This window comes from Rhipicephalus microplus, chromosome 3 (assembly GCF_043290135.1).
Source record: "Rhipicephalus microplus isolate Deutch F79 chromosome 3, USDA_Rmic, whole genome shotgun sequence".
NCBI lineage: Eukaryota > Metazoa > Arthropoda > Arachnida > Ixodida > Ixodidae > Rhipicephalus > Rhipicephalus microplus.
The window spans coordinates 113159032-113303210 of NC_134702.1; the positions used below are offsets into that span (position 1 = coordinate 113159032).

At 44.9% G+C, this 144179-nt stretch overlaps 2 protein-coding genes across 8 annotated transcripts; both read left to right on the forward strand.

Moving 5' to 3' along the window:
* The first annotated feature begins 2231 nt into the window (after positions 1–2231).
* LOC142803880 (uncharacterized) lies at positions 2232–59703 on the forward strand. Of its 3 annotated transcripts, XM_075890144.1 has the most exons (6): positions 2232–2487; positions 5753–6073; positions 14443–24219; positions 42701–43537; positions 54094–54231; positions 58295–58814. In XM_075890144.1, the coding sequence occupies exons 3-6, from the start codon at positions 23992–23994 to the stop codon at positions 58565–58567; spliced, it is 1476 nt and encodes a 491-aa protein (XP_075746259.1). In that variant the 5' UTR covers positions 2232–2487; positions 5753–6073; positions 14443–23991; the 3' UTR covers positions 58568–58814. The 3 variants fall into 3 exon arrangements, 2 of the variants coding, with proteins under 2 accessions (XP_075746259.1, XP_075746260.1); XM_075890145.1 differs by lacking the exon at positions 54094–54231 and having other exon boundaries at positions 58295–59703; XR_012894346.1 differs by lacking the exons at positions 14443–24219; positions 42701–43537; positions 54094–54231; positions 58295–58814 and adding an exon at positions 9966–10474 and having other exon boundaries at positions 2235–2487.
* A 1427-nt stretch (positions 59704–61130) lies between these two features.
* Positions 61131–85772, forward strand: LOC142803881 (neprilysin-1-like). Of its 5 annotated transcripts, none has more exons than XM_075890148.1 (6): positions 61131–61573; positions 63628–63726; positions 64263–64541; positions 74314–74511; positions 76620–76852; positions 81630–85772. In XM_075890148.1, exons 2-5 carry the CDS (start codon positions 63693–63695, stop codon positions 76664–76666), a joined length of 558 nt encoding a protein of 185 aa, XP_075746263.1. In that variant the 5' UTR covers positions 61131–61573; positions 63628–63692; the 3' UTR covers positions 76667–76852; positions 81630–85772. The 5 variants fall into 5 exon arrangements, with proteins under 5 accessions (XP_075746263.1, XP_075746265.1, XP_075746264.1 ...); XM_075890147.1 differs by lacking the exon at positions 61131–61573 and having other exon boundaries at positions 62907–63726; positions 81630–81776; positions 84331–85772; XM_075890149.1 differs by lacking the exon at positions 61131–61573 and having other exon boundaries at positions 62901–63726; positions 64383–64541.
* Positions 85773–144179: the final 58407 nt, after the last annotated feature.

Genomic DNA, 144179 nt, shown 5'->3' on the forward strand with positions numbered 1-144179 from the left:
CTTGCTTCACCCACCTTTGTTGCTCCCTTGAGACAGTATACATGGGCACAGCTCAGACAGCTTGCGTGGCGCAAACGATTATTAGTAATCAGCGCACCACGTCTGTTTGCAATATATTTTTTTATGTTCTGTGCAACCTGGTGCACGTACTGCTCGGCTTAAGGTCACACTGTTCTTCAATTTCGCTCGGCCCCAGTACCGTGGTGTTCAGTCTTAAGCCTCTCAATGAGTGACTCGGTTATGTCGATGAGAAGCGTGCGAAAAAACCTAGCAACTGACAACCGATCCATTTGGTTTTGAAACGACTTATTCATGATCAGTCATAACAATTTTAAGATTTCAGAATGAACCACTCGTAGCCGTACACTCTAAAAACTTTACACCCTAAAAGGTGTAAAACGGGTGTACGCATTAAAAGCGCCCAGATGAACACCCTTTTTACGTCCCATTTTGAAAATTTGAGGTGTTCGCAATTAAAACACCCTCAAAACACCCAATTTACACCTTTACACTTTGGGTTTAATGAGCAAGGCTACAAATAATTGATTCATGTGTGGGGTTTACCGACCCAAACCACCAGACGATTATGAGAGACGCTGTAGTGGAGGGCAGCGGAAATTTCGACCACCTGGGGTTATTTAACGTGCACCCGAATCTGAGCAAACGTGCCTACAAGGCTACAAATGCGCGACATTTCCGGGCCGTTTTGCGTATACTGTTAGTATACGTTAACCATCTTCTTACCAGCAAGGCTCCCACTACTAGCTGCTTGGAAGTCTAGTAATGAATCGAAGCAGAAAGTAATGTGACCGAAACGCAGTTTTCATCGATAAAGCACGCAAACTACTATAAGATTGAAGATACAATGGAAGCGACGCTTGTTCGATAAGTAAGGGCCAATTCTCCTGTACCTGTTTCTTTCATCTGTGTCATTTGCGTGATTAGTCAACACCCACAAAGTACACTGGTTTACCTGAACAAGCTAATGTTGCGCACATTGGTGTAGCCATGCATAGAACATTCCCCCCTCCCCCATAAGATCGAAGCTTTTAAAGCTGGCGATAAAACAACCGCCACCTGCAAAAAAAAACAGCATAGTTGTTTACCCATAACCACCACGTCAGCAGGCCATCAGGTCCATTAAAAACGAAAATTGACTTCATGTATTTTTAGCAGGCACGTTTTATTTATTTACTGTAGCGAATGTTCATCTTCATGTGTCCTTAAGAGTGCGTCATGAAAATTAGGAAGAGGACACCGACCATAGAGAAAAATGCAGAATAAGGACATTTCGGTGACCTTGACGCAGTCTTGCTCACAATGACGGGAGCGTTGTGGACTAAATTGCGAACAAAGCTCGCCTCAGGGGAGCCAAAACGCACTCTCTAGTTGTCTCTCTCTGTCCCTCTGTTTTTTTCATCCCCTTCTTTCACTTTATGTAAATTCCCCAGCAGACGTGCTTCGGTCAAAGCCTTGACTTTGTAGGTAGTGAGAAAACGGCATTGATGAAATATTCTCAGCCGTGGTCTTATTCCAAGGACTGCAAGCTAAGTACAAATGTATTGCCGCAACGTGAAGACAGAAATAGTATTTACAGGTTGTGAAAGTAGCAGCAAGTCAGTATTTTTATTTACTGCGTGCCCGAGCGTTCCTCTTCTTTCTTGTTATTGCTTGCTGCATAGCAGCGTGCAGATGCGCGTATGCGCTGTCGTCTTCGTCTTCCCAGCAGTACGCACGTGGCAATATGTTCTCATCGAATAGTGTGGCGGCCGATGCATGCATTGTTGCAATGTATTTACCGAAATGAAAGTGCTGATAAAATACCGCCTGCGTGCCCTTGAATGTGCAGTCCCTAAAGACCCATAGAGCTAAGCAAAAAGCATCAGCTTTGCTTTTTTACCAAAATTTACTACATTAGGTAGGTGAAGGTGCGCTAAACATTGCTCCTGAATATTACAAATGCGCGTTCTGACTAGCAGCTCGTGCTGGCCGCACTGCACCGTCACAAAGTTCACTGCATTTCAGATGCACTGTTAAAGAACGAGTATAACGCAACACATCGCTGCCGCAAAAAAAAAAAAAGCAGCGCCCGCGTTATCATCAGAGGACCGGAGCTAGCGTTACACCACATCTAGCCGGTCTGAGAGCGCAACAAGGCGCCATCAAGTCTCGTCGCCTAGACAACCTTGGCTGCCCACCTTCCTCCGTGGCTGCCCGGTATTGCTGCGCGCCGGGGGCACAGCGCGGGAAAGGGGTCGACATAGTCTTACATGTCACTGCGTGCGCTGGCGATAAACTCTCCCATGTGTGTGCGTGTGGTGCGCGTGGCTTCTCGATCGGTAGAGTTTATTAGTCGGTGTTTAGTTTGAAATGTGCCTGCGCTCTGTGCTCCACCAGTGTGTTCTGTCAGTGCTGATTATTGCGAAGGTGCACCATCCTGAAGACTGGACCTGTGGATTCATATGGTGGAGCACTCGAAGTGAAATAGTGAGTACGCTCTCACGTTGTTCCGTTCAGCGCTTCGTTAACTGCGTGAGCACGAGAATAACGCCTTCAAACTATTTTGTTTTCAACCAGTTGATGACAAATCAGCATTTGTTTACTTAGCGAGAATATTTGTCCGAACAGTTTCACGGGGATGAAGGCGAAGTGTGAATGTGGGCAAGTTTTCTTTTGTTTATTGGTTCAGATTGTTTGGAGTACACAGCAGAGTGAGCGTGCGCCGCTGAGGTTCAGCGAAGAAATGGAACAGATTTTTGCGGTGTGCTTTGTTGGCAGCCGTTTTTAACGGGGCCCGCTCGTGCTGCACATCAATTTTAGTTTACTAATTAATACATGTGTGGGGACGGCGCCTGTTAGCTCTAAGCATCAACCCTATGTAAGACGCATACGCTTGGGCATGTCAGTAGTTCATTTACTTTCTTTTTTTTTCTTATTGCACAAAAAGACCGAGAACGGAAAACAAGGGCGCGGTGTTCATGTCGTTCTTTTCCGTTCTTTTTCGTTTTGTGCGGTAACATTACCGTGATAACTTGGGTCGATGCATCGGGTGACAACACAGCATATTGTTGCGCGTTAGGTGCGCCTCGCGAAGCTTGCCTACTTGCTAATACATTCAATTTCGTTAAATTTGTCTTCACCGGTATTTTCGTTTGTTCACCCGCAACGTAGCGTGACATTGCCAACAGCCGTGCCTATGTAGCGGATCGAGCACTGAAGCTGGACTTTTGTTTGAACCGACCTTTAGTCTGTGTGTGTGGTCGAATTGCCTACTCGAACAGCGCAAACGGTTGTTTGAACTTTACTGCTAACGTTCGAGCACATTTTATTCAGCTTGTTTCCATCATGTGTAACTTTCAAGATATTCTTGTTATTCAGAGTTTTATTGCCATCGCCTCGCTTTGACGATTAACTTCGCTAAGTACTTCAGATGTTAAAGGTATTTTCGCTATGTGAAGCGTATTATTAGTTTTTGTTGCACAAAAACACTTTAATGTTATACATACTGCATGGTACCTAAGCATGTGTTTTAGCCAAAATGTAAGACTGGGCAGCATATCTATCTGGGAACACAACACGCACAGCCACTGAACAGCCTACGCTGCATCGGGAAGGAGTTATGCTTTCTCAGCCTGACAGCATGATTGAAACAAAGGGCCTTCATTTAGCAGTATGCAATGGTCATTGAGTGAAGAAAACAGGGTCACTTTATTCGACATTTTCCAGTCAATTTTGCGGCTATGGCAAATGTGTTTCAAAAAAAATCGTGGTGATTTAATGCACTGACAACAGTGAACTGCTTGAATATTTTGGAGAGAAAAAAGTTTTTTGTCACGTGATTGCCTTTCAAACTTTGTAGACTGTTGTTTGAGTGTTGTTTGTGAAAAAAAAATATTTTACAAGTTCCGCACCTTTTTTATACCAAGTTTTGTACACGTTAAGTAAAAGGGCTTATGTAAGGTGTTTGAAACTCAGCCATAATAATACAAATTTTCGGTCACATACGTCTGCAAGAATTAGCCAAAGTGTGTTCAGTTTGCATTTTCTCATTGCTATACTGCACTTTGTATGAATATATGAGCTGTGACTACTTACTTCACAGAAAAGATATTTTGATGAAAAATTATTTTTAGACATCTTAAGCTGCTAACCTCTACGAGAAAAGATCACTCATTTCACAAAATTGTCATTTTTGTCCGCATTGAGACACAATTTGCACCATGTGGTGGTTCAATTAAAAATCGCCTTTTACCTAAACTGAAAGCAAATAAACAGTTCTTTGTATGTGACAAGTTTCATCATTGCACTTTCTATTTCAAGGAATAAAATATTCTTTTTTAATTTTCCCATCAACGGCAATGGGGAACTTCGAGGCGTGGGCTGCCAGATGACCAAATGGCGAATGGGGAACTTGGAACTTCAAAAATCAATTAGGGGCAAAGCTATTTAGGCCATGGGTCGTTCCCTCCTCTGTAGTCGTACTAGTATTATGTAGCCGTTTGATGAGTTGCACAATAGATATCGTTAGTGGTTTTCACAGCATATACATAAACAAAATGATGATTCGTGGAGCGAATCGTTCGTCTGTACATTTGTGCTTTTGTCCGTTCGTCCGTGCATCCATCCGACTGGGCTTCCGTGTGTAGGTCTGTCTCTGAGTCCGTCCGTCTTTCTGTTCGTCCATACTGGCGTCAGACTGTCTGTCCATTCATTTGTGCGTCCGGACGGACGAACGCTACGCCCCACTTATCATCATTCACTCCGCGGATATGCTGTGATCTTTTTCTCAAAACATAAATTGCTATGAGAAAATTTGGCACATGAAAAGAACTGTTTATTTGCTCCGATTTAGGCACAAAGTCTATTTTAATTCAACCATCACATGGTGCAAATTGCGTCTCATTATAGACAAAACAATTATGTTGTGATTTTTTATCGTAAAGTGTGACAGCTTGAGAGGTCTAAAATATTTTTTCCTCCAAATATACCTCATGTGGATTAAGTATTCACTCCTCAGATATCCATTCAAAATGCAGTATTGATATAGAAAAATGCAGATATAACACATTTCGGCTACATTATTTCAGGCGTATTTGGTCAAAAATGGTAATATTACTGAGCTTCAAACACGTTACGCAAGCCCTTCGCTTAACTTGTAGACCAAATTTGGCATGTAAGAAGAGATACTTATGAAAGAATTTTTTTCACAAACATTCAGACGAGATTCCGGGAAGTTCAAGAGGCAGCCACGTCTCCAATAAGTTATTTGTCTGTGAAATATTCTAGCAGTTACCCTTTTTAACGCAGTGAAATCTGCGCGATTTCTTTTAATACATTCGCGGTGGTGACCAAAATGGCTGGGGCGTCTGATGTGGAATGACCCAATAGGCAATTCTTCTATTATATTATCGTGTCAAGGTGAGCCAGTTCGAGAACACTAGTATCATTTGTATTTTAATACGTAACTGTACATTACTTAATTTTACAAGTTACCTGCACTGAATACATTCTCAATGCGCATACCGTCATGTATGTTAAGTGGCATTGTGCTTTTGTGCAATACAGATAAAATATGTATGTGTTGTTATGCGTCGTACTGTATTCCTATTATAAACTAATCGAATGAGTACCATGGTAGATCTGCAGAAATACACATGCAGCTGTGTTGATTCATGTGTATGATGCATGTGTAGGTGGGCTCTGCGACTGCACCTCAACGCAGCCATCTAACCCGCTAATCGTTGCGATGCAGACGATCTTCCGTATGATCACCAGCCAGCTACTGCTGACCTCGGTGTGCATCTTTGCCGGTGCGTCACCGGGGTGCGCACTGCCATGCTTCGCAGCGGCGTCAGGATGCTACCACCTGTCGCTCGTCAACAGTCGACCCGGGATGACCGTGCCGCCAGGGGAGCAGTGGCTACCGGAGGTCAAAGTATTGTAGACGGCCACATCATCATCGACGTCAACAGCTCCGCTGCATATAAAAGCGCACCCGCCGCCGGCACCGCCCCGTGGGCTCTGTGACTGCACCTCAACACAGCCATCTAACCCGCTAATCCTTGTAATGCAAGTTAGTAAATCCTACGCGCTGTTTGCAAAAAAAATAAACTAGAAATTATGTCTTGGTGCATTTGCCGAGCCCACGGTGCTGTCTCACCATTGCCGCCGAATGTGTTTCCGTTATTCATTCCTTGTTGATGTCAGGAGATGTGGAAACTAACCCTTGCCCTGGCGGAAACGATGCCGTGTTGCCAGAACTTCAGAAAATAGCCGCAGGCCAATCCAAAGTAATTACCGAAGTACAGAGCCTCAAATCTCAGCTAAACACTACTGATAGAACATTAACGGGTCTATGCAAACGGATGACCGACCTAGAAGCACACTACCAGGCCCTTATTCCTATCCGAAACGACATCGAAAAGATGCGGGCAGACACAAGCAGCATGTCTCGCAAGATCGAGGATTTAGAAGACCGCCTAGACGACGCGGAAAATTGATCACGTCGAAATAACCTCATCTTTTATGGCATCTCCGACCCTACTGATAGCGAGACATGGAACGATTCCAAAAAAATAATTATCGATTTCTGCCATAATAATCTAGGAATAACCGTAGGACCTCGTCACTTCAAAAGAGCTCATCGCCTTGGTCGTCATTCGTTCGGTAGAAATCGTCCCAAAATCGTAAAATTCGCATGTTACAAAACAAAGCAATCGATCCTATCAAATGGCCGGAAATTATGAAATACTAACTTCAGCATTGGAGAGGACTTTTCGCTCTCCGTTCGACACGCGCGAAAACAATTATTAGCGTTTGCCAAGGCTAAATCTGCTAAGTTCTCCTTGCGGTATAAAACCCTGCACATCAGTCCGAAACGGTATATTTTTGATAAATTGTCTAGCACAGTAAAAAAAATCACATAGCAGTCGTCCTGTCACCATGTACCTACAAACCGACAACGCCCGGCACTTGCCAAACCACTCTCATTTTCCGTGATATTTGCTAACATGTGCAGTTTACTTCCGAAGCGCGAACTCTTATCGAACATTGTTCTGTCATCCAGAAGCAATATACTGGTACTAACTTAAACTTGGCTCAACGATAACGTTTCGGACGCCGAAATTCTGACTGACTTACCCAAATTCCGCGTGTATCGTAGCGACCGAAAGTGTACTCGAGGGGGTGGTGTTCTGGTCGCAATTCACCAAGGTATATTATGTTCCGTTGTACACGTCACATCCGACATTGAATCATTATGGCTCATTTGTCACGATCCTTCCCTAACAGTACTTCTTGGCGTTTATTATAGGCCACCGCATACCAATCCACACTTCTGTAGGCAACTAAACAATAGCCTAAGGCAACTTGTTGCCACTTACCCCAACGCTGGCATCTTTCTCTTTGGTGACTTCAATTACCCGAACATCGAATGGCATAACCTGGGCATTTTCTCAATAATATGTCATGCAGAGGCTAAAAACTTCATTGCCGTATCTTTAAATTTTAACCTGAGTCGGTTAGTCTCGGAACCAACACGCGTTACGCAAGAAACAGCAAACATCCTAGACCTAATACTAACTAACAGTCCTGAGAACCTTTCATCTATCAGTTATCTCCCAGAAATCAGCGACCATAAAATCATACATGCCCTATTTTCATTCAGTTCTGCTCCAATGTGCACATCCACAAAAACAATATCCCTTTACGACCGGGGAAACTACGATGCAATAACTGCAATAACACCTTTTTTCTGAGCACAAATCAGTGTTTCCCACTCGCACAGTACATGAAAACTGGTCAATATTCAAAAATATATTAAGTGTGCTCACTAATATGTTCATTCCGAGGGTTACCTTTCATACTAATCACAATAAGCCATGGTTTTCTGTACGTTTGAAACGGCTGGTAAATAAAAAAAAAACGGCTCTTCCGTTCGGCCAAACGCCGTAACACGCGGAGTGACTGGGATAAATACTGTGAAGTTGAAAAATCATATCTAGTTGAGATCCGGAACGCCAAGCATGCATTTTATCACGATGACTTACCAAAGCTACTAACCAGCAACCCCACGAAATTTCGGCAACTTTTAGATCCAAAGCAGACTCCCGACATCACACTGACTAACGACGCGCATGAACCAGTGACAGACCATGAATGTGGGGAAATATTTAACACCGCATTCGCATCTGTCTTTACTCAAGAACTTGACGCACCTTCACAGTCACCATCAGTTAACATCGAAGCATTCATGCCAACTATCTCGTTTTTCGAAGAAGGCATTACGTCCGTAATCGATAACATGAAGCTTTCATCATCAGCCGGTATGGACTCAATTAATTCTAAGCTACTGAAGAATGGTAAATCAATTTGTGCCGCCTATTTATCTTTGATTTTTTCAGTCACTCGCCTCGGGAATCATTCCAGATGACTGGAAAACGGGGAAGGTCGTTCCAGTGTACAAACCAGGTAACAGAGACTCACCCTTGAACTACCGCCCCATTTCGTTAACTAGTGTATCATGTAAAATCATGGAACACGTCACTTACGATCAAATAGCAAGTTTCTTGGACTCATGTAATTTTTTTCATCGATCACAACACGGATTTCGTAAAGGTCACTCCTGCGATACCCAATTAGCGCTCTTTCTTCACGACTTGCACACTAACCTAGACCGTAACATGCAGACTGATGTAATTTTTCTAGACTATGCGAAAGCGTTCAGTAAAGTTACTCACCGCCGCCTTTTGCTAAAACTTTCACACCTGCACCTAGACCCTAACATTCTTCGTTGGATTGAACAGTTTCTCACTAACCGTTCTCAGTCAGTCTTTGTTAATGGCCACCTATCTAACTCTCTCCCAGTCACATCAGGCGTTCCCCAAGGATCTGTCCTTGGTCCCCTTCTTTTCCTAATATATATTAACGACTTGCCCGACCATGTCTGCTGCAGCATTCTCATGTTCGCGGACGACTGTGCCATTTATCACACTATGAGTAACCAGCATGATCACTTGTATCTACAAACCAATCTTAACAATGTGCTTAATTGGTGTAACACATGGTTAATGACCCTTAATCCTTCTAAATGTAAACTTGTGTCCTTTTCTCGTTGCCACAGCCCATATCGCTTCCAGTATTCTATCGTTAACACCGCAATTGAATCAGCACCATCTTATAAATATCTTGGAATAACCTTGTCTTATGAATTTTTGAAAGCGAAATCTGGACTGCCACCCCTTTCTTTGCTTTATCGCAAATTATTTCATTCTTCCCTCAATCAGCCACACTATATAGTAGCCGCAGCACGCATATCTCATCGAACCAGTCATCCATTTGAGGTTTCCCACCCATCATCGCGCACCACTGCTTTTTCTGCCTCGTTCTTTCTTCGAGCAGCCACGGACTGGAACGGCCTCCCCCGGGACATCGCCAACACCGCCTCATCATCTGCCTTTCAAGACCGTATTATTGATCATCTTCAATGATAAAACAACCCTTACTGCTTATTGTTAACCTAAATAAAACCCCACCTCTTATGTAATGCCCGTCCTAGAAAGGGGGGCCTTTAAAGTAATAAACTGAACTGAACTGAACTGAGCATACTTAAGCATAGAACTTGACATTCACTTAGATTGGTCGTTGCATGCATCTAATGGAACATTATCAACTTGGAGCAGCACCTTTTTATTTGCCTGCGTGAGCAAGCTGAAAGGGTAAAGTAAGGTTCATATACGGCACGAAAGGTATAATGATTCTGCCACCGCGCACTTTTTATGGCGTTTATTGCTCAGCATACCTTTTCTAGCATTTCTCACTGTAGTGGAGCCCGATGCCACTGAATATGCTTGCTATGCACTCAATTTATATTTACACATAAGAAAGCAGTTAGTTATGCATGGTGCACACTGTATGTTGCACTCTTTGTGAAATTTCAGTCATTCTTCCTTGTGTACTTATTTTAGGCTTCCGGGATTGAATTTCCTCTACAGAAAGAACAGCTTCGCCCCACTTCTCTCGAAGGCACCAGTCATCTTAGCAGCTGAAGATGATTGTGCAAGCAGCAGTGACGAGTGGTTTTGCATTTAGAAGTGTACCTACAGTGACATTACATTATAACAACCTCAATTACACTACCTTGTCGAATGTTCTCTTTTTTTAATGTCGAAATTTTTACTGCGAGATGTAATACGTAGTAAATGTGTTTCTAGAAACTCGCTCACTCTGTCTACGCGTTTTTTTTTCTATTGTATAGGTGTCAATCAAACGTCATACGCCTCAGTCGTTTGCCCGACTAGCGCAAATATTTTTGAAAGTTGTGGACATTTATTGTATTCAAAACAATGAATTTTTAGTATAGAGAGAAAGAAACTTGGTCACGTGACTTGTTTCAAAATTTTTCAGAATGCCATCAGAGTCCTTCTTTTCAGAGTTGCAGTTTTTCTATAATAAAGACAGATGTTAACATAAGGGCTTAATTGTTTTTTGCTTCGGCGTTATGTTCGGTTGAACCTTACGCTACAGGTTGCTGCTTGCACTACTGTGGTGTGGTGCGTGCGTGCGCGCGCGCGTGTGTGTGTGTGTGTGTGTGCCTTCCACGTCTTGGTCGTTTACGGCCCAGTCTACGTACACATACATACACTGGTCTCGTGCAGCTCATTCAAGACCATGGCACCTTATTTTGTCAGCCGCAGAGAAGGTTCATATATGCTTCTCTCTGAGAACAATGGAGGCTTGGGCCAGTTGGTGATGCATATTTGATGGAATGAAGTGCTATGAACGGCTCTCCTCAACACACAAGTCTAAGCGTCACCTCCTGTGTCTCTGCTTTTGTTGCCTGTTAATTGCGCTTCATTTGATCAAGTATGCTCATCCATATAACTGCCAGCGTTTCAAGAAGGTTTTCAGTGTACACCCCTCTCGCATGGGTATGCTTCATTCAACACCCATAGTTTAGGGGTGTTCACAAACACCTATTAAAGTTGTGTGTAACGTTTCTTTACACCCTACGGTTCAGGGTGTTTCTAAACGCATAATTGTTTAGGGTGTTCCTAGACACCCTTAAAGGGTGTTGCGCAAGGGACAAAAGAAATACACTCTTATGGGTGTAAAACTTTTTAGAGTGTATGTAAGCAAACTTTCTTTCCTAACTATACAAAAAGTCTGGACAAGGAAAGGCCTGAAACCAAAACCGTGCAGGTAAAATTTCACTGGGTAGAAATGACACAAGATGAATGAAGTTCACTGAACAGGGGCTGTTGCTAGAACACATTTCGATCATCTCCATAAATCAGTAGCTAGCTAGGAATTTCTTTCAAGAGAAAGGGTATGAAATACACGTGATGCGTTTCTTGTGGCTGTTTGCATGCGTGTTGACATACATAATGAAAACTGAAAATTTTTTGTGAGGTGCCAACTTTAACCCCGTTCCTAAACCAACTGGTGCTACAAGTGCACTTCTCTTGACAGGTTCGAGATTGTATTGCCCGCAGCGACATCACCTGTTGATAAGGTTTTCCATACTACCGAATCAACTAAGTGTAGATTCGAAATTTTCGGCTAATATCCATCGCAGGATACTGGCGAAGAAGTAGGTCTCAACTTTCCCCTTATCATAATTCTTGTTTAGACAGTATCTTTTAGTGAGGAGTAATTCAATTTGAACTGCACAGATTGAGCGAGCTGTTGATACTGTGAAGTAGATTATGACATGTGGTAGGAAGCAACTTCCTAAACATATTTGATATACTGAAATCTGAGAATTACTGAGGCAAACACACTTTGCCGAAAAATAAGGTGATGCACCGCAATCTTTGTCTGTGGGATTGTGAGGCCATCATCATATACACGATCATAAAAATTAAAAAGTTCTATTGCCATTCCTCTACAGCTGAGTCTCTTAAAACTATTATGACCACCTAGCAATTGCGGATTAAAAATGAATGAAATGGCGGACTCATTATTTCAACGGCATTGCATAGGCCAATACTTTCGTTTTTTTTTATTGAACGGTATAACTGGGATAGTATAGAGAAAGTTTTTCTCCGTACAGACGCCATAAAATCGGAAACACCCGTGGACATTCAAAATTATACATTCAGAATTTTTGAGGAATAGCGAGTGTTGGTCTGGCATTATCACACCAGAGTAGTTTTTGTTCAGTCAAGTGAAATACCTAAAACACCATTTTTGTCATTTTGCCGTCACAGGTTCCGAAAAAAAGACTCCTTATTTTCTCATTCCCTAAGCTAGGGCTGAGTGTCGCAACTGACAATATGCTTAGATTTGGTGCTTCGGCTCTCGGCTTCAGCCACGGGGGACTTCTGATTCTGTTTGCAGTTTTCTTCACGGAACAAAACGTGCGCAGCTTTCAGTTCCTACATGTATGATTAATAATAAAGGATGATTTGGCAAAGCGCGAAAATTCGGTGCATTAGCACTAGTTTGTAGCGCTACATTTATTATTTTCTGCATGCAAGTCGCAAAGATGCGAAAACCACATTTCATGTCAAAGCCGCCGCATCCACCTTCCGAGAGAGTGACAAAAAAAACGGGGGGAGGGGGGGCACAGCCTTTGACGTCGTGCAGAGTGGAGCCTAATGCTGCCACGTGGGCAACAGGTTGCAGACTTCTGGCGCACACACTTAGGAAATGTGCCCCCTAGGAGAAAAATGATAATTGGTAATCGAAAACGAAACTTTTTGTACGAGTAATTGCTTCCAATTGCTATAATACTAATACCTATTATCTGTATTATCAAACAAGCTAGTTGTCACACTCTTCCGAACACTCTTCACACTCTCGAAAGCATTCTACAAGATTACCTATCCTTGGATGAAAACGGGTGTGCAATCTGATTGATGACGACCACAATTTCCAAAGGCATTCATACACGTACGTATCTTGCAAACAGTCGAACTCGGAATATGTCTAGAGTTTAAACTCAACAAACTTGGCAAATGTAGAGAGTTATCCGTACCTTGAGGTTATTTTTCTATTGCTCTAAATTGGTCGGATCACATCACACGCGTAGTATCTGACTTATCAAAAAAGCTTGGTTACATCCGAGGAACTTTATGCCTATCACCTCCTACAGTTCATAAAATTGATTGATGATTGATTTGTGGGGTTAAACGTTCCAAAAAGACCATATGTGTGTGAGAGACGCCGTAGTGTAGGGCTTCGGAAATTTTGACCACCTGGCGTTCTTTAACGTGCACCGAAATATAAGCACATGGCGCTGCAGTATTTTCGCCTCTGACGAAAATGCAAGCCGCCGCCGCAGCGATTCTATACTGCGACTTGCGGGTCAGCAACCAGGTATCTTAGCCACTAAACCACCACGATGGGGCAGTTCATAAAATTGTGTACGTAACCTTCGTTCTTCTTAAGTTCGAATACACCTCCTATATTTGGAGTCCTCACAAAACCTTCCAGAATAATGTGTTGTAACTTGTTCAAAATAGGGCTGCCTGGTTTACTACGTACAATTACCATCACTAATCCGGCATCGCTTTTATTAAGGAGTCTTTAGACTTGCAGAGTCTAGCTGACAGGTATCAACTTTGTCAACATAAACTATATTGCATGAGCTTATTTCGTAAGTATTTATTATTTTTCTCACTTCCATAGCTCTCTCTTACTTGCTCTATTCCGCTACTCTCGCCAAAGATTTAGTTGCAGAAGCCTCCAGCGCCCTTTCAGTAGGACCGTTGCATTCAATAAGTCATTTCTTCCTGTCACCATCAAGGAATGGAATAACCTACTGGAAGCCATAGTCTCACAGCGTGGTTTGTGCGCAGACAAACAGCTACTAACAGCTCACCTGAACTTGAAAGCCTATAACTCTACCACGGCATATGCGTATAAGTGCATTTTATACGGGTCTGTTCTCACAAAGTGCAAAAGTATTGCTCCTGTATTTCTACAGTATTGTTCATTTTACTAGTTTTTTGCATTCAGTAAAACGTTTTCACCCTTTATGCAATACCTCGATAGGCCCTTAGGGTATAATTATTGATGGTAATAATGATGGACATTACCAATTATGTAATACACTGACACTTGCTTTGCTGAATTTTATTCCATAGGTTGGAATGTCGAAGCTTCCAATAAATTCGGTTCGGTTCACGTGGGACTTTTTCGGCTCAAGGTCTTCTTTTTTAGTTAACGATGAATGCTTTTCTTCAATTTTCGAGGCTGTGCATATTTCGAGGCTGTCCATATGTAAATCATGAAAGGGAATAAATATTGTATATGTGACGATTTTCGCTGCGATGAAATGAACACAAGGCATCATTAATGTCGTTCGGAGGCATTGCTCTGAGATTTGAAAGGAAACTTCTGCCTAAGCCCTATTGCTCATGAACAATAACAAAACAAAGTGTACTAAGAAAATTTTGTTGCTTTCATTTTTGAAATACAATATTCATTATTTTGCAGACACTGGAGACATTCGAATTGTGTGCGCTTTAGCGGCCGCCTTACGCGTACGCAGGGCTGGGGCATCAAGGCGGGTCGCAGGCCGGTAAGTGATCTCAAGTCTAAGACAGTGATAAGCTGCACTGCAAAATATCCGTGCACTGTCGTCGACTTGCCTTACCTCAATTCGAACAGTATTCTGTTTGCATTGTTTTTGTTTGAATAGCTTCTCTGTGCATGGCAATTATCAGTGAAAATGTTTTGCAACGGGATAAACTCTGCAGACTGGGTATGATGCAGCATGACTGGCAAGGTACAATCATTAGCGAAAACACAAAACGCTGTTTTCGCCAAAAAATATTAGTGGTATCCATAGTAATTTCCTTGCGTGAATAAATCAATATCAGTTTTTTAATTAGTACTATGTTAATACATTCAGACAATCCGAGTGGTAAGCAATCAGAAAGGTTAATAATTTCCTGACTGTAAAAATGCCACCTATTATACTATGCACGATGGCATATGGTAGTCTGAGAAAAAAAAAAGAAGGCTGTGGCCGGGTGACAATCCCCCATAGTGGGCATGCGCCACGATCGATAGATGAACAAGAACAAGAACAAGCAGTGATTTTCGCCGTTCCACTCTACTTTTCTCTTTAACGACAAGACAAGGCGACTTAAAAAAGCAAGAAGGCAAGCAAATAGCCGACGGGAGTACAAGCGACGTTGTTTCCACGATACTACAATCAACAGATTTTTCAGCTATGAGAACTACAGACCAGGTAAAGGTTTTATGCGATTATGTTGTTTGAAATGACGCCGCGATCGACTGGCAGATGCTCACGAATACGTCATCGCCGTTTAAAATCGAGCCGCCCGGAGCTTAAGAGCACTTCCGCCAGGATCAAGGACTGTTGTACTCAGTATTACCGCGATAGCGTCAGAGAGCTCGTGTCGCAGAAATTCCGCCATTGGCATCGGCACCGTTGGTTGTGAGTGAAGAATCGTCCGTGGGTAAAAGTCGAGAAAGAAGCAAATAATATGAAGAATAACATTTTTGGTCTCATTGCTGATTGAACCTTGGCCATTGGCGTGGCAAGCAATTGTCGTACCACAAAGCCACGATGTTACTTGAAGCGGTTTCGAGAATAACGCTACTCAAATGCCATGTAGTGAAAGGAGTCGCCTTAGCTTATTTTGTTCGGTAGGTGTCTCAATGAAAACGAGCCCATTCGGCGATTTGTTGGCGTATTTAGAAGACCATCAAACTACGTCAAAAAAGGCCGGGATAGTGCAGCCATCGCCACTAAAAACACAAACGAACTTTCAAACAGCTCTAAAAAAAGGACGACTTTGTCGATCTAGCGGAAAACATAGTATGCCTTTCCAGAGACGTTGATCAAGCAAACAGCAAACGCTAAATAATGTGTTGTTATCTCTGAGGAATTATGAGACTCTTCATGCTCTGATGAGGCGAGTGCGTGGCGTATATCTTGGAGGCCATGCGACTCTTGCTTCAGATCGAAAACCTGTATGTACCATTCGCGCGCACGCACGTAAGTGTGTGTCTGTGTTCGATCTGTGAGACGTGAAAAACGTGTCTCGACTACAGCAGACCGCCGTTCTAGCAGAGGGAAGTGCCTACACTGCAGTCATTGCATTACAATAGATACGTCGTGCTAGCGCTCACGCGTTGATGATTGCTTGATTAATGGGTGGTGTTTAACGTCCCAAAACCGCCATATGATTATGAGAGACGCCGTAGTGGAGGGCTCCGGAAATTTTGACTACCAGGGTTTCTTGAACGTGCTGCCAAACCGGAGCACAAGGGCCTACAGCATTTTTGCCTCTGTCGAAAATGCAGCCTCCGCAGACAGGATTTGATCCCGCGACCTGCGGGTCAGCAGCCGACAACCTTAGCCACTACACCACCACGCCGGCGGCACGTGCGCATTTGTGTGTGTGTGTGTGTGTGTGTGTGTGTTTGTGTGTGTGTGTGTGTGTGTTTGTGTGTGTGTGGCACACTAAGGGCAAGATTTCGCTACCATGTTCAACTCTTAAATGCGAAGCTTGAAAGTCCCCGAATTTTATTTCTGTCTAGCAAGGGGAAAATTCGTGCTAGTTGGTGATTCACGCTTAACGACAGCTCAACTACCAAAATAAGAATTCAAAGAATAATGGCGAATGACTCACTGTCGAAATCTTCCTACGTAGCTGTGACGTAACGAGCAGTGACACTGGTTGCGTGTCCACTTGTTACTGGCGACCATAATGGGAAACGAGGCGGCCAATGTTGATACTAGTCTGTGACCTAATGCTTTCGTCATGCAGGCTTTGCGTCTGCTTGCGCTGTCGTGGCTACGTAATAGGAGCAGAACTCCAGTTATTGCATTTCATCAGTATATGTTGCCACATTTTTGAAAATATTCTTATATTTTAACTTGAACTGATGGCTTTGTGTTTGTCTTAAAAAGGTCTGTATCAAAACACAATCCATTCATTGTAGGTAAGAAGAGTGCACGTAATGTCAATTTATTTTTGGACATATGTTCAACACGCCCAAAATATACCCATCACGTGAATCATGACATCTATAGATTTTCACACACAAAGTGAAAAACAGTTGACAGCGATGCAGTTGAGATTCATTTTGTGCAATTGAGTATAAAATTTCTTCTGTCGTCAATATAAGTACAGTGTAGCCAAAAAATCTGAGCATGTGTAATCTGAGCCATGGTTAGTTCTCACTTGTTCAAGTTCATTTCATAGATTAATTTTTTCAAAAGGAGCATCGCAAGTGTTATTGAAAGATATTGGATCATTGAAATGTTATGACTTTTGCACCAAAAAAAAACACAAAGCTTTACCAGCGTAACAAAACAGCCGTTTGGGCAGGTTAGTGACGGTTAATTGTGACTGCAAGAAGTGGGGAAGAGTAAGTAACGGGGACTGGAGAAGAACAATGCAGGCGCACACTCGGAGTTGGAACTTTTTTTGAAGAGGCAACACACATTTTTACCTGGGTCATGATGTTAACGAAGGCAACAGCTGGTATGTCCAAGATCAAACTGTTTATTAGACTAAATGGGGGAGGGTGGATAGCGGTAATTAGAAAATCCCATTGCAGCATAACACTATGGCACGGACAGTGGTGAACAGAGCATTGTCCGGCGATCAACTACCAAACAGTGAAGCTCATCAGCAATTATACAAGTACCGTCGAAGATTCCAGCGTTAAGTGTAGTGGCCGCGTAAGTGCCAAAATATTCCATAATGTCCGCGGCGGGTGCGTAATCTCAATAAAATGATTACGACAGTCCTGCAGCTTCTCGAACACTTCAGACACCGATTCCACTTCACATTTGTTACAGTTTTGTATGCGCATTACACTACCGCTGCATAGAAATTAATGTTTGTATGCGAAGATTACGTAGGGAAGGATGGCGTCACACGCTTTGTGTTGGTCGTCGACGTACGTGGCCAGCCAATCAGCGATAGTCTTGCTTAGCCGCTGGGGGAGGCCACTGATCTCGGTGTAGTACGCTACCGTACGACGGCGGCTTCTCTGGCTGTATTCAAAGATAGTTTGAGTTAGGTCAGTAATGAACGTCATACCTCTGTCGATTATGAGCACCTATGGTGCACGAAGGCGCCGGACAATGTTTTCAACATAGAACTTTATACCTCGGCAGCACTACTTTTGAGCAGTGCCTTTGCCTTGGCGAAGCGGGTGGGGTACAGATTAGCAAGGACAATCAATGTGATTCCGGAAGTCGACGTCCGGAACGACCCCGCTTAGTCCATGCCTATTATTAGGAACGTATGGTGAGGTGGTTCGATGGTTGCACGTGCAGCTGGTTTAGTTGGTGGTGCCTTCCGTCGCTGAGACTCTCGGCACCTTTTTACCTAGAGGGGGATGTTGGCAGTAAGGCAGGGCCGGTAGCCCCTTTCCTGTATCGCAAACTTGCGTGAAAATTGAAGGTGCCCAGCCGTCGAGTCAACAACCAGAGCGTCCAAAATTTCTGGACGCAACGCCGAGGGTACTAACATGAGGTAGTTGGCCCGATGTTGTGAGAAGTTTTTCTTGAGGAGGTTGCTGTTCCCCAAGAAAAACGTTGCGAGTCCCCTGGTTGATTATCTTACAACAACCGCAGCTTTGCCCTCGAGGTATTACATAAGGCCACTGATTTGAGGGTCCACTCGCTGTCGTTCGGCGAAGTCATTGACGTTTCAGGTTCCCAAGAAGTAGTCATTGCCCTCGTTATTCTGTGGTTGTGGGTCAACAGGAGTGTGAGACAGGCAGTCGGCATCAGAGTGGTTTTGTCCGGATTTGAAAGCGATGGTAACGTCGAATTGCTGAAGTCTTCACATTGCGTCGCGCAGGACGCCCTGAAGAGTCCTTCAAATTAGCTACCCATGACAAGGCGTGATGATCGCTCACAACTTTGAAGGGACTTTCATTTACGTAGGAGCGAAGATTCTTCGTAGCCGAGATGATCGCAAGACACTCTGCTTCTGCTGTAGAATAGTTGCCATCTGCCTTCGATAGCAACCGGCTAGGAAAACTGATAACGCCTTCTTCTCCGTTAGTCTTCTGCACAAGAACTGCGTCATGACCTACGTTGCATGCGTCAGTAGGGAGTTTTAGGATACCGTTTGCAAGCACTGCGGACATTGCGGGCGTAGTGGGCGCCATATGAGTTTAAGAATAGCGTTTGCCCTGCCGCGAACCGCAACCCATGATCACAGGGACACCGTAGCCTCGAAACTGCACTTGCGGGCTACATGCGGGCTGCCATCACCGCCCGTAGCTTCGAAATCAGCGCTTGCGGCCCACATGCGGGCCATGATCACCGCACGCAATTTCAGTTTTTTTGCATGCGGTCCCCGAACGTGAACGCCGACTCGCGTTACGACGCATGCGCAGTGGCAGTGACCGCACCACAAGGGCTCGCGGTGCGCTGTTCTAAAACTCCATAGTGCGTATTTCCGTATCGGCGTATTCGTCAAAATGTACAAGTATGGGAGTGATATGCAGGTGTTGTTTCCGTTTATGAATAATTCCACTTGCGCCATTCCCCATACGAATTCCCCGTCGGTCTTCGCGAGCTGCGTTAGTCGCTCGGCGGTCTCATGAAAATGCTTGGTAAAGCGGCTGTATAACCACACACGCTGAGAAATCGGTGCATGGCTTTTTGTCAATGAAAGGTGGCAACCCTGCAATGGCGGCTGCTTTTCGCGGGTACGAGCGCACTCACGTCCTGTAAAACAGGAGCTTGTAGGCAAAACGGCATTCCTCTGGTTTCAGGTGAGTTCGAAGCGCCTGATTACTTGATGTACATAACCAAAGTGCTGGAGGTGTTCGTTGAAGCCCGAGAAAAACACGACGTCGTCCAAGTGAACCGGTAATATCTTTCACTTGAAGCCAGCCAGGACTGTATCGATGACTCATTGGAAAGTCGCAGGTGCCGAGCAAAGACCAAAGTGCATGACCTTGAAGGCCACCCCGTGATATGAAAGCAGTCTTTTTTCTGTCGCTCTCATTGACTTCGATTTGCCAATAGTCGATCTTGACGTCCACCGAAGACAAGTACATCGCATTGTGGAGTCAATCTACGGCATTCTATGTTTTTCTTCGTCATTTTCTTCAGGTGGTGGTAATCGATGCACAAGTCAAGAGTTCGTTCCTTCCTTTTTCACTAGCACCACCAGTGAAGCCCATGCACTATCTGATGGCTAAATGGTATCATCGTGTGGGTTTTCGTCCGAAGGTTTTTTCAAGAACACAAGATCACGCGTCGAAACTCTGTGCGGACTCAGACGGAGTTGATTAGCACTTCCTTCTGTTAGGATTCATTGTTTTGCAACAGGGGTCTGACGAAGTCTTGGCGATGTCGAAAAGCAGTTTCTTTTTTACTTCAGAAAAAGGTCTTTAGGCTGTTGTTTATGCATCGAAAGGCTCGGATTAACGTCGAAAGCTGATTGAAGAGCTTCAGTCGTGAGAATAAATTCGGCTGAATTGGTCAGAGCGAAAACGCATCTGGCTCGCAGTATTTCTTCTTCGTGAGCATCATGCATGCGTTTCCTCCTCTCAGCTCAACTATTCCTCTGGCACCACAAATTTCGTGGTTAATAAACAGGTGATGAAGTTTTTTATTTCAAATATAAAGTTTTTAAATAAATAAATAAAGTTTTTTCATTCCATAAACAGCTGTTAGTCTCGTCGAGCGACGTTTGCATGTCTGTGCATTTTTGAGTGCCAATGAAAATGCGGACGCTGGAGCGAGAAGCAATGGCGGCAGTGCTTTTTTTCTGTGGATAGCAAGACTGACTCAGACCTTGGGTCTATTTACGCGTTTAACTATATGTGTCGGTTCACAGTGGTAAATGTGGTAACAAATAAACATAGCAGCTCCTACGCAGAAGCGACCACCCGCTTCGATAAGAACTTGCTCCTGCTAAATAGCCACAGCGCAGACAGCAACAAAGAGTGGTAAAATAAGCCAATGATTTGTTTCATTTTACGCTGCGGATGAACGTGAGGTACATTTTGTCGTTATAAGTGAGATTTGCTACTTGCGTAGTCATATCTGATAAGCCTAATGCACCGAGGCCAGGGCTAGGACTGTGTCGGCAGACTATGAACGCACCCTCACACAGCGTCCGTGCGCATCGGATGCTTCTTCGGTGAAATAAAAAAAATATAAAAAAGCACTTCAGTGAGAGGCGGGAAGGAACGCTTCGACAGAGAAGCAGTCTTACGAGTGCCTCGACTACCTTGGGAAGAAAACGGGTACCATCCGTGTTTCCTGCCAACTGTCCCCACTCAATGATTGGAGCGTTTCGAACACAGTCACAGAGCGTGTGTGTCCACAGATTTTTGTACGAGCTACCAATGCTATTGTTAACCCACCAAACTTCCTGATGGCATCGCCTCTGAATAAAACTGTTTTTCATCGAGTGGCCATGGGCATAGTGTTTCTTAATATACACTAGAAGGAACTCTGGCACTAGTGTCTGTGGGAGCTGCAACACACGGCGCTTAAGCGAGCATTAGAATAATAGGTAGCACACACATTTGTCTAATTTTGTACTTCTGGCCTGCTTCTGGCTCCGCGTGTGTTCGTGTGGCTCGGAGCTGTTTTTTTACGAAAACATAAATTAGCAAATTTTCACCGTTTGCGCTTCACAACCTTATTCTTTAAGGCTTACCATTTCGAATAAAGTCACCAAGTTTAAAATGGTTCGTTCTTTCTTTCAAAACAAAACCGTAACCAACAATAAACGAAGCCGCAAGGACGATTCGCCGCCCGCAAGTACGAAGACTAAGCAAATGTGTGTACTACCCATAATTCCCATGGCCGCTGAACGATCGCAGCGCCAGAGTGCCCTTTAGTTAAGTTTAGGAAACTTTATGGCCATGGCGATGGCCTATTAGACACTTTTAGTTACTTTTTAAAGTTAATAAACAACGAATATTACACGCAATGGGCGTCGAAGAACAATTCAGAGAACGGACGCCGTGAAGACAGTGAGCAGACGACATGGCGGGGATGAATACATGTCGAGGGGCTAATCACCTTTCCTATTGGCTAGGGGCCCTGTAACCTTCATATTACTGAAGGAAGCTTCAGAGACAGAGTACAGAGTAAACTATACCACCAACAGACGCTTCCACTCGAATGCTTCTTCGTTAACAGCTGCACGTGCTCCTTACGTTCTCAATTCGGACTCAGAATAGAGCATTCTGAGTGACAGAGAGACGAGCCGTCCAAAGTGTTTGCTTTCAACTTGTGCACAACTGCAACAGCACAGCTATAGTTAGCGCAATTTGTTTGTCACGGGGTGAATGAGTGAGTGAATGAAGATTGATTGGATCTAGAAAAACGCTACCGAACTCCCGCCGTCTGGCATGATTATCGCTGCAAGTGAACAGACGGCGCCGATAGGGCTATCCATTCTGCCCGATCGCGGCCACAATTTGGTCATCAAAGATGGCACTTCGCATGAGTGTGTCCAACTAAGGAACGCCGAATTTGGGTTGTGTGACGTGATTTATTTAAACGTATACACAGCGTTAGTCAAGAGACATTACGTGTAGAACATCAAAGAGCGTGGGACATCAAGCACCTTGAATCTGGACAAGCGCGAGCTTGTCTCTCCTTCTGTTATTGGCACTGAGGTTTTGTTCCTTCCTCGTGTGTCTTGTATACGTCCTCCTTTCACCGTGGTAGAAGTTAGCTTGCAAGAGTCAGAAAAGGTTTATCTGCGTCCTGACGAGCTTGGAACGAGGCAGCAGGTGGCTGCTTCTCTACTGTAAAGGAATTCAAACTCATGCGTGCTAGCAGCACCTTTGTGTCCTGGCGAGGGGAACTCGTCCGATGCGTAAGTAGTGCGGTAGGTGAAGCCATGCGCAGCCTCATAGGCCGATTCGTAGAAGTTCACAGTCACCACCTCGATCAACGTGACACGAGGAGTTAACCAGAAAAGGCCAGGAAACCAAAAGCAACTAAGATGTATTAACATATCCGCGTGTATTTCAAGACGATTCCGTAGTGACTGTTTGTTTTCTGGTTCATCCTGCGGCGGCCGCATTTCCGATGGAGGTGGAAATGTTGTAGGCCCGTGTGCTCAGATTTGGGTGCACGTTAAAGAATCCCAGGTGGTCGAAATTTCCGGATTCCTCCACTACGGCGTCTCTCATAATCATATGGTAGTTTTGGGACGTTAAACCACTCATATCAATCAATACATCAATCAATCACACAATCAATCAATTTCTGGTTCATACCATCACCAAAAAGGCGTCAATTTTCTAATCTTCTACGCGTTCGCGCTGTACATGAATGTGAATGCCAAAAATAAATGAGAAAAGGTTTTTAATGCGTACCAATCTCAATTCAATATTAAAATCAGCGAAAAAAAAACTTGAGTTGCTTTCTGAATCCCGCTGCAGGTAGTGCGCTGTCGTCGTTTCGACGGGAGCGACAACAGGAGGCATGGCTGGGAAGGTCGCGCGATTCTAGTGGCTTGACGTCACTGTTGCCAATAGTGACGTCGATCCAGCAACAATGCAAAGGACGCTGTTGCGTCTGCTTCTTTTTTTTTCCTCCTCAGCGAGGACCATTGCAATAGAGTTGAAACAACGAATAATTTTGCCCGTGATTTTTATCCCTTGTTTGTTATTTGTGTTGGCTCTTTCTAAGAAACAAATGAGCTCCTCGAACACTCCGCTTCTTCAAGTGGAATAGTGACACGCTGCAGTGACTGGTTTCTTACTGTACTGGCCCGTGAGCTGCTGTTTCTTTAGTGTTTTTTTTTTCTAGATGTGGGAAATGTGCCGAAATATGAAGACCTGAAGTGATGTTGCACCGCCGGTCTTTGCTTGAATTACAACACAGAAGGCCAACATTACTATGTATCGTAACTCAAGATTTTACGCAGGAAATCAGAGTATGGCTGCTGCCTTTCCAGTGATTATAAATGTGGACATTGATCTTGATGAGCTTTTGTTTCAGAAAAAAAAATTAGGAGGCGTGCTAGCCGTCACAGTTGTTCATCGCAGTTTGAAATGCACTTTCTTACCCAGGTCTTTCTCAGCCAACCATGGTACGAACTGCCCTTCGAAAAGTCAACTGAGAACATTGTGCAGAATACTGCACAGGGGAGCAACGAGAACATCACAAGCTTGTTTGCCGTATTCTTCTGCCTGATCTCTGCGGTTCTTGGAATCCTGACCTTCGTGGCTCTCATAATATATTATGTATTAATTGATTCGGCATCCTGGACAACCCTTCAGGTAAGAGCCGTTTTTACGTTTAATGTTCCAGAGGAACATTAAATGCATAGCACTGATATACAATACATGCGAAGCGAAGCAGCGAAATGATTAATACTCAGCTTTTTATAGCAAGCCTTATTGGCTTTGATAGCATAGTCACGTCTGCACATGAAAAAACGTGGTTGTTCTGGACGGCTTGTTGGTGACCCATTTTCCTGGCACTGTCTGCAGCGTGAGTAAACATTACGCTTGAGCTATTCCTCACGCTCATTTTGCAGTACTCATGGAGTGTCTCACTTAAAAAAAAAAGTTTATGATATGTGGTGACGAACGCTCTTTAGGTGTCGGAGCAATAGTTATACAAATTATAAAAAATTTAGCCACTATTCATATTAGCAATGAGCTAATCATGTGTGTCATGATGAGGAGTGCGCGTTAATTTCAGTACGTTTCATTTTTTACCATCGTTTCTTGTTTAGGCACACCGGGAACTTTGCAGTTTACACCGTTATATAGCTTAATGTTGATTAAAATTAAGAAACTTCGCCTTCGCACATACTCAGTTCTCGGCCACGCGAAAGAGGACAGAGGCGGAAACAACTATATAGTAACCGACTAAAACCCACTTTGCTAAAGAGCAGGGCATGAATGTGATACACGCGTACCAATGCACAACACCAGCAGTTACCCTCTCTACAGATATGATTTCCTACAACTGTATTTAAAGGTCTCTTGCGAGCGAGACACGGTACAGTAAACGGGAATTTTACAGTTAGACCAGGCGGTGTAGCTATGTCTTGTGTTCCCGAACCTCACCTTCATGCCCACTCACATGCCGGAAGATCTCAACGCTGAACAGGAAAGACATTCTTCCACGACGGTTCAAGCCTTCGCCAGAGGTGCTCGCTGTGTGTTCGAAAGAAGCTGCTGTAAGTTAGGTAGTGGTTATAATAACGTGCTCCGATCAACAGTTTTATGGTTCTCTACATCCCATTTTCTGTCTGTTTTCCGTAGTTTGGTATCATATAAATTTGACTGCTAAAACTAGCCATGTCCTTTGGCACTTGCAACTATCACTAACTTAGGTTGGCTTGGCAATACAGTGTAACGGGCAAACGCATGATTCTCAGTGGAGCCATCACATGGGGCCAGCTCTCGGCTACATTATTAGCTCTGATGAGATTGAGAGCATTGTGCAGTAGCACACCATGGCATCGTACACTCGTATTATTTTTAATACAGAAATGTCTAATATAGAGTAATATACTGTATTATGTCGCTTATGTAGCTCAATGGTCTACCCAATTATTATTCTTGTGTTTAAAAAATCGATTATTGTCGAAACGGTATTTGGAGCTCCGAACGCGCCTTGTGGCTACCGGCGGACTTAGTGCACAAATGTATGTAGGTTCTGAGAATACACAGCCATCAGTCAAAGTTCCGAGACTTTGTTGAAAAGACGGACGACGAAACAAGAGAGAACGTTGCCTAATGCTCATGAACGCATGAAAATCATGAATGCGTTTATGCAACTTTTACCAGAAAACAAAAGCCGTGGGAACTGCGTTGCAGTAAAGTAGAACTCATCCCGAGCAGCCTTTGGGTCGAATTGCGAAAACTAAGAGTCGTCCTTCTGATAATGATTTGCTAATTGGATTTGCAATTTCATCGCTTGCATGTGCAGCACTGAAAACCTGGACCTTTTAAAACTCACAGACCTTGAGGGGGTACAGTGCAAGAGCAGAGAAACTGTGTTACTCTCCCCAGAGTTCTTTTACTCCGTGGTGGAGTAGGTCAGAGTTGGCCGCGGAAGATACTCTTTCGTTGAATGCAGAGTAAAAGATACTGCGAACGCTCTGCTACTCAAGTGAAGTTGGCAATCTATGCAACTCTCGTGCCGATGAGGCGTGTATTAGAGGTGGCACTCCATCCTTGCTGCGGAGTACAATAGAGCGCTTGCATGTTACCACTAACGCCGCAAAGCAACATAGCTGTGTTCTAATTATACGCCTCGGCGTAGAGCCTCAGGTGTAAGTTTAATACGTCAAGTAATAGAATAGCTTTCAGTGATAACTAAAGCATGCTTGTGTAATCATGAACGCTCAGTTCATGATCACACAACCATGCTACCACTAACAATACCTTTGAAGCAAGAAACAGCGGCAACATCTTAAGCGTCGCCAAAAGTTAGTTTACCACCCAAACAAATTGCTACGTGGGTAAGGTAAGTCTCAGCACATATCGTAAAAAGAAGTTTTAAAAAAATTACGCAGCGGGGTTAGAACTTGCCGCCTACGCATGACGAAGCGGGTACTCTACCACTACGCCGCGTTGTGTCATGCTCACTGCTGTGTAAAAAAGAAAGGTAGATCCCACGTAGAGTGGGAATCGATGATATGCGAAGCACGAATGAGAAATGTTGGTATATCACTTCAAATTCAGCTTAAAGTTAAGAGGTGGAGGTAATTGATCCCGTACATGAATTCCGTGTCATGATTATCATGTTTATAGGTGTCGTTTACCTCCATCATCTATTCACGTCACGTGATACCAAATTTACTATATGTGAACCTAGCGAAACGGCGACGAGCATGCTATGAGAGCGGTGTGTTGTCATGTTCTTATATAACATCCGTGTCAGGATTATCATGATTGCACCAGTATTATATTTCGTCACCCGTTGACGTCACGTAACACAAAATTTGTTATATGTGGAGCTAGCGAAACAGCCGCGAGCGCGTAATGAAGGGCCCAATATACTCTAATGTAGCATTGATGCGCGCGCAAGCTGGGCACTGTGACGTTACGTTAGGAAAACGCGAGCACTCCATAGTCTGACGCCAGGCGCGACCAGCGTCCTTCGGCGCTGCCTCACGGCAACCGGCGCGAAATTTGACATGCTTTATTTCGCGCTGATGTGTTACCCTAACAGCACTGCGTCTCCTTCTTTTCGTGATGGAGGGATGCCGGACGCGCTAGAACGCGCATGCGTCAAAGCAACGCAACGCGGCACGCGCCTGCGAGCATATATGGCAGGACCGGCGCCTGGCGTGGCAACGCCGGCGAGATGTGACGAAATGAACACCCGCGAGCACACGCACCACGTCACGTCGAAATGTATTGGCGCTTTAACTGGGGCATGTAGTCTTGTTCTCACATGATACGCATCTCTTGATTATTATGTTTGCACCAGTCAGATACCTTCGCCATTAATTGGCGTCACGTAATACCAAATTTGGTATATGTGAAGCTAGCGAAACGGTCGCAAGGGCATCATAAGTGTGTAATGTAGTCATGTTGTTACATGACACGCATGTCGTGATTATAATGTTTGGATGTGTCGTTTAGCTATATCATCCGTTGGCATCACGCAATACCGAGTTTGGTACAGGTGAAACTAGCAAAATAGCCGCGAGCGCATCATGAGCGTAGAATGTAGTCATGTTGTTATATGACACGCATCTCGTGTTCATCATGTTTACACCAGTCCCATACATTCGTCATCAATTCACATCCCGTAATACCATGTTTAGTATATGTGGCGCTAGCGAAACGGCCGCGAGCGCATCATAAGCGTGGCACGTAGTCATGTTGGTACATGATACGCATGTCATGATTTTTGAGGTTGGGGTCTGTCACTTTGGTTCGCCATGCAATCATGCCATACCATACCAGTTTCTCAACAAGTCATGTGAACGAAACAGCCGCAAGAGCTGCAGGACCTTGAAACGTAAATCATGACTTTCATGGGATGCATGTCATGATTTTCATGTTATGACTTCTCAAATTTGTTTTTCATACAGTCATTCTTTGCCATACCAAGTTTGGTATCGATACCATTATCGAAACGTCCAGGAGAGCTAAAAGTTGTAGGCGGATAGATAGATAGATAGATAGATAGATAGATAGATAGATAGATAGATAGATAGAATCAAAGTCGCCGAAGTTCGCTAAGAAATGCTTTGCACCTAAAACTACAGTGAACTAGATTATGATCTAGTGGCGCGACCGGCTTGGCTACGGTGTCAGCTTTCACGCGGATGCCGCCAGGTGGAACCGCTGCTACTTTTCATGTGAAATATACGTGACGACTAAAGGTAACAAGAATGCAGCAGTCATGAAAAATAGGACACTGTGGAATTACAATAGGTATGATGTTGTGAGAGGAATATGGAAAGGGGTCATGGTTCCTGGGCTGACGTTCGGTAATGCGGTCTTGTGTATGAGATCAGAAGTTCAAGCAAGATTAGAAATTAAGCAACGTGGATTAGGTAGACTTGCTTTAGGAGCTCACGGGAATACACCAAATCAGGGAGTACAAGGTGATATGGGATGGACATCATTTGAGGGCAGGGAAGCTAGCAGCAAGATAAAATTTGAGAAGCGATTGAGAGAAAGGGGGGAAGAGCGTTGGGCTAGGAAGGTTTTCAGCTACTTGTACATGAAGAATGTCGATAGAAAATGGAGGAAGCGAACCAGGAAGTTGACTGTTAAATACTTAGAAAACAGCAGGTGGCCAAACCAAAAAGAACTATCGGTTAAGAAGAAAGTGAAGGAAACGGAGACTGACATGTTGAGAATGGGCATGATTAAGAAGTCCGCACTAGAGATCTATCGAACTTTTAAGCAGGAAATTGCCAAGGAAAGGATGTATGATAATACTCGGGGTAGTTCTCTACTGTTTGAGGCCAGGACGGCAGTATTGCAAACGAAGACATATCGGGCCAAATACGAAGGGGTAGACAAGGTTTGCAGTGCGGGTGGAGAGGAAGAAGAAACTGCCGAACACTTGATAGTGTTCTGTAAAGGGTTTCACCCTATAGTTCAGGATGATGGCGCGCAGTTTTTCAAAGCACTGGGGTTTAGGGAGAGGGGGGGGGCAAAATAGACATTAAGCAGGTAGAATTAACTAGAAGGAGGTTATCTGATTGGTGGCTAATGTCAAGGCATGAGTGAAAATTAAACAGTTCACTACAAAGTACGAATCCTTAACCTCACTATTCAAAGGTAAAAAAGTAATAAATCTAGTGTTTGGTTCATTAGGTATTACGCCTTGGTGGCGCTAGCCACCGCCCGATCTAAAGGGTACAGCCATATTCATCCATTCATCCATGCCTGCTTCGGCTGCGTTGTCGGGCCGTTGCGGACTCCTGCAGAGCTGCGGATGTGGTTATTCCTAACGCGCGTTTGTTTGTGGTGCATGCAAATGCAAAAATACGAGCTTAGTTACTTCGTGGACAACCTGGCAAAAGCGTTTGCATGGCATCAAGAACCAGTGAGGAGTTTCCTCGGGGAATACGCACTTGACTGCCATTTATAACGTGCACATATTCGCGCAGGGTGTATCTTGGCTCAAAATGTAGTTCAGACGCCGCTGAAGTTTCGGTCAAAGGCCTGTCAGCCCTCTGGAGGTTGCGCTCCCACTTTCAGCGGAGATCGTCATCCCTGGAAGCTACAAAAAGCAACGCCTTCGGAGTGCCCCGGTAACCAATTCGGCAACCGGGAGCAAAGCAATGAGAATCCGTTCTCTGCTTCGACATGTCGCGAGCTACATGTTTGTTGGTGCGGGATATCTCTTTAAGTACAGACCGGTATACTGGTGAAAGTACGTAGCAGATTGTCCCACACGTGCAGTAGAGTAGCTTCTTAGAACTGTAAAGGCTCGTTCACACCGAAGGCGGGGCGGCCAAAGCGGCGAGGCGGCAACGCGAAAAGCGCGAAAAACCTCCACTCCAAGCGGCGAAAGCGGGAGAAAAACCAGGCGGCAAGGCCGATCGCTCTCGGAGCAATTTTTGCCGCCTGCCGAGGCTTGCCGCTTTGCCGACGCCAATCAGAACGCCACGCAGCGGAGGTGTGGCGGTGGCGCGGGTGTACGTTTCGGAGAAGCGCTGACACGTCATAGCAACACGTGCGCAAAATCGCGATTTGCCCGCCTCTATTCCACCGCGGCCACACGAATGAGGCATGCGGTCTGAACAGGTTCACGCTTCCGCCGCTTCGGAAATCCCGCTTCGCCGCTTTGCCGTGCCGCCTTTGGTGTGAATGAGCCTTTAAGTGCAATAATCCGGCTTGCAAGAGATGCTCATCGACTTCGCTCGCTTTGGCGTCTCACGTCCCACAAGGGCACGGTACTTGTACCGAGAAAACACTTGTTGAGAAGCGCGCACACGGACCGGAAAAATAAAAAGTGCGTCTTGTGTGCGCAAGGTTTGCCTTCTGCACGTCGCTGACCCTCTAGTCTACATTACTCGGGCTAAAAAATATTTAGAACATCTGCGACTGACAAGAAGGCGGCAGAATTAAGCTTCCCGTTTATGGTATTGGCGTGTACGCGTCCATCAAAACGTGCGCATAAGAAAATAGTGACACAAAATAACATGGTAATAGATGTAACTCAATACACTAAACGAATGAAAATTAATATATTTACTTTTTTATGTTTTGTTGGGCTGAAACTATCCCTTAGGATAGCCCGTACCTATGCCTTCCGTGCGCCTTCGTCATTCAGAATTACAATACATACAGTCACGACCTAGATTCACGGTTTCCATAGAAATGTGGACACAACACTTCCTTGGCACCGGAGCTGCTCGCAATCTGGTAACTCACCAACGAACCCGAGCACAACCACAAGCACCGCACATCACAACTCTTAAGAGCCCGACAGCACACAGAAATATGCAACATTCGTCGTTTCTCATTGAAGCACAATATTGCTGCAAGGACTGCAACGCCAAAGCGAACGCACTGCCAAATGCCGGCGTCGGTTGCGATGTGTGCCACCACAGCGCACAACACAACCAGCGTCGTCTGCCCGTTGATATATGTGGTTCCAGGCCTTGACGAAGTTTCTTCAGGTGGCGGTGGCTCAATTCGCGAAACTCACACACATACTCACACACACGCACTGATGAAAAGCACGCGCACACGCACATGACATGAAAAGGCGCAGTGGCGCCGCGAGAAATCCTAGCGGCCGTCGGTGTCATTCTGGACGGCCGAGAGAGCAGCCACGGCCTGCTGGTTGCGCCGTCGAAAATATCATATTTTACTTCGCTATACAAAAAACTAAATTACATGCGTGTGAAAGTGTGGCATCGTGTTACTTTATGAACGCACACCGAACGAAAAGTCTGTGTTTTCACGTGTAGGGGACCGAAGTTCAAGTTTGCAAAGCAATGACAGTGCCGCGCCTGGCTCTGGCGGCGAGATCCGGAACACTTGTGGAGACACGTGGGAGAGGTCGCAGGCGACTGAGTGTGTTTCGCCGAAACGGGAGCGCGTCCAACACGCGCTCCCGCGCAACGCGTTCTGCAGTCGGTGCGGCGAACTTAGGTGCCATGCCGTCAGCTTTGAGCGCTAAAACGAAACGCTCGCTGTGTGAAGTTGCCTTTCCGCGGTGGAAAAGGGGCCCCACGGAAGCGCTGGCGAGGCCCGAAGTATTGTGTCGTTGGCTGCCACAGCAATGCAGAAAACAAGGAACGCTCTCCACGTGTAAAGCTGTATCAGTTTTCCATCTAGACAAGTCTGGCGAACACAGTCGCGTTCGCGAAAGATAGAGCAAGCTTGACAGGAGAGCGGGAAAAAAAGGGTGAGCACTTCAACTTGACTCGCTGTGGCTAAACTTAGCTTGCTGCTTCGTGGTGACGTCAGCGGGTCACGTGCGGCATGGAGGACATGACTCTGAAAATTCTCGGACATTTTATTGCCATGACCGTATAACTTTATATTTTAGGGGCGAAGCTCTTTATAGCGGCACCCGTTCGTCTCTCGTAGCCATTGTAGACTGTAACAAGTATAACATTTTGACCTTCATGGTGGTGCCAGTGAGAGATTTCTTCTGTGCGTTGTTGAAAAATAAAAAAATAGTGCTCAATGTACATGCCAAACGCTGCTAAGGGGAATGAGAGACAGGAGAATTCGGCTTTTAGCAAACGCGCACGCAGCGAATTTTTTATTGTTCAACAATGCCCAGAAGACACGAAAGGGTTGCTACGTTATAATCGCTGGGCGTAACCTCCTATGTTTTAGAAAGGTTTAGCGAGCGTTGGGCCGCAGTGCCATGAATACAGTGAACTAGTATATAACATGAACCCGATGTGGTTAAAGGTGGGAAGTAGACACGAAGCGCAAGACGTAAGAAAGTGTGCATGTGCCTCCTCTCGTTCAGTGCTTGGAATGTCCGCTGGATGGCGGTGCTTCTATTTGAGGAATATAAGATGAAAAAATGCGAGATGGTGTTACTTGGAGTGTTGAATAGGTGGACGAACGGACACACAGACAGATGCATGGACGGACGCACGGATGGCTGCAGGGACGGATGGACAGACGCAGGAGCGGATGCATGGACGAAAGCAGGGACGGAGGCACAGATGAACATGCGGACGCACGAACAGACGCACGCACGGACGGGCGGATGGACGCACGGGCGGCCACATAGATGCACGCATGTATGGACGAAAGCAAGAACGAAAGGACGGATGGATGCTTCGCCCCACTATCCATCATTCACTCCGTGGATATGCTGCCATTTTTTTCTAACCTAGCGTTGCCGTGCCCAGCGTGCTCGCGCGTCAATGCTGCATTGAAATATACTGGGTCCTTCATGATGCGTTCACGGTTGTTTTGCTAGCTCCACATATAACAAATTTGGTGTTACGTGACGTCAATGGATGACGAAATATTAGACTGGTGAAAACATGATAATTATGACACGCGTATCATGTAAGAACATGACAACATACCACGCTAATAGCATTCTCGCGGCTGTTTCGCTAGCTCCACGTATACTAATATTGGTATCATGTGACGTGATAAATGACGAAGCTAAACGACACATTCAAACATGATAATCATGACATGAAAGTTATGCACGGCATCATTTACCTCCACCTCGTAACATGATGCTGATTTTAAAGTGACCTATCAACCGGTCTTATTCGTGCTTCGCATATCATCGATTCCCAATGTACGTGGGATGGCATTTTTTTCAGATGCTGACGCTCGTCCCACGCATGTGCGGTGCGCATGTGCTCTGCTCGCCGTCTTTTCATTGTGCGTGCTGCAGATAAGGGCCCATCAGTTTGACACTCCCCCCACCCCCCAAGAACGGACACTACACTGAGTGTTTATGGGCAATAATGAACACCACAATAGAAGTAAACTACGAAGCAGTCTCGTATTAGTGTGCGCAGTTCCTCGGGCACCACAATTCACTATTAATGGCATGTCACTGTCTACGCAATTTGTCTGGCACCACAACTCACCTCCACTTGCCGCATGTCTTAGTCATGAGTTGCACTGAATGGAGCCTGCGCGCACGTCACACATCACACAACACTTCGTGACCTGTTTTTGTCCCGCAGGTTTCACAGTGTGCAACGTGCACATAGAGTATATATGTCGGTGTTAACAGCAGCCTGTGGCGGCGTTCCATGACGGGTGTCCCCCTTGTGCTTTGTCGCGGGCTAGCAGGCACTGGAAATGCTGCGGGTGTTTTGCAACAGGCAAGATTACTACAGGAGGACAACAAAAAAGCACCACATCCTCATTGACAAGCAATACATAAGCAGGACAGCATTGTCGACGATAGTGGGGGAATGTGTTAACGTCTCAAGCGGGTGCTCGTCATAAACTTTGAGGTCACACACGTTTACAGGGCCTGTTACCCGACAAACTCGTTTGTTTTTGAGGAGGTATGCTAACCTAGAAATTCGCTTTGCAATCACGTATAGGGGTTCCACGCATCGTGGTGCGAGAGAGGCAGCAAGCCTTTTTGCTGTATCACTGAGTAGATGCGTGCGGCGGAGCACCTCATCGCCGACCGCAAACTCTAGAGCTTGCCTGCCCTTGTTATAATAATTGCAATGTTCCAGGCTGGATAGTTCCAAGTTCTCCCTGGCTTCCCGCAAAGTTCCGCTCAGCGACTGGAATGATTCTGTTCGAATGTCGTGTATTTGCAGCATGGTGGTTCGAAGTCATAGGTGAGCACTTGTTCGATGGGGAATTTAAGCTCGCGACCTAATAATATAGCTGTCGAATTGAAGCCACTTGAAAGATTCACTGTTGTTCGCGTGGCGAATGCCATTTCCTGTACGCGGGCATCCCAGTTCCTATGCCGGTCAGTGAAAGCCACCGAGATTGGTTTGGGTTTCTTTGACGTGCTCAGTAACGTATGCCTGAGGGTGGTAAGGTGTCGTTCTTTCATGGTGCACACCATGAACTTTGCGAGTGTCCACAAATATTCTGCCTGTGAAATATGTGATGTCTGTTGTTAGCTGCTTTGGAAAACCGAAGAGAGGGAACGTCCGCAGCAGACAATATCAACTTATTTTTGAATCCAGCCAGCGTAACGTGTACCATTCTACCCATTTCGAAAAATAGTCAGAGACTACTAACAAGTATCAGCACCTCTTAGCTGATCTGGGACATGGGCTCATTGCATCACAGGCAACGATTTCCAATGGGTATTTGCTTTCCACAAATTGCCTGAGGCCTGGTAGTTTGCCTCGATCTTCTCGGTTTTGCGTTCTGGCAGGTAGGTCAATTGCGAACGTCTGAGGTCACGTCCTTTCTCATGTGCAGCCATGTCGTGACACGACACAACTTTTTCAAAGTTCTCTTGCCATCAATGTGACCAGCGAAACCTGTGTCATGAAAGTACGCCAAGAAAAGTCTGTGTAGAGTCCGAGGAACGAAAATGCATATTAGGGGCTCGCCCTCATGCATATCAAGTGAAGGTACATAACGCAGAAACAGACCGTCCTCGGCTTGCTAGTAGCTGCCATAGGTGTTTGTGGACCATGTTTTTCCGTTGGCACTAGTGACGGCCAGGCCCCTGCATATTTGCTTGCACTGGTCGTCGCTTCTGTGAGCGTCAAAAAAACTTCTGCCATGAGGCCAGTGTTCCTCATGCATCTGCTGGCATTGTCACAATCAGGATGTCGGTGGCTGGTTCGCCATCTCCAGGCAGTGGCGCTCGGAAAAGCGCGTCAGCCGCTTTGTTGCCAGTGCCTTTCTTGTACTCCGCTTTGTAATTATATTTCTGAAGAGAAAAAGCCCACCGGGCCAGATGACTGGATGGGTTTGTCAGCTTCTACAGCCATGACAGTGCCTGGTGATCGGTTTGAATCGTAAATGAAGCTCCGTCCAGGTACATGTCAAATTTCTTCATCGTGAATACGATTTCAAGGCACTATTTCTCTGTTATAATGAAGTTCCTTATGCGCCCGAGAGCATGTGGCTCGCTAATGCTAGTGGATAAAGCATCTCTTGATGTTCCTGGAGCAAAACTGCTCCAAGGCCATATTCAAAAGCTTCGGTCTGCACAAAGAAGGGTAAGTTTAGATCAGGGAGCCACAGCCGTTATGCATCGGCGATAGCCTCCAACAAAGCCTGGAATGCTGCCTACTGCACGTTAGTCCTAGACCAATGGACACCCTTGTGCAAAATCTCGCGAAGCGGCCTTGCGAGATCGCCGCAGTGAAGAATGAGGGGTTGGTGGAAGCCCGTTATACCCAAAAAACCGTCAGGCTCTTGACGCCCGTTGGTGATGGATAATTCAGTAATGCCTGGAGTTTCTGTTCATCTGGTCGTATTGTGACTTGCTGGACAATAAAACCTACAAGGTTGATTTTCTTTGAGACCAACTGAACTTTCTTGGAGTTGATAGTAATACCTGCTTCCTGCATTCGTTGCAATACTGTGGCTATGTGAATCAGGTGCTCGTCGAAGGTTTCCAAAGCGACTACCACGTTGTCGATGTAGGCCACTGCATAGTTGAATTGGGCGCCTCTAAGCACAATGTTTATGACGCGCTGAAATGTCGCGGGTGAATTGCGCAATTCGAAAGGTTACCTCGTAAACTCAAACAGTCTCCTTTGGCAAGTAAATGCCATTTTCTCAGCATCAGATTCAGTTAACGGGATTTGCAAAAATCCTTTGCTACCGTCAAGGGTAGTGAAGAATTTGGCGGCCCCATTGGAGTACATAACACAGTCGATTGATAAAAAGGGGTACGAGTCTCGAACCGTGACGGCGTTTACTGGTGGTACATAACGCACAATCACGTAAAGCCGTCCTTCTTTGGAGCTAAAACATATGGTAACGCCCATGCATTGTTGAATGCTCTTACAGCTCCCAGCGGCGAGCGTTTCTATAAAAGCAGCGTCCAGAAGTTCACGCTTGGGTACACTTAAGAGACGAAGATTGAAACGGATAGGGCATACGTCACCTGTGTCGATCCTGTGTTCCAATACATTGACGTTGCCAGAAACATTAGTGAACATTGGCGCAAAGCGCTATAGGGCTCTTTCAATTTTAAATTTTAGCTATGATGGCGCTTTGAAGGATTCGATAACACTAAGAAGTCGTCTGTGGTCTCAAAGAACGAATGCACATTTGTTGCAAGGAGATCAGACGAGTTTTCAGGCGAAGTAGGCACAAACGTCAGTTGTTTTTCAGTGATGCTATAGCTGTAGGTGCCCGTACGGATATCAGGCACGATACGCATTTTGGCTGTAAACTTTCGTCCAAAAATCATGGGCAGGAAAGTCCGGGTAAGAGTAGACGACGTTGACGAAATTTCTGCCCATCGAATGTATCCGCTAAACTAGCTTCGAGTGTAGCAGAGACGGCATGAGCAGACGCAACGCGCAGATTAGTGTTTACCCTTCTAGATGCTAGGGCTCTAATCTCGCAAGCATTCGTGAGGCGATCCCTGCAAACAGAAACAACTGAGCCAGTATCTAAAAGTGCCAGGACGTTTACTACTGTATTGAAAACCATCACCAATACGGCTTTATCAGCGTGGGTAACGAGAGCCGGAAAATCCCTCACCGTATTCTATAGTACACCGTGGCTGTTATCAGCCGGGGAGCACTTTGAAGAAGCGGTGGTAGCTTGGTTCTCTGGTAGTTGTCCGGGTGGGAAGAAACGCGGCTTTATTTTATCTCTTTGGGCATATGCTGCTTTGCCAAAAGTTTCCTGTTGTTGTGGTTACTGGTGGCTGGATAATTTGAAGATAAATACACCCGGCGTCGACGCCTCTGCGACGCACCTGGCTGCTCTTGAATACGAGCCGTTGTCCACGCAAGGGCCGCAGTAGGCTTTCCAGGACCTGCGTGAAATGAGAGGATCCCGGGGGGTGGTAGAATGCGGGCCGGTGATTGGTATGTGCTAACCATTGCCGGGCCCGGTCATTTCCCGTGCGGCCGGCTCCTGGTCTGCTTAGGCACTGATGTCTATACGGACCCCGACCTCTAAACTGTTCCTGTTTGCGCCTCCTGCACTAGAGTGGGTGGCGGCTGCTACGGACTGACCTTGGGTCGAGGTGCCCGGTGTGCGTGTCTCACGTTTCTTGGTCCGTGATGGGAAGGCGGACGGAGCGGAGAAATTGTGGTGGCTGGATGGGTCAGGGGTCCTTGGTAGGGCCGTCAGTAAGGCCATTCGGTTACACCGACCATGCCATGCACAGGACGGCTTGAGAGTGGATTCGGGAGGGGCGGTTGCGGGTATGAGAGCTCCGCCAACATCCCGGACTGAATATCACCTGCTGCTCTAGCGAGAACGTCTAGTGAAGGGAATGAGCGAACCCTTAAACACGTGAAAACGCGTATGTGACTGCACAACTGCCCGAGTCCTTTTTTTCGCTTCAGATGCTGAAGGATCGACCTGGTCGTAAAGCGAGGCCTCCTTCCACCGTGCGTGCTGCAATTATGGGCCAGTCGGCCCGACAGTATACAAAAGCGTAGTTGAGAGTTCGTGGGAATGCGTGATTTAGCTTAAGCAATTTGGCCTTCTTCATGCGGAGAAGTGTGGACCGTCATTGATTGCAGTTGGAGATATTTAGAGTGTCAATTATAAATAGTTTATGAACATGTGTTACGGCAGTGTCCAGTGGCTGTCACAGACTGTTAGGGCTGGTGGTGATGAGACAGTCACAGCGAGGTTTCCCCCCCGCACAGGTCGTCCAGAAGACCAGAAATACGGTGGTTAGGCTGACGCTCAAGCCCCCGATGCCGAAGTGCGTTAGCTTAAGGGCAGGTCTTGAGGACTCCAATAAAGTCCGTCATACCATACGATACCTATATACACAGACTTGCTAAGTCTTAACGAAATTGTGAGGCGCATCGTTTTTTTACTTAGTGAGCTAAATATTTGCGAGTTTTATAGTCAAGCATGACACGTGGTTGAAGCTCATAGTATTCGCTTTCAATGTTCTGGCTACATCGGGCTTAGCAAAACTCAAAAGGTGGATGAGCATTCAGCAAAGGCTCAAAATGCTACAGTTTCCAGACCTAATAGTAGCTGCTAGGGATATCAATAAATTACTTTGTCGATCCCTGACAATTAATTGGCGGCGCGAGTTGTACTGGAATAAAAATACTAAACTCCAACCCCGAAACCTACACCTGTAGTTTAAGAACGTCGAAAAATGTCACCGGAATCATTGAAAGAAACTTTCGTTCATTCGTCTGGCGCCAATAGGAGACTTCACGACCTTCCATGGAGATAGGGATAATAGGGGCCGAAGATAACGACATACTTTATAAAGGGACCCTGCAACACCTTTGGAGCATGGTCACAAAACGAGGCGATCGATGAATACAGGCTCCCGAGAATACGCGAATCAAATAATATAGCGAAGCAGGTGGTCTATTCATCATCATCATCATCATCAGCCTGACTACGTCCACTGCAGGACAAAGACCTCTCCCATGTTCCGCCAGTTAACCCGGTCCTGTGCTTGCTGCTGCCAATTTATACCCGCAAACTTCTTAATCTCGTCTGCCCACCTAACCTTCTGTCTCCCCCTAACCCGCTTCCCTTCTCTGGGAATCCAGTTAGTTACCCTTAATGACCAGCGGTTATCCTGTCTACGCGCTACATGCCCGGCCCATGTCCATTTCCTCTTCTTTATTTCAACTATGATATCCTTAACCCCCGTTTGTCCCCTAATCCACTCTGCTCTCTTCTTGTCTCTTAAGGTTACACTTGCCATTTTTTTTCCATTGCTCGCTGCGTCGTCCTCAATTTAAGCTGAACCCTCTTTTTAAGTCTCTAGGTTTCTGCTCCGTAGCTAAGTACCGGCAAGATACAGCTGTTATATACCTTCCTCTTGAGGGATAGCGGCAATCTACCTGTCATAATTTGAGAGTGCTTGCCGAATGTGCTCCACCCCATTCTTATTCTTCTAGTTACTTCAATCTCGTGGTTAGGCTCTGCGGTTATTACCTGCCCTAAGTAGACATAGTCTTTTACAACTTCAAGTGCACTATTACCTATCTCGAAGCGCTGCTCCTTTCCGAGGTTGTTGTACATTACTTTCGTTTTCTGCAGATTAATTTTAAGACCCACCTTTCTGCTCTCTTTGTCTAACTCCGTAATCATGAGTTGCAATTCGTCCCCTGAGTTACTCAGCAATGCAATGTCGTCGGCGAAGCGCAGGTTACTAAGGTATTCTCCATTACCTCTTATCCCTAACTGTTCCCATTCTAGGCTTCTGAAAGTCTCCTGTAAGCACGCGGTAAATAGCATTGGGGAGATTGTGTCCCCCTGCCTTACACCCTTCTTGATTGGTATTCTGTTGCTTTCTTTATGAAGCACTATGGTAGCAGTTGATCCCCTGTAGATTTCTTCCATAATGTTTACATATACTTCATCTACGCCCTGATTCCGCAGTGTCTGCATGACGGCTGATATTTCTACTGAATCAAACGCCTTCTCGTAATCTATGAAGGCTATGTATAGTGGTTGGTTATACTCTGAGCATTTTTCTATTACCTGATTGATAGTATGAATGTGGTCAATTGTTGAGTAGTCTGTTCGAAATCCTGCTTGTTCCTTTGGTTGATTGAATTCTAATGTTTTCTTTACTCTGTTAGCAATTACCTTTGTAAATAGCTTGTATACTACAGAGAGCAAGCTGATCGGCCTGTAATTCTTCAAGTCCTTGTCATCTCCTTTCTTATGTATTAAGATGATGGTAGCGTTCTTCCAAGACTCTGGTACCCTTCCCGTCAGGAGACACCTCGTAAACAGGGTGGCTAGTATTTCTAACACAATCTGTCCTCCATCTTTCAGCAGATCTGATGTTAACTGATCCTCACCAGCAGCTTTGCCTCTTTGCATGCTCTCCAAAGCTTTTCTGACTTCTTCTATCATTACTGGTGGGGTGTCATCTGGGTTACTGCTAGTTCTTATAGTATTAAGGTCGTGGTTGTCTCGGCTACTGTACAGATCTCTGTAAAACTCCTCCGCTATTTTAACTATCCTATCCATATTGGTAGTTATTTTGCCTTCTTTGTCCCTTAGTGCATACATCCGACTTTTGCCTATCCCAAGTTTCCTCTTCACTGCTTTGACGCTTCCTCCGTTTTTCAGAGCGTGTTCAATTCTCTCGATGTTATACCTTCTTACATCGCATACTTTACGCCTAATAATCAACTTCGAAAGCTCTGCCAGTTCTATTTTGTCTGTTGCACTTGACACTTTCATGCTTTGACTCTTCTTAGTTAGGTTCTTCGTTTCCTGGGAAAGCTTGCCAGTGTCCTGTCTAACTACCCTGCCTCTAACTTCCACTGCACACTCCGTAATGATACTCGTTAGATTATCATTCATTGTATCTACGCTAAGGTTGGTTTCCTCACTAAGAGCCGAGTACCTGTTCTGCAGCGACACTCTGAATTCCTGTACTTTCCCTCTCAGTGATAGCTCATTGATTGGCTTCTTGCGTATCAGTTTCTGTCGTTCCTTCTTCAAGTCTAGGCGAATTCGAGACCGTACCATTCTATGGTCACTGCATCGTACCTTGCCAATCACTTCCACATCCTGCACGATTCCTGGGTGTGCAGTCATTATAACGTCTATTTCGTTCTTATTTTCGCCATTAGGGCTCCTCCATGTCCACTTGCGGTTTTCTCGTTTTCGGTAGAAAGTATTCAAAATCCGCAAATTATTGCGTTCTGCGAACTCTACTAGTAGCTCTCCTCTGGCGTTTCTAGTGCCGATGCCATAATCTCCTACTGCCTGGTCTCCAGCCTGCTTCTTCCCTACCTTTGCATTAAAGTCGCCCATCACTATAGTATACTGTGTTTTTACCTTACTCATTGCCGATTCCACGTCTTCATAGAAGCTTTCAACTGAAGCGTCATCATGGCTGGATGTAGGCGCGTAAGCCTGTACTACCTTCATCTTGTATCTTTTATTCAGTTTAATTACAATACCTACCACCCTTTCATTAATGCTATGGTATACCTCTATGTTGCCAGCTATGTTTCTGTGAATTAGGAGCCCCACTCCCAGTTCTCTTCTGTCTGCCAAGCCCCGATAGCAAAGGACGTGCCCATTCTGCAGCACGGTATAGGCCTCATCTGTCCTCTTAACCTCACTGAGCCCTATCATATCCCAATTAACACCCTCTAGCTCCTCGAATAATACAGCTAGACTTCCCTCACTAGATAAGGTTCTACCGTTAAACGTTGCCAAGTTCAGGTTCCAAAGGTGGCCTGCAGTCCAGAGATTCTTAGCACCCTCTGCTGCGTTGCAGATCCGACCGCCCCCATGGTCAGTTGCTTCGCAGCTGCTGGGAACTGAGGGCCGTGAGTTATTTGACGTATGCATGTGGGAGGTAGTGGACAGATACTGCACCAGGGTGGCCAATCCTTCTCTGGTGAGGCAGTGCGTTTCCGGCGGTGGTTGCCGGTGAGGCCGCACCCCAGGCCTCTTAATGCAGTTCCATCAACACGCGGTTTTTTTTTCCGGTTGGGAACTGCGCGACCCGGGATTTGAACTACGGACCTCTTGCATACGGGGCGGATGCTCTAACCACTACGCCATCGCCACACCCGGATCGTTATGTTCTAAATGTAGGTTTCAGCGCTGTATCAGTCAAGTTTGTGGTTATTTTTAGAAAAATGTTTTAATGAAATGAGATTTCTGCTGATTACCCCCTTAATTAAGGGTGGTCTATTATTTGCAATAAATTATCCAATTCATCTCTAAATCGCTTTCTCTTCTTTCGACAAATGATGGAGGACGCTCAAAATAGTAATTACAACTTTTTCTAAAGAGAACCGTCTGTGTGTAGATGCGAAGCAGCGGGCGATAGCTCTATCACTGACGGTATATAAAAATGCACAGCTTGCGCGTTAACTAAAAGCAAACTGCAGCGATAAGGGCTAGCGTAAACACTAACCTCAGCGTAAGCGTTAGCGCCCGCTGCTCTGCATATGTACATAATTCCTTTCAGCGGGAGATGGTGTAACTTTTCTTTCCACTCACGTGTAATATTTAGAGGTGAAGCTCCTTACGGCGTACGCTTGTCTGCCGTAGTTGTCTGTCGTAGCCGCCCCCAGTACGCCGGATTACGACAGGGGCCTACAGTCAAGCACTCACGTTTAAAAATTATTTAGTATAAAAAAATTCACTGCGTATAACGCCTGCTGATCACAGTTTTATGCCAGCTGGAAGAAATTCATTTCTATTGCTTATTACACAGGGCGAGCCAGGATCAGGATCTCGCACCCCCGGCTCACTTGGATCATCGGGTGATGGTATCGTCGTACCAGTGAATAAAGGGTCAATGCCTGCCACAATCAATATTACGATGAGTGCTCTCGTTTATACAACTGTTCGAGCTACCACAACGCCTGATCACGTGACCACCACGCCTGTTCAACTGACCACGACGCGTGCTCCGGTTTCTACGACGCCACTCCTGGTGACAACAACAAGTGTTCCAGACTCTACGGCGACTGTTCGGGAGACTACAGCTCCTACTCAGGTGACCACGATGCCTGTTCGAGTCACTACGACACCTGTTTGGGTGACCACGATGCCTGTGCGTGTGACCACGACGAGTGTCCCACTTACTACAACGACTATTCGAAAAACTACGATGCCTATTATGGTGAAGACGACACCTAACCAGCTGACTACGACGGCTATTCGTCTGACTACGATCCCTACTCAGGTGACCACATCGCCGGTTCCTATGACTAACACACGTCTTCCGGTCTCTACAACGCCTGTTCGTGTGACCACGTCGAGTGTCCCGATTTCTATGACGACTGTTCGGGAGACTACGCCACGTGTTCCGGTTACCAAGACGACAGTAGTATTGCCTACGACTGTAGCGAAGGTGACGACGACACCTATTCCGGAGACTGGTTCACCATCACCTGAAGCCAACACCACCGTCTGTATGACCGAACAATGCCACTACCTGGCCCAGTGGCTGCGTCAGAAGCTGAATCTAACTGCCGACCCTTGTGAAGATTTCTACAGCTATGTGTGTAGCTCGTTCAAGTGGCCGGGACCCGACACCTTTTCTGAGGTACTCCTCGATTCGGTATCTTTGCGCTATACGCTATACGCAGCTGTCACTTTTATGGTCTATTTCAATGATACTACGACTTAACAAAAGGAGCAGGATAAAAGAACAGTACACCATAAACATACGAATTGCTTTTTGATCTACAAGCAAATTATCGGCATCAAGTTTCGCAAAAGAACTTTGATTATAGAGTATAAAAAATGTCAGCATCGTTCTTCTGAATTTCAGGGCCTGATTTGAAAAACAAATTTCGAGTGTACCGCAAGCATTTCGTGTAAATTATTTCAACTTTCATCCACACTAATTCATAACTTTCAAAGGTTTTCAAAGACCTCATGTGCTAGGAAGGTACTCTTGGAGCGGAGTGTATGCGCTGCTAAGTAAAGATTAGTGAAGATGCTATAGCAGGTGACTGAAATGGCACGTTTGTTAAGTGGTGTTTTCTCTTACTTGGGTCCTTTTCTTGGTGAGATTGCTGATTTCTTTTATTGTGATGCAGTCACCTTCTAATTGAAAAAAACAGCGTGCTTCATTTACCTTTTTAACAATTGGGACACTTTACGGCATGAAAGTAACTATTATTCTCTACAGCGCAAATACAGCTAGCCAACGTTCTCATTAATAATGAGAACCAGGGCAGGAGTTGAAGTAATTTATTATTACTAAGACGCCATATTGTAATGAATGTACCAGCTTCACAACAAGGATGTTCTATTTACACGGTTTATTAAGGGCGAACTTGCGTTCAGAGTGAACGACGCGCAGCAGTCAAGAAGATCCGAAGGTCGGTAGTTCTCGTGAGCCTCTGCCTCAAGCACCCTCGTTCTCTTCTTCTTCACGCGCATTGGCTGTTCGGTGGAGCACCGTGCGCATGCAGGGCCGGCTCGTGCATTGCGGCTGGCTTCGTCGCTCGTAGTCGTGCCGTTAGCGTTTCTCTTGTTTCCCGACGTCCGCGTCACGCGGAGCAATGGTAATTTCCTGTGGCAATATATAAATGGCTACGGAGGAAGAATATATTACATGCTTATCCAAGAGCTAAACCCCAACAAAACTAAGAGGCTGCAAAAAAACAAGTGATAACTCTTGAATATCACGTGCCGAAGAATTCAACTACGCCGATTCTTTTTCTAGTATAACTATGGATGGCCCGCTCAATCAGCTGCTTCAAGCGATCAACGCCGTATCACATACAATTCTATTGCCTTCGCTAGGCTGGGGCGCCAGAACCCTTCCCTTTTCAAAGAGTAGCTGGAACCCCCATTCAGAAGAATGACAGCTCAAAAAATAAGACTTACTTGCAATGTTCTTACAAGACACCTGCCCGTCTGAAATTATTATCACCATGAGGCAAACACACACACACACACACACAAACAAACACACACACACACACACACACACACACATATATATATATATATATATATATATATAATCGAGATCTAACAGGAAATAATCCCTAGGAAATTATAGGGGAAGTTGTTAGAACCAATGGAATGTAAAATAAGAAGAAAGAAAAGTGGATGAAAAAATAACCAGCCGTGGGCAGGAATCGAACCTAGGACCTTCGAATAACGCTTTCGATGCTCTAACCACTGAGCTACCACAGCGGCCTTCCCTCTATCCACTTTTTTGGGTTTATATGTGAATTTAGAAGTAGGAGTGACAGTCAGCGCCATCTATAAGCCAAGCGACGAGTGTGAAAACACCCTTTTATGCGCATGTTTGGCTTCACGTAGCACGTGAACTTAATATGAGCGGGCAGCTGAATAATGGTCCCTCGTATACAACCTAATGACACCAAGTCTGCCAGTACGAGACCCTCGTTTAATGAAATAAGGGAAAGAGGTGTATACCTAAGGGCTCGTTTTTCCGTGTTTTAACACAATAATAATGAGGTTATTTTTTCATCCACTTTTCTTTCTTCCTATTTTACATTCCATTGGTTCTAATATCTTCCCCTGTACATTCCTTGGCATTACTGTATGTTAGATCTCATAAATATATATATATATATATATATATATATATATATATATATATATATATATATATATATATATATATATATATACGTATATATATACGTATATATATATATATATATATATATATATATATATATATATATATATATATATATATATATATACGCGTAATTCGAAGGTCGTAGGTTCGATTCCTGCTTACAGTTGGTAATTTTTTCATCCACTTTTCTTTCTTCTTATTTACATTCCATTAATGTTAATAACTTCCCCTGTACATTCCTTGGCATTACTGTCTGTTATATCTCATTATTATTGTGTTAAAACACGGAAAAACGAGCCCTTAGGTATACACTTCTTTCCCTTATATAGATATATATATATATATATATATATATATATATATATATATGTATATATATATATATATATATATATATATATATATATATATATATATATATATATATATATATATATATATATATATATATATCACGCGCTTGCACAGCCTACCGCAATACGGGGCACCCCTATTTTTACGACGAAATGTTGACAGGGCGCGGAGTAGTTAAAGGTTTAGAACTTCCTAAAATGCCCGCTGACCAGCCTCTGCCACAATACGCGGCCCCCGTCCTTTTACGACGAATTGTTTACGGGACCCCGAGTAGTTAAAGGCTTAGGACTTCCTGAAAAGCTCTTTTTTGCCCCACACCGAACCGCCAGTGCCAGGAGGGGCCGTCTGATCGGGAGGATTGCGCTAGTGAACGGAAACATACACAGACCGCTGACATCAGAAAGGTGAAGGGGAGAGGGGGGAGAGAGATGGGGGGGAGTGGAGGGAAAAGTGGAAGGGGGGCACCCGAGGGGCGTTCACCGTATATTATTTTTCTCTTTTTTCTTTTTTTCTTTCCTTTTCTTTTCTTTTTTTCTTTCCTTTTTTCCCTCTTACCTTGCCCTCTGATTCGAGATTGTATAAAGCTGAGCACCGACAAACTGTATCTTTATTCCTGATAAAGGCCAGACTCTAGGCCAAAACGTCGAAATAAACCACGTTGTGACCGCTCACGGAGGATCTACTAGACTATATGCAACGCTACGGCCACTCAACCACCATGCCTGCCTATATATATATATATATATATATATATATATATATATATATATATATATATATATATATATATATATATATATATATATATATATATATATATATATATATATATATATATATGCCCTTGTTGCCCAGAATCCTTCTACTGTCACGGACGTCATCTCTACGTGTCAGCGTCTCGACGAACTTGATTCTGTTCGCCTTCAGTCAGTCAATAGTGAACACCGTACCGCAGACCGGGACCTGCGTGACATGATACGGGAGATCATACGAGAAGAACTTCAATCAATGGGTATCTCAAAACCTTCTCCATCTGTCACACAGCCTTCAAGCATGGCCCTCCGTGACATCGTAAGGGAGGAACTAACATCATTCACCGGTCCAGCCTACGTCCGGCCACCTCCGTCTAGCCGTCCAACGTACGCGCAAGTTGCGGCCGCGCCTCCTCGCAACGTAAACTCTACTTCACCGCTGCCATCATTCACGCCGGTTGCTGCTGCACCACCGGTCCACTTCCGGCCAATCCCACCCGAACATCCGTCAGTCCACTTGAGTGCGCTATCTCCCGGTGTGCCGAACGCCCTCTACTACCCGCCTTGGCGCCCGTCTCGCCCAACATGCTTTTACTGTGGATATCGTGGCCATATATCGCGCTTCTGCCGCAAGCGCCAGCAGGACGAGCGTCGCGGGTACGACATGCGCGAACGGGACTTTTCCAGAGGGGACTCTTACGCTCGGAGTTATTCATCTGGACAGCAGCGGTCTCCATCTCCGCCCGCGTCGACTGAGACGCGGAACACTTACCGTTCAAGCCGACGCCGATCACCTTCGCCCTTCCGTCGCTCCTCCTCTCCTCTTCGGCCAGCCTCGTTTACTACTGATAACCGGTCGGAAAACTAAATGATGCAGTTTTCGGAGGAGAAACTGCATGTAACAGTAGGACTCATATTCCTCCAGCACGCCCGTTCAACATGGTTTCTGTTACGGTGGAAGGAGTTCTCGTGGACGCTTTGGTGGACACCGGTGCTACAGTTTCTGTGATTAGGTATGATTTGTGCAAACGCCTGAAGAAAGTAATGACACCTTATAATGGACCCAATCTAGTCGAAGCCCAGGGGAACGCTATCCGCCCTTTTGCTCTTTTTACTGCTCGTGTGTTTATTGATGAAATTTTGCATTACATCGAGTTCACTGTGCTTACTCGGTGCTCTCACCAGCTGATTCTAGGGTGGGACTTCCGGTCTTGTTCTTCAGCCGCTATATGTTGTAGTGAACGGATTCTGCACCTAACTAATACGGACTCCATGTTCGACGAAGGCGTCTACAAGCCTCTACGCCTGTTCGCTCGCGAAGATCTCGAACTACCGCCACACCAAGAACGAATTGTGACCCTGATTTCTAAGGACATCGACCACGGTGACGTCTTGGTGTCCCCTTCGTCGACTTGCGTCGCAAAAGGCATAGCCCTTGCATCAGGTGTCGTACGCTTTCACCATGGCTCCACGCTCGTCATTGCTACGAATGAAACGCCAGAGAAAGTTCTCCTGCCAGAGGGCACTGCAGTAGCCTGTGTTGTGGATGCTGAGCCTGTCAGCGTCACGCCACTTAACCCTGCCTCTACCAACGACCGTTCTATGAGTAAGCCTGCCTCATCCTCTCCCTTCACAGCTCTTATCAGTGATGACTTAACAGCTATGCAGGCGCAGCAGTTGCTTGCGTTATTAACGAAACACGCCGATTCTTTCGACACCTGCTCCTCAACGTTGGGCCGAACTACCACTGCAGCGCATCGCATTCAGACGGAGGGAACATCTATTGTACATCGCCGCCCGTACCGCGTGTCTCTCGCTGAGCGAAAAATCATCGAGGAAAACGTCGCTGACATGCTCCAACGAGAAATAATTCGTCCATCAACTAGCCCTTGGTCATCCCCTGTTGTTTTGGTACAGAAAAAAGATGGCTCCGTGCGCTTTTGCGTTGATTACCGGGCACTTAACAACATCACACGCAAGGACGTATACCCCATGCTACGCATCGACGACGCCCTTGATTCACTGCAAGGCGCCGAATACTTTTCAAGCCTTGATTTGCGTTCGGGATATTGGCAAATTCCCATGCACGATGACGACAAAGAAAAAACGGCATTTGCAACCCCCGATGGCCTATACGAATTTAACGTGATGCCTTTCGGGCTCTGCAATGCGCCCGCGACGTTTGAACGCATGATCGACACCGTCCTGCGTGGTCTAAAATGGAAGACGTGTCTCTGCTACCTTGATGACATTATCATCTTTTCATCAACGTTTTCTCAGCACCTGAGCCGCTTGGATGACGTCCTAACATGCCTCGCCGGTGCGGGTCGGCAGCTCAACACTAAGAAGTGCCGTTTCGCCACCAAATCCATCAAGGTTCTCGGTCATGTCGTCAGCAAGGACGGTATTCGCCCTGACCCCGAAAAGATCGCTGCCGTCCTTCGATTTCCATGCCCCACAAGACTTAAGGATTTGCGAAGTTTTCTTGGCCTCGCATCATATTTTTGTCGCTTCATACAAAATTTCGCTTCAATAGCTGCGCCACTTCACAAGCTACTTGCATCTAATGCACCCTTTGTGTGGTCCGAGGAATGTCAGTCGGCGTTTCACCTATTGAAGAAAGCTTTGACGTCAGAGCCTGTACTCTGGCATTTTGATGACACCGCCCCAACACTCTTGCATACCGACGCCAGCGGTTGCGGTATAGGTGCTGTTTTCCTCCAACGCGATAACTCTGGACGGAAAAGGGTCATCGCATATGCTAGCCGAGTGCTAACTTCTACCGAAAAAAACTATACCATCACTGAGCAGGAGTGCCTCGCTGTGGTTTGGTCCATACAAAAGTTCCGTCCTTATCTGTACGGCCGTCAATTCACCATCGTAACGGACCACCACACCTTATGCTGGCTTTCTACAATGAAGAACTTGTCCGGACGCTTGGGTCGTTGGATTTTACGCCTGCAGGAGTATCAGTTTGAGATTATTTATAAATCGGGCAAAAAACATCAAGACGCCGACGCTCTTTCTCGTTGCCCACTACCTACAGCGTCGTTCGACACTCCAGCTGCCACCTCCAACGACATCAGTGCGGACGTGACTCCCACTTCTGTTGCCTTGCTCGCCTCGCTGTACCAACCGCCAATCGACGATGAACAACCCTTCAGTTCTCACCAGCAGGCTGACCCGTATTGTCGGCGCATTATAGACCACCTTTCAGGAGCTACGCGTCCACCCAATGCACGCCTTCGTCGACAACTCGAGCACTTCAAGTTTCAGGACGGTGTGCTGTATCGTCACATATATCATCCTGACGGCACACGCTGGGTACCTGTTCTGCCACGCGCTCTTCAACATCATGTACTTAGCGCCTTTCATGACGATTTAACTGCTGGCCACCTAGGCTTTCAAAAAACCTACGACCGCATTCGAAGCCGCTTTTATTGGCCTGGGATTTCTACCAGCGTAGCAAAGTACGTGGGTTCCTGCTCTCCATGCCAACTTCGCAAACTTCCGACATCTCCCCCAGCTGGTCAGTTACAGCCACTGACGTGCCCTACAACACCTTTCGAGGTCGTCGGTGTCGATCTTTATGGACCCCTTCCTGTTACTGGTGCTGGAAATAGATGGATAGTCACCGCCGTAGACCATATGACACGCTACGCCGAGACAACTTCAGTAGCTACTGGTTCAGCATCGGAAGTTGCTGACTTCGTCCTTCAGGCCATAATACTACGTCGTGGTGCACCTCGTGTACTTCTGAGTGACCGTGAAAAGGTGTTCTTATCACAGCTTTTAGGTGAAGTTCTTCGCGTTTCTGGTACCACACACAAGATGGCGTCTAGCTACCATCCTCAAACAAATGGTCTGACCGAGAGATTTCATCGAACCCTTGCCGACATGATCGCCGTATACATTTAACCGGATCACAGAAACTGGGATAAACTTCTACCGTTCGTCACTTTCGCCTACAACACCGCTGTTCAGCGCACAACAGGCTACTCACCGTTTTATCTCGTTTACGGACGTTCACCTACTTTCTTTATCGATGTTTCCTTCTTCACAAGCAATGGCCCTACATCACCATCTTCTTGCGAAGAATATATTTCTCGCCTTGCCCAGTGCCGCCAGCGCGCTCGTATGAACACGGAAGCTACGCAACAAGCAAGGAAGGCCGTCTACGACACCTCTCATCGTGTGGTATCATTCCGACCGGGTGACGAGGTGCTGCTATTGACACCAATTCGCACACCTGGTCTCTGCGACAAGTTCCAGCCTCGATTCATCGGCCCATATGTTGTTTTAGAGCAGACTTCACCTGTCAACTATCGTGTGACGCCTCTTGTCGTGCCAACTGACCGCCGTTACCGCAGCACCGAAATTGTACACGTTTCCCGCATGAAGCTTTTCACACGGCGTTCCTCGTCACCTTGACTACCCGCCCGCAGCGGCCAGGCTGGCCGCTTCCACGGGGGGGGGGGGGGGGAATCAGTGTAGGCATCTATTATGCGCTTCATCCTCATCTGAACAGCAGTCAATCATCATCATATGTTCTGGCTGACAATCATCATCTGTTTGGCACGAGCGCTTCTTTGTCGGGTCCGTTGCGCTTGTTCATTCCCGAGTTCACGGCCAATAAACCTCGCTACAACCGAGTCGTCATAATATATATATGCCTGTTAGTAATAGTAACTCAGTTGATAAGTTTTAGCACTGAGCAGTTTAATAATGAAATACAAACTACCTCAATAGCACACTTATGACAGATGGCTGATCCACGGCCAATCCAGGGATATCTTCTAAAGAACCTGACAGAACGATTGGCTTGGTCTACAAGAGCTGAACCATCATTCCATGAGCCGTGGTGCAGCAGCTTTTATGGCAATCGGCTGCTGATCTGAAGGACTTGGGTTCGGTCCAAGTGTCAGTGGAAACATTTCGATGGAGGCGAAGTGCGATACCCTTGTCCTAATTATGACAGTGCGCGGTAAAGGACACCAGACTGGCAAAATGTTTGGAGCCGTACACTGCAATGTCTCGCGCTATCACGTCGTGTTTTTGGTGCGTGAAAGCTTAGGACGGATAGAGCGTGCATCTGGGAACTTCGCATGCAAATACTAAGAATCAGTGAGAAGCAGTGGAGCATTTCACGCACATGCTCTGCATCGTCTCCTGAAATATAGTTTGACGCTAACGCCACGTATCTTTGGGTTCTGATGCCAGGAATTTACCAATGCATGCCGACATACTACTGAAGCATACCGATGTTTTAAATTGGCAGCAGCATTCATCGCTTTGCAGCTTGAAGTAGTCATAGTGGTGCCGGTCATATATTGGAGAGTTCAGGTTAGGCTTGCTGACGACTGTGGTCTAGTGGCTAAGGTACTCGGCTGCTGACCCGCAGGTCGCGGGATCAAATCCCGGCTGTGGCGGCTGCGATTCCGATGGAGGCGGAAATGTTGTAGGCCCGTGTACTCAGATTTGGGTGCACGTTAAAGAACCCCAGGTGGTCAAAATTTCCGGAGCCCTCCATTACGGCGTCTCTCATTATCAAATCGTGGTTTTGAGACGTTAAACCCCACAAATCAATCAATCAATCATTGCTGACGACTGTACACACGAGAAGTGACACCCGCTGGGCATTGCGCAGCTTCCATAAAGAACCCATAGAAGGAGTAGCATGCGTGAATTGAATGCGGCACGGGCGCGACAAAAAAGCAAGACTGCAAAATAATATGACTTCCTCAATGTGCGCATATGTTGTGAAGCAACGCGACAAAAATCGCGAACTGTTTACCTGCCCTTTCGCTAGGATGCGATGGGTGTGTTTGTGAGGTGGAAGCTTCAGGAATGCGTCTTGAGGGCTTCTTTTTAGTGTTCATTCCTCCATGGTCCACATATTCTGGAGCTCTGTTCAAGGGTGTGATTGTGGCAACCAGCCCAACTTTCTATCCTGCTATTTTCAAAAATGATTATCTTCTAATTGCAATATTCGCTGGAAATTTTTTGACCACTTTTTTTAGGCTCTCTTCCCGCAATATTGTACATTCGTAACTTTGATTTTGCTATTTATGCTACATTCAAGTTATAACTTATCACATGACTGCCGCTTTTGCATGTTGATATAATTTCGCTTTTTGGCGCTTGTTTCATCATGAACTTATAACATGTGCTGTGCTGGTTTGCGCCGTTATGCAGTAGCAAATTCATTACACCGTAATAACGGGAAGCTGCTATTACTTCATCCGAACTCGAAGAGCAGTTCATGGTAGAACAAAGGGCCCGCGACAAAGCAGAGAGACTTCATGCTTCTGCCCCGACGTGGGAGTAGCCCGCAACGTGTTTAGTGAGAGCCATAAAAATCCATAATAAGTTTTTTTTCATCCATCCGTGCATTCATCACCCTTCCGACTATATAGCAGGAGTTCACCTTGCCCACCATATAATATCCGTGCAGTAGAACTGATCGGTTTGCCATATGATTCCGGCACAGTTAAAGTAAGTGGAAAGTTTTTTTAGTTATGTCACGTCATGCTAACGCATCTTAAATACGGAAATCCTCATTTGACGTTTTTTTTCCACCTATATTACAGTGGATTCCTAGAACCACTCGAAGGAATGTGGAGCATTTTTGAAGTTCAATTTCGGGCAACTGTTATGCCACACGTGTCGTAGTCAAACAGCAACAGAGAATCGTGCCCGTACTTTTTTGCGGCTTCCTCTTGATAAAGAAAACTTTGATTTGGTGGTATGATATACAGTATACCTGCTATGTGAGCTAATTGACGTGTCGTCATGGATGTTCTCGTGACAAAGCGGAAGAAGAATCCAAGACCTATATTCTATAGGTCATTTGTTCTTGTCTAAACGTTGTTGCGAATGATACGGGTCATTATCTCACTGATTGCAAGCACGTGAATGGGAGTGGTCTGATGCTTTATTACGTCTAGTACTCAGCCATCTATAGTAACGGCTGCCCTATACAAGTGAAAAAAAATGTTAGGCTTTACTGCGATAGTGTGCCATGTACCGCTGCAGATTGGCTGTTTGCTATACAATTTACATTAACACCGCCCTAGCATATCTCCCGCTTTATGAAAAAAGGAACCAACACAATGCTAAATTTTGTGTATTAGTTATATCGTAATCGTATCTATTCAGCCCGCAAGAGCACCATGATTGAATTATACTTCTCTAATAGCCGGTAATAGAGCTTTGTTAACAAGAATAACAATATTACCACTATTAGATATTGCTGTCATTGATTTACATGCTCAAGCAACTAAATGTTTGTGAAGCATGCGGTAGCCGCAGATACCGCCATCAGTTTATCCCATGGGAATCTTTACAGAGAGCGTAAAACTGTACGAAGCGAAAATACACTATCGCATGCGTTTCTTCCATTTGTTCACTTTGTAATTGCAGATTGATAGGTCCATGAAGAGTCTGATAATTGGAGCCGCTTACACCACCCGTGTTCCAGAAACCCGCCAGAGTTCATGGCAAAAAGCTGCTGGCATGTTCCAGGCTTGCGTTGCCCTCGTAAAATCAGGGCGCGGTCAGGTACGTGTTTAAAAATGTGAAAAGTAGGGCCGTTCCTTGAGAAATTGTAGTTTTTATAGACGCTTAGCATGAAGAAAGGATGGTGTAAACTTAAGGGCTTACCTTGAACAATGCTTTTCATAGATATTAGGTCTAGCTAGAAGGACACCAGTGGCTGGTGTTTTTGCAGTCGTCTGTGGGGTTAATGGCATCATTATCGCGCACGCGCGCGCACGCACGCACACACACACACACACACACACACACGCGCACGCACGCACGCACACGCACACGCGCACACACACACGCACGCACGCACGCACACACACGCACACACGAACGCGCGCGCGCGCGTTAAATTTGAAGGGCGCGGAAAGTGTGACTTTCAAATTGGTCGAACTGCAACAAGCCTTGGCTGTCACTAGGCGAATCAATGACTGAAGCTGGCGTCATCGTAGGACTATAAATTTTGATCCGGTTGAAACTTTCGCATCGTGTGTGTGTATCGAGTGCTAGAGTGGCTGCATACGGTAAACACCTGCGGAGCATGAGTGCAAGTTGGATTGGGAATCTAGCGCTACGTCGACGCCAGCTTATAGTACTAGGTCTTCATGTTACAGCCAAGAGATGCCGAAGTTCCACTGAGTCAAAAGTAACGCCTTCCGCAGATCGTGTTTCATTACATCGTGATAGTACGTACCTGATGAAGTAGCTTTTACAGCCTACTATGCGCATGCTGTAGATTTTTCAGAGTGTCGAGTAGGGTTCCGGACCTTTTACTCGAAAGCGCACAAAATTGTAGGACGGGAAAAGTGCGAAACCATCTTCCAACCGGACTCGGGTTACGAAGCGTTGCGATAGATGTGGAAAGCGTGTGATAGCATGGCAGTGCCAGGTGTCGCTTCGCCACGCTTCCAACAGATGGCGCGACACGCAATCTCAGGTATCCAAAGGGAATGGCTAAGTGGCTGGGCTGAGACGAAGAACTTGCTGACGGAACTACAAAATAGCTTTCGTTCGGGTCGTAGATTGGAGGATAATATTTTCACTCTGACCCAGTGTGCTAAAATAGCGAAGCTTGAAGGGCGATCTCTGCTGTGCTGTTTTCTGGATGTACAGAAAGCTTACGATAGTGTCCCGCAGGCAGCATTGCTTGATTGCATGAACCACTTCGGCCTTCCAGAGATCCTCATCTCGACCCTGAGACGTATATACAGAGGCAACACTGTAGTGGCACACTTCGGGGACATTGAGTCAGACCCCGTTGTAGTAGTGAAAGGCCTGTGTCAGGGTTGCCCACTTTTACCATTACTGTATATTTTTACGTCTCAAGCCTCGAGAGGAAGCTTTTTAGCTCCAGCCTTGGTTTTCGGCTCCACCCCACGACCAGCGGTATCGACGAGAGGCGTCGTCTACCGGGCTTAACGTTCGCAGACGACATCGTGATCATGGCAGAAAGCACCGAGGAAATGCAGGCACTGCTGGACATCTGCCAGGATGACATCACCTGCCCTCTGCTTTAACGTTAAGAAGACAGCCCTTCTCAGATTTGTGGGGGAGTGCACCAAGGAGAGTGTTGTGACCCTGGGAGATGCCGATGTCAGCAGCTGCACCGAATACAGGTACCTGAGTGTAAAATTGTCAACATTAACGGACATGTACAGCCTACATGAGGCGAAGACGCGTGAAGCTGGACTGTGGGCTCAGAGCATCCTCCTGTGCCGCTGTTTGTGGGGCTGCAACCGGTATTTAATGGTACGTGACCTTTGGAAGCTCGTCCACGTGCCTGGGCTGACATTTGTGAACGCAGTCGTGATTATGTCAGCGGCCACCCGGGAATAGTTCGAGCGGTGACAGCGGGAAGTAGGACGCATCGCTCTGGGCTGTCATGGCATGGTGTAGAACGAGGCGGTCCAGGGAGACATCGACTGGTCGAGCTTCGAAGCGCGTGAGGCGGCCAGCAAACTGACGTTCCACTGCCACCTGATGTACATGGCCCGCGAGAGGTGGTCTTGACGAGTTTTTGACTACCTCATGGCGACATGTATGCGCACCAAGTGGGTACGACGAGTGTACCAACTTGAGAAAAACTTTGGGTTTTTCCAGGCGCCACTGGCGGCCGAAAACCAACGGGGGCGCACTAAGGAAATTCACCAACGTATTAAGGAGGCCGAGGAGGAGAAGTTGAGGCAGGCACAAGTGAACAAGTCAAGTCTCCTCCTCTACCGCCAGCACAAGGACACCATTGCTCCAGTCTCACTGTACGAAAATGGCCTTGGAAATGTGCTGTTGTTTGAGGCGAGAGCAGGGGCCCTGCGTACTCTCGTCCATAAGCAAGCCTACGACGGTGAACTCGTGAGTGTGGTGTGTCGTGCGTATGGTGGGGCTGACGAGACCATCCCACACATCGTGACTGAGTGCCCGCAACTGAGCCCATCCAGTTCGAACACAGATCTCGCTGCCGCACGGGGTTTTGTGGACACAGGTGATGTGGTGGACTACGCCGCAGTGAGGCGTAGCAAAACTCGCCTAAAACAATGGAGGAAAATAAGTTTCTGGGGACTTCGGGAGGGTTCTTAACTCGGCAACCCGCCCAGTCTGTATTCTATTTTCTTATTTTCTTTGTATTTTTTTTACTATCGGCTTGGGTGCCAAAGTGTGCCCGCTCGTTACAAAGAGAATGGCCTCATTATCATCATCGTCATAACATAAGGCAGCCCACACTGAGGTCACTGTGTTCTGTTTTATGTGACTAGGAGAAAATAAAAACTAACTATACGGCATTGGTCTCGCGAGTGGTCTTCATGAGCTGTGTTATGGGTTGTATCGTTCTCAGCGTCGTACCCAAGCATGTGCTTCATTGGCTGCGTTATAGGTGTCGTTTTTCATCCCATCGCAGCCATGGAGCCTCGCACGCACGCATCAGTTTCTTCTGAAGCGTTCGACATGGGCAAGCGAGGGACGACTCTAGCAGAGCGCCAACAGTCTAAAGATGACCGAGTTCGCAATCACCGGCCGATGGCACAGTCCGGAAACAAAAACAGGCCCGGGAGGCCGAGTGCCGATCGCAGCAGCGAACCAATTATTCTGCTGCCTTCCAAGCCCCGCTAAATTCTGAACGGCAATGCAAGCGCCGGTGGCGGGTGGATCCTGCAAGCAACGGCACCTTGTTAGCTCGCCGTGTCAAAAGTTTGCAACAACGTCACGCCGAACAAGTGGCTGTGTGGGCTAAACAGCGCCAACGCGATACTTGCGCGTTCGCCCGGCAAATGACGGCTTTCGGTGGTAATTTCTCCAGCGGCACTTTGCCTTCGGCGGCCACGTCTGTGGTTTGGAGAACAACCACTGCGATTAATGCATTTAGCCAATTATTACACGAACGCGTTCATGTGAGGCACAACGTGCGACGTGTGAAATAAACACAAACTCAACGTGTGTCTAACCCCATTAAGGGCCCCGCCACGGTGGTCTAGTAGCTAAGGTATTCGGCTGCTGACCCGCAGGTCGCGGGATCAAATACCGGCTGAGGCGGCTGCATTTCCGATGGAGGCGGAAATGTTGTAGGCCGGTGTACTCAGATTTGGGTGCACGTTAAAGAACCCCAGGTGGTCTAAATTTCCGGAGCCTTCCACTACGGCGTCTCTCATAATCATATAGTGGTTTTGGGACGTTAAACCCCAGAAATTAATCAATAAATCCCATTAAGGGGCACTAACAGTAACGAATTGTTGTGTAAAGCTTCAATGCAGCATCGAATTGAGACCACTGCTAGACACCGGAGCCGCACTTTTCAGGTTTCGCTGGTTCACCCTTAGTACGGAGGGCATGGGCAGTCCATTTGCTTCGCCAATTCTTGCATTGTGCATGCGTTGCCTGATCAAAATTTTCTGTCACGAACCTGTTCTTACAAATATTTTCCCAAGTCAATGCACTTAAGATAAGAGCACTATGCACAAGAGAAGCGACAATGTTTTTTTATCTTCCTGTTTTCGAGTAATCCGTGACAGAATAGCAAGACGCGTGACAAGTATGGAGTATAAGATATCATTTATTATATCTATTTGTGAATGTATTTTTCTCGCAGAGGGATGACCTTCTGAATTGGTTGGCTTCTGTACATCTGGACCTGAGAGATTGGACAGCACTGAACACCATCGATCCAAAGGACATGATAGTGCGGTGTTCCCTTGACTTTGGTGTACACGTGATCATTGCTATAAAACTATACGATGAAGTTTTTGCCAGAAAGAAACGGCAGATTTATGCAAGTAATCGACACATTTATTGTAAGAGCAATGTGTTGTCAGTTGCTTGCATTGGTTGTGGTGGTCACAGTGTTTATTATGGGTGCGGATGACGTGTACTTCTGGCAGAAAAAAAACAGTGACCTGCACCGCAAATGCACATTTCCTGTCTGGTACGGTAAGGCAATTCTGATCAAATGGGTAACTTTATAGCCTTTTTGAACTGCGACAAGAAGGAACATTTAAATACAGGTTGTAACATAAAGTATCATTATAGTTGTCTCAAAATTTTCTCTCCACGCAAATATTTGCTGTACGTTGCGCTCCACAAAAATTAGATGTGGCTAATCACACAAGTCAGTTGTTAATAATCATGCTACGAATTAATAAATGACATTACAAAAAACACCTAAAATATGTGAACGCTCAGGATACAAACGAAAGAATTTTTGCAAAAAGAGTGACCATGAACGGTTGTGCCAGTTCGGGAAACCTGTGTTGGTTTGAAGACTAGAAACTTGATGACCGTTTACTTCGGGATGTCAGTTCACATAAATACCACCAGATGGTTAAAAGTTTTTAGCAGCCTCCTTCACGGCGTCTCTAATGCCTCATAATTGTTAATTATATTTTTACTAATATTACTGAGAACTGTTATCATTGATAAAAACTGAGATCACACAGGGAGGACGCCTAATAAAAGTGTGCCAGATAAGAATTAAAATGGCTATTTGAGATCGTCCACACATGCGCCATACAGTGTGTTGGTCGAGAAATCTCGTTAACGAAAGCGAGAATTGAAACTAAAAAAATCCCTCGCTCCGCTTGAGGTAATAATAATTAATATGTACACTATGCCAGTGTTGCTATAACGAGACAATTTTGTATGAATAATGTAAGTGACATGTGCTAACATAGAAGTCATGATCTCCCTGTCATGAACGGGATGACTTGATTTCTATGGTCATGGTGTACACAAAATGGCTACGCTACCTGGCTTGATATATTAAGTGATATGCGAGATTGAACGTCCCAAAACCATCACATGATTATAAGAGACGCCGTTGTAGAGGGCTCCGGAAACTTCGACCACCTGGTGTTTCTTAAAGTGCACCTGAATCTGGCACATCAGCCTACAGCATTTTCGCCTCCATCAAAACTGCAGCCACCGCAGCCGAGATTCCATACGTCGTGGAACCACGGTGCGCATTTGGTTCTACAGTGGTGTCGACTTTCAACGTAAACACAGCTCCACCGGGCAGCTCTCTGCCGACTGCTAGTGCAGTCAGCATAGTCGCGTATCGAATCTAAGCGGCGCAGGTGCACACAGACACGTCGCTTTTGCTGTACTACAGACAAGCAAGATCTGCGCTTTGCTACTTCAGAAGAGCGTGCTACAGTGATGCAGCCGATGACATAAAGCTTATCTCACGTGTCCATGTGCGCATGCGTCCCTACGCTGCGATGCGCCGCCAAGAAGGCACAGTGGCGCTGCGGGGAGTGCGGTCACAATAAGCGGTGTTACCTTTTACAGTGGACTTATCTGCACCCGTGTGTGCTTCCTCTGCTTTCTCCGCAGCGCTGCACTAACACACGCCGTTTTCAGGCGTGGGATAGAGGTCTGTTATGGGACCCACAGCATGCATAACCGCCATCCGCTTGTCAGCATTACAACGAGAATTTGATGAGATTATGACCGTATATGTTACAACCGACATAAAGAAAACGATGACCTAGCTTCTGAGTTTCATTATTCTCATCGTCAAGACTCTTGGGGTTTATTGAGTACAATGTGACATCTACAAGCTGTTCCTGTCCTAGTTCCGAGTATATCTCTCTCTTCACATCCTTTCATGTATTATTAGGGGCGGTCATGTTACGCACTGGCCTAAGCATGTCACTTAGGTCACGCTTTATCGTAATTTTTTTTAGAATTTGTCGACATTGTTTTGCTGGGGAATGTGCAGAGTTTTGAAAATGCTACGTCACAAGTAGAATTTCTAGCCTACAGCCGGCACCCACGATAAAATCCCGCAACTTGCTGTAGTCGGAGCCCAAATTATTTCGAGCATGGTAAAATTTGTTGCCAGTTTCCAATGAAGCTGAAACTTGTTCTCTACTTTATCAACATTACTTCTATTCATATACATATGAAACACTAATTTTGTTTGTTTTCGCCTAAACATTCCCCTGATTGTGTCAGACAAAATAAGCAGTGGTTTAACGGCCAATAATCCTGATCTGTATTCGCCTTTAAGAAGTAATGAAACGATAAAAAATTGAACGGAAACCACGCAAATAATTGTGTTTATTTGTACAATGAATATTCTGACTTGAGAGTATACGCCCAGTGTTGTAATAAGAACATTTTTTTATCTTCTGCTTTAGTTATACACTTGTGGTATATAGCAACCGAATATCAAGTCATGCATTTCTACATTTCATAGAGAAAGTGCACCTTATTGTCTTTGAGAAAAAAGGGACAACGTTATGTCTCTGAATTGGCAGGAAATCGTGATTAATATTTGCGATATAAATACTAGACACTTTCATGGGAGAAGCACCGTGTTAACAACACCTGAAAAGTTCAACAAAACACAAAGCAGAAAGGTATGACCTGGCTTCTGCGGAACTTGGCAGGCATAACAGGTGTTGATTGTCTGCAAAACAGTGTATATATATGTTAACTGCTTCAAAATGTAAACCATGTACGCTGGTGCTGGACCAAGATTGCTCTTCTGAGTATTACAACCAAGTCTTTAGAAAGTTTTCGCAAGGATGCATTAGTGGCTATTGCATCGAATTTATCCCTGTGTGGCCATTTTGGCGGAGCAAGCTCAAATGAAGAAGCTGTGCGCAGATGGATGCAGTAACCATGTGACTAAGACTTCCTTCACGCTGTGAACTGTTAAGGCACCAGGAAGCTGTCAAAGGAAATATTATAAACAGTTTTTTTGCAGATGGCTTACAGCGAAAGTGATGAACAGTGGTGGATAACAACGAAAGCCTTCCCCAAAATGAGCTATTTGAGTTATACATACACTTCCTGAATTTGTACGGCTTCCATGATGAAATCGCTGTCAATCTTGCTGAATATATCAGCCTAATCGAGAGAACAAGTGAGTAATATATATTCTCTCACAGAAAGTATTCCAATTGATTGACTGAAAATATTATTTACAGATAACTGTGAGCAATAGATTGTCAAAGACCAAATAAGTATCAGACGGTGCTATGTACGATAGATGGGGCTTTATTTATTGGAATTTGCAATGATCTAATCTACGGTTCCTATTTTTCAACAATCCGATAATGCTTATTAAAAGGGCATATCTACTGATCAGCGCGCATTGCAATTCATTGATTACTGTACATGGTGCCCCTTAAATGTGGTCGACAAAGTTGGATGCTGCCTTAGAACCAGCCCCATCTTCGTTTATTCATTTGTAGTTAGAATGCGTGCAGAAGCGGACACATGCAAAAAGAGTGCCAGAAATTGTTACTAATAATATTCTTTGAAGATAATTAAGAGCTGTTCTAGTGTATTTTAAGAGCTTAATAACTGCAGTAAATAAAGCTCTGAATAATTCATGTGTGTCCTGCGAGAATTGATCCTGCCGAGTGGTTTTTAACGCCACGTGGCAAGAGCTCATCACCAAGGTGACGTGTATGATCACAAAAGTCAATTTCTACCTACTAGCACGTTGCTCGAAGGCTTCCCTCCCTCCTGTTTCATTTCGTGGTCTGTTCGCTCCCAAATACGTGCGCTTTGCTGTTAAGCTAATTATCTGTGTGGTGGACCAAGATAATTGCGTCAAAGCATGCGATGACAAAGCTAGTAGAGCCGTGTTTATCGAAGACTACACTTACTGCGGCTGTGTCACGTGAAACCACGGTAATTACGAGTCCACTAAATAAAATTATACTAATAACATTAGCCATACAACTTCATGAAGGAAGACGTTCTGTAAAAAGTTAGTTTCTAGAAAAGCCAGAAATCAAATTACTGCTAATCCCTGCCCTGTCTCTTATCTGGTAGACATGGGCTGCCAGTAATGTAATTTGTTTTGCTATTGCATATTTGCACAGCATATTTTTTTTCGTGGTTACCAATACAAGTGTTTCGCGTTGAATGTTATCCACGTCATCCCGCTGCTGTTCGGACATCGTAAACAACGAATTTCTCAACGGTGAAGTGTACCTCACAAGCTCGCGCACACAAAAAATAAACTTTCTCCGCAATAATTAAGAGACCACATGCATGCTGCTGCCATCAAGCAAGCACCCCGGTGACATTTGCTACAAGAATAGTCAGTGTTTACTTGTTTCTGGTGCCACAAATTTAGTAATTTGTTACAGCAAAAGACTGACCATTTAGGTAAAAGTGACATGGCTGTACACTTGCCAGTTAGATGTATAAGAATAACAATAACCTCCCAAATGTGCTGCATGTGCATGCTCACTCGGCTCTCGAAGACAAATTTACTAGCGACAAGAACACGCGCGAAATTCTGCGTGCGGCACGTGCGTAAAAAATGACTTTTCTTCATTGGAGCACGGATGAAGATTATCATATTCACCATCTCTACGTTTGAGTTTGGCGACAACGTGCGCGTTATACGAAGTCCAAACAGCGCAAATCATTCAAGCATCCACTGTGGACAAAACCGTGGTCACTAAAGACACGTCGTAGCATCCATGCTGTTAAAAAGACGTGCGTGCAACCTACGGCAAAAGTTGACTTTGGACGGCTGAGCATCGCATATGCCATTAAAGATGCTCTGCTCGCAAAAGCAGTCACGATTAATGACGACGCTATTCTGAAGGCCCCCATTTCAATAAGCTGCCTTGGCTGCTTTGCGCGTCACACGTACGGCACTTCGTGCTCGTTGCACTCCGAGGTTTGTCCGAGTTAGGTGAGTTACAGCCAAAAACGACCGCATTAGTGACAGTTCGGTGTCATTAGACAGCGTATGTTCTTCCCAGTACAACAGAACACATCCGAATCATGCGATGTTTGGACGATGAATTGACAGATGTTTACTGTAGTAAGATAAGAAATGACACAAATATATTGAATAATGCACCAATTTTATCGATGCATTCTTAACTGTTTAAACTATGACACGAATGTCTTCTGTTTAAAAGGAAATGTGTTTCTTGTATATTGTAGTTGACAGCATTGCCCTCAGCAATAGTGCCACCTATTCCCCGGTTGTGGTTGGATCAATACAAGACATGGGGCAGCTGACAGCTCCGTACATAACCGGAGGTACGTGCAAATCTCTCAGCACCTACTTTGAAAACATCCAGAGCTAGTGACCAGGAACGTAAGGGTGACGACAACACATTGCGCATTGTCTTTTCGTCTCCCATACTTCCTTGTTTCTTAGCCCTCAATATGTTTTTTTTACGTTTCCGTTTACCGACATGCCCCGAAAAATTGCAATGCTGATTTCTTACAACTCCTACGTGTAATTGAAACTCGCGCCACGTTTGGTGGGTAGCATCTGCAAACGCTTAAAAATCACAATCGACGACGAGAAATTGAACCTTTACTGTCGATGAAGTCGGTGCTCTAGGCTGAGCGATGCAAAGTCTACAGAGCATGACTGGAACTCAGACGTTTATACACGAGCGTGTTATTCTGTTGAAGCGCATTAAGAAATAGAAACAGCTGCATACCTGATGATTTTGGCAACAGAGAGAACTCGTGACGCAAGTTCTTGCGTGTTTTGTCTTTTCGTGAGTACCACTGGTTTTCATAGCAACTGCCATACTGTACGCTTGTCTTCTTGCGGCTTTCAGTGGAATGGGCCTCCGCTTTTGCCAAACACACCAACAATTCCTACCTGGGTGGCGACTCGATTATGTACACAGCGCACCCACTCTACACTGTCGCGGGACTGTTCGCAACTGTAGACGCAGGAGGGATTCGCTTCCTGATTGCATGGAGCCTGTTCAGACAGCTGGTGCCGTTTGCGAATCCGACGTTCTTTCTGAACGACGATGCTTTGACCGACACTTGCTACACGGACGTCCAAAAAGTCATGAAGCTCGCATTTGCGGCCCCTTACTTGCATCACGGTAGGTGTGCTCCTTTGTTCTGCTGCTTTCGAGACGTGATTATGTAAACTCGTATATGAGAAACTAAGAAGAATGACACGATAGAAAGAACTACAGGATCACTTAAAACTTTTTATTTAAAAAATTTAGGTCTTCAATATAATTGTGCTGTCACGCAAGAGCAACAACTAAAAGAAATACCAAAGCAGGACATGTTTATTTCTTATGAGCAACCACCTTAAGAAAGCAATTACTCTGACTACTTTCCAGCATATCGGAAAGTGTCAGACTGACTGTGAAGGCGGGGTCATTAGTGGCAATGTTTCGTGTTAATTGTCATACCTCAGTATTGTGGACAAGCGCCCTCAACACAATGTAATACCTTTTAATCGGCAGTTCTGTCAACAACACATTAGCTCTCCTACCGGCCATGCTATTCTCTTCTGGCAGTAGCGGTTTTGTTCGTTCTTATTGTACCCCTAAACCCTAAACTTCTTGCGGTTTTTATTTATTTATATATATATATATATATATATATATATATATAGTGTAATTACACATTATGCGTGTTTCGTATTACTCGAGGAAAGATGATGCAATATTAAGGCAACCGTGATTGCGCAAGCGGATATTCTCATGTCGGCAGCAACAGGATAGAGGTTGAATAGATAAATATGCGATACATTGCACGTTCACTCCATCTGCGCATTAGTAATGCTTTCATATTCATTCGTGATTGCGTAATTTCGGCAGCCCTTGCAATGTGCCACATTTTGTTCCCCCATCTTTCACTTCTCTGTATTACTACTGATGCCTGGTCAATTTAAATATTAGGAACCAGTAGCATTGCATTTCTTACAATTTCACCATGCAGATGCTTGAATACTAACTGCCCCAAGCTGGGTGTTTTAGAGGCTACACGTACACAAAGCTTGTGATTTGCGTGAGTTTGTCACAGAATAAACGCTTCATTCTCTTGCTGACGAAAAAAACGCTGGAGTGAGTCAGACGCATCCCACAAATACATAGACGAACAAATTTTTTGAAAAGCTAAAGTAAGACTGGCCCCGCCGCGGTGGTCTAGTGGCTTCGGTACTCGGCTGCTGACCCGCCGGTCACAGGATCGAATCCTGGCTGCGGCGGCTGCGTTTCTCGGAAATTATGTAGGCTCGTGTGCTCAGATTTGGGTGCACGTTGTTGCGATCGGCGAGCCTGCCTGGGCCGCGGATGCCGAGATGGAAGAAAGACAGCCGCCGATAAGAAGGAACGCGAAGACTCCCGGCTACTTTTCATAATTGGGTAGATGCGTGGTTGTAATTACTGCACGCAGCACTGCTGTCTCTTCACTCTTGGAAAAAAGTTAGTAAAATGGTAGCAACTGCAAGCAAACAGGTAGTAACTGCAGCGCTTACAACATTTCTCGAACCATTACTACCTTTTTGCAACATGTTTACTACCTACGAGAGTAAGCAGTTACTAGCTGCAGCCGTTACTAACTCCTTGCGACCTGTTTACTACCTATGTTAGTAAACAGTTAGTAACTGGGTGATTCCACGAGAGATCGACACGGGCCCAAAAGTTGATATTTTAGATTTCAATGAGTATTTTGTATTTCATGCACCTCTCACCAGGTAGCCCGAAAGTCAACTTCGTTTCATGATTAACGGCATAACTTACAAGACAAAAAATATCAAACTTCACCAACACGGAGGCACCTATTTCGTCACCTGTCATTTTCGAAAACTGCAGATGCTATAAAAAGAAAAATCTCCTTGTTTCAAGGAAGATATTTTTTACCTGAAATTCATGTCTAAGTAAGAATGAATTCGTACGGTTTCAAGTTTGTAGACCTGAAAAAAATAGCTTTTAAAAATGTCTACTTTTGCGACAGTTTAAAAGAAGTTACGTATTCCCCAATTTTTTTCTCCGAAAGTAATGCAAGCAGCGTTTTAAAACTTGACACGTTTTAAAGATATAGTGTGTTCATTAGGTACATAAATTATTGTTGCCGCAGGGCAAATGTAAATTTTTATATATTGCCTCAAATTTCTCATATTGGCAAAAGTGTACTCCACTGAAATGTGAATAATAAAAAACCACATCTTCGATTTTTCTTAAAATCTCGTAAGTAGACAACCGAAGGTCATCATACAGTAACATAGAAAAACATGTCGCATTATTTTGCTTTTAGCGACAATATTCGCGGTACAAATCAGAGCTTTTCGAGAATGCGCTGATAAGCTGAGAAATCTAGAAATCGGAACGGAAAAGAGGCAATAAGCTTCAAACGCGAGTAAACGTTACAGTACACCTCATGGTGGCTCTGTCCTACTAGCTGGTTCGCAGGCAACTCGCCAGAGCAGCGCATCGTGTGAAATGTATGCGCGTATAGAGTAAGGGTAGGCGTGCCACCTGGGCAGCGCTCGCTTCCCATTGAAATATCGAGTGGTGGATTCAAAGTGCCATACACAATTATTAGACGAGTGTGGCGCCAGATTCTGGAAGGCTGGTACACTGTCCGACGTATGCTCGACGCGGACCCGCGGAAAATCTGTTTTAGGCCAGAATATGGTTCCCAAATTGTTTTCGAAAATTCTGTTCGAGGCTAGATTGCAATTCTGACTAAAACACAATCACTGCAACAAGAAAAAGCATCACATTAGAAAAAATAACTGTGAGTTGGCGAAGCTAAAAACCAGCCCGTTGATGTATACATATAGACTGCAAGGTGATTCACAAACGATACCGATTCACAACACTTCAAAAACAAAAAAAAAATGTGTTTTTTCCTTACTTTGCCTAAAGCTCAATTCCGACGGCGTATACTTTAATCACCTTGTTTGGAATTACAGATTTGGGTCTCTCAGTACTCGCGACACCCTCTCAGTGTTTCGGATCACAACGCACATCTGGCAGAATTGAATACCAGACCAGCGCTACATACAATTGATTGATATGTGGGGTTTATCGTCTGAAAACCACCATATGATTATGAGAGACGCCGTAGTGAAGGGCTCCGGAAATTTCGACCTTCTGGGGTTCTTTAACGTGCACCCAAATCAGAGCACACGGGCCTACAACATTTCCGCCTCCATCGGAATTGCAGCCGCCACTGCCGGGATTTGAACCCATGACATGCGGATCAGCAGCCAAGTACTTTACCCACTGGACCACCACGGTGGGGCAGCACTACAGACAAAGACTGACGAAAATATTACACAGAGATTTGTGTGTTAATGTCGTCATTCTTAGACTGCAGTGCTGTTTTTATATTAAATGGTGTCTTATCAACTTCGCCAAGTTGCGACTTTTCATAGTCAGCTATCGAGTTTTGTCGAAAAACTTGTATTCGACATCCAACAAAACTTCCATGCGCACTGGTTCGGGCATACTAGGGTGAGATAATAATAATAATAATAATAATAATAATAATAATAATAATAATAATAATAATAATAATAATAATAATAATAATAGGTGTTAGTCTTTAACGACCAAAAACCACCATATGGCTATTAGAGATATCACCATTTCAACCTCCTGCGATTCTTTGAAGTGCACCTAAATCTGCGCACACGGGCCTGAACCATTCTCGCCGCCATTGATAATGCGGCCGCCACGCCTGGGATTCTATCCCGCGACCTGTAGGTCAGCAGCCGAATGCCTTTGCCGCGCCTCTACCAGAAGTGCGATACGCCTTTGGAAACTGTCAACAAAGGCGTTCCATATTTCGGCCTCCTAATGAAATGGAACTGTTATACACATTAGCAGAAGGAACAAACGCATTTGCTCCAAACAGCCCTCTTGATTTAGGCCTCCCATTGGCCAGCAATCTTTTAAAACGTCGAAAAGAGGGCACCTAGGGAACCGGCAATTCACAGCTCTGCTTGTATACCATTTTGAGCAACGCGTATATCTGCAATATTTGAGTAAACCGTTTATCGTCATGTCGGCTTTCCAGAGGATGTGTATTTCAAACAAGTCCGAAGGGTGTGTCATGAAAGTTTTTAGCCACAGGTTCAAAGAGCGCGTGGTTCGTTAACTAAATCATTCGCAGAAGGTGTCGTGATGTTATATCCAGTGTGCATCCAAGAAACCCTTTCTAATTGATTCATAGTAAGCAAAAGATATCTTCAAGCAAAACATATGATTCAAGCAAAACATATCTTTAGAGTTGTAGTTCATAGTTTATTGTGCATTTCTGTATGAGAACTTTTACAATGTATATTTGTGTTTGGCTGCTATACAACCGTTTGACGGTAATGCAACCATGTTGACGCGTACAGTGGTACATCTCCATCCCGAAAGCTAATGCTCTGTGTATTATTTAATACTTGTGATAGCTGAAGTCGTTAACATAAGCCTGGGTACAGCTTACCGTGAGCCTCGCGCAAAGCCGTAAATCCGGAGATAAAAAAATTGACAGATTCCACGTACAGTGCGAATCGATGATATGCGAAGTGCAAATGAAAATGGTTGATATGTCACTTTAAAATCAGCACAACGTTACGAGGCAGATGTATATAGGCCTTACATGGCTTCCATGTCATGATGAAAATATTTGGACGTGTCATTTACTTTGGTCATCTATTGCCATCACCTGAATATATATTTGCTATAAGTGGAGTTAGCGAAACGGCCGCTACCGTGCTATGAGCGTAGCATGTAGTCATGCTTTACATCACACGCATAGCATGATTATTATGTTTGGACGTGTCATTTACGATCGTCGTCTATTCCGGTCGCGTGATAGCAAATTGGGCATATGTGAAGCTAACAAAAAGCCCGCCAGCGCATCATAAGAGTGGCATGTAGTTATGTTTTTACATGACCCACATATTATGATTTTCATGTTAATGTCTGTCCCTTGTAATTGCCATGAAGCATGTCATACCATACAAGTTTTGCAACATGTCATGTGAACGAAACCACCACAAGAGCAGCAAGACCATGAAATGCAAATCATGGCATTCACGACATACATATCGTGATTTTCATGGTATGACTAGTGACTTGAGCTCTTTACACAGTCATGTAATAGCATACAAAACTTGGTATTGATATCATTATCGAAATGGCCAGGAGAATTATATGTCGTAGGCGGCTAGATAGATAGATAGATAGATAGATAGATAGATAGATAGATAGATGGATAGATAGATAGATAGATAGATAGATAGATAGATAGATAGACAGACAGATAGATAGATAGATAGATAGATAGATAGATAGATAGATAGATAGATAGATAGATAGATAGATAGATAGATAGATAGATAGATAGATAGATAGATAGATAGATAGATAGATAGATAGATACGCTCAAAGTCACCGAAGTTCGCCAATAAATTCTTTGCAATAAAAAAAACTCAGTTTCACCGTAAGCGCAAAGGAAGCTTTATATTCGAAGTTGATGCCAAGATCGACAAGGAGCTACGAAATTGCTGCGCGCTGTTCCGCCACTAAAGATGCTGCTGAAGAACACCACCGGACGATTGCAAACGAAGAACTGTCAAAGCTGTGCGCTTAATGAACGCTGTATAAATCGAGGTATACGTACGAAATGAACACAAAAGTGTAGAGATTAGCACGGACTGAAAATTGTCCCAGGTTTTACCTTTATATGATTGATTAGGGCTTTGCTTTTGCAAAGCCCTCTGCTTTGCTTTTGCAACTATGAAGTGCGCGTTGATGGCGTTTACAAGCAAACCAATGACGCCATACCCTGTTTACATCAGTGGGCAGAGTCAAATATGCACGGACGCATCGTTTCCTGGGCATAATAATCGACAGAAGTCTTTCGTGGAGCCCACATTGTGCGTACTTGAAGAAGAAACTGCTATCTATTGTGCATATAATGAAATTCATGTGCGGGAAAGCATGGGGAACTTCTGTGGCCTCCATGCTACAGCTGTACAGGGCCCTATTTCTGGGTCTATTGCGCTACAGCTTGCCGGTACTGACTAACACTTGCAAATCCAATACTCATTCATTGGAGAGTTTGCAGGGTCAGGCACTGCGTATCTGCCTCGGACTTCCCCGATGCCCCTCTACTCATGCCACAATCATGCTTGCCAAAGACCATCCGGTCAAGACAAATAGAGTTGTGGATTGCCTCAGAGCGCACATTCAACATGCTAGCCGTGTCCCTGACCACCACTTCGCCCTTTTACCCTCCGGAAGACGACGTGCTTCGTTTTCAGACGTCATAGCCAAGCACCTAAACAGCATTCCATCAGGATATACACCAGCTGCGAGAATGGCATGTCCTTTATGGTGCCTCGACCAGCCGCAAATACGTCTAGAAATTCCGGGTATCAAAAAGAAAAGCAATCACTCCAGAGTAGCATTGAAGCAAGGAACAGTGCAATTATTACATGAGTTGTACTTGGACCGAACGCAGATATACACTGATGGGTCCGTCTTGTCCAGCAGCTCATCAGGTGCCGCTGTAATTCCGGCTGCAGCAATGACAATCAAGTTTAAGTTGTCGCATATGACTAGACCTACGGCATCAGAGCTTGCTGCTATAAGGGCTGCTTTACAATATCTCGTTCAAGAACATCCAGGAAAATGGGTCATATTCTGTGATTCGAAGGCAGCGCTTCAGAGTTTGCAGTCTACCATGCGTAGGAGGAGTCATGAACAATTGGTACAAGAAATAAGACATTGCCATCATGAAGCTCTAGCACGAGGGCATGATATTATACATCAGTGGCTGCCTGGACATATCGATATTACCGGAAATCAATTAGCCGATGATGCAGCCCGCTCAGCCCATGAAGAAACCCGTGTAGTCCCGATTCCTCTATCAAGAAATGATGCAGCAAGACTTTACCTGCTGGCTCGAGATCTCACGCGCACGTTCTGGTCGTCTACTAGCTTCCAAAGGTGTCAATTTTATGAACTGGATCCTTCGCTCAAGATAAAGCTACCATCACAATTTTCCCGCTCCGATGCGACACTGTTATGCCGCCTTTGGTTGGGTGTTGCATTTACAAAGGTGTACTCCTTTCGCATTGGTATGGCAGACACTCCTACATGCAACTACTGCGGAGCTGAAGAGACCATCGAACACGTCCTGTGCAGCTGCGCTTGCTACGACACACAGCGATGCCAGCTCCGGATGGTTTTGAATCAACTTGACCCCGGACCATTTTGTGTGCAGAAGATACTAGGACCTTGGGCATCTGCCTCAGTTGCACAGAAAGCGACTAAAGCACTGCTACTTTACTTAAAGTCAACAAACCTGAGCGACCGCCTGTAGACTGTGTGTGCTTCCCGAGTGTGCTCGTGATTGTGTGTACCTTCTCATCTCTCTGCAACCTCTTTTCTCCCCTTCATCCCTTCCCCAGTGCAGGGTAGCAAACCGGATGTGCGTCTGGTTAACTTCCCTGCCTTTCCTTGCATCTTTATCTCTCTCTCTCTCTTGCTTTTGCAAATGTTGGTGCTGTAGCAAACAAGGAGACCTTCGTGTGCTTTATACCTTCAACTGAAGCATTCTCGTTAAAAGCACAAGATGTAGAAACCATCCCCATTCCGAGATAAGCACATGCTTCCTTTCAAAGCACTTCCCTGTAATATATAAGCGTCGAAATCATAGGCCACTAACTTTACACACTTGTAATAGACTGTGGTTTTCAACTCTGCTAACAGCTTTCTGGGTCTGCCAGCCTGACATTTCCGAGAGGCTCTAGACAAGAGGAAAAATTAGGTGTGAAGACAGTGAAAGGCGTAATGAGCATAGAGCTCGCTAAGCTTACGGTGGTGTAATGCCAGCTCGCTCGTCTATGTAGACTGGTCGTCACATGCAATAAAGCACAATTCAAAACTTTTAAATGAAAATAATTGATGTAGTGTAGAGATGACGACTATTTATTATCAACGTGCAAAGATTCAAAACCTGCAGAGTTTAATTTGCAGAATACACTTTTGAATATGATTCACAAGTTACATTCACTATCCTAAATATACAGACATGAAACTTCATAGGTATTACAAGCGGGGCAAGGAATTTCATGCATGTGCTTTATTTTGCCAAATGCCAGGTAAGGTTGTAGAAATAAGGGTCACATGCTGAATCACCCTGCACTAGATACTCTAAGTATTGTGGCAGTACTCTAGTGTGGTGCCCAGTGTGCGATACAACTGTGTATCAGCGAGAACATTCTTTTGCAACTGTGTATGGTAGTGAGGGTGAACAACCTGACCAAAAAAAAGGCATTCATTTGCAAGGTTGTCCTTCGATCAAAAATAATAATGCATCACGCTGTTGATAATTATTCCCACAAATTATCTCTGCAATGAATATTTTGCAGACCAGTTGTCAAAGTCATTTTTATTCTAAAAGGATTCTGAGAATAATAATTTCCGGCAGCGCGCTTAGCACACTGGAAGTAGAATGGCTAATGAGCAGTTGCTTCATTTGCCCAGAGCAGGAACATGTGACATTCCCTACAGTGGCACTGTTACCCCTACCTATGAAGCAAGTATCCATACTTCCGTTTTTTTACCACATATGTGGTACTACGTAGCAGCATTGTTTCAGTCATAAATTTTGCGAGCTTGAGTTTTTTTTGTCTGGTTGGAGATCAAAACTTATTGCTTTTTTTGCTATAGAGTTTTCCTATCCTGATTAGGCAATAAAATAAATATTTGATTCAACTAAAACATTGTTTTTTATGGAAATTCGCTTAGAACCCTGAAATCCCATAATGCGATACACCTTCTACTTATTTTTTTTCCACGCTGCCCTGGACTACTGTACCGACCGCCTCTCCATGTTTCTTGCAACAGAGCATTTGCACTCCGTTTCTTACTTGAGCACCGACTGGTGCTTTATCGATGCGTATGACAGTTCTCAGGCTGCTTTGTTTCCTTTTATAATATGTGTGCCGTGGTGGCCAAGTGGTTACTGTGGTTAGATTTTGACATGAAGAACCACAAGAAGCCCATCTACTCTGCGATGTCAGTGCATGGTCGAAAACATCGGCTGGTCGATATTTCTGAAGTCCTCTATTGCGTGTTTTTTATTTACAATGATAACGTTATTTTCAGTTTGACATTCCAGATGGTAATATACATGGGTAACATTTTTCTAGTTACTATAATTGAACACCGAAACTGTGCGAGTACTATTGTTGCAAGAATACAATCAGATTTCATTACTTGGTAATGCCTGGTGTAAGCTCATCTGCACTATGTGTGTACACTCTCAACCTTACGCAAGGCAAGCAAACACATTTAGCAGAGGGTATTGAATGAACATAAGCAGGTGCCTTCCTCCTTCATGTGTCATCTTCACTGCTCTACCTGTGATAAAAGTTATACCCAGCAATGCTCTGCCCCGAAGAAGTTCTACACTTGATGTGTCTCATTATAACTCTTCTGTGTCTACCTTCTGTGGATTTCTGCAGGTATATCTGTTGCAAATATCTCTACCCTTGGGAACGTTCTTACAGTTGATACGCAATAATCTATTCATTCAATGATAATCTTAGTACCATGCGACAATGTCATAAAATATAAGCATGCTCATTTCGCAGCATCCGAATAAGCCTATGAGACTCGGAAAGATATTTTATCACGCGAGTCTTCTTGGTCATACGTAGTGTTTGCCTCTACTGCATATGAATGATCCTAAAGCGATGCGTGAAGTACGAGGAATGTCATGTAAACTGTTTCACCCACTGCTCGGCCATATTTCAAGCGTTCATATCTTGTGCATAGGTATTGAACTCAATGCCAGAAAATAACGAAGAACTCTCTTTTCATTTTGGTACACGCACACCAGTGACAAATATTGACACAGTGAAGATGGCAACATCAATGGTGCGAAGAATTCGCGAGGCCTTCCGGACAGCTCTGAACACTTCGAGTTGGGTGACAGGCGTCGCGCGGGAAGTTGCAATTGAGAAGATCAGCAACATGCAGTCCCACCTCAGAAGTCCTGGCCAGCGGCTCGACCCTGCTAAGATAGATGACTATTACGGTAAGGAGTTAAATCAAAATACCTATCCTATGATTCATGTGGCGAAACTCGACAAAACTTCTTAAAAAGAGTCATTCATATTCTGGGTGCGTATAAATGACCTCCCACTTTAAGTACACCGAGAGACGGCTGTGGTCATAAACCCTATAGGTATGGCGGTAAATTAATATGGCAGTGTTTTGTTAGTCGCAACTAAATTCATTTTCATATCACCATTTCAGTTCAGTTTGGTTATACTCACTCTATCAGTATGTCCTGTAGACTGGTCTTCTGTTGCAAAATATGTACACATTGCTGTGTCATACTGTGTCACATACCATAGAAAAGAGCAGTGTATTATTAACGTGAAATTCAGACAGTATATTTGAGCTATATTTTCTGTTTGTGCAATATCGAGGGACAGCAACAGCGAAATACTATGATAGCACACGGCGATTTTGAAGGTGCACTCTGCAGTTCCATTTCGCAGTTTAAAAGTCTGAATACGTGAGTTAGCAGCCTGATATTGTTCAGGAATGCGTGCATTTTCGATGTTTAACAACGGAAGTATTGCCACTCTAGCGGGAACGTCAATTTCTTGGCAGAATACAAATTAATAAGCGCATATTAGAGGACATGACACAAGAGTTGTGTTGTGCTTTTTTGTCCTCACGTCTGGCTGCATCCACTTCGCACGTGCATATATGTCAATACTAAGTTACAAAGTCACCAGCCATACCGAACTACAGTTCTATGATATGCAAGATCAAGAAGACCATCACCGCGCATATATATATATATATATATATATATATATATATATATATATATATATATATATATATATATATATATATATGGAAACGTATACGCTTCTCTAAAACTGTTTATTTGTCAAACATTCGGTCTTCGTGAATTGGGTATTCAGACCAATCTTCCCGAAGACATGAAGTACCAGGCTTCAGCGCGCTTTTAAATATCTATTCTCGGATCCAAGAGAGAGAGAAAAAAGGTTAAATGTTTGAAAGGAATCAAGGAAAAGATTGTCAAACGAGTCACCGAAAGAACACGCACACAAACTTAGGCACGCGCACAACGCACGTTTTCTTCAAAAACCAAATAAACAAATAGATAAAGGTGAACAAAAATAATTCTGGATATACATATATGGTTTTGGTTGACCAAATAAGTACATTATTTCCGTCCATTGTCACGCCTTTTTCTGCTTCCCCGTCCTCATTTGGTGGCGAAGCCTATAGCTAGGAGGTGAAGATTCACAAGAAGTGATAAAGGCTAAAAAAAAGGATTAAACGTTATAAACGCGCAGTTCAGACACGTGAAAAGTTTAGGATATAGGTGAAGTCTGGTCAAAAGTCCTCAGGGCGCTCTTTTACAGCAATTCATGGGATAGTGGCCTGCGAAGTTTTAATTGTCCCCCACCCTCCTTCATAAGGTCAATGAAAAGCAGATAGCTACAAACCACGGCATGTCACTCAAGTTGTTTTATAATAAACTGCAGAATACCCTTCAGATTTCTGACAGGGGGTTAAATTTTTCAGTCACTTGAGCGTCGGAGCAGTGGTGTCATTTTAAGTGGAAATATTCGAAAGCTACCCATGCTTTCTCGGAATTTGTTTAGGGATGTTGCATGTACGACACCATGCTCCTGGCGATACCTAATAATAATTAAAAAGAGAGCTTTCGTAAAGATTTTCAATATCTTAACGCATATAAAATAGAAACTGAAGACAGTATGACCTGACTGGACTTCGGTTCAGCCTTGAAAGCTATACATTGTTCAATGATACGGCATTCTAGCTTTTGACGCTTCTTTTTACCGCAGAAACTGCGTGCTAAGAGTACAAACTTGGTGGAATCAAGTGGGCGAGTTTAGCAATATACATGCCGATACAGAGGAACCCCCGAAAGCAAATCAGCCTATACCTATATATGATTATTCCTTTCTGGGTGTGCCTTTATCTCGACCTGACATGTGCATGCGTTTAGTAATTTTTTCGTTTAGTAATTAGGCGTTTGTTAATTTCTTTGGCGTGTCCATGGCGCAGTGGCTAGTAGACGACAACACCCTGTTCAATACATGGCAAATTCATTTGAAATAAATTCTACAGATTCAGTGCCGGATGTGGATACGGAAAGGTTTTTCGAAGCGTATTGAGCCGCTCTACAAGCTTCGGCCCATCGACCATGGAAAGATCCGAGGACATTCATCTTCGACGAAACTGTACCAAATGCTTTCCATAGGGCCAATATCAACAATCTCATTGTATCCGCAACATTGCTTCAGCATCCATTTTTCAATTTCGAAGGTCCTGCTGCTTTGAACTACGGAGGCATTGGCATGGTGAGTAGCATGTGATGCATACGCGTAATATGAGAATAGGATTGAAAATGCAGAGGTATACCTGAGAAAGAAAGAAAATTTGCTGAGCTGCTCTGGAGTCAATCCAGGTACGTCTCTCTCGGTTTTCTCAACTTTCACCAATCAGGTTTCACATCTTGTTCCACAGACCGTGCCCTCCGGTGATTCAGTTGATAGGCTAACGGTCAAAGGAGTTGCGGCTCGCGGCCTGTGATACCTGTGGGTTGCGGCACTGGTGACCATCGGTAGTGAGTCCAGATACTCGGTGAATAAGATTAGTCAGGTGGTCGAAAACTTGAAACCAGCCTGAGTGGCGGGCCGAAAACTGCTGATACAAACCCCGCTTGTGAACCATTTATAACCAGACCCCCTTTTGTGTAAGCGCACCCTTTTAATTGCAAAGCATTTCTTAGCGAACTTCGGCGACTTTGAGCGTATCTATCTATCTATCTATCTATCTATCTATCTATCTATCTATCTATCTATCTATCTATCTATCTATCTATCTATCTATCTAGCCGCCTACAACTTTTAGCTCTCCTGGTCGTTTCGATAATGGTATCAATACCCAACTTGGTATGGCATGGAATGACTGTACAAAAAACAAATTTAAGTTGCCATAACATGAAAACTATGACATAAATGTGATGAATGTCATGATTTAAATTTCATTGTTCTGCAGCTTTTGCGGTGATTTTGTCCGCATTGCATGTTCCAAAAGTGGTATCGTATGGCATGATTACATGGCGCAAACAAGCGACAGACCCTAACTTGATAATAATGAGATGCGTGTGATATAAAAACACGACTACATGCCACGTTCATCATAAGCTGGCGGCCGTTTCGCTAGCTTTACTTATACCACATTTAGCATTACAGGACGTTATTGGATGACGAAAGTATGATAATGGTGCAAACATCAAAAACATAAGATGCGTGTCATGTAACAACATGACTACAAGCTACGCTCATGATGCGCTCGCGGCCGTTTCGCTAGCTTCACATTTACCAAACTCGGTATTACATGACGCGAAAGAACCACATAGGTAAAAGACACATCCAAACATAATAATCACGACATGCGTGTCATGTCACAACATGACTACAAGTCACACTGTTGATGCGCTCGCGGCCGTTTCACTAGCTTCACATATGCCAAATTTGGTACTTCTCGACGCCAATGGATGACGAAGGTATGTGATTGGTACAAACTTGATAATCACAAGATTCGTGTCATGTGAGAACACGACTACATGCCACAATCAAGACGCCAATAAATTTCGACATGACGCAGTGCACGTGCTCGCCAGAGGTCATTTCGTCGCATCACGCCGGCGTTGCCATGCCAGGCGCTGGTCCTGCCATATACTCGCAGGCGCGTCCGCGCTGCATTGCTTTGAGGCATGCGTGTTTCAGTGCGTCCGGCGTCCTTCCGTCACAAAAAGAGGGAGACGCGGTGTGGTCTGGGTAACGCATCGGTGCGAAATGCAGTATGTCGCCTCTCGCACCAGTTGCCGTAGGGCCACGCAGACGGACGCTAGTCGTGCCTGGCATCAGATTATAGAGTGCTCGCGTTTTGCTAACGTGACGTCGCTGTGTCCAGCGTGCGCGCGTGTCAATGCTACATTGGAGTATGTTAGGCCCTTCATGATTCTTTCGCGGCCGTTTTCCTAGCTCCACATATACCAAAGTTGGTGTTACTTGACGTCCATGGATGACGAAGGTAAATGACACAGCCAAACATGATAATTATGACACGGAAGTCATGTACGGCATCATTTACCTCTACCTCGTAACGTTGTGCTGATTTTAAAGTGACATATCAACATTTCTCAATCGTGTTTCGCATGTCATCAATTCCCACTGTACGTGGGATCTGACAATTTTTGTTTAACAAACGCAGAAATTGCGGCCGTCGTAACAGGTCCGAGAGTGCTGTCTAGATGGCGTAGCTCTGAGGTGTGCGGCGCGACGGGCTATCGCAGAATAATGAGCGCTGCATAGTGACTCGGTCATTGATGGTATGCTTTCACATCCAGCTTGAAAAGCGGAACAGTTTCGAGAAAGCTTCGATTGACACGCGCATAACGCACAGAAGAAGTCGGGGTATCCTGTCGGCTCACGCGTCTTTGTGTTGTACGCATATATGATTGAGAAGTGTACCGTGTACACTTTATTTTTCTTGTACTCAACGTAAATTGATAGTATCCTTGTTAGAGTCCTGTGGGTACCTAAAGGGAAAGTAAAGTCAAATAAACATTTACGTCAGAGTGAAAACTGAATGTATGAAAACACCTAAAATCACAATATTATCAACAGCAGTGCTCCAGTTACCGAGAAATTAAAGTAAATGCACAAGAACGCAAGCGCCGCAGTAGGACAATTTCAAAATGGTCCCGATGACATCAGACGGACCACCTAGAATTAATCACTAGTAATCGATCTGACTGCACTAAATAAAGAACGTTCCGTACATTAGAAGACGCAATAAAATGCTGCTTGTTTGTTTCTGGTTGATTCATGGAAAAAGGAATCGCTGGACGCTGCAACGGGAAATGGCACGACTGATTCAAAAATTAACTTTCGCATGGGTACACGGAACAAGTGGTGCCATCTAGTGGGCGCAGTGGAAAGAAAAACGTCTGTATTTTTGAAACATATGGCGGGAAATTGATCGATGGCTGTCGTTGCGGCTGTGGCTCCCACTGCTTTCAGTCTGCTGCTACTAGAGCAGTTAAGCCGGGAAATGTAGCGCATGACAACAGTGGCGTGAGACGGTCTGGTCGGTCCGCTTCTTGAAGCGGGTAATTTGAAGGGTGATAACCCGATGTGGAGCACTAAAACAAAATTTTATTCAAAAATAAGCTCTTCCTTAGCACAAAAGTACACTACAAAGTTTTTGGTCCACCATTTCAACGTCAACGTCGAATTAATCGTTAACTTTAGTGTACCTTTAAGAAACATTTGGTGACGGGCGACAACGTATGTTACGAAGAAGCTGGCAGGCGAACAAAACCTGAGTTTATTCAATGGCTCAGCTGTACTAACGTCCTTGATGGTTAATTAGTTCTAGAGGACCGGCGGCCAGAATGGCAAGGTAAGGCAAAAACTATGACACGTGCAAGGCTGCTGAAGTATGTATTTTTGTGATTTTAGTGTATGTCATTAAGAGGTCAGTGCTTATGAGGACCCATAAATTTGTACTCGTTGCATACGGGTATCGGCGTCCTAGGTCGACACGAAAAATCTGGAAGCGAGAGTTTGGATGTGTACAACATGAAGAAGGGCAGGTGGCATATTCGTGAAACGCTTTTGACAATCAAATTGTATGCAACCATCTAAGATATTTTCGTGTGGCGTCGCGTTTAGGGTAAATATAAGCCTCAGGATGTAGTATCTCAAAGCATAAAAACGCAAAGAGCATGGAACTTCAATATACAGCTACATGCGTGCCCTGGACAGAACACTTGTCGTGCAAAGGTTGTGGTAATATATAAAAGGCATTCGGTTCGTGTTGTCATTCGTACAGGCTATTATCTCAAGAACTGTCCTCGTGTCGGCGCGAGGGTCGTTGGCCCGAGGAGCGAGTATATTTCAAAAAAATATTACAGCGTTTTCTGAAGCAAAGGGTCCTAAGCATTCTCATTAGTTTGAGCTCCGATTTCTTTGCCAACAGCGAGGGCTCTTAGCGTGTCTTTCTCCCTATGTATCTACCAAGCCCTCCCACGTGTGAATGCCCTCGTGATCTTTCGCTCAACTTGGAGTAAACCAAAATTAGTTGGGGAGGATCAGATGGTTCAACGAAAATGTCTGGCTGGTCATGGCATGAGTTATCTGAAAATGCCATCACTTACCTCGTCACGTCTTTCCCTCCAGACACGAGTGAATCATGACCATGTACTAAAGGCCGGTGCGTGCCACAGGTCCGCGGGTACGCGCCACAAGTGTCTGATGGTTTACACCTGCAGTGGAACAGCAAGAACACGTATTGGTAGTTGAAATGCATAGCGTTAGGCTAAACTAGCATCGACACTGTTGACCCAATGAGTGCAAGAAATATTCCCAGCTGAAATCAAACTCAAGTATTCTGTGTTGCAATCATGTATTCTACCACTGGGCCATGCCAGGTCGCGAAATTGCTTTGAAAATATACCTGACGCAAGTGGTATGTTCCTAAAACTTCAGTTCTGTTTGCAGTGCTAGATATTCTGTAACCATCACATATGTACTTCTATTATAAAGCCGTCATGTTGGGTTGCCGTCAGTTCTAGTACAGCGCAATCCACTGAAGTTCAGTTATGTAGCGATGTCATCGGCTACCAGCCTCACGAGCACACACGCTACATTTCATCTAACTGCTTCTGATGCTGCTAATACTCCTGTTGCTGTTGGCATTAAAACGCAACTGTAACCTGATTATCTAAATCATATGAGATTATTTAACATACGTTAATGCACGTGAGATGTGTATATATCTATGACAATATTTTGTAACTTTTCACTCAATATAAAGATTGAAACACAGTCAACTTCCCTCCGCATGCTCCGCATAACATGTACTCGGTGTACGCGGGATGTTCCATTTATTTTTGTTTAGTACGCACCAACAACTTTATGTATGTGGTAACATTTTCGGGAGGATATGTGAGTTGGTAGTTATATAAGCGGATGTTGGTTAAACAACTTCTACTGTATGAATTTATAGTTAAAGTTACAATAGCCTTCACGGATCACGTTTTCAATTGCTTTTGTATTACAGATAATTGCCCACGAAATGATGCACGGTTACGACGTGGATGGAATCAACTATGGTGCGGATGGCACGCCGCAAGAATGGGTAACACCCGAGTTTCTAGAAAAGTACACGGAAAGGACGCTTTGCTTGAGAGAGTCGCACAAAGCTGCAGTGAGTGTGTGTTTCTTTGCTTGGTAGGCTAACGTGAATGTACCTCCCAGTAATTTCGAAAAAAAAAATTTAGAGAGCGCATGCTTGAGACAGTGGTATTATTGATGGCAAATACATATACCATTGCAGCATTTGACTCGTTCCAGTAGCAAACACTGGTTCAACACTGTGTGCTTAGCGCCTCCCCAGGTTTGTCTCGTGTAACTCGGTGATAAGCGCCAGTGTCGACGCCACTCTCAGTGTCACTGTTAGCACTAGCACAAGCTCACGACAAAGTAAACCGTCCCCCACTCAATGGAACCATCTCCTTGCTGCTTCGCACCCAGGTGTGGTTTCCTTACGCGGGAGATAGTTCAATGTTTTTAATGGGCTTCTTTGACACTTGGCGAAATGTGCGGTGTTATTGCCTCATAAATATAAACAGTCAACTAGGTTGAGAACTGTTGCTAAATCAGTATTTACATGAAAGAGTTTGCAAGAGCTGTACCGTAAGGCAAGAACAAAGGCGCTACATGCTTCTTTCAATTATTGTTTTTTATGGCTTTCATTATGTGTATTCACTAGGAATGATCAATAAATATGATAGCATCATACTAGATTGAAACTTTGTATTTAGAGCGTGGTTGCAGGCGCCAATGTTTCGACCAGCCTACTTTAAATGTTGAAGTCTGTAACTGATTTTTTAGCACTTGTGCGTATATGCTTTGTCCCCTCCCATATCTAAGCCAATTAGGCGCAGAGACCGGCTACAAAATTTGAGTGAGTTTGAAGGAGATGCCACCATGACTAATTGGTTGAGTGGACAAGAGCTGTATTGTAAGGCAAGAACAAAGGCGCTACATGCTTCTTTCAATTATGGTTTTTTATGGCTTTCATTATGTGTGTACCTTATGGTATGGTGTGAAAAACCCCTTCTGATTCTCCGGTTAACATGCTCTGTTTGACTGAAGGACATAAAGTTTGAGATCGTGAAGATGTGACCTGGTACGTTAAAATGTTGTGCCACTGCTTCAGGCAATTTTTCGTCAATATGGTTGATTGGGCGAGTTGGTGATTCATGACCGTTTTGAAGCGCTTGTTCCTCTCTTTCTGTCCGCGTCTAAGTAGTGCGCTCTTCAATTTTTTTGCCATGGCTAAGCGATGCCCGTATAACTTCGCATACACATGAATTCCCCATTTACTAGTCTATGCGATTTGTGACAATATAAACATTTGCTTTATATGATGTACGTGTTCATTTTCGGTGCTTTATGCCTTAACCTTATCAATTGTTAACCCTAATTATGGCATGACTGCATGGTGAACACAAGCGACAGGCCCCGACATCAAAATTATTAAATGCGTGTCATGTAACAACATAACTACATGCCACGCTCATGATGTGCTGGCAACCGTTTCGTTAGCTTCACTTATACCAAATTTGGTATTACAGATCGTGAATGGATGACGAAAGTATGTGAGTGATGCAAACATGATAATCACGAGATGCGTGTCATGTAACAAGATGACTACGTGGCACGCTCATGATGCTCTCACGGCCGTGTCGCTAGCTTCACATATACCAAGTTTGGTATTACGGGTATTGAATGGATGAAGAAGATATGTGACTGGGGCAATCGTGATAATCATAAGACGCGTGTCATGTAACAACATGACTACATGCCACACTCATGAAGCCCTCGTGGCCGTTTCGCTAGCTTCACATGTGGTATAACGTCACGTGAATGGATGACGAAGGTGCAAACGTGATAATCATAGATGCGTGTCATGTGAGAAGATGACTACATGCCACAGTGACGGCACCAATACATTTCGACGTGATGCGGTGCGCGTGCTCGCAAACGTTAATTTCGTCGCGTCACGCCAGCTTTGCCACCCCAGGTGCCGCTCCTGCCATATACAGGCAGGCGCGCGCCGCGCTGCGTTGCTTTGATGCATCCGCATTTCAGCGCGTCCGGCGTCACTCTGTCACGAAGAGAGGGAGACGCACTGTTGTCTGGGTAATGCGTCGGCGCGAAATGCAGCATTTCACATTTTGCGCTGGTTTCTGTTGGGCCACGCTGACGGAGTGCTCGCGTTTTATATAACGTAGCGTCGCTGTGTCCTGCGTGCGTTTGCCTCAAGGCTACGTTGGAGTATATTGGGCCCTTCATGATTCTCTTGTGGCCGTTTTGCTAGCTCCACATGTACCAATTTTGATGTTTCGTGAGGCCAATGGATGACAAAATATATGAATGGTGCAAACATGATAATCCTGACGCACGTGTCATGTGGAAACTTAACAACATACCACGCTCATAGTCTGCTTACGGCCGTTTCGCTTGCTCCACATATACTAAATTTGGTATCACGTGACGTGAATAGATGACTAAGGTACACGACACATCGAAACATAATCATTAGGACATGGAAGTCGTATACGGTATCATTTACCTCCACCTCGTAACGTTGTGCTGATTCTAAAGTGACATATAAGCATTTCTCATTCGTGCTTCGCATGCCATTTATTCCCACTGCGCGTTGGATCTACCAACTCTTTATGAAACCTTCGCAGTTGACGACGAGAGCCCGTCAGGTTGTGCTCAACGACATCATCGACTCGGAGAACTTGGCTGATTTTGTTGGCACTGCAGTTTCTTACGCGGCCTTCACTTCCTTACCGCCTGTTAAACGGGATGTGACGCTTCCGGGCGTCAACCTTACTGCCGAGCGTCTCTTCTTTATTGGCTATTGCAGCAAGTTGTCTGCGAGCCGGTATGTGTTTAACGAAAGGTACGCCCCAGACCCCTCCCGCTGCATTGTGCCAATCATGAACATGGCCGAATTCTCGGACGCTTTCGGATGTGCACCAGGCTCTCGCATGAACCCGTCTAAGAAGTGCGCCTTCTGGCCTTGATGACGTCTTTTGTGTCTGTTACGGTGGTTTTGATTTTTTTTCCAAATATATATTTTGTAAATTCGATGTCACTAACGCGAAAACCTAAATTACTATGACCCAGACGTGTCATGTGACGTGAAATTTGTAAACAGGGGGTGGTAGCTGCTGCCGATGTTCGGACAAGTGGGCTTTTCTTTTCTTCTTTAATTTTTATTACAGTGCTTTGACACCGTTTGCGTCCGCCTATTCACCTAACAATGCCGCAAAAAAGAGAAAAGGCATGCAGCACGAAAACCCGAAAGCGCACTTACTCCTCACCTTGCTTTCGCAGTTGTGTCTGTAGCTAGAATCAAGATGGATCGGCAAATGTACTTATTTGTCTTATTTTAGCCATGCATTGAGAACACTCATTTGCAAGAGTAGTCGGATGAACAATTATTGCATTGTGGGAATTTAACAACTCATTTTGCAATAGGCATTCAATGATACCTTGAAACTGGCAATAATACCAGCACAGTCAGTTGTTCATCATTCTTTTGAGAAGCGTGGTATCCGCTAAACACTTGCAACAAACTTTGTGTTGCATTCAGTGGCTGACAGCGATGAACAATAATGCATGAAGTGGGAATGTGCGACAGTTAATAAGCGATGAAAAACAAGCTATTGTAATTTGTTGAAACATTGGACTACCCACTCGTTACGCAATTCGCATTGTGTGACGCTTAGTTGTATTTTTGTGGTTTAAAGGGCTTTATTAATGTAAGCTTGCGAACGGCATGTTTGAGGCATGTTTGCGAATGAATCCTAAGCACCAGCGTGCTCAGCGGTAGAATACTGGGGTGGCTCGCAGTGGACGCGAGCTGAATTTTACTATGTCAGCACATGTCTTTGATTTTTCTTTTTTGAGTATCTTTTTCTTATTTTATGCGATAGTGGTTGCGGACACTTGCAGTGGCGGTGGACAACTACGGCGCTGCACGTGAGCCATGTTGTGATCTAGTACCAGTTTTACTGTAAAATGGCTGCTAGCGCGCTCTACACAAACGTGGCCACGGCTAAACTCCTGGTAACAATAGAAACCTCTCTGCTCGAAACTTTTGCGGAAATATATTCTAGGATGGGGGCAATCGGGCGGGGGGGGGGGCACAGGTTGTATTCAATTTTAGTCTCTAACCAACTGCGTATAGGCCACTGCGCGTGGGCTTGTTTTATTTGTATAGCGGCTAGAAGACAATGAAGACACTGGCTTCGATGATTGCGTGCGGTTCCACGAATAAGAAAGGTGGCTGCTTTGTTAGGGGCCAAGAGTGAAACAAGTATAGCATTTCCTGTGGTAGATAGAAGCGTAAAAAATATTGACTAGGTTTGGCACATGCCATGAAAATGAGGGCAAGAAATTTGGCAGACTTCACCCATTGCGGGAATCGATTCCGTGCGACGCAGTCGGTAAGTGATTACCTGTTCTGCATTTTCTAGCCTTTGATCCAAGTGTTACAAGGTTGATCAAGCCGTTTTAAAAGTTTGATGTGTGTACATTTTGGGATTACCTGGAACGAAGACTGCAGTAGCACGTAAAGAATAAGTTATGCGGTCATGTAACGTCAGCAGTCTCGGTGTAGCGCAGACAGCTATTGTTGTTTCATGTGCACTTTACAGAGTGGAGAAGCAAATATCATAAGCATATTTCGTAAGCCTACTGCACTAGCTAGAGCAACTTGAACTAGCTAGAGCAACTTGAACACCAATTGGTGAATCACGGGAATGCACGTGCAATGGTTATTAGACTTTTATAAAAGCAGTGCCTACAGTGGAACTACATTTCTCCTTTATTGATTTGTTGTAAAAGGAGATGCAAACACAGTTGAAGATGCACCGACATTAGGTCTTCATGGAACGGTTTCTCAAAGCAGTTTAAAGCATGATGTGGCTTTGAAGTAGTGTACTGTACGCCAAAGAGAACAATTGTTTTCTGCATGGCAGAATCCTTACTTCAATTTTTTGTTCTTCTTCCTAGTCTCATTTTGAATCTTTTTATTGTCCGAGTGAAAACGTCAGCCTTTTCTTAATTTTTGTTTAAGTTATGAACGTCTGTTCAAGCTATTCCTGCAATCTCGAGCATGTAATTGTACAGGTATGCACTTATAACATCATGTATTGATAGGGCAGTTAGGTTTGGGGCACGCGAATGATGGACAGTCGGTAGACGGCGCCCGACAAGAATGTAAGTTAATGAAAAGAGGCTGCCCAGACGCAGACTAAGCCGTCCTCCTGGGAACGTGTCTTTCTCGTCACAGCCCGTGAGCTTTTCTTCACAGCACCTTGTGCTGGGGAGTCACCCGCACGCCAGTAATGCTCTCACGGTGAGCCAGACTGAGAATTGAGTGACCACTATCGCGACACGGCTCCCGACCAGATAATGTGGTGCCATGCTGTAACAATACTTGTGGATATATGGCAGAACAGTGTGTACTAATGCCAGATAGACGACCGGCCGTATAGACAGGCTTTTTGTTGTGCGAAAGTACCATTTAAGCTGTACGTCAATGAAATGACGTAGTTGTTCTCAGCTGATGCTCGGAGGATAGCAAAGTGTGGGAGCGCAGTAGCGGAGAACCATCTCCGAGGAATAGACAGTTGTTTGCTTCATTGGTGGAGCATCGAGTAGAAGGTATTCATTGAGCTATACGTCGATGAAATGATGGAGTTCGGGGGATGCTCGGAGGATAGCAAAGTCAATTTTCGGAAGATAGCAGTGCCAGAATGCAGAGGCGGAATTCCATCTCTGAGGAAAGGGCAGTTGTTTGCTCCATTGGTGGAGCATTGAGTAGGAGTTCGTCCCACGAGGCTGTCTCAGATGAGACGGGAGGTATTTAATGAAGAGAAATGAAGAGAAGGGGAGCTTGGTGCTCGAGAACAAGATCGGGAAGCGGGGACAGAGGTCGTGCTTAGCGCAGACTCTGATCCATGGTTGATACTACGTTGAGAGGGACAGAGTTAGTGCTTAGCGCTGACTCTGATCCTAGTTTGATACTACATCGAGAAGTTGGTGTCGATTTTTAGGAACACGAAGAGCTTGGCAATTAACGCTGACGTTAATAATAATATTACAGGCCAGTGCTTACTGTGCAGTTGGTTTAGTTGCCACCCCGGCCTTTGTTTGTAAATAAGTGTAAGTGTGTATATAAACCGAAGTTTGTGAGGAAGTCAGCAAGCAGTCCAGTCCTTCAACGTGTCGTCGTGATCGTCTGAACCGTCGAGATCACATCCATCATCCCAACCTTAACTGGTGCAGTCGACAGGATCTCGCGGCGGCTTCCTGAAAGACAATGAAACATGCTGCCTTTCTGGCACACACACACACACCGAAAGCCAAAAGTGAGGGTGAAAGAAGATCATCAGGCAGCGTCAGAGCAGACATGAAAATATGCAGTTCAAGAAACCTTAAGTCGGTGCAACACTGACCGTGGCGATTAGCTGAGGCAGAATTGAGAGTGACAACTTCTTACGCTCGGACATCGACTTCTCACACAGAGTGGCTGATGACGACTGATGATGATGATGACGATAAAGCCAGCGGGTGACCAGCGACCGGCACACCTATCAAGGTATAGACTGAGTGGCGCACGTACATCCAACTGCAGCAGAAAATTGGTTCCACTATCATCTGACTAGAACTACTACCCGGAGGTGGTGCGGTGACACATCTACGCACAGTGAACCATATGTGGGTCTCTGTTGTGCTTTCTTCGGGAGCACCATGGCGACTAGGGTGACGAGAAGTCAGAGGGCAGAAGGGACTACCATTACTATCTGACTTTTGTCTCATCGTAATAAGACAGGAGTCAGATCGTAATGAGATCGTAATTGTGGTTTCTAGTGAAAGCACGGATCCAGCTGTTCAAGTTCGAAGGAAGGAACTAGAAATGTAGAGTTTGAAGCTCCAAGTTTAGCTACAAAAATGAAGCTTCAGTCTCAGGCAGGAGTTGAGGTGGAGCGTAGTGACAGGTCCGGTTTGGCACGGTATGCGGATTGGCTGCGAGCAGTTTTTCAACCAATGCCGGTTTCCGATGATCTAATGCCTGCGTGGTTCCGCAGCGCTGAAAATATGCTTAGAAGTTGCGGTATTCCCGAAGATGATCAGGTTGCTATTATTATGCCGTTTCTGAATAATAAATCTCGGACAGTGGTAGCAGACCGAGCTGAGGAACTTAAGCTTACCCCCGAGGACTATATACGCCATCTTTACACATGTCGGAAGTGAGACGGGGGGGGGGGGGTAGTCCGTCACTAGGCTTGAAATCCTACTCGACTATTACCTTTGTAGTTGGGAGGTCATAACATTACAGGACCTACGCGCGTTATTAATTTCAGACCACGTCAAACCGCTAATGAATGAAGACATGCGGAGAAACGTCCTACAGAATGAGACAGCAGAGTGGCTCAGGCCCCAGCCTCTAGCGAAGCTTGCGCAGAAATATGACGAGAGCACAGAGAGCAGATGGGAGAAAAGCAATGCCGCTAAATTGAAGAGAGGGGAATCGTTTATTCACCACGCGGTGGATCGGCCAGCGGTAGGAAACGAAAAGACGACACTCCGATGCTATGCTTGCAGGGAAAGCAGACACTCCACAAACTACACCGGAAACATCGGCAGCAGAAAGGGGCAAGACGTACACCTGCCTGAAAGTTTAACGGCGAGGGCAGTGTGCGAAACTATGATAGGAGGCATAGTTTCTGTCACAGACAGATTAACATTGGTTGAGTTAGTAAGTGGGGGAGCACGCTTGAGGCCCGTCTAGATTCCGGATCTGGCATAACCGTTCTCAGAGAGGAGCTAATTTTCGCTGTAGCAAAACACAAGCAAATAGGAAAAGTATGTCTGAGAGGATCATTTGGGCATGCTGTTCAGGCTGACCTGATGTATGTCCCGTTAGGGTTGAACACTTCTGAAAGAGCTGCTGCCCCTGAGCTGATTGAACTGTGTTATCACAAATAAACGTGCATGAGTAGATGCTCTACTTAGGCCAAACACTTTGGGCAAACTCAAGCACATTCAAGCAACGTCGGCGGAATTGGCGGTTCATATATTAGAAACGGGGCAGGTTATCGTTGAGGTGGTCGATCGTAAAAATGAAATGAAAGCAAATGATGCGCCAGTGTTGCCAAATACAAAGGTTTTATTCGCCCCGGCTGCGATGCAAGTACAGGCTTCAGGTAGTGAGAAAATGGCGAGTTGTTCGTGAGGAAACGATGAAAATAGAGCTCACTGTGGATATCATGTGATCACGGACTGGACAGTTAGCGGGGTATGTTCATAAGACAGAAATCAGGTAAGTGTATTCGGAGAGCATAATTTTGGTTCACACTAACTTCGGTTCTGGGTATTATAACGTCAATGGACCTTGCAATGACCCTGGAAAGATGCTCGGTCCCACAAACGCATATTAGCTACACCAGACACATCTTTGACAGTTGTCACTATCTTAAGCTTGATAGGGTAGGTGCGGTTGCGCAACTTAACACTCTGCATCCTATACAAGAGAGACCTGCACAGTGTGATGGCACATGTAAAACATTACCAAAAACAGATACCCGCACAGTCAGAGTTAATGAGCTTAATTACGGACCTCACGAACCACTTTCTACCTATTTTCTTAGGGAGCTCGAATGGTAAAAAATACTTCGATTATGTTACGCTGGCTCTGAAGGCCGTATTCAGGACAAGTGCCGCGCGTCTGAGAAACGGGATAGCATTATTGACAGGTACCTTAAAAAGGCGAATAAGGGTTCTTGTTGCTCAAGGGAAAAACAGAGACGAGAGACCTATTACCTTTCTCATAAATAATATCAGTCCTCAGCAACTAGACTGTTTACCAAGTAAAAGAGCGGTGTTTACCGTCATATGGAAGCTCAGCCTGTCAGACATGCGGCCTTAAGATAGTAATGGCACGTAACCCGCTCGTGTACCCGACCCGCTCCATATGATTTGGTGCTCGCCTGACCCGCTGGGCTTTGGCATTACAGAAGGACATTTATTTTTCTTGTCCCATCAAACGGATCTTTTATTAAGGTCACCAATGCCTTGTCGCGATTGGACAGCTGGAATCTGTAGAGTAAGCCCAGAGAGACGGTTGGAAAGACTTTTTTTCTTCTTTTTTAACTACTACTACAAAACGGGCTCGTTCTGATGTAGTAGTATGGAAGTTTGTTAGATTTAGGCAGATAGCAAGAGCATGATGTCTGAATGTTCATAATGGCCATGGTGCACAAAGAAATGTACGAGACAGGGTTCAACCTGCGAGTTACGATACAACCAGTGCGCGGGTGTGACTACTTGAGTGCGTTTCTCTGCATTTTTTTTATTTTCGAGTGTGCCTCTCCTCATGGTCTTCTGCGTGACTTTGTCCGTTTGGGTGACCACAAATATTTTTGGAAGGGTCACTTGTGCGATAGTGCTTTGTAATTATGTGATTACGTTATAGTGAATTCCTTGTAACACGTTTTTGTTGTTGTTGTTTACTTACTTTTGTATAATGTTAACGCAAGACGCGAAGTGTCGGCAGTGTGCCTAGTGCGACCCCCTCTCCCCATATGGTTCTTGAAGTTGTATGTACAACAAGCGTGCATACAACATTCTTGGGTTGGAAGGAGTTGTGTTTGGGGCACGAGAAGGATGGCCATTCAGCAGACGGCGCCCGACGAAAAGAGAACTTAATGAAAAGAGGCTGCCCAGACGTGGACTAAGCTGTTCACCTCGGAACGCGTCTTTGTCGTCAAAGCCCGTGAGCCTTTGTTCACAGCCCTTTTTGCTGTGGAGTCAACCGCACGACAGTAGTGCTCTCACAGTGAGCCAGACTGAGAAATAAGGGGTCGCTGTTGCAACACGGCTCCCGACAAGATAATGTGGCGCCATGCCGTAACAATACGTGGGAATATACCTCACAATCGTGTCTACTAACACTAGACAGCCAACCGGCCGTCTAGACAGGCTTCTTGTCGCACGAAAGTATCATTTGGGCTGTACGTTGATGAAATGATGGAGTTCGGAGGATGCTCGGAGGAAAGCAAAAATCGATTTTTGGAGGATAACAAAGTGTGGGAACGCTGAGATGGAGACCCATCTCTGAGGAAAGGGCAGTTTTCGCTCCATTGGTGGAGCAGCGAGTAGGGGTTCGTCCCACGAGGCTGTCTCAGATGAGACGGGGGGTATCTAATGAAGAGGAAGGAAGAGAAGGGGAGCTTGGTGTTCGAGGAGATAGGGTAGCGGAGACAGAGGTCTTGCTTATATAGAGGAGACTCTAATCCAAGGTTGATACCACACCTTGAAGTAGGCGTCAATGTGTGTAGTATATGAAGGGCTCGGTAAGTAATGCCGACATTCATATTAATACAACTTAGTGCTTAGTGTGCGGTCGATTTAGTGACCACCCCGGCCTTTGTTTGTAAATAAGTGTCAGTGTGTAAATAAACCGAAGTAATCCAGTAAGTGAGAAAGCAGCCCAGTCCTTCAACGTGTCGTCGTGATCGCCTGAACTATCGGGATTACATCCATTATCCCTATCTTAACTGGGGCCATCGTCAATGAAGCCAACACGCATGTCAGGAGTACCGAACGCATCTTTATGTTGTCTTTTCACAGGGTATTAGTAAAGGGCAAATAAGCTGTCAATTACCTGTGGCGCATACGCGCAAAACACGGCTCGTGGCATACACATATATGCTGAATGTATTCTGAATGAAATATATGATGAAACTAATAGGTTGACTAATTAACAAGTTTCGTTAACCTAACAGGTCCACATAATTATGTACGTATAAAATCAGATTATTGCTCTATTCTAAGAATAAATTCGTTTATGTATATATTTGTATGCATTACATTAAGCACCCTACTTTCCTAGGCTATCGGTAATCTTTCTGTTAAACCTCCATCATTCCAAATCTGAACAGTAAATTTTGAAACCACTCGATTCTTAGCCATTCCCCCACAGTGGGTATGCGCCACTAACAATAGGAGAACTACAACAACAACTACTACTCCTGTCCTGTGTGACGGATATGGTTAGATTACATACCTGATATGGTTTCCAGGTTAATCACGCCATGAGCAGTCAATGATATTGGTCTTTGGCTTTCTTTATTGTCGAGCATGCAAGGCTACAAGTATGAACCTATGATTTGTAGTAACCAAGTTCTGAACACCACTTCAGTCTTTCAATTGGGGGTTAAGTTCATTGCAAAGGAAAGCATATGTAGCACCAAGAATATTGATAGCTTGTTCTCTCAGGTCAGTTATGATACACCATGAAGCTTTTCACTCTCAATTTCGGACGCCAAAAGCATGTCGGGAGGTCTGGGGCGGCTCGTTATTGGGTAACCTGAGCATATATTATCGGTTACCCATTTCAAGGCTTCAAGGGATCTCTATATTTTGTGTGCGTACTAATGCAACCTCGATGTTAAGAAACGAGTGGGGTCAATTTAAATATTGGGATCATCAGAAATTCCAATCACCAGGACACATGGAAAATAAGGGAGCGACAGGAGAAAGCTGGCGTAATTTTTATTGCTTGTAGGGGCTGCGGTTAATGTCATTAACAGCACTGAATGGCTACTGATAAAGTTTTCCGACGTCCACGATAATACTAGCGCGCGGTAATTATGCAGTGCTCACAATTATTGAAACAATCTGTCATGGTGATAAACGGTAGCGTATTTAAAAAAAATGATTTATTCACATTCGAGACGCCACAGAGCTAGGTGCCTTAAAAAAGGCGCTATCCTGTCTTGAATGTTTATCCCTTTTTTTTTGCGGTTACCCTGTACCGCTATTAGTGAGTGTGTCACCATACCAAGAAGCCCAATTCGTCACGCTCATCGAAATAATTTATTGTCCCCGATTGCTCGTGGCCGCTTATAAGCCTTAGTCCGTTTTTTTTTACGAAAACAAAGAACCGTAGAAAAAAGGCCTTGAAAGCAAATGGGCACACGAAAATGAAAGCCGAAAACCTTTAGAAAACCTTTATTTGCTTTTAATAGTTTCTTATGGAAGTCTTGCTGGGGATGTTTTTTGGGGGATCTTCGGCCTTGTTATGCAATCGGGAGGTTTGGCCCTAATGCGGAAGTCTCCTTTGTTAATCGGAGAGTTAGTTGGCAGGCAGAGGCGTCCCTAACAACCATTTATTCTAACGTTGCCAGTCTTCGCTCATTTGCCGAGACCATTGGCCTCAATTTCTGGTCCTTGTCCACCTTTTACACAATGTCTGACTGGCATGATATGGCTTGCATCGATGTGGTTGACGCATGTAGGCGCACTACAAGAGTGGTACTTCAAGCAAAGAAACACGCCTTCTAACTATAGAGAAGGCGCGAACTCGACGCCACAACCACAATTGTGCATTAAGGGCTCCAAAATTCCTAGGCAGAATTTCGACGCTAGAACACACCACTGATACGACGATCGGGTGACACGGAGCAAAAGCCTGCGAGTGACTTCAATGTCTTCCGCAAGAGAGCGCTAATCACCTGAGTGTACCTGCGCAGCAGGGTAGGTTGCGGGTTCAAAGTCCATTGGCAACAACCACGCACTGCGACACTGCAGCCTTGGCCAAGACACCACAAAAAATGGGATCGCACTGAAATACGTGCAAGTCGATTGTTTCACTGATGTCTCACTGTATACGGTTGGTATAGTCTCCTTCAACAAAAATGAATCGAGGGGCAACCGATGAAAGTTAGGGAAGAAAAAAGACGAGCCCGCATGCCGAATAAGGTGTGCCAAAAAGACAGTGGAATAGCTAGCAAAAAAGGGAATAAAGGAGGGAATAGCCGTTTCACTGAATCTTGTCTCTCATATGAATGCACCAACTGGCAACGATAAATTAATTGGAATAAGGACGGTTAATAATTTCTAGAGAATGTTAGAAAAAATTGTTAGAAATATGCATAGGGAGGGGTTCACACCGAGTTTCCTTGCGCATGTACCAGAGGTGACGAAATCAAGTGCCTGTTCGGAAACCATAAGTTTAGTTAGCAGAAGTGTATCTAAATTGGAATTAGTGAGCGTCTCTCATATGTGTTGCCAGTTGGTGACCAGTCAATTCGCTGAAACACGTAAAGTTTCAGGTCATTCAAGTTGGGGGCATGCTGCAACAAATTTCTGTGCCACTGGTTTACGTACAATCTTGGCCATGTCTGTGTGATTCGATTTCAGTAGAAAGGGCTCGTCAATTACAACGACGCCCCTTGGGCGTCAGTAAAATAAACGAAGACGAGAGTAGTCAGTCTAGTAATTTATAACGATGAAAGGAAGACGGTGGTGTATTGTTTCTTTCACCTGGTGATAGTACTAGGCGTTACTGATGTCTTATGCATGCGTTGTGAGGTTTCTAGGTTGAATGTGCCCTTAGGTCTATTTTTAGTTGTTAGCTCTAGTATTGCGGGTCTACCATCTTTTTGGTGTCCCGTTATTTTGCAGGCTATTCTTCAAGCAGCTTATTTCTTTCAGTCAAGAGAGTGTAGTATCATAGAAATGAAGCTGCGTCTAACAATATTCTCATTTCAAAGAGCATGAAACTATATGTACACGTCAAGAGGAAAAAAAATTACAGCCTACCCACGGAGTAAGTGATAATAAATGGTGCGAAGCATCCGCCTGTCCATTCGTCCATGTGTCCAGGCGTCCAATCTCTTTCGAGAATGCAGATGGCACGTGGGTCAAGGAAGCCGAAATGCAAACAAGGGAAGCTGAGAGCAAGCGTCTTCAACGCGCCCGCTGGTGGGCTTCGTCCACGCCCCGCCAACGATACGCCACGTACGGTGACTATCCAGGAGACTAAGAGAGGCTCTCTTTTTTCGCGTGCCCAGGTGCAGCCCGCGCAGCTGTGCCTGGCATAGCAGCCAGTCAGAGAGTAGCGGTAGAGTGCCATCTATAATATCCTCACTCAACCGCCGTTAGCATGTACTTAAATGAGACTGCGCCGTCTAATCTACTCTTCAGAATATACTGCCTTCTTTTCTTTCTCTTGTTATCTCGGTTACGCACGATGCGTCACGCGTCACAAGGCTACAATAGGAGGAGCTTTGCCCAAATATCTCAAATATTCAATACCGTGCCTTATTACGCGAGTTATTGGTATTGCACGCAAAGCGAAAGTTTCAAGAAAAACACGGTGGAAACACCCCACTTCACAAACTCATCTAATATGTGTTACATGCGTCTCACACTTAGGGACAGTAAGGCAGACGCTAAAGATTACTACGGCAACGTGACATTGAAAAGCATTGATAACGCAGCTCCACCTAAATTTTGGAGGCATTTATTGTGAAGGCGGAAAGGGCCTTTCAATTTTTCGGCGAGTGCTGACTACGTGTTAATAATACATAACTCGCTTTCACTTTTCACAAAATTTTTGCTACGTATTTGTACGGGATGAAGATCGTGATAGTATTTCAATGCTGGGCAAGACATTCCATCTGTAAGCTACAATTTTGTATCAGAGTGGGTAATTGCACCACTGCTGAAACTGCAACAAAAAAGTTTTAAAATTGATGGTAAAATGAATAGCTTCTTAGTGACGTCCACTGGATGGTACTGGTTTTTCATAATCAAAAGCTCTATCAGCAGCTCAATTGCCAACAGAATGGGAGTATAGTGTAGCTATTCCGATGCATTAAGGTGGCGACTTGCCCTGAGTAATCTATTACAGGCCAGTCTCCTTGCTCTTCTGTTATTAAAAATACTGTAAGACATAACTTTCACGCACACATTGTCATTCCTAAAAAACAGCCTTATTGACAGTAGGCCACATGGCTTCATTGAAGGGAAATAAATCAGAACAGCTATGTTTGAAACAACTCATCATTTTGAAACTATCATAGATTGGCAGTCCCTGTACTTGACGCAAATTTTCGGTAGACTTCCAAACAGCATTTGAATTTATTTAGTGTTAAGAGCTGGTGTAAAGGGTTTGGGCATACTAGGAGACATTCCACTAGTGTTAGAGATAGATGCCTACTTTGACAACGGACAGCCATGTTTATCAATTACAAATGTTTGCTGAAAGTCCCGCAGTTGTTTGATTAGGTGCTCAACAAGGATCGGCGTTTGTCACATTATTTTTTTTAATACGTAATATATAAAAACAATAAAGTGTCTGTAAAAAGTTAAAAATTGGCAGGCGACTGGAGAATTTATATATTACGCCTGATTACACTCAGAACCAAGTTTAACTTTCAAAATCTTGGATACGTTGAAATATAGTGTAAATCCTCGCAAATGAAAAGTAATCGCCCACAAACGAGTCTCATGGAGATCACCAGAAAGCATTCACTACCTAATTTTGGCTAGTGCCTAAATCTAAAAAATCTTGTTTGAAGTAGGCAAGCTGTTGTAAACACCTAGACTTCATCTCTCATGGTATCTTCCATGGAACGAGCAAGGTTTTGAACACAAAAAAATAGTATGATCCACTTCCGTCCAAGGTCTTGAAGATAATAACGTATTACTTTGTATTACGTTTATCCTAGCAATAATCGAATACCCACCAGTAGTCTGCGACAAACTTAAGAAAAGAAGCATTGCCCACTTAGAATATGTTCAGTTACAAGCAGTACGTCTTCTTTTTAGTGTGTACACCTTGCAGACACTGGCAAACACACTTGTGTTGGGGCTGAACTTGAACTCCCGGTATTCCTGCGTCAGACAAAAAAAAAAGAGATTACAGACGTGAAGCCCTGGTAATCCTGCATTGCACGAAAAAAGACTAAAACCTTGAACTAATTTTTCCTGCATGCTGCAAGAATACTTGCTTGATGCCCACTACGGCATTAATAATAAAAAATAGGGTAGTAGACTGGCATTCGCTATGGTATTTTTCGTCGTTTTTCTGAGAAGCGTGGTATCCGCTGAACTACTGCGATGAATTTTGTGCCAATTGTTGATGCAGTGGTTGACGACGATGAGAAATTATGCCTGTAGTGGGTATGCGCCACAGTTATTAGCCGAACAAAAAACAAGCTTTTGTAATGGGTTCGAGTACTGGACGACCCACTCATGACGCTATTCGCATTGTGCGACGACTGCTTGTTCTTTCGCTGTTTTAAAACGCTTTATAAGTCGTAATTACGAGATTGCTTTCGCGACATCAAGCCTGCCTAAGGCACGTTTGCCAATAACTCGCAAGCACCGCTGCAGCTAAGTGGTAGCATACTGGGCTGGCACTCAGCGGTCCCGGGTTCGAGCCGCACTGTGCCATTGGTGAAGTTCGCGCGATGTAGTTACGAACACCAGCGGTGGCGGTTGCGGACAACATGCAACTGCGCTGGTCCAAAAAGTTATCTGATAACAGCTTTCTCTGTAAAAAAAAAAGAGCCCTTAATTCATCCTTCATAACAAGGTTTCATTACTCTAAAAGCCAAACCTACGAGTCTATAACTGTCAAACAGCAGTGTTTGAAATCAGATTTTTTTTCCGTGCAGTAAGAAAATGGAATTGACTTCCAACTCATATCGTGAAACGCAAATTACACCGACATCCGTAAATTTCACTCACAAACCTAATACTCCTTCATGCATAAGTTGTGGGTCACTACCTACAAATGTCTTCAATTCACGAAGATATTTTCAAAGTACTCAAAATTACATACCGAAAAATAAAGTTAGGCAATGCGCCATTTTGAGCGAGTTTCAATCAATGTTTATTATTTGCATATAAAAGAATATTTCGTTTTTCCACATATATGAAAGTGCTAATTTGACACAACGTTAGGAAATAATAGGACGGGCTTTGTTTCACCTATGTGGAGAGGCGGTCGCGGGAAGTGCTCAGCGAGTGGAGGGCCCCGGTTTTTCAAAACCGCCACAACCTATTGTGAACCAAACAATTGAGATTTTCTAAATAAAAGCGTTGCCTGCAGTACGCAACTATCCCAAAAAAGCACCAAGGTGTGTGGAAAAGTATGTGAGCCAGTGGGTTTTTTTGTTTGTTTGTTTGTGTGCATATTCCTGCTAGCTAGCTTAAGAAGGTCTGTAGGCAGTAGTGGTAATAGAACAATGATGCAATATCTACAGAATTGGCAAAAAGCGATAACGACGTGCTCCACTCTAATAGTACATCTCTACTGCAAAACTACCAACACTCATACTAAGATAATCACAATTGTGCATAAACCCAATAAATTTTATCTTGCATATACTACAACTATATACCCGACACAGCTTAAACGTGTGTATGCATTTCCACATGAAACATGACCGAAATCGCCTTTATGTATAATAAAACGTACAGGTAGTTGTATACCAGAGGGCATTGACAAAAGAAATCTTGAGAGGCAGGCTTATTTCCTTCTGTTGTGATAGTTTAATTTGTGTACGCTACTTATTTACGCTTACGGTATCAAGTTGTAGTGAAGGATGAATTCAATCATCTCCGTAGACAATAGGTCTTTATTATAGAGCCAGTAAATGATCCTGATGTCTGAAAAAGAGTTATATACAACTTTGCATAAAAACTTGAGTGCGGATGTGCCGAAAACACACTTGGAGGCATTCACAACGAGGCCAACTGCTGTATGCGTTCAAACGGATCACGGAGACGCTGCTGATGTTGTTCAGACGTCCGGCTAGCGATGAGAACATAATAAAGGTAGGCAAACACAGAAGGCCTCGTGTGACCTTAGAAATGAACTGCTGGGAGGTCTGAGCGGAATTAAGCAGTCCAAACGGCATCGGCACGCCTTCAAACAAACCACAATGCGCAGTGATGGTGGTCTTAAGTATGTCAGGAGGCTCGACGGGAATCTAGTGGCATGCTTTCACAAGGTCCACTTTGGTGAAAATGGTGCAGCCGTCCCGGCGTGATGTCAAATCTTGGTTGTGAGGTAGAAGATAGCTGTCATGGACAGTCATGGAGTTCAACAGTCGATGGTCTCCACAAGGACGCCAGTCACCGGGGTCATGCTTTGGCACCGAATGCAGTGGAGAAGCCCATGAGCTTGACGACGGGCGTGGAATGTCGAACTGCAGCACGTGGTCAAACTCCCGTTCGGCAACCGCTAGGCGGCTCCCAAATAGGCGGCGCCGTCGAGTGGCTACTGAGGGACCATAATGGTGTAGTGCCCGCAAACGAGGGCACTACAAACCTGACACGCACCTATCGTACGCGTTGATGCATGTCTGTACGTGTCACTTCTCCTTCGCTTCATCATCTCTACATCTGGCAACACTCGAGTGCACATCGAATTGTAACACTCGGTTAGTTTATCTCTGATGGAGAGGACGCCGTAAGATGACGCTCCTTTGCCCACTCCAACTTCAACTGATGTGAACACGCGTAAACACACAGTAGCCAGCGCTGCGAGGATTAGCAAAGCCGAACGCGTTCACGAATGGCGACGTCGTTTACTCCAGTGAACGCTACACCAAGTTTCGCTTCAAACCGTCGGTCCGGGACCCCCGTCGACGCCCGTTTCAGCCGGGCCAAAGGTGTGCGCAACGCTGCGGCTTCGCATATCTTAAGGGTTGCCTTCGGAGAAGTGGCAAACTATATGTAAACTGGTAGCGTAACTTCCATAGAAGCCCATGGATCCAAATGTCGGTGGCTAGTTACCACCGCCGTCATGTACATGAGGAGTGGATAACTAACAGCAAAAAATATTATTAAAATATGACTTCACAACTGGAAGTGCTTGCGATATCGCGCAATTGTCCTACAAGAAGCAAAATCGGAATTTTTTCAACTCATGACCTGCTGCGTGCCTTTATTATTACGCGAATTTATTGCGCCCTAATGGTGTCTTGTTAATTGCATGCGAGAGACAAAAGAAGAAAAGAACAAAGATTGAGAAAGCAAAGTTGCTTTATTAGCCAAAGGACGCACTTGCAATATAAGACACTCCGCAGAAGCAATGGTGAGACCGCAATTCACGGGCACAATAATATATTAGTTTGAAAACTCACGTTTCCCAATCGTTGAAAATCACTGCAGCGATACAACAGCTTTGAAAACAAAGCTTGGACAGCCGTAGAGTGCAGTGTCTTGTTGCTTTGCCCGTCGCGTTTAGTCACCAAAGGCGAGGGCACGTGGGTCGTGCGCCAGGGAAAGCAGTCGGCTGTCAGAGGAGCGGCTATCTGTACATTCTGTGAGCTAGTTGAGCTCTAAAATTCACATAAAAAATGAACTTGGGAAGGTACATACAAAACCACCACGGAAGGGTGAGCCTTGTCTCGCGGACCTCATTTTGCGCCGAATCAAACAACACGGCAAACCAAACACAATCTCTGATGGCATATTGTCTAAATACGCTCCCAAATCCGTTGGCCTATATCACCAGACTGCCTGCATGTGGCTGTTGTTCCAGAAGACAAACGAAAAACGAAATGACGCTCAACCACCTACCAAGGACCGAACCTATAATAAAGTAATCTACAAATTTTTGTAACAAAAAATTACCACTATTGAAAATAAACGTCTAAATAATTTTGCAGTTTTCGCTTTTTCTCCCCTACCCTTCCCCCCTCACCTAGTCTCCTTTCAATCGTCACGCGGTTGTTGATATCTATCGCAATAGGTTTCAGACCACATTCCGTTCCGAATTTCACGACCTACTTAGAATGAGAGTAGAATGAATAAAACTTGGACCTTGGCAATGGTCCAAGTTTTAAAGACGATAATCTTTCTTCGGGTACTTCGACGTAAAATATTCCGCAGATTCCACGTACCTGAGAATCGACGTATGCAGTGGGGAGACTACCGCGTTCCAATTTTTCGATTGAGCGACACGTCATGAACTCATGTTTATTATATTTACATACGTTGCACGCACAGAAATACGTAGAAGAGTTGCAGATGTTTATATAACCAGTTGTATGCGCTTACGCAATGATGCCAACTGGAACATGCGTATTAGCAACACAAGAAGCTGATATGAAGTGATGATGCTAGCGAAGATGCTGGCCCTGGACAATGCTACATAAGTTAACTTCAGCGCATGGCAACTAACCACAATTGACGTTAACCCGACATGACGGCTGTATGAAAGAGTACAAATTTAATGTTTAAAAAATTGAGTAGGCAGCACTGCAACCAATGTTGACGTTTCACGAAAATAAGCGTCTATTTAAAAAAAGGGCAGCATATCCACGGGGTGAGTGATAAAGAGTGGGGCGAAGCATCCGTCCGTCTTTTCGTTCTTGCTTCCGTCCGTCCATGCGTCCGTCTGTGTGACTGTCCGTGCTTCCATCCACCTGGCCGTGCGTGCATCTGTTGGTACGTTCACGCATCCATCCATGCTTACACCCCTGCGTCCGTCTATGCGTCCACCTGTCCGTGCAGCCATCCGTGCGTCTGTCCATGCATTTGTCTGTGTGTCTGTTCGTCCATCAAGTCAACACTCCAAGTATGATCACCTCGCATCTTTTCATCATATATTCCGCATATAGAACCACCGCCACCCAGCGGAAATTCCAAGAACTAAGCGAGAGGTGGCACACGCACACTTTTTTAAGGCTTGCGCTTCGTGTCTATACTTCCCACTTCTAACCACCTCGAGTTCATGGCATATTCTTGGTCACTCTATTCATGGCACTGTGGCCCAACGCTCGCTAAACCTTTCTAAAACCAAGGAGATTACGCCCAGTGAGTATAACGTAGCAACCCTTTCTTGTCAGATAGGGCTCAATGTTTATGCCAATGAATGCTAATGGAGAATGAGAGACAAGAGAATTCGGCTTTTGCTTCGTGTCTACTTGCCACCTTTAACCACTATTCTATACACTAGTTTACTGTGTATACTAGTTTACTGTATTCATAGCACTGCGGCCCAACGCTCGCTAAACCTTTCTAAAGCCAAGGAGGTTACACCCAGCCAGTATAACGTAGCAACCCTTTCTTTGCCAGATAGTGTTCAATGTACATGTCAATGGCTGTTAATGGCGAAAGAGAGACAGGAGAATTCAACTTTTACTGAAAGCGCATGCTGCGAATTTTTTATTGTTCAACAAGGCACAGGAGAAATCTCCAACCGGCACCACCTTGCAGGTCAAAACGTAAGACTGTTTACGCACTACGACTATGACGAGGGACGAATGAGTGCCGCTTTATGGAGCTTCGCCCCTAAAAAAGTTCTGAAACCTGGCGTAGCTCTGTGGTAAAACGCTTCATTGCCAGGCAGAAGGCTTAAGTACGATTCCAGATGGAAAGCTGACATCAATTCTTTGCATTCTTCAGGTTGACGCTACCGACGTAGGGTATTTCTTAACGCTAGCACGTTAAAATTGCCCATGTGTGTTCTCGTCGTTGCTGAGTAGATACGAAGTGTCAATCACCTATGGCACATAACCACCCGTGGGTATGTGCCACTGTCTGGTGGGAAGTGTTCGACGACGTACGCGACACGATTGTGACATTACTCATATTTTGAATAGCACATTGCATTAGTCAAAGTATCTTACCCTCCCATGCTAATTTTTGTCCATGCCAAGTTAAAGGAATGACTACGAAAGTACACAAACGTCAGCGACTAGATCAATAGATAGATACGCTCAAAGTCACCGAAGTTCACTAGGAAATGCTTCGCAATTAAAAGTTTGACCAGTCTGTCTGTATTTTTGTCTGTTTGTCTATAAAATTACATCCGAAAAGGTCAAAATTGACCCCATCCGCAGCGCACACCGATATTTTTAACTTTCAGCATTCATACTTGTGCGATTGTGAATTGTAAAGCAATTATTGTGCATATCTGAGGCCAATCAGAACGCGTTTATATTCTGTGGTGTGTCTCTTTCACTAGTTAAGGCACACATGAGTAATTTTAAGGGGTTGTAGCGTTTATCACGCTGCGCTGATAATGCAACGATATGGTCAAAATGGCAGTTGTTTTCAACGCTTTCCAAAGATGACATGGTGGTGCCACCTACCCCTCGCTGTGCCCTCTACACATTATCGCCTCTGAGCCAGGCGTGCACGCCACCCCTTGTTTTTTGAAGATAACAGCCACATAGCGCTCGTATCTCACGTGCGTCGATGCACTCGTTCGCCTCCGCTTCACGAATCGAGGCACTCTAACGCAGTGCCCCCAGGACACAATTCACCGGTTTTCTCACGCAAAAAACCAAATTAACGTTTGGTTCACTCTCCCCAGAGACAAGACATCGTCTTTCGTAGACATTTGCCGTGAAACATGAAGATAAGGCGTAATTTTTTCATCAGACTTCGAGTCTCAACTTTGTGCTATCATGGCTCTTTGGTTTATAGGACGTATACAATAACTGGAACGCCATAACACAATTGCATGGCCAACAAATTACAGCTAGCATTAGAAAAGTCACAACAAGTATGTCATAAATGGTATACTTTGCTCGCCATAGTGTTGGCACTCTTGCAGCTATTCATTACCTTAATAACATGATAATCTGTATGTCCGAACAAAAGGGTAAACATACACAACTGACCAGAATCAAGGTGAAAATCGTGGCACGTATGTCATTTCATGTATGAATGGCAGGTCATGGTTTCATGGGCGTCGCAGAAGCGTAATGAATATGTGAAAAAGTGGTGTTTCGTGACGTCATTTTATCGCGAAAAAAACTGACAGGTATTAAATTTCCAAGCTATTTCCAAGCTTTTTTCCAAGCTCTTTTCCAAGTTTTCCAAATTTTCCAAGCTCTTTTGCAGTTCTAATATTTTGCAGCTGTATACAAGAGTATTTGCCCCGCCACAGTGGTCTAGTGGTTAAGGTACTCGGCTGCAGACCCGCAGATTGCGGGAACCAATCCCGGCAGTGGTGGCTGCATTTTCGATGTAGTCGAAAATGCTTTAGGCCCGTGTGAACAGATTTTAGTAAACGTTGAAGAACCCCAGTGTGTCGAAATTTCCGGAGCCCTCCACTATGGCGTCCCTCATGATCGTGTGTTGGTTTTGGAACGTTAAACTTCACATACCAATGAAATAATCAATACATGAGTATTTCTTGTTTAACTTTATCTTACTCAATTTGTGAATATTCTCACTTTCAATATAGAAATATGTGAGGATGTGTTCGTAATTGCTATACCATATAAATGTTTTTATTTCTCTAACGTTTCAAGCAGCGGTGTTCAGGCGTATTCCCCAGACGAAGAAGAACTAACGTACAATTTCTGCCGTCAGCTGTTTTACTTTCGTGGTATTAAGAACTGTTGAGAAATTCGTCCAGCATGATCGTTGGAGATTTTTGTGTTTATATTTCACTTTCAGAAATTTATATGCGTTGGCATTGCTGTGCAAGAGTAATTCTTATCAATGATAAACAGTGCCCAAACTAAACTGGTCTATTGGAGTTTTGTAATAAAACTATCAGTTTTGTCATATTCCTGCAAATTCGAACTAATCAACATTCACAAAAAAATGAAATGTAGCGCGAAATTTCACCTAATACACGAAAAAAAAAGAACAATGATCACGGTTCTAGTGGACACTATGGCGCATACCCACTCTAGAGGAATGATTTAGAAAAAAATATAGTAGCCTATCGATAATAACCCTCCCAGTTAACTGGAAGACCAGCCGTTTGGTTTCATTACTGAAGCCTGGCAAGTCACCATTGGTGCTCACATCGTACCGCCCGATTGCACTGGATAGTTGCTCGGGCAAAGTGATGGAGAGGATGGTACTAGGACGGCTAGAATGGTTCCTGGAGCACCGGAACATCTACCCGGACGCTATGACGGGTTTTCGCCATGACCGGTCATCAATTTATAGCGTCACAGACCTGGTCAGCTACGTGAAACACGAAAAATGCCGTAAGCGTCTCTGTGCTTCTTTATTTCTTGATGTTAAAGGGGCGTACGATAACATCACACATGAAGCTGTCTTCACCGCTCTCAAGGAGGTAGGAGTGGGTGTTCGGATGTTTCAGTGGCTACGCAGCTATCTCTCTGAGCGATCCTTTTTCGTGAGAACAGAGGATGGTGACACTTCGCTGCATTACAGCCACCGTGGTGGTCCCCCAGGGTGGCACACTTAGCCCTGTACTATTCAACCTGACGCCAATAACTCTCAATGAGCATCTGCCAAGTACTGTGAGATTGTCTATGTACGCGGACGACATCTGCATTTGAACGTCTGCAGTAACACGTCTACAGCTGCGAGCGCGAATTCAGAGAGCTGCCACTCGAGTTGCTATTTACCTCCGTCAACGAGGTCTGGAAATTTCCTCTGAGAAATGTGCACTTGTAGCATTTACGCGCAAACCAATGCAGAACTACAGCGTTCTGATAAACAGCGAAAGGATACGTCACCTCCTATCATGCAAGTTTGTAGGTGTTATAATTGACAGAGACCCCTCATGGAGCCCACATGTATAATACACGAAAAGGCGATTGACAGGAATCTGTAATTTGTTCAAGTTCTTCGCTGGAAAGAACTGGGGAATGTCCACAGCTGCTATGTTGTGACTATACAGGATTATTTTCCTTGGATTCCTTCGGTACAGCCTAGATGCGTTAACCAACTCAAGTAAAACAAGCATACGTATGCTTTAAAGTGTCCAGGCTCAAGCACTCCGGATTTGTTTAGGGATGCCCCAATGTGCATCAACAGCGGCAACTATCGCCATCACAAAGGACCACCTCATCAAGACCCACATTAATGTTGAAGTGCTGAGGACACATATACGACACCTTGCTCGAACTCCTCGACATCACCCAGCCTCTCTAACAGTGGACCGACCATGCACATATTACTGCAAAACAGTGACCGCACATGGCGAGTCGATCCCAACTTCCTTCTCTCCTGCCGCTAGACCTGTGACTCCGCCATGGTGCATCGCTCAATTAAGGATTATTATTAACGTACCTGGCGTCCAGAAAAAGGCCAATTTGTCGTCACCGGCTCTTAAACAGCTCACACTACTTCTCTTGTATGAGAAATACCAAGACTCCACACATATATACACTGACGGATCGGTTCAGCCGGACAGCTCTACAGGAGCAGTAGTGATACCAAGGTTGGCCACGACAATTAAATTCAAGACATCTCACGCAACAACATCAACGGTAGCAGAATTGGCAGCACTTCGTGCCGCGTTGCAATTTGTAGTTGATAAACCTACACGCAAGTGGACTAGTTTCTGCGACTCGAAGGCGGCATTGCCGTCTCTACTATCAGCCTTACGCCGTGGACCACACGAGCAGCTGGTACTAGAGATAGCAGAGGTTATACACCACCTGACTGAGAAAGGGCACCAAATTACATTTCAGTGGTTACCCAGTCACTTTGGAATCATCGGCAATGAACGGGCCGATCAAGCTCCCCGCTCAGCCCACACAGGAGATCATGAACAACTAATACCACTTTCTAGGACAGATGCTGCACAAGAGCTCCGCAGGCTTGCTCGACAGCGAAACGCATCACAATGGAATCAGCCACACTTCAAGCATACGCGACTATACTCACTTGACCCTACGCTAAGTCTTCAAGACCCGTCGAGGCTTTCCCGAGCAGAGCCGACCCTGTTATATAGGCTGTGGTTGGGCGTGGCGTTTACCAACGCCTACGCTTTCCGCATTGGGATGGCTGACACCGCAGCCTGTGGCCACTGTGGCAAAGAAGAAACAATCCAACTTATTCTTTGTGACTGCCTAGAGTTTAGTAAACAACGACTATACCTTCACAAGCAACACAGCAAATGAGATAATCAACCTCTGTCGAAGCAAGGAATTCTACAATATCGACAAGATGCAACTTCACTGAAGAAGGCCCTGAAAGCGCTACTACAGTTTTCGCGATCGACCGGCCTTACTGAAAGGTTGTAGCTAGGACGCCCTTCCTGTGTGTGTTTTCGTTTTCACATGAGTGCGCGTGTTTTTTTCCTCTCTATCTACCCCCTTTTTCTTGCCCCTATTTCCCCGCCCCCAGCGCTGGGTAGCAAACCAGATGCTAATATCTGGTTAACCTCGCGGCCTTTCCTTTCTCTTTCTGTTCCTTACAATGAATGATGTAAAAGACAGAAAATATTACAAAAAAGAGCGAAAACATAAGCAGTGAATTAGGAAAGGAAATAAGCACTATCAAAATAATGAAAATATAATCTTTCACGCTGACCACACATTTTACTTTGCCTGACGTCATTATTTGGGATTCATGTGTTACATTACATGGCATTTTAAAATTACTTGGCGAGTTTTAAATGAGAAGCATTTCTTTGCGAGCTTCGGCGACTTAGAGCGTATTTATCTATCTACCTATCTATTTAGCCGCCTACGACGTTTAGCTCGCCTGGCCGTTTTGTTAATGGTATCATTACCAAATTTGCTATGGCATAACAGGACTATATGACGAGCATAATTGACTAGTCATAACATGATTATCTTGACAAGTATGTCATTATTGTCATAATCTATATTTCAAGGTCTTGCTGCTCTTGCAGTGGTTTCGTTCACATGACATTTTGAAAAATTGGCATGGTGTGACATGACTGCATGGCGAACACAAATGACAGACCCTAACGTTGAAATCATGACATGCATGTCATGTAAGTCATGATTCATGGTACGCTCGCAGTCGTTTCGCTAGCTTCATATATACCAAATTTGGTGTTACGTAACGTGAATGGATGACGAAGGTATGTTACTGGTGCAAACATGATGATCATGAGGTGCGTGTCATGTAACAACATGACTACATGCCACACTCATGATGCGATCGCGGTCGTTTCGCTAGCTTCACATACACCAAATTTGATATTATGGGACGTGAATGAATGACGAAGGTATATGATTGGTTTAAACATGATAATTATGAGACGCGTGTCATATAAAACATGACTACAGGTCACACTCATGATGCGCTCGTGGTCGTTTCGCTAGCTTCACATACACCAAATTTGGTATTACGTGACGTGAATGGATGACGAGGATATGTGATTAGTGAAAGCATAATAATCATGAAACGCGTGTCTTGAAACAACATGACCACCTGCCACTCTCATGATGCGCTCGTGGCCATTTCGCTAGCTTTCCATGTGACAAATTTGGTATTACGTCCCGTGAATGGATGGTGAAGGTATGTGACTAGTGCAAACATGGAATTCGTGAGATGCGTGTCATGTAAGAACATGACTATGGGCCACACTCAAGGTGCCAAAACACTTTGACGCGACCCGGCGCGCGTTCGTTTCGTCGCGTCACGCTGGCGATGCCACGCCAGGCGCCGATCTGCCTTACATATACTCGCCGGCGCACGCCGCGGTGCGTTGCTATTACGCTTTCGCGTTTCAGCGCGCCCGGCGTGTTTTCGGCACGAAGATAAGCAGACGCTGTGCTGTCTAGGCGACGTCGTCAGCGCGAAATGAAGCATGTCGCATTTCGAGCCCGTTGCCGTCGGGCCTCGCTGACAGACGATGGTCGCGCCTAGTATCAGAATATAGAGTGCTCGCGCTTTGCTATAGCGTAGTGTCGCTGCGCCCAGCGTGGGCGCGCGTCAACGTTACGTGCGCTCGCCTCCGTTTCGCTAGCTTCACATATACCAAGTTTCGTATTACGGGACGTGAATGGACGACGGAGGTATGTGACACGTCTAAACATATTAATCATGGTATTCGTGTCGTGTAAAACAATACTACATGCTACGCTCATAGCATGCACGCGGCCGTTTCGCTGGCTGCACAGATACCAAATTCGATATCAGGTGAAGTATATAGATAACGAAGGTAAATGACACGTCCAATAGGGATAATCATGACATGAAAGTCACGTACGGCATTATTTATTTCCGCCTCGTATTGTTGCACTGATTTTACAGTTACGTATCAAGCTTCCTCAATCGTGCTTCGCATATTAGCGATTCCCGCTGTACGTGGAATCTGCCAAGTTTTTTTCTAGCGAGTCTTTATGAAAGTAGGCTTTTTAGGGTGGCATGCGTTTAGTTGGTTAAAAGGACGCTGAAGTATTATGAAAGAAACGAGGTTGTAGTGTCGTGGTAAGTGATTTCGTTCGATGCACTCGAAAGTTAAGTGAGAAATTTGCACTAAACGAACACCAATAGGTTTCAATTGCAGAAAACAAGAAACAGGCGCCGCTGCCGGCATCGCGAGTCTAGCCGCCACCTGTGATTGCCCGAAGCTTCACGGCATAACACTCGTGGCGGTGAGGACAGCTGACTGCGGTCACCGCGGCAAATGATGCGAGGCTTATCTGTTGAAATCGGGTAGCTGCTCTTAGTATGGCAAACTGCGGAAGTGGTAACGAGTTCACTGTATGTACACCCGTTCCATCGTCGTTGCACCAACTGCATCGTCGCGCCATCTGACATGGAGAGTGCGCCTGCGCGTTTTTCCAGTTTCGCAGCCATACCCTTTTTCTCTCTTGCAGCGTACCAATGATTCGTGCTAGGCGTCGTTTTCTTCATTCTGTGACGTGCTCAGATGAACGAGGGCACTGTGGCGGTAAAGTGCACGCGGCTCGCGTCACACGCAGCACGGAGCAGCCGAATTTTTCATTTAACGCGCTCGTGGTAAAAGCTCCTCTAACAGAAATTCCGGTGTCGATGTCTACGTGAGCGTCGTTGGTAGTGGGCGAAAAAAAAGGGCGTTCTGCGTGGCAAAATTGTGTTGCTGTTACACGTATAGGCTTTCTTTTTCTCACGGCAGGCTGAGGCTAATTGTGGAGAAGGCGGTGCCAAGTAATATCGATCGAAATTCTCGTGTTCTGCTTTTGCGCGTGTTCTATTTGTTTGTTCTTTGAAGGTAAACCCATGACCTCGCCTACTACAGCAATAGATTTTTTTTCTTTTTTTTCTAGTTCATTCGCCTATTTTGCTGCATGTGCAGGGCGATCTGCCTGCTTCTTGTTATGCTAACAAACTGAAGCATTGTTTAGGCCCAACGCCCTTTCATTTTCGATGCACTCGTTCGTGTTTCCCTATCACATAGTACAATTCAACTAAAAAGAACGTGCGAAGAAGAGTATTATTGACGTGCGTGGCACCGGTTCGCCACTGAGAAAAGATATGATATCTCTTTAATCAGGGCGCAGCGAGTCGCATACACTTCACCACCACTGGACACCCGTAGAACTGAGCTCGTTATAGAATGAAGAAAGCGACGCCTAGCACGAAACGGTACGTGTAATCACCGGTACGCTGAGAGAGATTAAAGAATTATGGCTGCGAAATTGAAAGGACGAGCATGCGCACTCTCCATGTCAGATGGCGCGGTGACGCAGTTTTATCGGATTTCGATCGTCGCTCGCACGTACCGATTTATTTTGTCAACGGTTGATTGATTGATTGATTTGTGGAATTTAACGTCCCAAAACCACCATATGATTATGAGAGACGCCGTAGTGGAGGGCTCCGGAAATTTCGACCACCTGGGGTTCTTTAACGTGGACCGAAATCTGAGTACACGGGTCTCCAACAATATATTTTTTTTGTCAACGGCTACAAGTGTGCATTTGTGCATTTTTCGAGCCACTCGCCACTGTAGAGTGGCAACTGAAGACGATATCAGCGCCCATGATGCGGCACAGGAAAGCCAGTCGCAACCAACAACCTTCACCCGCGTCCCTGCTTTCACCCGATTTCCCTGCTCAGCATGCAACTTTGCTTAAGCAGTCAGTATCGCTCTTCGCAACGGGCAAGGAGCGTATGGTGAGTCATTGTGCTACCACGGCAGCTAAAAAGCCACACGAGTGCCACGCTTTTCCCCAGTGGTGACAAGTGCTCCGAACAGCGCTGCAAGGTTGCGAATAATAGTATGTCGCATATATATCACTTCTGTTTACAGTTACTTCACTTTTTAGTCAACACTACAGTGATGGCGTGTGAAAATGCAACTAGTATATTAGCTGCGTTAAAAACATGCGACTGTCTTGTAGAATGCGCAATTTCGATGCTGCGCACCGATATCTGTGTACACGTTTTTATGCCACACGTGCTCACGTAAGCACTGCGTACAAATGGGGAAAGAGGAAACGTAAAAAAACAAGACATGTCTAAACATTCATGCTAGCAAATTGTATTTTGCAGTCTCACATTTCTTTTCTTTTTCTGTGCAGTGTCAGTAAACTCGAAGAGTGTTTCCACTTAAGATTGAACATAACATGGCTTTTCGACCTAAAATGTATTTCATAATTTTGTGTATTTTCTTTATGAGATTTCCGAAATCGGCTTTGCTAGAAAAATTGTTTTTGAAGCACAGCAAATGAATCTTTACAACGAAACGCCGTGCCACGTTGAACTTTTCAGCTGCTTTTTCCGACTTTGATGAAATACACAAAATATATAAAAGCTACGCACCTCAAGATTATTCACCTAAATTTCATACGTGTTAAAACTTTCGTTCAGCTTACTGTTTGTCTGGGTAATGTATATATCTTTACAGGAAATCTCGGAATCGACCCAAGCAGCGTTTTTTTCGTGCCTTTTTTCTAAGTCGTTATTTAAAAAGAACTAATGTCGAAGGGGTGAAGATTCTGTATTACGGTTTGAGGATATTTATTTATGAAAACTGCCGCATTCGCTCACGTGATGAACAACTCCGTACGATTAGGTAAATGAAAACTGCCAATGTTTAGATTGTCAAACTTTTTGAATAAAAAATATAATCTCGCTAACTTTGAGAAAACAGCATGCAATGGGAACTTCCCATGTCAATTGCTTAAAACCTACTTTAGCCTTTTCCCGAACTTTACCCACCTATTTATTCTCTTGTATACGAGCTTTCACGATAAATAAAGACATGTTGCATAATTCGTTCTCAGTTGCAGTGGTGGCCCATCGAATAATGCTCTTCCGCATAAATAGGCAATCGTATATCAGATTTTCTCCCCGATAAGTGAGGAATGCAGGCCTGTATTTCAGTTTTTAAAAGGCAAGCAGCACTTAAATGCCTGTCGGCTGCACTGAGGACGACAATTTAAAAACGATTGGGTCACGCGAGTGGCTGGCAGCGCGCATAGATGGAAATCGATCCAAACACGTCAAAGTAATGTCGATGTCTCATGGCAGGGAACGTGTCGATGAGCCTTGGACGCTCTTTGTGCTTGAAACGAAATAACTTCTGCATAACGAACGTAATTCACTCTTCGCTGAAAAATCTCACTCATACCAAGCAGTCGAATGAATGCCACATCTGGAATTGGAAATTTGCTGTCACTGCCTTTTTTAGGTTCAAATCATGACAAGCATGTCTTATAATTATAATATAAGTATAATTTCTATGTCATCGTCTGGTGACCCTCGTAGCTGTTTAATTTAACAAATACGCAACAAAATTATTATTACGTGAAGTTACACAAGCGCGAAAATAAGAGGCAGGTGTTAACTTGAACTTCGTTACATGCATATCGTTTGACCTTTTTATTTTTATGCCAAAGGCAAAAGGCGCTCACTGTTGTGTTAACCGCTTTTTATACACCAAAATCGAATGCGTGACATCACTGTATGAGGAACACACATGAGAGGTGGTAACATGAATATCGTGACATGCATGTCATGTGCACTATGACTTACGTGCTACGCTCATAGTCAGCTCGCGGCCGTTTTGCTGGCTTGATATACAAAAAAAAACCTCGTATTCCGCGATGTTACTGTATGAATAGTGTATATGAGAGGAGGCGTGAAAATGAAAAAAACTGCTATGTCTTGCGTACCAGGGCGTATATTCTATGCTGATGGTGAGCTCACGGTCGTTACGCTCACTAGATATACGATAAAATTGGGGTTGTCGGATGCCATCGTTTAGTGATCATATATATCAAGCGTTGATATGAAAATATTTGCATGTATGTTGCGAATGTTATGGCAGGCTAATGGTGAGCTCGTAGTCATTTCACCCAATTTATATGCACCAAAGTAGGTATTGCATTACGTGACTGCGTCGTGGCTTTATACGATACGCGGTAAAACGCGTACGTCGACATGCATCTGTTGGGCACCCTTATTTACGTGTCATGCTCATAGTAGGCTCATAGTCATTTCGTTTTTTGATATACACTAAGATCGGTTCTGCACGAAGTGACTATATCGAAATTTTATGAGAGGTCTTATCATGAAAATGTTCAATTGCATGTCGCATGACATTACTTACATGCCACGCTCATGGTGAGCTCGCGGCCGTTTTGCTAGATTGATGCACACATAAAGTTCTATTACCTAAGCCGATTGTACGAGCAGCTTACACGGTAATACGAAAATATACCATTTATGTCGTGAGCATGTTTACTCACAAGTATGCCACTACTTGCTGGATGCTTTGCATTACACCAATTCTCCCGGTACGGAGGATCGGCTGGACCTGTTTTACTACTAGGAAACACCCATGAAGGAAAATGACCAACAGTCAGTGAAAGATATACAGTAAAGTCCTTTTTTTTCTACCAAAAGGTGCACTTCTCCTTTGGATTCATCGCTGTGTTGGCCGCGCATCCAAAAGCACTGGAGAACGACCGCATGTTCATAAGTGGCACCATGCAACGCACACGGGGTGGTGCATGTGGTGGGTTCACTGAGTGGTCCTCGGAACACCACCTCGCACAGTGTCTGATGAAGAACAGCTGCCGCACTGACATATTCAGCCCGGCGAGATTTTGGTTTCTTTGTTCACTCACTAAGTACTCGAAAGCATCAAACGCCATCTTGGTTCCAACAAAATCGGCCAGGTTCTCACTGTCCAGCTCTTCACTCAAAGTTTCTTCCCCGCCACTTACGGACAGCTGCAAAAAGTGGTAATTCTTAGAATGCATGGAGTGTGGACTTTTTACTCTTAAAATACTTGTGCGTATAAAATTCGTGTTTATTACACGTGCAAAATAGTGAAACAGTACAGTTTTGAACGTTTTTATTTGGTTTTAAATTCCGTGTATGAATTCATAGGCACTTTGTGTGCGTACAGACATTACGCATGTTTCCACTTGTTCGTATGCCATTGATGGTTAGACCCTGAGACATGCGAATATTAATTCACTAATAGAAACTCTCTCCGCCACTCTTCAATATGAATGTTTAGTGAATGGTGACGCTCGCACAACTTTGTTACAGGGCGGCTACATATGAGGGCACTGAAATGTAAACTTTCACGTCTTTGAAGGAATACGCTGCATATATAGGCAAAACCACATCCTAACTGAAGACAATGTTCGATATGACTGCTCTAGTTTTTTCCATCGATATATTTTGCTGATTTATATTTTCCCGTACCTTTATATCCTATTTCTACGATATAAATGTTGTGCCTACTGTATTTTATTCCTGTGCAATGCATTCTCGCTTTACCTTTTGATTATGTTTCGTGCCCTACTCTTACTCCTATTGACTTAGCCACATTCCCTTTCTTTTTCAATGATTTTTCATAATGTTCTTCAATGATGTGCTTTTTTCGCTTGTATCATACAAGCTTATGTCATTTTAGGTCCTCATATTGCCATTTGGTATATAATGTTCAACGTGTTATCATGAAGAAGTCCCTTTTCAATCTTTGATCACGGGACCTCCATCTGTATATTCTAACGATGTACCCAACCCTATGTTTGATTTGAAATAAATGATTCTGATTCTGATTCTGAATTCGCTTTGTATTATCTTACAGGTATTTTTGGCATGTAAAAGCATGTGAAATAAAACGAAGACCTTAGTGGCAGCCACGTCACTCCAGATATGGCATGCTTGCCTGCGTTGACGTATAACGAAAAAACACAAAAAGGTTCTAGTGAGACCTAAATTCAAATGAATATATAACAGACATATACTAAAGATGGCTATGCTCACGTCTCATTTCTTAAGCGTGACAATAATTGCACACCTGTTGTTTTTCTTTCTACCTTTTGGTGACGGCGTGATCAGATTAATTACATCTCTCGCACTTCCTCGGCTATCTGTGTGGACTCAATAATGTCAGGTTTGTGCCCTGAATTGTCACTCATAGGCAGCATCGCGGTTAAAGGCGTGGTGACTATGGGGCCATACACAATCTCGAATGGAGTCAGCTTACCAGTCTCCTGCGATACGTGTGAATGTTGCATATGGCAACATCTTCCCATGCACGATGCCCCAAGTGATGTGAGTGGACAAACCATCAGTGAGCGTTCTATTGGCGCTTTTTTATTTACGAGTTTTATTGAGGTGATAGGCAGTATATTTACTTTGGCAGGATTGAGTTGAACTTGGTTCTCTGCTCACTGCAGCCACTTTATTCCCGCAAACTTTCTAATGTATCGTGCGCACGTAACTTCCCTTTTTTCCTTCACCCGCATATCTTCTTTTGGAATCCAAACAGCAACACTTATTGATCAGCCTACGCGCTACATGCCCGGTCCATGTCCACTTTTTTTTCTTGATTTGAGCTATGACAACCTTGACCTCCATTTTTTTTCTGACCCACTCTGCTCTGTTCCTGGCTACTAAAGTTACACCTATGATTATCCTTTCTAATGCTCGCTGCATTATTCTCATTTAATTTGAAACCTCTCTGTATGCCTCCAGGTTTCTGCTCCGTTGATAATTAAGGCAACAAAGAGCGGTTATATACCTTCTTCTAGAGAAACACTGGCAGACTGTCATTCATCAATTGAGAATGCTTGCTGAATGTTATCCACCCAATTCTTATTCTTCTACTTATTGTACTGTCAGGTTTTCCTTCTGCAGTTACTACCTGTCCCAAGTAGAGTTATTCTTTTACAGTTACCATTGTGTCGGCACCTATCGCAAAGCGCTGTTTTCTGCCGACACTAATGCACATTACTTTTGTTCTATCAATAATAATTTTCAGACCTACTCTTTTGCTGTTGGTGTCAGGTTGAGTGATAATAGGTTGTAATTGGTTCCCTGTGTTACTGAACAAAGTAATGACACCAGCGAATCGAAGTTTCCTAAGATGCTCACTATGAACTCTTATTTACAAATCTTTTCAATATAGAACCCCAAAAACTCCCCGCAAATATTGCGAACACGTCGAGAATAGCACTGCAGAGAACATGTCTTGCTATCTTATGTTTCTTTGGATTCTATCACTTCATTTATGGAGGATGTGATGGATGTGGATGTGCTGTATATTTCCTCCAGTATGTCTATATAGGCTACCTAGATGCCCCGATTCCACAGTGCCTCAATGAGTGGTGATATTTCAACGCGTCAAATGTCTTCTTGTAATCAACAAAGGTTATGTATAGACATATTGAGGTTTGTTGTGTTCGACATTTTCTCTATCAATATATATATATATATATATATATATATATATATATATATATATATATATATATATATATATATATAGTGCGTGGAAGCTCAGTGGTAGACCATTGAACGCGTTATTATTCGAAGGTAGCAGGTTCGGTTCCTGCTCAAAATAATTGAACTTTTTACCCCCTTTTCTTTCTTCACATTTACATTATAGTGCGGTCTAATAACTAACCCCATACATTCCTTGGCATTATTGTCTGGCAGATCCAATTATATATATATATATATATATATATATATATATATATATATATATATATATATATATATGTATATGTATATGTATATATATATAACACTTCACGGGTGAGTGGCGGAAAGGAAGGTGAGGAAGATGAAGAGTCAGAATAAACTGGTGCTCTGACTGACGCCAGGTCTCATCCGTTACAGTAAGTAAGAGGATCTACCACAGCAACATCATGAGCCCACCAAAGAAGATAATCAGCCAGCCGAAATACTCCGGAGCTGAAGACGGCACCCCTGTTGGCAAGTGGTTGCACCTCTTCGAAACAAAGGCGAGCAACGTCAGCTGGTCCAAATGGAATCGCATCGACTGCATCAGCGAGTACCTGGAAGGTTAGGCATTCCGCTGGTGCCTCACCGAGATTTTCGACGCAGAAGATACGTAGGAAGGCATCAAAACAAGCATGATAGCACGATTTTCTGCACCTGTCAGCGAACCTTTCCGCCAATTCTTACACTGCAGGCTCAATAGAGAGCAGCGAATCAGGCACTACTACGAAGAGAAGACGTGACTTGGTCGCCTCACAGACTTGAAAGACGCTCACACAGTATAAAGATTTACCGACGGTGTACCTAAGATGATCAAAAGGCGCCTCGCTGGACTGACGGTCACCAGCGCGGCCAAGTGGCTTGCTGCTGCGCTTCGAGCGGAAGACTCTGTCCACAGAGATGCTTCCCAACACTCGTCAAAGTGGCAGCTCATGGTTCGAGAGCCTCATTCTACGCGACCATGGCTCCCTGCAGGATCGATGCGCACCACTCGCAGTGAGTGCCGACATTGTGCATCCGCTGGTTTGCCAAATCAGTTTCACGGGTACAATGAGTGCGCTCGTCGTGAAATGGTGTCTGCTCTAACTGACAATTAGGGAAACGAAGAGGGCAGCCCAAAGATTTATTGTTACGTTTTGGTGCAATTGTGAACAGACACATAGTGAACGCAACTTTGTATGCAGGAGCGACTATTACCTGCATCAACGAAGTCGCTTTAAAATATAACTCAAGCTGCAGTTGCTCAAAAATTCATGCATTAGTGTCCAACAAGCCAATTCAACCCCCAAAACTTTGGGCCGCACACACATACAGTTGGAAATAGGGAAGATAAAGCAGGCAGTCCAAGCACACGTTCTACCAGGCATGAAGACTGAATTCTTGCAAGGCGTTGCAACCTGTTACTGGACTTCCACACGATGACTTTGCTTCAAGACAACAAAGCTCTGCAGAAATCCTTTCAAACTTAATGGTGGGTCTTCAGCGCCGATACAACCCCACTCCGAGCCGTTGACGTCACGCACCTTCCACCATCGCAGCAAGCTCCTTTGAGAGAGATGCCTCACAGTTACGAGGACGTTTTTTTTTTCGAAATTTCAAATGGACTTCGAATGTATCGCGGATGTACGACACATCATTTCCCTCAGCAACAACGTCCCTACCCACAGAGCTCCGTATCGATGCTCCCCGGCAAATAAAGAGGAAATCGTTAGGCAAGTGGGCTTACTTCTCAAGCAAGGTGTAGTGGGTCCATCTTTTCCCCCATACGCAGCTCCCGTCATTTTTGCAGAGAAAAAAAGGTGAAGGACGCACACGTTTATGCATTGAACATCGGAAGCTTAACTCTGTCACTGCGCCTGACTACCAACCTATTCCGCGTATAGACGATGTTCTAGACTACCTGGGAAAATCAAAATTTCTTTCCACATTGGATATCACATCAGGCTGCTGGCATGTCAAAATGAACCCAGAGGACATCGCAAAAATAGCTTTCGTCACGCCGAATGGCCATTATGGGTGGCCTGTTACGCCTTTAGGTTTAAGAAATGCCCCAGCTACGTTTGAAACAGCTGTGAAATCAGTTATCAGAAAACATAACTTAAAAATGGCGTTAATTATTTTGATGATTTTCTAGTCTTCTCCGGATTATTTATTGAGCCCCTACAGCACCTCTAAACTCTATTGCATGTCCTAAAAAGGGAGAATATAAAACTTAAACTGAAGAAGTGCAATTGTGCCCAAGATTCTATTGAATATCTGGGTCACAGAGTGTCGCACGGTACAGTGTCGCCTATACGAAGAAAAATAGAAGCTGTATAGCGATTCCCAAGACCGAAATGCAAGAAGGTGGCTAGGCGAAAGAGCTTCAGCGTTTTTAGGCACCACCAACGTTTACAGCCAATATATACTGCCCTTCAGTGACATAAGTTTCCCACTTACGAAGCTGTTGAAAAAGGACACACCATGAGAATGGGATTTCTCATGTGAACAAGCTTTTGAAAACATAAAATACTGTCTGACCAATGAACCCATTTTAAGAATTTTCTTGCGAGAAACCATGCATTCTTTATTGTGGCGCATCTAACGTAGGCGTAGGTGCAGTTCTTAAGCAACGAGATCATGATGGTAAAGAACACCCCATTGTCTCTCACTTGAGCAAGCTACTCACGCACGAACTAAATTATGCCATTACAGAGCTTGAATGCGTCGCTCTAATGGACGCTGTGGACAAGTGGCACTGCTATCTGTATGGACGACCATTCACTGTTTTCACCTATCATGCTGCTCTACAATGGCGCAAAAACATAAAAAATCATGGCTGGCTCTTTCGATGGTCTCCGAAGCTGTCGATGTGTGACGTTAACATTCGACATCAAAAAGGGAAGGAAAACACCGAGGCGGACGCATTTTCGCGGAGCCCTATGGTTGAACTTCTTTCATTACCAGAACTTCAAACTTACCAGGATGACCGCCCTCGCTGCAAGTACACAACGGAAAGCGGGGTCACTATCGTAACACGTAAAGGAATCCGCAAAGTGTACATTCCTCTCAAGCTTCGACTGGGCCTTCTGAGATATGTCAACCTTGCAAGAAGCCGAAAACCAAGAGATTCAGATCTCTCGAGTCACTACCACCTGCAGAACAACCCTTTAATCTTTTAGCAATGGACACTATAGGTGGCTTTTCAGGATACGGCTTGACAAAGAAGTTTATTCACTTGGCGATAGACCACTCTACGCGGTACGTCTTGGCGTTTCCCCACAAGAACGAAAATTGTGACGCATACATTTCGTGCACCACCGCCATCTTTGGTGCAGGAAAGTCCAAGGAGTTCCTATCTGACAGTAGACCAGCTTTCACAGCTGGAAAATTCAAGCAGTTTCTAAAACACATTGGTGTCCACCAATTGTTCACGTCCTCCCAACACCCTCGATGTAATGACATGAACGAACGTATGAATAAAAAAATTGTAACCCGGCTAAAGTGCAAAATGAATGAGCAGCCAGAAAAGTCTTGGGTCAAACATCTTTAGAATGTCGTAGATGAACACAACAGAATCCCACATGAAGTAACACAATATCCGCCATCGTACTTAATGTATGGAATCCGTTCATAAGACACAATTTTAGACGCACCATTGGAGAGTGTACAAGAAGCAAGGAAAAGTGCAATCAAGAACGCGCCTGCCTACCATGACAAGAACAATATCATCTACGACGAAAACTTCCTACCACAAGATCGACAAGCTGGCAAATTGGTTCTCTACGAAACATCTTGGCACCCGAACAAAGAAAAGCTCAGTTCGGTCATAGAAATACCTAACACAATTCCTCGCAGAGTCTCTCGAGTGAACTATGAGATCGACCGCTACCTAGCACCGTTAAGCAGAACTACTGACATTGTGGACGTAAACAAACTGCGTCGGTACTATTGTCCCATTAGGTTGACGCTCTCTCGGGGGAGGAGGAAACGTGTTACACTTCACGGGTGACTGGGGGAAAGGAAGATTAGGAAGAGGAAGCGTCGGAATAAACTAGTGTTCTGACTGACGCCGTGTCTCATCCAACACACACACACACACACACACACATATATATATATATATATATATATATATATATATATATATATATATATATATATATATATATATATATATATATATATATATATATAGGCAGGCATGGTGGTTGAGCGGCCGTAGCGTTGCATATAGTCCAGTAGATCCTCCGTGAGTGGTCACAACGTGGTTTATTTAGACGTTTCGGCCTAGAGTCTGGCCTTCATGGCCTGATGAAGGCCAGACTCTAGGCCGAAACGTTGAAATAAACCACGTTGTGACCGCTCACGGAGGATCTACTGGACTATATATATATAAATTCTTACGCGTCGATGTGAACCAGCATTTCTTCTATGCGTAGCGCAGTGCGTTAGAGAACTCAACTCATGGAGTTTCTTCTATAGGAGCTAGAAGGACTTTAGCGCTAGTGCCTATGCGGTTTGTTTCGATGGCACTTCAAAAGATCACATCAGAATAGCCTGGAGCGCCCAGCCGACAACTCCTGCTGCTGTTTGCTGCAGAAATATGTCTGTATCGTGACAGGCTGCCTTAAGTATTCGTCTGAATTCGGCAAAGTTTAACGCTGGCATCTTATATAGTGAGGCTATTCTAGATGTGCTATTCGGGTAACTTGAGGGTGTTAAATGGGCTCAGTGAAGTCAGGAGGATATATGAGGTGTTTACAGTGCTACAGAATCGACAAGTCCTTTGCTATCATGGCTTGGCTGACAAAAGAGGACTCGGGTAGGATTTTCTTTCCACAGAAGTATAGGTATTAACACAGAGTTATAATACAACATGATTGAACGGGTGCAAGAATTGTAATTAAACTTATCAAGAGACACACGATGAAGGTGGTTGAGGCCTATGCTCTTACACCCAACCATGATGACGTATTAGTGGAACCGTGTGAAGGCATGGAATCAGCATTGAACAAGGTGAAAACACAGCATACTATACGGTTGGGTGACTTCAATGCCAACGTAGTGAAGAAGTTGGCTAGAGAGCAGGCAGTGGACGATTACAGCATTGGTGCTCAAAATAACAGAGAGGAGTCATTAATAGAATTAGCAGATCTTGAATAGCTTGTACCGAAAATGAGTGAACCATAAGTGGACATGGGGGAGGCCGAATCGCGAAAGTAAGAACGAAATATACTTTGTACAGAGTGCACACCCATGAATCGTGCAGCATATGGAAGTCGTCGGCAAGGTACGATGCAGTGACCACACAATGGTAAGGTCTTGAATGCGCCTAGACTTGAATAAGGAACGACAATAAATGATACGCAAGAAGCCAATCAATGAGCTGGCCCCAAGAAGAAAAGTAATGAAATACATATTCTCGCTTAGAGACAGATACTTGACACCAATCGAGGAAACCGACCGTTGCGTTGAGGCAAAAAACAATAATCTGACAAGAATTACTAAGGAGTGCGCAGGGGAAGTTCTTGGAAAGGTAGTTAGACAAAAAGCAAGCTGTCCCAGGAGACGAAGAAGCTTCTTAAGAAAAGTCAAAGTACGAAAACCTCAAACACAACAGGTAAAAAGTACTGGCAGAGTTTTCGAAGTTGATTATTAGGTGTAAGTTATATATATAAGAATGTATAACATGGAAAGAATTGAACCATCTGCAAAGAACAGAGGAAACTTCAAAGCGGTGAAGAGGAAACTACGGTTAGGCAAAAAACAGATATATGCACTTGGCGAAAAGGAAGGCTAAGTAACTAAGAATCTTGATAGGTTAGTGAAAGTAGCGGAGTTGCCATTCATTTCATTAAAAGTTTACTTTAACCTTCAGGACTGAAATATTACCGAGTGGTGTGATTAACAATACCTAAAAAGTAAGACAAAACAAAGCAAGAAGGTGGCTAGGCAACACAAAAAATATTTGGTCTGTTAAGTCCAGGAGTGATCATGTCCGCAATGGCCAAGCGAAAGTTAGAGTGGTCCTTGATAAAAACAATAGTGCCGGTAAAGTAGTTCCACTCTTGAGACCAACAGAGAATAAATGATTCGTGACAGGTTCTGGTAAAGCAGTGCATTATTGCAACCTTATCGACATGATCATTGTGACAAAAATGTAAAAAATGATATATAGTTATAATACAGGTTAACTGTAGATATATAAATTAGGAAATAAAGCTTGGTGAAGGCTGAGTTATTCAATCATATAAGTTGCAAAACTGCATTGCGAAATCCTGACACGCCATTGGCTGACCTAGCGGAAATGAGCAGATCGTCGAGCCATCAGGGAGGGACAATACAAAACATGGCATTGCCACTTGTGCGTGCGTTTGTTTTGGCTGCTCAACTGCGCACGCTACACTGGCGTTGTCGCCTCAATAAGGGGCCTTGGCTTGCACCGTTCTGTGTTCCGCCACCGCTGTCAGCTGTTTTCGCTCTGCGAAACTGTAATCAAAACCGAGTTATAGCGTCAAGTTTTATTTTGTCGAAGGTGGTGCTTGCGATTTCGTGCTACTAGGGTTTAAACGCTGTGCCCTTATTATTTCTATTATTCCTCGTTTGCTCGTTTGAAAACGTGCGCTTGATACCGATGCTCACGGGAAGTTTGAAGAGTCCTTTAACTGCTTCGCTCTGCAGTTCATGGTGTGTCTCTCTAACACAACGTGAGTTATGGTCGCAAAGACAAGACACAGATACAGCAGAGTGCAAACCAAAGCACAACACTACTGATCAGTAATTATCGCGAATGGGCTGCTTTGTCTTGCACGCAGCGGTCGAATTCCACTAATCGCGAAATCACTGAGACACTGGCTGGGATACCATACAATTATAAAAGCCCGATGACAAGAAATTCAGAACAGTCAACATTGCTATTTACTTGCAACTAGGACTGCAAGCGCTCTCTTTTCTTTTTCAGGTGCGATGTTCGTGGAGTCTTTTTAATAGCACTGGCGTTCGCTGCTAGGCCGACGTCGTCTGTTGCCAGCCATTGGCAAACTTACAGGTTGTATCCACTTGGATCAACGCTGCATCCCTCTTGTATCACGCCTTGCCACTCCCTATTTCGCCAAAATGTAAAAATCGTGATCTCTCCACATAAATCTGGTAAACTACCGACTTCTCTGCGTCGTATATTACGCTGCGTTTGCTGTACGGTCATTGAAGTTCAGCGGCGACGGATTCTGTGCCACTGAGATAAAACAAACAACACGTTGACCACACGAACATGCCGCTTATAGCCATGTTACGTCTAGCGCAATGCGGAAAACATGAAAAAGGATGGAGCATCAACAGAACGAGCAGCTCCTCTTCCCTTTATGACGCCTTCACCACTGCGTCAAAGTAAAGGCATGTTCAGCACCCTTAGGCACTATCTCACCTAAGAACAAGTTGTAGCCGCTGTCATGCTGTTTGCTAGCTTGTGGCTGCACTTACAATTTTGCTAAATGCATAAACACAAAATATTGCGTTTTCTGGTTATTTTTGCTGTGAAGAGATTGCGCCAGAATCTGCTGAATCGGTACAACACGGCCAATGTCATGTTAGGATTTTGATACATGGAGCCTATAGGGAGTTTCGCAACTCGTATGATTGAATAACTCTGGGTGAAAGCACTTATGTCGGGGCGAGAGGGCCGAAAGTGACAAAGTATTAAGGAATTTTTCATGGAAATTACGCTTGATGTTTGCCTGTAAATGCTATAAATGAAACGAGCGGCATTATTTTGAACTAGTTCAAGCGATTTAAAATGAGTTGCAGAGTGAGAGTCCTAGGTGGATGACGCGTAATACAATTTACTTCTAATGAGTGCTTTACATAAGATTGATTTTAATTAGAAAGGTACAGCAGATGAACTTTGCCGGATTTATCCTAACATGCGGTAAGTATTGCTAATTACCTTATAAATGTGTAAAAAGCAGGAAAGTACCACTATGTTAAAAGCTGGCATCATCTCATTTCATAAGAAAATGGACGACAAGGACTTGAAGAATTACAAACGACCTGCATGATCTCCTTCATAGGCAAGCTTTTTATAAAGGTATTTGGTAATTAATTAGGAAGACTTTATATATCATCAACCAAGAGATTGAACTGAATTTTATACAGGCTACCAACCATATTCATGTTGTCAATCAGAAAATAGAAAAAAGCTCAAAATACACCCAACCACAACACATTGTCTTCTTAGATTACGAAAAGGCATTTCAATCAGAAGAGATATCAGCTGTCATACAGACATTGCGAAATCGGGGCGTCGACAAGGCGCACTTAAGCATCTTCGAAGAAATGTGCCGCGGATCGAATACTGGCATGGTTCTTTATAAAGAAACCGACTAATTGCCATTATACAAGGTGATATGATCTCCTCAATGCTCTTTACCGCGTGCTTACATGAGGTTTACAATGGCCTAGAATGGGAATAGTTAGGGATACGAGTTAATGAAGAGTACATTAGTAACCTGTGCTTCTGTGATGACATTTTCTTGATGAGAAACTCAGGGGGCGAATGTTAATTCGTGATTACTGAATAAGACAAGAAGAGCAGAAAGGTAAGTCTTGAAATTATTCAGCAGAAAACGTAAGTAATGTACGAAAAGCTCCGAAAAGAGCAGCGGTTTGAGATAGGTAGCAGTGTGCTTGAAGTTGTAAAAGAGTACGTCTACTTAGGACTGGCCGTAACGGTGGAGATGAACCACGAGAGTGAAGTACCTAGAACAATAAGAATTGGGTTCAGCACAATCACCAAACATTCTGAAATCGTGAATAGTAGACTGCCACTGTTCCTCCAGATAAAGGTTACAAAATCTACATCCTTGGCTGCCTACCTTCAGAGCAGAAATCTGGAGGATTACAACAATTGTTCAACCTAAAATGAGAACGACAAAGGGGGTACTTGAAATGAAAATGGTAGGTGTAACACTGAGAGATAAGAAGAGAGCAGAGCCTATCAGGAAAGAAACGCGTGTTAAGGATATCATAGTCGAAGTCAAGAAGAATAAATTGTCACGGCCGGGTACGCGTAACACGAAGGTAAGATAGCCGCTTATCATTACGGATTACAGATTAGATTCTTAAAGAAGTCAAGTGGGTGTAGGGGAGACCGAAACTTAGGTGGACAGATTAAGAAGTTTGCGGGTATAACGTGGCAACAGCAAGAAGGGGACCGAGATCACTCGCGGTACATGAGAGATTCCTTTGCGCTGTATCGGGCGTAGTCAGGCTGAACATGTAGTAGGTGTACTCACCACAGATCTGCGAGATTTGCGCAAGCAGAGTGCCCGCTTCGTATATTCTCTCATGACTTCGTCCCTTGGATCTGGCACATAGCCATGGAGAGAATGTATGCCTCGTGGGTCCAATGCGCCCATAAGCGCTTGGCCAATCATCTGTAAACAGCAAGACATGATTGATCAATCCGCATAGAATCTGTATAATACAAAAGTAATACGTCATCACAGATTTATATTTATGCTTACTCACATAAAACACGCCCTCGCTCTGTTTATTGGTGTTTCACTGCGATACGACCGTTTAACGGGGATGCACTTGTGGGGTTTTGATGTAGGGAGCGTCACCATGCTCTTGTAGTGAACAGACACAGCAGATGCGCCAAAAACGAACGAAGCCAAACACATTTATTTTACATCGAGCACCACCATGCTCTTGGAGGAAACGGACACAGCAGACGCGGTCGAAACAAACCAAGCCAAACACATTTGTTTCAGTACTTTTAGAACGACGATATTTTCAGCGGAATCAATCTACATCAATTGTGCTGAAACTTGCTAAATCAACCTTACACATAATTACGCAACACATAACAGCATAACAAGCCCAAGGCGGCAGTGCCTACGCTTGACTCACCACAAGGGTCCCCGGCAGATTGCTCGCGGTGCGTCGTGGACTCAGGCGAGAGACAACCACCCGCGCCAGCTGCCACGTGCCAAAAAGACCCCCTTATCTCTCACACGCTGCCACAAAGGCTTCCCGCCAGGCGTCACTGCCAGCGCCATCGTTCTAAACATGAGGATGATGGTGGTAATAACCGCTGGCGAGCACACCGCCCCCCTACTGCTCAATAGTTGTCACTCTGAATGCGGCTTATGCGCGAGACATGGTCGCCATGAGGCGCAAACAACACAGGGGGTATCAGCACCCCCACACAATGTAAATGAAAATAAGGCCAGATGGAAGTAAACGACTTGTCCTCTAGCGCACGCCCGATGGGGTATTTTCAAACACTGTCTGGACGAAGTGAAAAAGTTAATCCCTGACAAAATGGATTTTTTTGATGAATTCAGAGGAGCTTCAGGGCGAAGCTCCTTGAGCCGTGGGTCTGTACATCCACCGATGTTGTCGCACGTACCCACTGGTGGCACATACCCGCTCTAGAGAGGGTATGTGCCAAAAGCAATGCGAGACGGAAGATGGCAGTACTTGAAGTGCGGACTGGATGAGCGCACTGATGACCGCATGGACGGATGAACAGACAGACTCACAGACGGATGGATGGAAGGATACGCGAAGTGGGTATGTGCCACAGGGGATGCAAGATGGCGGTACTTTGAGTGTTCACTAAATGGACGCATGAAGGGACGGACAGACAGTGTAGAAGACGGATGGTCAGATGGCGGGATGCACGGATGTACTGATGGATGGACACACGAACAGACGGATGGACGGACTCATCGAAAAATAGATGAATGCATGAATGGACGCACGGATGGTCACGTGGACGGACAGAAACAAGAACAAGCTGACAGATGAAAAAACTGACGGGCTGACCGACGCTTCGCCCCACCCATCATCATTCACTTCGTGCATATGCTGCAATTTTTCTAATCAGATAATGTTACCAGGGCGTCTAATGAACATTGTGTATAGTGTGTTATTACGTGGTAACCAGGCAGCCTATGAGAGTCTTTCTTTTGAGAGAATGTTACTAGGGCGTCTATTGAACACTGTTGATAGGGCGTCACTGCACCAGACAGCCTGTGAACACGGTTCTACTTAAAGTTGGTGGCCAAATGCAGCCAGAGAGTTGACAGATTTTTGGTAAAGCAGTCTAAAGACAGTTAGTTTCTCGACACTTTTTTGAACTTTGGTAGGTTAGTAACAATCGCTTTTAGACAGTCAACTAATTGTCCCTAGACAACTTTTTTAAGAGATGGCCCCTTTCTGTCATTTAACAGTCAGAGTAAGCGCGTTCATTAGCCCTCAATTTCAGTCAGCGAGTACAGTACATGCAAAAGCTTTCTTCAGTGTCTCAAAGAGTACGATGGCGATGGTGTTTGTGGGGTCATTTGAATTCCGTAACAGAAGAATGCGCATATAAATTGGAAATAGAAAGCAGCCAAGTACAAAGCCTGATTTTGGCATTTCCCTAGCCTGGAAATCACGGAATATAAAAATAAAACAACAAAAAACTCTGTGTGTCGTTTGACATACAGGTGCAATAAGCTTAAGATAGGCCCTCAAAAACGTTTGCAGGACTGAAAAGTGTGTCGCATAGCGGCTAGCAGTATGCAAGCATTGTCAGGATGTATTTATTATTTCGGAGAATTATCGAAAAATGTTCGCTCATGATGCAATACACGCTCTTGAAATGAACTTAAGACATGGAAAGAAAGGCCGGATAGAAGAGAGAAAAAAGCAAGTTGAAAAATTTCGGCAGATCATAATTTCAGGTAGCAATCGATTGCATGCAACGAAGTCGGCGAGTAACTGCCTATGCTGCGTTTTAAGGGCGAAGCTCCTTAAGGCGTAGGTCTGTACATTCTCCGATGTAATACGTAGCCACCGGTGGCACATACCCGCTCTAGAGCAGGTATTAGCCACAGGAGATGCTAGATGGGAGACGGCGGTACTTGGAGTGTTCCCTAGATGGACGCACGACTGGAAGCACGGACAGACGGACAGAAAACTAGCAGACGCAAGGGCGGATGGACGAATGGACGCGCAGAGAAGGTATGATAGATATGTGGGGTTTAACGTCCCAAATCCACCCTATAATTTTGAGAGACGCTGTAGTGGAGGGCTCCGGAAATTTCGACCACCCGGGGTTCTTTAACGTGCACCCAAATATGATTACACAGGCCTACATCATTTCCGCCTTCATTGAAAATGCAGCCGCTGCAGCCGGGATTCGATCCCGCGACCTGCGGGTCAACAGCCGAGTATCTTAGCCACTAGACCGCCGCGGCGGAGTGCAGAGCGGTTATGTGCCACAGGAGGTGCGAGATGCGAGATAATGGTACCTGGAGGGTTCACTAGATGGACGCATGGACGGACGGATGGACAGAAAAACTAGAAGACGGATCGACAGATGGACGGGCGCGCGGAAATGCAGACAGATGGACGCACGAACGGACGGACAAAGGGATAGACGGACTCACGCAAGGATGCACGGACAGACGGATGGACGCATGCATGGACGCGCGGATTGTCGCGTGGACGCTTTGCCGCGCTCATCATCATTCACTCCATGAATATGCTGTATTTTTTGTTCACTTTCATATGAGAACATTTTGAGGTAAGTATGGGAGTAAATATTTACATTTATTGTGGGAAAAATTCCCATCCACAACCATACTATGCTCAAGCGGAACTTCAAAAAAATTACTGTCGAAGAACGCAATATTGTTACACGACATTGGCAACGAAAGAGCATCGGCCACTTGCCCGCCAAATCCTCAGACCATGCTGTCGACTCGACGCAACCTTATTGACGTTGAAGTAGATGACACACCCGTTGTTGCAATTGTGGACACAGGGGCTCACATATCAGTGATGAATTCGGAACTTCATTGCCGCCTTAGGATAGTTTTAACGCAACCCACAGTGCCACTCATCCAGGTCGCCGACGGCGGCACGTTTCCAGTGCTTGGAATGTGCTCCGCGCGTATAGGTGTGGCTGATCGCTCCACGACAGTGCTATTTGCTGTGCTCGAGAAATGTTCCCATGAACTTATCCTCGGCACGGACTTTTTATCTGCCCACTCTGCCCTTATTGATTGTGGAACCGGCATGCTTCAACTTGATTTACCGTCTTAGCATGACGACCCAACACCAGCTCAACCCCGTCTGTGTTCTGCAGATCACGTTCGCCTAGCACCTCAAGCCGTTACTTACGTGAACCTGAGATCTGCCCCTCCTGTTCCCGATGATGACTACATGTTGACACCTACTGCTGACGTTCTGCTGGGCAAAAAAGGTGCCGTGCCTCACACACTTTTGACAGTCACGGGAAAAACAGCATCTCTTCCGATCCTAAACGTCAGCCGGTGCGCTCAAGTTATCCGAGATGGTATGATTTTGGCAAAAGTTTTTTTAGATGCTGTCATTTCGGCGTTCGTTGCCGAATCTTCTTCGTCCTCTGCTCCGTTCTCATCCTTGAAGAGCGCAGCGGATGCCACCATCGACAAGACGATCGCTCCGGACCTTCCAGCACAGACAGCTGACATCCGGCACCTGCTGAAATCCTACCGCGACATCTTTGATTTTGATGACCACCCTTTGGGTCAGACATCCTTTGTAACTCATAGGATTAACACTGGAGACGCCAGCCCCATCCGACGACGTTCTTATCCCGCGTCTAATGCTGAGCGACAAGTTATCTAGCACGAAATTGAAGAAATGCTCAAAAAAGACGTCATCGAACCTTCCGGCAGTCCATGGGCATCGCCGGTCGTGCTAGTCAAGAATAAAGATGGCAGCTGGCGCTTCTGCATAGACTACCGTCACTTAAACAAAGTAACACGTAAGGACGTGTATCCACTGCCCCGGAGTGACGATGATCTCGACTGCCTACATGGGTCTGCCTACTTTTCATCCATCGACTTGCGACCAGGATACTGGCAGATTTCTGTCGATCATCGAGACCGTGAGAAAACCGCATTCATCCCACCGGATGGACTTTTACAGCTCAAGGTTATGCCATTCGGATTGTGTAATGCGCCAGCCACATTTGAAAGGATGATGGACTCTCTCATGCGTAGATACAAATGGACCACGTGCCTGTGCTATCTCGATGACGTCATCGTATTTTCACCAACATTCGAAACCTTAGGCCACCTTAGCCGCCTGACGGCTGTTCTTGAGGTTTTCCGGACAGCAGGACTTCAGCTCAACTCTTCCAAATGTCGCTTTGGCTGTCGAGAAATCACTGTGCTGGGCCATCTTGTCAGTGCTCGAGGCGTGCAACCTGATCCTGACAAAATTCGAGTTGTAAAACATTTTTCCGTACCACGTTCCGCAAAAGATGTACGGAGTTTTATCGGCCTTTCTTCTTATTTTCGACGTTTCGTGAAGAATTTTGCTGACATTGCCCGACCACTTATGGAGCTATTGAAGAAGGACATGCCTTTTTATTGGGGTACTGACCAAGCAGCTGCCTTCAGCACTCTTACAACATTACTTACTTCCCCACCCATGTTGGCCTATTTCGACCCGTCAGCCCATACTGAAGTTCGTACCGATGCCAGCGGACATGGAATTGGTGCTGTTCTCGCCCAGCGGCAACGAGGACAAGATCGCGTCATTGCTTATGCCAGTCACCTCTTTTCTCCTTCGGAGAGCAAGTTTTCCATTACAGAGCGTGAGTGCCTCGCACTAGTCGGGCAGTCAAAAAATTTTAACTGTACTTGTTTGGCCGCAGCTTTTCGGTAATTAGAGATCGCCATGCCTTGTGCTGGCTGTTGTTCCTTAAAGATCTAACTGGACGACTTGGCCGTTGGTCCTTGAAACTACAAGAATACAGCTTCGACGTGACATACAAATCTGGCCTTATGCACCAGGATGCTGACTGTCTATCCCGTCACCCCGTGGACCCACCTGACCTTTTAGCACGTGATTCTGACCCTTGTGTCTTCGCCATGTCGGCTTTCCTTGACATACACAAGGAACAGCTCAGCGATGTCCACTTGCGGTCTATCAAGCAGAGTCTATGTTTGCCCCACGGAGACCTGTCGCTACACTTGTTCGTTCTACGCGATGGCATTCTTTACCGACGCAACACCAGCGCCGAGGGAACAGAGCTACTACTCGTAGTTCCTGCGACGCTCCGTTCCGCTGTACTAGAACAGCTTCACGTCGCCCCAACCGCGGGACATCTCAGGGTCACGCACAAGTACGATCGCGTGCGGCGTAGATTCTTCTGGCCAGGCCTTTACCGTTCTGTGCGCCGATACGTTGCTGCATGTGAGTCCTGCCAGCGCTCCAAACATTCCACCTTGCCACCAGCTGGTCCGCTCCAATCAGTATACATACCCACCGTTCCCTTCTACAGCGTCGGTCTTGATCTCGTTGGACCATTTCCTACTTCTCTCACTGGAAACAAGTGGATCGCCGTAGCCACTGATTACGCCACAAGATACGCTATCACACGAGCGCTACCGACAAGCTGCGCTACTGACGTCGCGGACTTCTTGCTTCATGACGTATTTCTGTATCAAAAAATCTTGAAAAGTGCAGTAGCCTTGTGCACATGAGCTGTTTTATGGGAGGAGAGCCGCAGTGCTCGGTCGTGATGAGATCTGGAAGATTACAGTACTCTCTAGGACGAGTTGACAATGTAGGTGATGATATTAATTCTAGTTTTTCCTGGTTGCATCCATCACACAAAAAGGGTGTTTTTTTGTTGGCATTCATAATTTCAACTAATAATTATCCAGGCAAGAGGTCGGTCGCAATTGTTATCTCTTCCACTGGAATCCTTATGCATGATTCACCGAGATTTCGTCTGATTTATATTAACGTGTTCTCCTAGAGTTTTTTGCATAAAAAATAGACACCTTGTTTTTTATCTTCACCCATTGAACATCAGTAGCGACCGATGCTTCACAAACTTCTGCACTGAAGTCACCTCTCTTTATTTTAGCAAACGTTTCATCCAAGAATGACTTCTTTGACGATGAAAGTTTGTTGAGGAGAATGTGGCCTTAAAGCAACGGTTTTTGTTGTGTGCTGCTCCAGCTGACGGTTTTTTTTCTGCGAGGCAAATAGCACGCAAGGCACTAGAAAGGTGTTTTTCTATTGTAGACCTTCTTTAGTGAACTTGTGCTTGTACTTTGTTTTCCCTTGCGGCTGTTGGAAAATTAGTTCAATAGCATGAGCTCAAGCGTCTGCCGACTGAGTACTGCCGCTGTATACACATGCAGCAGCTTATGTGCACAAGGCTGCTGCACTTGTATATCCTGAATCTATATCCAACCGAGAATGTGCCGAACATTGTTCACAGGTGCAGATATAAAAATAGCAAAACAATAAATCCCAATGCACGTGAAATGACCACAAAATTCACGTTGTTTGCGCTGGTTCAAGAGTTATTCGAAGTGGTGATTGCGTAAGCAATGATGGGAGCTTTATGCTTCTGCTTCTTTCAAAGTGGACGTCAAACGCTAAATATTGGTGACCTTTCCAATGTCTTCTCACCTGCTTTCACATGTATGTCAAAACAATGTTTCTCTGCACTAGTTGTATGCTCATAACTGCTTTCGCTATATAAAGATTACAAAGAAAATAGTTCTGTTAACTGTAGCCGTACCGGTAACCTCTAATTCCAGAGAAGGCGCTGGGGCACGCAATCAAGCACACCACGGTCACACACCGCCTTTGATATCTATAGCACTTTCCACTGAAAGCGGTTTTGGTCGTCGGGGTGGTGTCGCCCTGTGCAAGCGGTATAGTTAGCTTATGCATCATGACCGTGGCCTTGCGATTAGCTCTGCAATCTTTATCCGCTAAGTGTCCATCTCATTTGGTGCCTTCTCACACGTGCCTGTGGTGAGTGCCTTCTCACCACACTTCTCACACGAATGACAAAAAATAGCATAGTGAATGCCTGCCTACTGCTCTAACATTTTTATTAATAATGCCGTAGTGGAAATCAAGCAAGTGCGCTCGCAAGAGTTACCTAATGAGTGTTTAGAAAAGGCTCTGAAATGCCGCTCTTCTAGCTTTCGCGGTGACTGCCGCTGCGCATTCCGCGCAGGCCTGGCCTTTCTTTAATGTTGCAATGAGGCCTGATATATTTCACTGACATCTTCGTGTACTTGAGCATAAACACCTTAGTGGTAAAAAGAAAATGAGAATAATTTACGAGACAAGCAATATAAAGTAGTAGCCTGAAAGTAAACATTCGACAGAAGTCTGTCTGGTTCGTATGAAACTGAGTAGTTCCCAAAGTAGTAGCTGCTGTAGCCATAAGTAGCTGTTGCTCGTATTGTCGACCTATAAATACGACGTGAGAAGCGGCCACCATAAGCCATCCAGTTATCTCCATGAACATGAAATACAGCCAAATCGGTGTGTTGGGCGCCTGTCAAAGGTGAAGACCAAAAGGCACGCTTCCATCGACGCCCGTAGTACATGCGAAACAAGATTTCTCTGCGGATTTAAGGGACGAAGCTTCTTAGGGTATGGGGTCGCTTCCTCCTGTGTAGTATGGATGTAGGCAAGTCTTATTCATGAATTGCTGAATAGATGACATTGTGTATACATGTCCTTGGAAATAATATCACTACATGGCGTTAGTGGTATTCATATAGTGAACGATATCATAAGTTGACGGACGGAAGTACGGACAGCCAGACATTGAGGAAGAAATACAGACGCACAGATGCTTCGCTCCACTTATCATCATTCACTCTGTGATTTTGCTTTACGCCTTGCTCTGCTCATCGTCGTTTACTCTGTGATTATTCCATGAGTTTTTCTGTAGGAGAGCAACAGATGTCACTTTTTGTATGGCGGTGAGGGGTGTTGTAGAGATGAAATGATGACATAGACACTCAGGCTTAGCAGCCTCAACGTGATGATACTGAGTTACATTATGACATGTATTCCCCACGTACCCGTAGGATTGTTCTAAAACTTGAAGTTTTAGCCAGCATTGACTACGAGCTCACAATAGCGTTTTGTATCTAGTTGCGAACAAACACAAAACTATTCGTGCTTGAACAGTGCAAAGTACACTTGTAGAACGGAGTAAAAACAGCAGCATTATGTCATTTGCCACAGAAATACAATACAGAAAGGTTTTAAAATATGCATGCACAGTGACTTGAATTCGTTGTAGCAATCGACTGAACAAGGTCGTGATCCATCGGCTGTAAGAGTGTTTCTGCCTTTCTGCCATTGTGAATGATCCAAGTGTGGGTAAATCCCTAATTGTGTCGTAATATTACAGCGAAAGCTGTTATGCGATTACTTTTCGGGTTACGTGCAGTTGTTGTTTTCAACCGCGGCCGCTGCCACCGGTGTCCGTAACCACAACGCGCGAAATTTGAAAGAAAATCCTTGCACCATGTAATGACACAGTGGGGCTTCAGCTCGGGTCCACCGGGTGCCCGTCTATTATTGTACCACTGAGCTACACCGTTTTTTTGCTGCTTTATTGCCTGTTTCCAGACACTATGTACACGAAAAACGCCGTAAAGGTCGCGAAATTAGGTGGTGGCAGGCCTACTGCCACCACTTAATTACTACTATCTGTGTGTAAATACAGTAATTTACACAAATGTTGAACAAAAAATGACTGTATGGAAAGAAGCACAACACAGATTTAGCGTAATGAAAGTCAGCGTGCGTACCGTTCCAAGGCCACCGTAGTTCACAGCGGGGACCCCGTACATATACATGAACGGACGGAGCATGGAGGCTGTCGGTACCGTGATACGGTTGACATCACCATCATAATACGGACCGACGGCAGTTTCGTCGTACAATAGTGTCGTAGTGTCCATCCACATGTACTGAGAAGAAAGACCTAGAGCCTTTATCCACGTCGGGAACAGTGCATCTAGGTCCAGCGGTGCATCCGGGTAGGGTTCTGTGCCAAAGGATGAAAAAAATTATCGACAAATACTTAACAAGGAAACCGTGAGGCTTATCTATTGCCAACAGATATTTTTTTTCATTTTTTGAGCAACCATATTTTATTGTGGTAGCAATGATGTGGACACCCTCGGCTGGATTTGACCGCTGGCGTCACCGTTGGTGACCGCCGTCATTCCCCATATATGTATACGTATCTATATGGATTAGAAAACGCAATAAAAGTAATGCAGAAAAATATTTCTGCGCACGTAATCGAACATCCGACCTCTTGCCTGTGAGTGTGTGGCGTTAGCCACTGAGCCACGAAGGAGCATCTGTTGCAACGCAGAAATGACAGGCTACTTATCTATACCACTTACAGCTGGAAAAGTGCATCTCGGGTAACTATGGTATTTACACCATTACCTGTGAAATGGCGCGATGAGTGCGTGTCACCTAAAGCCCCTAGAACTTCGCAAAGTAGTGACATAGGTGGCTCAAGGCGCACCCTCTCTTTCTTCTCCCTTCCTTGCCCTTTCTGCGGCTCGCGCTTCGTCGGTATTGGCTCGATGCCGTCACGTGGAACCGTTCGCAGCGTTTATTTAAAGTCGCTCTCGACTACCAATTTTGCTCTTCAAGCGCTTATGTACGTTTCATCTGTTTTATGGATATGCGCGTTGTGCTTTCAAGTACATTTCACGAAAGAATGACGTTGATGTTTCTTGTAATTGCTGGTTGATGCGCCTTGTGGTGCCAGAACTTCAAGTGACGACCAAGGGCTCTTTATTATACCACCCGTTAAGTACTGAGCCTGGTCACCTTTGCAAAAAAAAGCGTGTGCCTCTGATTTAAGCCAGCAGATTTCCGCGGATTTATGAATACGAATAGTCCAACGTTGAGTACTCGGATTTTCGCAGACGTGTCCGCCAGAGCATTGAAACTGACTGCATTTTGCGGTGCTATTGCGACTTTTTTATTTTCGTGTTTTTTTCAAAACTGCCAGAATCCAAATTCAACTGAGTTTCCCTTCGCAGGTGAACCCCTCTCAAAAACTTATCCTCCCCCCCCCATGTTTGTTAAAATTGGCCTGGAAAAGAGACGGCTGAACCATTCGTCACCTCGCTTCCCCGCAACCTCCAGTTTACGGCTACATCCACCACAAATAACGTTGGGCGAGGAACAAACTTTAACCGATTATGCGTTCTCATACTCCTCACACTTGCATTTTGTGTGATGAATGCACACAAATACGGCACAACAAACGTGATAGCGGGTGGTGGGCGCAAAAGCGGCTCTACTTTAGTATCGGAGAAAGGCACTCTGTGTGGATGGTCATAGACATGACGGGCAGATGTAGTGCCTTCCCCACATTGCCAGTGTGCTGCGCGAGTGTGCTGAGCCTGTGGGTGCTCAAGATTGCTCGGAGGTGAATAAAACCGATTTATATTCATTGCCTATTCAAAATTTTTGATGACAAATGCAAATAAGAGCACTTCAATATTAATGAAAGGAAAAAAATGGTGGCATTGTTATAGTTCGAAATCATGCATGCATCTCTGGTTGCGTGAAACTTGGAAAAGTGCACAACAAGTCATGATTGCATCATGGGTGCTCCAAGCTCGCACCTCCGCCTCAAGGGGGAGAAACGTTTTGACGCGATTCACGCCACCTTTACTTCGCGGGTACGGGTTATGATTATGTATCGACAGGCCGAGTGCAAACAGTTGCACTGGGTCGGTTTTACAAACAAATTAGTGCTCAATTATTAGACCAGTTCGGTGAGTGCTATGACAGGCTTCTGTGTGGCACTGGATATTCCCATGCAGAAAGTCAACTGATGTTTCGCCTCCTTCATAACATAAAGCTAGGTAAAGAATCGGGAAGTGCAAACGAACCTCGACCACAGGCACCCGACTGATGGCACCAAGATGTGCGAGGGTGGATTTAGACTTAAACGGAATATATGAGCGTCTATTTTTCATGACTGTTGAATTCATGTTGCTGTTGAAAAATGAATGCACCAAATATGCACTTTAGCTCCATAACAGAATTATTCTCTGAAGCTAGAGATGAGCGTGAGGAGAATGAACAGAAACTTGTCCCAGAGCTTCTTTATGCCTAAATAACCAATTTAAAGCTTACATTTTAAAGCCGAACGCTTGCTTAGACAGGTTAGTTGCAGCTCTGTCTTATTAGGCCATCAGTGTAAAAAACATCATTACAAAAAGATGCCAATTACATTATTGGATACTGACGAAAGCCGCATACTCTGCTGGATCAAGACATCTTAAGTTTAAAGAACCTTTCGTTAGCAAGCGTGTTCCGGCCTAAACAAGCTTGTGCAACCCAATCAAGTCCACTCTTAGAAGTCCACTCTTCCATGGAAAATGGACTCATCTCTTGAACAGTATTTCAAGAGTATTGCACGACATGTTTTAGATACGTCAATGACTACTTGTTTGTTGATCACGTCAGTTTCATGCACTCTATGATCTAGGCTCTGAGTACGTTTCAAAAACGGGGCTGAGACGTGTGCTTCACTTCTCAAGTGTCAAGGGTCAATGTCTTGCAATCATATCTTTCATTACGGCTCTCCAAACGTCATGATTGTTTGGTCGTATACCACTCTCTCCCCCGTAAACAATGAATGGACCTCATCTTATCTTTATTGTGCTTCAAAAAAGGCTTGTCTTCCCGCTGTACGTGACATTTTTTTGCAGCAGCTTGACAGATGAAAAGTGGGTGGTTTCTCACACATGGCTCTTGCGTTCACTTCACATAGATTGTTACAATGCTTGAAGCAAGAACAAAAAGAGAGTCCAGGTGCTGCGGTGTTGTCCAGCAATTTGCCTTCGGATAAGCAAAACAAAAGCCTTCCCCGTTATGCCGTAGCTGCACTCTGTCACACCACTTAAAAAGACACCTGCACATTAGGACGTAGTGTCGTCTTCCACGCTTGAAAAAGACAGGAAGTGTGCGCGCGGGAGTTTGACCAAACGTTGCAGAGGGGCACCACTCACCGGTGGTGAGAGGCATTGTATGAGGCACTTTCAAACTTTCACCTTATGTGCAGGTGAAGTGGTGTACACCATCAAACGCCTTTTGTGGAAATTGCACAGTTCAGGGAACAGCGCCGCAGACTCAAACATGACAGTGACTATGTGGACAAACTCTCCCAGGGGAGGGGTTGATGTGGTGGTGTTTTTGTGTACCTTGTTTTTTTGTGCCTTGCTTTGATGCGTTAAAGCGCCAGCCAGACATTCCTATTTTTCATTATGCATTGTGCTACGTGCAGTGTGTTACATTATGGTTTTTGTTACGCGCCACCCCCACATGCTTTTCAAATAACAGAGGGATGACATGATATATAGTGTTCGGTTATGGCTCCGGTTTCAGAACCGGTTGGCTGGCCCCTAGATGGTATTGTATATTTGTATATACAGAGATGCTCGTGTACGTAGTAAAAGGTTTTCTACCCGGGTCTCGGCACTGTCGCTTTCTCCACCTTCCCGGCCCTTGCTTCGGGTGCCCGGCCTCGTGCATTCTGTGTGTCGCATCGATGCACAATACAACAACAAGCCAAGAGTATGGGACAGCGTTATGATGTTTTGATGGGCACATGTGGCAAATGGGACGATATGTAAACGTCGGCCTGAAAGTCCGGTCAAGTCTTTCAGACGATAGCACTTAGAAAGGTACGTTGTCCGCACTTCTGTCTCTATATGGACGGTAGTGGGGTTGCACAGCTGTGCTAAACGAAGCCGCAGCAGCGATGAAGCAGAAGGACAAGCATACACGTGAAGTCAACGAAATGTTAAAAAAACAAATATATATAGGGGCACAAGCCAGCCTTCCATCTGCATTTCTCGTTTCACTATGCTTTCGGGTGCACGTTATAAGACCCCAGGCGGCCAAAATTTTCGGTGCCCTCCACTATGGCGTCTTTTATTATCATATAATGGTAGTGGGATGTCAAATAACACGTATCAATCAATCATTTGAATGTGATGCCCCATGCGTTTTCGAGATGGCTTTAGTGGAGGCTGGGGAAATCAGTATTTCTAAAAGCAAAGCTCTCCGCGATAAACAGGCGTCACGGGACATTTTTCGGCACAGTCTAAGGCAAAATTACCCGAAAAGGAATAACGGAGCCCAATAGGCGCACGCGATGAACGGGTAGACCGCTGAGGAGCAACCGCAGAGGGAAGCGTGCCGCGCGAAAGCACTTGCTTTGCAACACGCTCCAAATGGATGAACCACCTGGGGATTGCAGGCAACGCGAAAAGCGTTCCCAAAAGACCAGCCCTCTTTCTCCTCCTCTGCTGGCTCAGTCTTTCCCCTTATTGCGCCGCCGACGGTTCGCGTTGCGTCACGTTCGGAGTGCTCGACCACGGCCATCTGGATTCTACGATTTAAAAACTACGAAGTGGTGCTTGTGTGTACGTTCGAATGAGTGTGGGCTGCTGCTTTTACGTTTCGCTACATCAATGAAGTCTACAGCAAGTCTCAACACGTCACCACGCCGCGCTGTATATTTCTGGCTTCAAGATAGTCACGACCAACACACGACAGTAACAGTTGGGAAGGTCAATATAACAGACGAGAAGACAACAGGCCTATCGGATATATACTTCAGTCGGACTCAGGGCAGAAAACAGCGCTGGAGTCTAAGGCAAGTAGGTTATCATTCTTTATTCTGCTCTACTTGTCGCGTGCGTGATAGGAATCGCGCTTGCCGGCAAAGGGCTCGGTCGTGTTAAACATCGCACACACGAAATGCATCACGAAGGTCAGCTTCGGCGTCGGCAGTTCGCCTGTGCTTTGCGACCACCTGGAAGTTGGCCGCCATTGCCGTGGGCCTCCCGTACGCTCGCTCATCGAGTGTTCGCCTGTCTTCACCCCCGCGATGAGCTCCGGGCTGACGATATTGGGCTGAGACCTCGTTGCTGTGTTGGAAGTCGTCGAAAACACGTTGCCGGTTCTCGTGAAGAGCTTGGTTGTAGTATGTAGCGCGCTGTAAGTGCACCAGCATGGGCTGGCGGGGCTTTCGCTAGCGTCGAAACTCAGTGAAAATTGGTCACCTTTACAGTTGGCTTTCCCGTAAGTCGGTCGCAAGCATCTCGGCGCCATCCATTGGTCGCGACGGCGGACTCGCGTTTGCGCGCTGCACTCGCTCGAGTTGGTGGAAAAGGGAGGATTAACGTCAATTTCTACGGCGCTAGCTCCAAACCAGCTCGGCGCTGTTCGTGGCGGCGGCCAAGCGTACGCTCGCCCTCCTGTTCGAAGTTTGCTGGTGGCAGACACTCCGCGTGCAGCGTCGTGTCGTGTCTCGCGTTCGCTTGCTCGAGCTGAACAACGTCGCTCACTTAGAACTCACTGACTTGATTGCGGGATGGTGGTTCGCGGAGTTGTGGCTGCGGCCTACCCTCCTAAGCTGTCGCGTGACGGGGATCGAAGTGAGTTTTTGACGATGTGTGACATCATGGTGAAATTATTAGCATGTCATATCTCACGTATGTTTTCCTTTCACCTTGCACTTATTTCTCATATGCATTTGTACTCATCCTCTGTCACGTTTGACTCACTATTTTACATACTTATTGTGCAGACATGGGCAGACACCGTGCTGAAGACTGTGCGCTGGCGTCTGCGATGCCTGTCATCCATCCCTTTCGTTAGAGCAGCTTCAGAAGGAGTGTGCGAGATGTGAAGGTAAAGTTTTTTCTGTGTCATACTTTAATGCTTACTTTTTATATTAACGTGCACGCACTTGTAATATGCGTGCATCTTCATCTTCTGTCACGTGTGTCTAACTATTTTTACTATATTATTGTACGTTCAGCCGTGGGAACACAACATGCAGAAGGCTGCGTTCGCTGGCGCCTCCAACGTCTGTCATCTATTGCTTCTGTCGGAGGAACTCCACAAGGAGTGAACAAGATGTTACAACAAGACGGGACTTGTACACTTCACCATGAATTTACTTTGCAGAATAGAGAAACTTTATGTGTATGTAGAAAAATAAAATAATGTCTCACTTTTGTCTTTCGTTGTTGCCGTGACTGCGAAAGCAGTTACACATAGGTGGCTAACTACTTTTTCACTTGTTCTTTTCTGCGCAATTTGTTTCTCACTGCGCAGAAAAACAGGCAGAAAAATTTTGGGCCTGGCGGAAAATAAACAAAAACAATGTTGGAAATGGGTACCAAAAGTTCATCCGATTGCAGTAATTGAGTGGGTCAGCCGTTCGTCCGGCAAGGTGCAACTGTGAGGACTAACGGTTGCTCGGTAAGGTGTAAATGTGGGGAGTAACAGTTGCTCTATAAGGTGCAAATGTGAGGACTAAAATGTTAGTCTTTGAGGTAAATTGTGAGACTCACGGTTACTCACTAAGTTGTAAGTTTCAGGACAAATACTTAGTTCTTTGATCTCGTCTGTGGGGACTAACTGTTAGACTCAGTGCTATTAGTCCTAAAAAGGTATTAATGATTGCGGCAGCCCCAGTAGCCCCTAAAAAGGACGAACCACATATCCTTTTAACAACCTTTTGCCAGGGAGTGTAGGGTAGAGCGCACCCAACCAATTCCATGGTGATGCCGGAGAGGATGTCGAAGACTGGCTTGACAATGTCGACCGGGTCGCTGCCATCAACGACTGGAACAATCGCCGTAAGTTGAAGAATGTGTATATCTCCCTCTTAGACGCGGCAAGGGTGTGGCACGAGAACCACGAAACTTCATTCACAAGTTGGCAGGAATCCCATCGGCAGCTTCGCGAGGCGTTCAGTAACCGCGAACGGAAAGAGAGAGAAGAGCAGGCACTTCGCGATTTCAAATGCCGAACGAGAGCCTCGCCATGTTTAAAGAAGAGATGTCACGATTGTTTCGACGGGCTGACCGCCACATGCCAGAATACAAGAAAGTGCGCCTTCTAATGCGAGGCGCAAAGGAGCAACTTTTCGCGGGCCTTGTGGGCAATCCTCCTACGACTGTGTCAGAGTTCATACGTTAAGCCACAATTATGGAGCGTATGCTTCGGCAGCGGTTGTCGCAGTATGAGCAACAGATGGCCATGTCCGCAGCGTGCTCGCTTGTGCCAGGCGGTGATAACAGGCAAGTCCTCACAGAACTCATCGGCAAGCTGTACGCGAAGAATTCGGAAATTTCATGCAGCGTCCCCTCCCAGCAACGATGCTCTTACGAACGTCGTTCGTAACGAAATCAGGCAGTTCGTTCATTCCTCACCACCATCGCAAGTCGAACCTCCCACGCTTTCCTACGCGGATGCCCTACGTGTCTCTATGCCATCGACGGCACATTTTGCTCATTCACCTTCTGGAACCCTCAGACGTTTTCCAATTCCAGCCCATCGCCTGCCTTTTCAGGCTGATTTTTGTCCTGGCCCGCGGAAGTCCGCCGTCTGGCGTGCACCCGACAATCGTCCTTTGTGCTACCATTGTGGCGAAGTTGGACATATTTACCGCGACTGTTACTACCGACGAATAGGCCTAGGCGGATTCTACCCAGATGCCCGTTTTTCCACGCTAGGGTGAGCCCCCACAAGAAATTGCGGATTACTTGGAAGCTAGTCATGACGCTCCTGTCCCGCCGCGGCGACAGTCACGGTCCCCATCACCCCGTCCGTCCGCTTCAACACACCGACGCTGACTGTCTTTCCCACGCACCCGTCGAGGTCGCTGCAGAGGACAAGGATGGAGACTTCAGCTGCATTGTTATTCTCGCACCATTAAACGTGGCTGAGCAGCAACACGAAGACTTGGAATTACAACCACTGATCGAATACCTTCAGGGACGTCACCCACAACCCCCACGTCAGATCGCGCATAATTTTTCATCTTTCTGTCTACGCCAAGGCATTCTTTACAAGCGCAACTTTCATACAACAAAAACTGTTTACCTATTCGTCGTTCCTCCTGCTCTCCGCGATAATATTTGGCGTGCTTGTCACTACGAGGCATTGTCAGGGTATTCTGGCTTCGCGCGTGCTCTGGCGCGGATCAAGGACAAATTATACTGGTGTAAACTTACGAAAACCATACGGCAGTACCTCAAGACATGCAGAGCCTGTCGGCCCCGCAAAAATCCAACGATGAAACCAGCCGGTCTGCTTCAGCTTTTGTGACCCCCTCACGCACCTTTTCAAAAGGTCGGGATGGATTTACTCGGCCCATTTTTGAAGTCTACGGCTGGTAACCGATGGATTGTGTTTGCCACTGACTACTTGACCAGATACTGCGAAACACAAGCTGCCCAGTGAGCAACTGCTTCCGAGGTGGCTGACTTTTTCATCAGGAACATCGTCCTCCGCTACCGTGTTCCCGCTGTCGTCATCACAGATCATGGTACTGCTTTCACGGCATAGTTGCTCTGAGAGATCCTGTCGATGAGTGGCACGACGCACCGAAGAGCAACTGCGTACCACCTGCAGACTAACG

Excerpts from the sequence above, each read along its gene's own strand:
- LOC142803881 (XM_075890146.1), top strand. The coding sequence starts at position 63,606 with ATGTGTTTCTTGTATATTGTAGTTGACAGCATTGCCCTCAGCAATAGT. Across the intron at positions 63,727-64,262 it reads AGCTCCGTACATAACCGGAG|TGGAATGGGCCTCCGCTTTT; the intron begins GTACGTGCAAAT and ends TGCGGCTTTCAG. Across the intron at positions 74,512-76,619 it reads TAAGATAGATGACTATTACG|ATTCAGTGCCGGATGTGGAT; the intron begins GTAAGGAGTTAA and ends TAAATTCTACAG.
- LOC142803880 (XM_075890144.1), top strand. The coding sequence starts at position 23,992 with ATGCACTTTCTTACCCAGGTCTTTCTCAGCCAACCATGGTACGAACTG. Across the intron at positions 24,220-42,700 it reads CATCCTGGACAACCCTTCAG|GGCGAGCCAGGATCAGGATC; the intron begins GTAAGAGCCGTT and ends CTTATTACACAG. Across the intron at positions 54,232-58,294 it reads TAAAATCAGGGCGCGGTCAG|AGGGATGACCTTCTGAATTG; the intron begins GTACGTGTTTAA and ends TTTTTCTCGCAG.